Here is a 142330-nt window from a genome sequence, read left to right on the forward strand (position 1 = left end):
TCGGCCCCACATGTGACTGCCATGTTGGACAGCGCGGAGATGGACCTGTCACGCGTGTCATTGCAGAACATTCTGCTGGAAGGGGCTGGTTAGAGCATGCAATGCATATCCAGAGGGTCGGCTTCAAAGCCCAGTCCTGCCAATTACTAGTGCGTGATTTTGTGTTGACCTTACACTTTCTGGGTCTTAGTTTCCTCATCTCTAAGGTGGGGCCCATAATGGTTCCTGTCTTGCAGGAGTCACTGGATGCCAGGGCACTTAGAAGGGTGTTGGGTTTATAGCCAACGCCCTAAAAAGTATTAGCTACTCCTGTGATGTCTCCAATTCTACTTCTGCAGAAATCGAGGACCAAAAAGGAGAAATAATTTGTCCAAGTTCACAGAGCTGGGAGGTGGAAGTGCTGGGAATTGGTTCTACAGCTTTCTGATTCCACAATCTGGCTCGTGCCCATTACACATGGCAAGTCCTTCTGGGCAAGTCTCTTAAACTCACTGTTCCCTCACGTGTTCAGTGGGAGACAGGAGATGCCAGTGGACCCTCGTCCAGGACAGCTGTGCAGAAACTGAGCAGAGAGCTGGCCAGAGCCCAGCAAATGCGTTGATGATGCCGGGACCTAGCCATTGGGTTTGGGATTCTTCGGAGGTTGGAGGAAGGAAGCCAGACGGCCCTGGGGAAAACAGCAGAGATGTGGCCAAGCCGGTCACACCTGCTGGGGATGCGACCACCCATGTGGGTTCTGCTCCGTGGGAGTAATGGCCTCTGTCCCGGGGACACAGCGCTCATCCCTCCCACGGAGATCAAGCATTGGGGTTGCTCCAGGAACTGCATGGAAGGGTTGAGCTGTTTCCATTACTTTCTCTGTGGAGAGCTGGGGGCCTGCTGCTGCTCATTTAATTTTTAAATTGGGTTAGTTTTAATATGAGCAGTCGCTGTGCGTGTACTTTCTCTTGTAATACAGGAGTGCATTTGATATTTTAAGAGACTTTAATGTATTTTTCCACACTTCGAATGTTTTTTAGTTGGGATAAAATTTACCTAATATAGTCACATTTTTTAAAGATTCTATTTATTTATTTGAGAGAGAGAGAGTGAGCACGAGCAGGGGGAGAGGCAGAGAGGGAGGGAGAAGCAGGATCCCCGCTGAGCGGGGAGCCTGACACGGAGCTCGATCCCAGGACCCTGAGATCATGACCTGAGCCGAAGGCAGACGCTTAACCCTAACGTCGGTTATTTTAAATGTACAGTTCCGTGACATTTAGCACATTGACTGTGTCGCGCGACCGTCCCCTGTACCAACTTTGAGAACATTTTTCATTGCCCCCAAGGAGACCCCGTTGTCATTCAGCACTCCCTCCCCCCCCCCCGCCCCGCCCCTGGGCACGACTACCATACTTTCTGTCTCTACGGATTTACCTATTCCGGATGTTTCTATAAGCGGAGCCACAGACCGTGTGGTTTCCTGTGCTGGCTGCTTGCACGGAGCACAGTGTTTTCAGGGTGCGTCCGTGTTGGAGCACATGTCAGCACTACCTTCGTAGTTACGTAAAGTCCCAGGCTACGGACAGACCACGTCTGCGTAGCCATTCGCCCATCGGTGGACGTTGTGTTGCTTCCACTTCTCGGCTCTTGCAATTGTGCTGCTCTGGACATCTGTGTGTGCTACGGACGCAGTGTGTCCTCCCCAAATTCCTGCCTTGAAATCCTAATCCCCCGTGGGATGGTGTTAGGAGGTGAGGACTTGGGGAGGCGACTAGGTCACAAGGGTGGGGCCCTCATGTGCGGGATCAGCGTGCTCGTAAGAGGAGCCCCGAGAGCTTGCACTCCCTCCCTCTGCTCCCTGCCAGGTGTGGACACGACAGGAAGGCAGGTGCCTGCAAGCAGAGAAGGGCCCCTCCCCAGACTGCTGTCACCTCGATCTTGGACTCACAGTTTCCTCTATAATTATCATCTTACACTGGTTGTTGCAACTGATGAATGAGTATCAATACTTTATTATTAACGAAAGTCTGTGGTTACATTAGGGTTCAGTCCCTGCCGTACAGTGGATTTTGACAAATGCATGTCACATACCCATGACAGTGTAATACGGAAGACTTTCGCTGCCTTGAAAATCCCCTCTGCCCCGTCTATTTATAATAGGCTTTATTTTTATGATGAAAAATTTTAAAGTTTTGCTCATTAAACTTCATGGTTAATGAATATTTGAAGCCTTGGAGAAATGCTCAGTACACATTCTGCCTAGAGAACAAAGCACTTTAAATGCTTTATGCATGAAGTGATCACTGCTTAAGATACGCATGCCTAGGGGCGCCCGGGTGGGTCAGTCGGTTGAGTGTCCTGCTCTTGGTTTCAGCTCAGCTCATGATCTCAGGGTGGTGGGGTTGAGCTCCTATTGGGTTCCATGCTCAGCAGGGGCTGCTTGGGATTCTCTCTCCCTCTTCCCCTTCCCCCTGCTTGCAGTCTCTCTCTAAAATACATAAAATCTTTTTAAAAAGATACGCACGCATATCACATATATCATGTATTAAATGTATGGGGCACCTGGGTGGCTCAGTCATTAAGCGTCTGCCTTCAGCTCAGGTCATGATCCTGGGGTCCTGGGATCGAGCCCCGCATCGGGCTCCCTGCGAAGCGGGAAGCCTGCTTCTCCCTCTCCCACTCTCCCTGCTTGTGTTCCCTCTCTCGCTGTGTCTCTGTCAAATAAATAACATCTTTAAAAAAATGTACGTATAATCATGATATGTCCATATATTGTATTCTTGATATACATACAGAGAGACTATCTGCACCATTCCGTGTGCTTTATAGGTATATACACAACTAATCTTCCAACATGGATGAGGTTGAAAATGCCATTATCCCCATTTTATAGATGAGGAAGCTGAGGCACAAAGTGGTTGAGTAATGTGTTCAGGGCACATAGGCAGTGAGTGGTAGGGACACGTAAATGCACAAGAATGTGAAAATAATATTTAGTTCTGGGCAGCAGGATGACAGGTGTTTTTCTCTGCTTGTGTTGTTGTTTTTGGAAACCTAACAATTTGTCCAGGACAGGGTTGGCACACTCTTCTGTCAAGAGTCCGATAGTGACTGTTTTCGGCTCTGTGGGTCAGATGGTCTGTGTCACAGCGGTTCAACTCCGCCGTGGAGCAGGAGGCAGGACACCAACGAATGGGCTGTGTTCCAATAAAACGCTCTTTGTGGCACCAGAATTCCACTTACCATGAAACACTATTCTTTTGTCTTCCCCCAACCAACCATTTGAAAATGTAAGGACACACACAGCTCAAGGGCCCTACTATAACAGGAGACAGGCAGGATAGCCAGCATCACGCTAAGTGTTTCTTTAAGATAAACAAGCCATGCAGTGCGGGGAGAGCAGCTCCTGCAGGAGCTCGGCAGGGGGCAGGGGCGCGGGCCTGGGTGCCTGCCAGCTCCGGCCAGCGACACAGCATGCGTGGGCAGGGAGCTTGGCCCAGGGAGTCTGGGAGGACAGCCGGTGACCAGAGTCCCGTTTGTCTTGGAAGGAGAACGTCCACCCCGAATCCCGCCCCACTATGCGCAGAGGCGAGCTGTTTCTGAGGATGCCCCTGCTGATTCTGATTTTCCTGGGACTGGCGGCAGCCTGCATTCCCCGCGAAGGTGATGTCTGCACCCTCTCCCCATCTGCTCTTCCATTCTGCTTACGGTGGGCAGGCTCGCGTGGCTGCTCCAGACAGCCTCCCGAAGTCCAGCCAGACGGCTGCTGGCTGTAGGCACCCTCGTTTCCCTCTTCCCGGGTGGAGACGGTGGCGGGGGAGTGAGTCCTACAGCCGAACAGCCCTACCATAGCCCTGCCTTGGAGACAGGCTTGCGTCTGTCCCTGGTTTTGTCACGGGCTCTCTGTGACTTGGGCGGGGAGACATTGCTTGAACAAGCATCGGATGAATGGGTCTCATAAGCATCTCCAGTCCGTGGGATTTCTGTGTGTCATCGATGTGGCCGTGGGTGCATAGTGCCTGGGAGTTGATGTTATTATGGTCATGGAGTTGTAGCGAGACCCCAGATCTTTACAGTGTAAGGACACCACACGTTGGAAAGAGCACCTGAGTCTCATCACAAAACTGAGTTCCTATTGCCTCATTTGCTCCACAAGTATTCATTGAGTTCCTGGCTTGTTCCCTGTGCTTGATGCTGGGAATGCAGTGAATGAAAAAGACAGACATAGTCCCATTCACACAGAATTCTCATGTTACGCAAATAAGCACGTCCCAATGTGGCCATTGAGAGAAGGCCTGTCTGGATAAGTGACATTTGAGGGAAGATGCCGATGATGGGAGCTAGCCAGCCAGAGTTAGGCAGATGGTCCAGGTGGGGGGAATGGTACATGCAAAGGCCCTGGGGCAGGAAGGCATTGGGTCCCTTCACAGGTCTGCAAGAAGCCTGTATGTCTGTGCATGGTGGATAGGGAGAGGGGAATGGTGGGTGGGGACTGTTACAAATAAGAATGGAGAGGAGGCAGAAACTAGCACATAAGGGCTCCTGTGGGTCAGATTAGGATGTGGATATCGTAGCCAAAGGAAGTGATTACAAGGCTGTCAGAAAGGGAGTGTCATAATGAGGGGTGTGTGTGTGTGTGTGTGTGTGTGTTTAAATGATCTATCTTGGTCCTAATGAAGAATAGATTGGGCGGAACCAGGGTTAGAGAAAGAACTGAAGAAAGACTCCTATAATTTTATTTTTTCATTTCACTTCATTTTCTATTTTTTGCAGCTGGATGATTGAGGCTGCCCTTAACTGAGTCTTGGGAAAGTTCTGTAGAGCAATTGATTTTTTTTAAACTTTATTTTGAAGTAATTTTATTTTATTTTATTTTAAGATTTTATTTATTTATTTGACAGAGAGAGAGACAGCCAGCGAGAGAGGGAACACAAGCAGGGGGAGTGGGAGAGGAAGAAGCAGGCTCCCAGTGGAGGAGCCTGATGTGGGGCTCGATCCCAGAACGCTGGGATCATGCCCTGAGCCGAAGGCAGACGCTTAACGACTGCGCCACCCAGGAGCCCCTATTTTGAAGTAATTTTAGATATACAGAAAAGTCACAAAACCAGAGTTCCCAAATACCCTCCTCCCAGCCTCCCTTAATGTTACCATCTTACCCAGCCATCGCACAGCGATCATAGCCAGGACCTTAACACCATTACAAAACTACTACCTAAATTACAGACCCTACTCCAATTTCACTAGTTTCCCCACAAATGTCCCTTTTCTATTTGAGGATCAATGTGGGTCCAGGATCCCACATTGTGCTGCGTCTTCACATCTCACTCTTGCCATTAGTCCTTACAACTCATGGCTGAGTTGGCCAATCTTTCATGACCTTGACCCTTTCAAAGAAGAGCCTTGGTCAGCTATTCTGAAGAATGTCTCTCAGTCTGAGCTTATCTGAAGTTGTCTCACGATCACATTGAGGTCGTGCGTTTTGGGCAGGAACACCTCGGAAGGGGTGCTATGCCCTTCTCTGTGCATTTTGTCGAGGACATTGATGTGTCTCGTTACACAAGATGTTTGTTAGTTTGTTTTTAAAGATTTTATTTATTTGACAGAGAGAGAGGCAGCGAGAGAGGGAACACAAGCAGGGGGAGTGGGAGAGGGAGACGCAGGCTCCCAGCGGAGCAGGGAGCCCGATGCAGGGCTCGATCCCACGACCCTGGGATCATGCCCTGAGCCGAAGGCAGACGTTTAATGACTGAGCCACCCAGGTGCCCCTCCTTACTCGAGACGTTAACGTGGATCATTAGGTTATGGTGGTGTCTGCCAGGGTTCTCCACAGTCCAGTAACTATTTCCCCTTTGTAATTAATGAATGTCCTGGGGAGATAGTGGGAGACTGTGCAAATACCCTATTTGTCCTCAAACATTTGCCCACCAATGATAGCACCCACCAGCGGGTCTTGCCTGCAGAGATAATCACCGTCATGTTTGCTCCATGCTGATTCTCTTAGTCCTTCTACATGTATTAATTGGAATTCTTCTGTGAGGAAGAGTTGACACATGTGCTCTATTTATTCAAGTATTTACTTATATCACTGTGAATGCATGGATGTTCATTTTATTAACAAAAAATGACATTACTTTTCGATGGGTGGGAGGGCGATGACCACACATTCTCTTTGGGACGTGCTATGTTTGAAGAGCCTGTAAGAAGTTCAAGACATCCAGAGGTCGCAGGTTCCAAGAGAGCAGGGCTTGAGATGCCTTGTTAACTCTGTTCCAGCCCCTCTCCTCCCAGCCAGTCTCGCAAATGCCTATAGAGCGGGAACCGAGTCTGATTTACCTGTTTTCCCAGCACCAAGCATATGGCAGAGGCCAGTCTGTGCTAAACGAATGTCCGTTGGGTGAATGATGGGGGGATGATGGGTGGACCTGGGTAGACTTATGGACACACGCAGTGGGTGGGTTATCTGTCTCCTTGGTCATCACAGTGATCTAACGCTGAATTCTCTCCTTACTTCCTGCTCCTGTTGGAATCTGGATGGCCAACACTTCTGCTTCCAGCCGCCATTGAAGAAAAAAGTAAGAAGCGTGTAAAGCCCCAAGTTTGTACTCCCGTAGCTAGCTCCTCTCAGATTCCTTCCGATGTCAGGACCCCTCAGGGAATGTGGGGGGAAAGGTGGGACTCGGGTCCGGCACACAGGCTTTGTCTTGGGGGCAGGGAAGACCCGTAAGTACGAAAGACACGAATGTTCCATGAAGGAATAAAGAAATTAACTGAGGTGGATAACGTTAGCACTAATCCTACTCTGTCCCTTGCTTTTATTTTCCACGTCAATCCACTGACTCCTGGTTCTGTTGCCCTTCCAGTCAAATGTAAGTAAGCCCTACCTGCTCCCCCCTACCTAACTAGGCAGCCCTTCCACCCAGAGAAGGGGTGCGAGGAAGAGGCAAAAGTGTTGACCGCCACGTTCAACCAGGACAGATTCCCAGAGAGGCTCTCGGTCCCGACTCAGGCTCCAAACCCAGAATCTGCAGATCCCAGGGGACAAAGAGATGGCCTTCGGGGAGGTCAACAAACCTTTGCACTCCTGTGTAAAACTGAGAGGAGGGGGGGAAGAACTGGTGTGGTCTTCTGGGAACGTGCACTTTGTAGCTTCGATCAGACTTTCAGTAGTACGATCAGTGACCTTCTGCTGTAAAAAGTACAACTGCATTGGATTAGACTGCGTGTATTCATCTGGTGGGTCTTAGACGAGAAAAATACAGTGTGGACTGGATAAGCTTCCCTGTTTTCTGAGTATTAGCCTTCCTGGTCTGCAGCTGAGAAGTGATGACAATTGGTTGTTATGGAGACAGACCCTCCTTCTGCAAACCTTCCAAAACCCCCGTGGGGGAGGAGAATCTGGATGCCCCAGACAACTGGTATCCCTGGGGTTTTTTTGACTTTGGGATAAATGTGTCTCCCAAGGGGCCCTCCAAAGGGTTCTTAGAATGGATCACAGCTTCTCAGTCTGGTTCCCTATCCTATCTGGGGACCTACGGGGTACAATGAGGTATGAAGGATGACTTGATTGATTTCATATTCTTTTTGAACCTTTATTGGGAAAATGATCCCCGCCGGCTGCCATCGGTCGTCTCCTTCCCGGGGCTTGCCCGTCAACAGTGCTGAAAGGTAAGACCTGGGTCCACCTGCCTCCCTTTGGTTTGATTGTGTCCGACGGGGATAATTTCTGCTGACCTTCAATGGGTCTTTCTTCTCCCGGCTGTCTACAGCACAGCTTCTAGTCTAGAGACCTACAAAACTGAGTACTAGAGTATCTTGAAGAAAGCAAAATACTGCACCCCTTCCTCCCAGCTGAGAAGTGGAGATGACAATTGGTTGTTATGGAGACAGACCCTCCCAGCTAATCAATCAATCAGTCAATCAGTCAATCAATCAATCCCAGTTGCCCAGAGATTGCGCACATGTTCGTGGTTTGCATATGACGGAAGGAAACCCATCGGGCCACGGAGCTAAATTCGAGTCCACCCGAAATCTCATAGCTGGACAGACTGATTTCCCCTCTGCCTTCTGAGCAGGATAGAAAAAGCCACATCATCACTATGTGCTCAGGATTCCCCACAGATGGTGCCTAGGGCGGCCCGGGCTACTGTACCAGAACACCAGAGCTGGGTGGCGGCAACAAGGCCACCTCTCACAGTTCGAGGTTGGAAGTCCGAAAGCAACGTGCCAGGGATTCGGCTCCTGGTGAGAGCGAGCGTGCTCTTCCCCAGCGAGACAGCCGCCTCCTGCTGTGTCCTCACAGGGTGGGGCGGGGAGCCCTTCCCTCCTGACCGCATCTAAACCTACTTACCTCGCAAAGGACCCCCCCACCTCCAGATACCATCACATGAGGGATTAGGGCTTCAACACATGAATGTGGGGGGAACACACACATTCGTTCGGTAACAGACGGCGATCTGGAACGAGTTCAGGGAAAACAGATCAGGGCTTCAGGACGGAGTCCGCAAGCTGGGGAGGCAGGAGGCTAAGTCAGGACGTGAGGTGGGGACCGGCAGAAGGGCCACCCGCTCTGCACCAGGCACCTCTGCGTTCAGAGCCCAGGCCTGCCCCTTCCTCGCCGGACCACCCTGGGGAAGTCACTTCACCCCTCCATGCCTGGTTCCCGAGGCTAAATGCAGTCGCAGACGCGAAGCACTTTCTAAGGCAGCCTAAGAAAACCATTGAACAGTTCTTCCTGCTCCTATCCACCCCTCCACGCACACACACTCACACACACTCACACACACTCACTCACACACTCACACACACACACCCCTCTCTAAGAATGTAATTATTATGATTATTACTACTTATATTACTATTTTTTAAAGATTTTATTTATTTGAGAGAAAGAAAGAGAAAGCACAAGTGGGAGGAGGGGTAGAGGCAGAGGGAGAAGCAGACTCCCTGCAGAGCTCGGAGCCTCAGGCAAGACTCGATCCCAGGACCCTGGGATCTTGACCTGAGCTGAAGGCAGACACTTACCCGACTGAGCCACCCAGCTGCCCCCATGTTACTATTTCTAACATTTATAGGATGTTTACCTTGGGCCAGGAATTAGGCTAAGTTCCCCCGCCCCATAGGCATTCTCCTCCTTCCTTACTGCCACAGCTGCAAATGGACGTAATATCTGCATTTTTCAGGGGCATTGTCACTTCAGTGACCAGTCCAAGATCACCCAGTTAGTACAACGTATAGCCAGGATGTCACATGTAGCCCGATATTCCTGGAAAGTACGATCTGATTACTCTAAGTGATATGGAGGGTAGTTCTGTGAGCTACTCAAACACGACGTCTCCAGTAACAAACAGCAGAATTCCTCAGCACGGAGGAAACCCGACCACAACCCCGCGGTGGGTATCAGCGTTCCCATTTTGTGGATGAGGACGTGGGGGGTTTACGGAGCACGTCAGACAGATCTGAGCTTGAATCCCTGCACCCACTCATCAGCTACAGGGGGTCTCAAAAATCACGTGCTTTCTCTTGTGTGACCTTCACAGGCAACACGGGGACACTGATCTGAGAGGGTCGGTGTGAAGTCACTAGAGCTAACGCCTCGGCACGTCTTTCTAGAGTCAGGAGCGGGTCGTTCCCGCCTCTTCGTAGCACGGCTGAGCAACGGTCCGTGACCGCTCCCCAGCTCACTTAGTCTCCCTCCAACACCAAGCGCAGGGACGCCAGGGTCTCAGTCCCTAACTCCCCAAACCCCTCACCGTGGACTCTACTCCCCAGCCTGTTCCCGACCCCCAGCATCTCATTTTATGTTTGGTTTTCTACCTGCGGCTCCATCTCCATGATCCCGCCGTTCTGCGCCCCGTCCATGACCTTGGCCGCCACCATGCTGACTCTTCTGGATGGGCTGCTGTCAGGAATCCTCGGTAAATCCCTTGCCACGCTCGTGATGGCTTTGCACTGTGAACCTCGGTGGGAAGTCTGAGCACGAATTTCTGAGCATCTGCTCTGTGCCTGGACCAGCTGGATCTAGACACAGGCAGAGAACAGAGACAAATACACGGAAATGATATTCGAGACGAGGGATGCCTGGTAGTGAGGATGGGGGAAGGGGACGGTGGGGATATTGAGGGAAACCCTAAATCATGCCTGAGGCACCAGAGCCGCACTTCCCAAAGAACAGAGGTTGTTAAATCTGTTGAGCTGGGGAAATGCATTCATTGGGACTATTTCTTTGTGTCACATTTGCGTACCGTGTGGTCTGTCTTCTTCCTCAGGTATGATGACCAGGTTGTCAACGGACGGTAAGTGGGAGGCCTGTATCCTTTCTGGTGTTTCTCTTCTCCCGTCTACAAGGTCAAGCAGACTTACAGAGGGAGTCATGTACTTCTTTATTTTAAAATGTGTTTTATTTATTCATGTATTGGGGAGAGCCATCCAGGCAGCATCCAGTCCCATTGTGTTGCTTTGAGCTTTAAGGTGATGGAAATTTTCTATTACCACATGGCAGGGCCGGAACCCTACCTGATAGTTATTATGCCGTAGATTTCTGAAGTTATGAAAATAGTCTGTGCACGTGGGAGAAGTCGAGGGGACATAAAATCAGTATCAGAAATCTCCTCCTCATCCCATCCCAGGTCTGTCGCGTCTCTGGAGCATTCTTACCAGAAACATTCACACGCACATATGGTTACCGTCCACTTTTTGAGTTAAAAATGTTGTGCATTTCAGCAGAACTTGCCTCTTTCGTTCAAACACCTGCACAGTATTTCACTCACTCTCGTGTGATTTAACGAGTGTCCTGTTCACAGAACTTCGGTTTTCCTCTCATCTTTGCTTCGGATCTGCTCCCGTTCATGTTTACGCTGCGGCTCGCGCTCCTTCCGTGTTCTTGCTCTTCTCACGTTTGCACTGACATGTTGAGATAAACTCCTACCAGGGAAACGGCTGGGTCAAAGGGCACAGGCATTGAAAATGTGGACAGAGATCGAACACGTTTACCCTCCCGCCAAGAGCCAACGAGAATGCTTATTCCCCATGTTTGGCAACACTGGGAATTCTGTAACTTCTTGAATTTCGATGCTGGGATGGCTGAAAAAACTGGGTTCCCATTTCGTACAAACAGGGAGACTGGACACGGGGAGGAGTTCCTGCCACGTTATAACGTGATGCTGGTCTCTACTGAGACTCTTTGTCTGAAGCCTGTTCTCCCCACTTTAGAGCAGGGGTAACAGACCAGCCAGCATTGTTCTGAGACTTTCTCTCTGCTCACCGGGGAATTGTGAGGGGAACGACCTCCCCCCCCACCCTGTGCGGGAGTTAAAGCTACATCTGGCCCCCCTGAGATCTCAGCCATCACCGAGATCTCACGCCCCCCTCCCAAGGGATGCATATGGCCCCAGACGCCAGGGCAGAGTGCGTGAGAGCCGGCCTTCCAGAAGCGGTTCGCCTGGAGCTCCAGCCCAGCTCCACTCCTCACCAGTCGAGTGGCCAGGGACAAGTCTGTCTTCCTCCCGCACACCAGAGCCAGTGCTTGTGATGTTAAGACAGAACGTATGGAAAACCCGGTGCTAGGGAGCCGGCTAGAGCTGGCCAGACTCCGCCCAGCCCACAGTCCGCGGATCCCGGAGTCCAGAGCCCTCTTCACTTGTTCTGCCATCTGAAGAGAACGGCTCTCATCAGCCTGGGAGCAGAGCTCTCCTCTGTTGGTTCCCACGAGAAATCCGCTCCTGTCTGCAAGTAGTGAGCTCCAAGGAGGGCTAGGGAGGGAGCAGAGGTCACGGCCCTGAGTAGACTGCATTCTCCCGTCTCGGGGGCTGTTCCTCCCGCGCTGCCTGAGGCGAATCATTCAGTGCTCCCTAACTCCTACCCTCAGACAATCCCCCTCATCCATGCAGGGCAGCCCTCCTTGGATGGCAGCTGCACTTTCTAAAAATGTGCTTCTTGGTCCCCAAGCCAAGCGCCCGCTATAAAGCCAAAGATCAATGTAATAAGCCTTTATTGGGCGTGACGACCTAACACCTAATACCGTCAACCCGAGTCATAGGCTCATGGGGCTGGAGATCATGTGACCCAGTACACAGATGGGGAAACTGAGGCCTAGAAGGAAGCAGAGCATCAGGGGCAAAGTGGCAACTAACAGAAGTTTCATTAAGCACCTTAAAAAAGTCAGTGTGTTTTCGGGGCTCTGCCTGCATTGTTTCTTTAATTCCCCTAAGAGAGGTTGATGCCATCATAATCTAAAGTGACCTGTTGGCCCGGGACATTTCCGGTGTTAGCATTAAAACTCTCTCTCCTGGGAACCCCTCGGTCCCGGGCAAGCCAGAATGGCTGGTCACCCCTTAGAATTCCATTTTCATGACGAGGACCTGGAGGCGCGGAGAAGTGGGGTACAGGTCAGAAAGCTAGTGTGTGGAGAGCCGGGATCTGGACAAGGGTCCAAATCTTGCAATGCTGCCTCCCTGTGCGCCATCCGGCCCCAGACATTCTTGTGCCATGGTCGTCCTATACCACAGTGCCCCCATGGCCGGGGGGGGGGGGCTCTCAAAGTCCTTCCAAAGCCCCAGGCTCCTTCCTATCCAGGACCCTGCCCACGCCGTTCCCTCTGCCTGGGATGCCTTCCTCTCCCCGCTTCCAGATGTCCTCCCACAGTTAACCCTACTCACGTTTCAGGTTTCAGACACAGCGACAGTGCCTCCGAGATGCCTTCCCTGGCCCCCCCACAAGGTCGGCAACCACGCACCCTGCAGGTTTACCCAAACACACTCACCCGGCTTGTGCCCCGCAGATGACCCTTGTCAGGCTTCTCTGGCTAGAGTCCCCGAGCTGGAGGACCTCACCCGCTTTGCTGTCCTTGTGTCCTCACGCCTTGTACGTGGCCAACGCTCCGTCCAGACTTGTGGCAGAGACAGACTGACTGCACGATGGAGTCCGAGTCTTCGTCTCTAGTAGTCCTTTGCCTCTGCTCTCTTCCGGCCGCTCAGGCTTGCCCGTATCTAGGCTCCCAGTCTTAATGCCCTTTTCTCTCTCTACTCCGCACCTCCATCGGGACCCGGCTGCCTGCATTCTCCCCTCCAGACAGGACAGAAGAAGAAAGTGAGTACCGTGTCCTTGAGATTACATTCTTGTAACCCTCTCTGGGCCTTGGAATTCCTTAAAATATCTGGGAAAGGGTTGGTCCAGACCCAGGCATTTAGACATTGGCCTGGGGGCAGGAGACTCCACTGGACGATCTCGGCTGCGGTAAACCACTGTCTCTGGGGGGGATGGGGTGGGAAGGGGAGCATCTCTCCTCTTCCTCTGAGACCAAGGTTTGTCCATCCTTTAAATCCATGGCCTAGGAAAAGGTCTGGGACACAGCTGGGCTACACAAACGCTTCTTAAAGGAAGCGAATGTCCTCGACAACGGCTAACGCCGGGGATCTGTTAAGGATTTGGAAGGAGTTGAAGAGAAATAACAGCGCAGCATCTGTCTCTGTTGTGTTAGTGAATTCGCACAACAGCACAGTGAGCCCGACAGAGTCCAACTTAGAAGACGTGGTTCCCCACGCTGGCTGATCATCAGAAAGCTGAAACGAAACAAAACCAAACCAAACATGAATTTCTGTGTTCCACCCACAATTTTTGCATGAGAATACCGACGGGTGGGACCTAGGAATCTGTTCTTTCGAAAGGTTTCTCAGGTGATTTGGTTCAGACGGTTCGAGAACCCCTGAGCTAGAGCAGGAGCTGGCAAACCACAGCCTGGCCCACTTCCCGCTTTTTTTGAAATAAGGTTTTATTGACACCCAATCACCCACCTTCGTTTATGCCCCCCTCTGGCTGGTTTCTTGCTGCCGGGGCAGGTGAGTAGTCATGACGACGCTGACCCGCCAAGCCGAGAACAGCTACTCTGGCCCTTTATAGATGTTTGTTGGGCACCTGGGTGGCTCAGTCAGTTAAACGTCTGACTCTTGATCCAGGGTCATGAGTTCAAGCCCTGTGTAGGGCTCCACAGTGGGCGTGGAGCCTAGTTTATAAAAAAAAAAAAAAAAAAAAAGAAGACGATATTTGTTGACCTCTGAGCCAGAGCAATGCCTCTCAGAGTCTTTATTTAAAATTAAGATCCCACCTCAGATCGACCTAAAGAATCGGGACATCTGGGGTGGAGCTCAAGGCCCCTTGTTTGAAACACGCTTCCCAGGGGGTGACCCTTCAACACACTAACGACACACGTGGACCCACCAACTTCAACTCAATAAGCGGACTGTTGAGGTGGGGCCCAGCGTAGTGTACGGGGGTGAAGTGGACAGATAAAGAAGTGGTGCCCTCCCCTCAATCTTCGGTCTCAAGTCCCACCTCTACGCTCCCCTGAGGTGCAGAGGCGGTGGTTCGCTGGCACCCACCTGTGCTGGGTCACTGTGTGGGCCTCCTCGACACCCTCGGTGCCTGTGAGTCTCCCTTCTTTCACTTATAAACCAAGGTACGACATCCGTGTGATTTTAAGATGGCTTCCCTACGACTGTGAGATAGGAAGTATTTAATAAAATAAAACTTTTTTTAAAAAAGTAAACACACAAGAAAAGTGGTGAAATTGGGGTACATTCTATCGTCCGGGTATCGGTATCGTGCCAACGTCAGTGTACTGGTTCTGACAACGTACTATGGTTACGGAAGATGCCACCGTTGGGAGAAGCTGAACGGCGCTCACCCAGGACCCCGCCGTACTATTTTTGCAATATTTTGTGAGTTTATAATTAGTATGCATCAGAAGTTGAAAGTCATTTAAGATTACTTAGTAAAGGAAAAACGGAGCGTCCTTGGGGCGGTGGTGATGTCATCTTACTCTCTTGCCTGCTCTCTTCCATACCGACTTCTGGATTTCGGCTTCTGCGGCACCCTCCAGTGACAAGTAAGTTCTTTCTCCTTTTTTAGGGGTCACGGGGATGTGTTTGGGTGCTATGAAGTGTAGGGAACAAGAAGAGAAGGGGATTTTTGAATCGTTCTCTTCGATTTAGGCCCAGGTTGAGAGAGACCCTCTGCTAAGGGAGGTCTCAATCTACTGCCCACTCCCCCCACCCCTGCAGGAGGCTCAGCATGAGCTGTAGGGTCCACCGGCCCCGCGAGGCTGCAGGGAAAACCGAGAGAGGGTGTCTGGGACTCGGGTGGGTCCGAGGCTGCAGATATGACTGGGTATGTGAGCACATATGCATAGAAGTCCCCAGATTTTATCAGATTCGCAAAAGCCAACGACCACTGCCCCAGAATTCAAGGCTGTACTGAGGCATGTGTAAGGGATACAGCCTACTCTTTCCTGACCCTCGGGAGAGAAAGGAGATAAAAACGGGTCAAGGGGATCCTTTGCTGATAATCTTTCTAATCTCTGGGAGATGAATCCCCGAGGAAAATGGGTACCCGCGGCTTCTGGCCACCTGGATAAATGTGTCTCCAAAGGGGACAAGTGGAATAGAAGCAACCCATCCTGGCCTCCAGCACGTCCCACGAAATCTGGGGGATACCCTCCTTTCCCTCCTGTGGGAGGGTCTCTTTGGGAACCACCAGGGTGGGGTGAGCTAAGAAGGACCCATTAACGCCCTCCCGGTCCTCTCCTTCCTGTTTCTGTCGGTGCCCACTGACCCCTACTGGATGTTCACCTCCTTGCTGCCCGCATCTCAACAGTACTGAAAAGTAAGATTCTTATTTCATGTTGCCCCCCGCCCCTCCTGCTTTGTTCCCTTTCTTATCTCTGCTAAAGGGTCCATTCCTAGCCCTGGATCATCTCAGAGAAATTTCTTTAAAACCCAGGGACCTGAAAAAATAGCTGTACTACTTTGACTTTCAAACAGGTGGGGTGTCCTGCGGGAACCAACCCCCCTCCTCAGATCAGGGATATGGCAATGATATGGTGGTTTTGGTGATTATAATAACTGGAATCCATTAAGAATTTTGCAAGTGCCAGGCACTGGAGACAGCATCACGCTCTATACTCTCCCACAACGTCTTCACAAAGTCGGCATTATTCATCCGAAGTCTACAGGGTGCCGACAACACGGGGACACTAATACAAGGAGAAGGACGGTGGCTGCCTTCCAAGCCTAACCCTGATCTGATGCAAGTCCCTTCGGCTTTTCGATTTCCCCTCTGACCCAGACAACGAGGCTTTGGATGGTCTCCCCTGTTCACTGCCAAGTCCTAACTCATCACCACGCCCCATCGGGGCTCTGCTCTCATGGGCTCCCGGTCTCCCCACCTTCTGATCTGTGATTTGTTTCCTCCTTACGGCCTCGTCTCTCATGACCCCTGGGACTCCACACTCTGGACTTCGTCTGCCCCCATGGCCTGGCCTCCCGGACACCTCTTCCCCCGGACGGGCGACATCAGAGATCCTAGGTCAGAATCTCGTGCGTGCTGTGGGGTTTTGGTGGGAAGCTTGTCTGGCGTGAATATTCTTGTACACTCAGTGTGCCGGGGCCACGCAGGGCAGCGGAGCCCCCGAAGATGAATCCGGCACGCTCGCACGTCTGCGTAAACCCGTAGTCTGTTGGGGGAGACGATGGTTATAAGGCAAGAGGGATCAGTGTCCCGTGGGAGGGGCAACGAGGACAGGTACCTGGAATCCAGCAGGGCTTCTCGGAGGAGGGGGAGCTCGTGCTGAGCTTGTCGGACTCGGGGACTCGAGGGCACCGTTGACGCTGCCTTTTCTGGTTCACTTTGTGCGCTGTCTTCCTTAGGTTTGCTGAGCCTCCAGGTGTTGAACGGTGAGTAGTGACTGTGCCGTCTGGCCCTTGTATTTGTCTTACCCCTGTGCGCAGAAACACTGAGCGCTTCGCTTCTTCTCTCAGTGTTGGAAGAGCCTTTAGAAATCACCGAACCTCACAGCCTCTCACCATTGTCACCACATCCTGAGTGGTTTAACGTTTTTGTCATTCATTCAACAAACGGTCATGAACACAAGCCCCTCTGAGCCCAGTCCGGTCCCAGGTGCCCGAGAGAGCAGGGAACCAGACAGGAATCGGTGCCTGCACGAACTTGCATTCGAGTGAGAGAGAAGGAAAACAAAATAAGTAAAGTCGGTGAAGCGTCTGCTGGATGTGGACGAGTCCGACGGACACGGTGGAGAGAAGGAGAGGCAAAGACAGCGTGGGAGAGGTCAACGGGCTTTTAGAGGGCGCTGAGGGAAAGTGACATTTTGGCAAAGACCTGAAGAGGTGAGGGAGCCAGGCTGACGGCCCAGCTGCGCCAAGGGCGCTCCAGGCACAGGGAACAGAATGTGCCAAGGCCACGAAGTAGGGAGAGCGCTTGGGGACCAAGGAGTCGAGCGAGGAGGCCACGGCATCCCCTCTGCTCCCCATCGGAGGCCCCCGGAGGCACTGCCTCCGTCCCCTTCATGCTTCCTTAATGATTTCCTCTCCTCCTTTTCACCTTTAGAAGAAACGAGTGGTTGCAAGGACGAAGGTATGTCGTGGGTCCGTCTGTACCTTTTCCTGCCTGGAGGACAGTGAGCTCCTTCAGCCCGGTTTATGACAAAGCCACAAGGCGAGAAGCCTCCAGGTAACCACGGGCAGAGCGCCGGTGCCCGCCGAGGTGTCCGTGTGAAGGGCAGCCAGAGCCCTGAGGCCACCCTGCTCCTCCGAGCTGCTCACTGGTACCAAGGACACCCAACACACCGAGGCAGGCGTGGGAACATTCCTGTTCCCCCTGGAAATGACACGTCAGTCCCAAGTGTCAGGGTTGCGTGGCCGAAAACCAAGAGAGAGGAAGCCAGGCGATAGAGAGGAAGCAAGCCTCCGGGTGGCTGAGACAGTAGCCGTAAACACTTAAAAAAAAGCTTACAGTTATTAAGTTCACAAAAACAGATGAAGAATTTCACCAGAGAATTATAGTTTGTTTAAAAAAAATAGTCAAGTGGCAATTCCAAAATTGAAAATACATAACTGAAATGAGGAATTCAGTGGTTGGGCTTAACAGCAGAGAGCACGGTTAGGGAGCCAGAAAACGGGTCCGGAGGAATCACTCAAGGTGAAGCACAGTGGGTGAAAGAGTAGAAAATACAGAAGGAGGCACATGGGACGCAGGAGACCCGGGGAAAAGCCGAGACATGTGAAATGAGAATTTAAGAAGGAGAAGTGAGAGAAAATGAAACCAGAGTGACAGGTCAAGAGTTAATGGCTAGGAATTTTGCATATTGGTAAAAGTATCCCTCAAGCAACAGATTTTCAAAGTTCTGAGAGGGGCGCCTGGCGGGGTTCAGTCAGAAAGGCATGCAACTCCTGATCTCGGGGTCATGAGTTCGAGTCCCATGTTGGAGGCAGAGATTACTTAAAAAAAATAAAATCTTAAAAAAAAAAGTTCTGAGAACCCCAAGGGGAGTGAATATAAAGAAAACCACCTCTAGGAACAGTCACGAAATAGTTTAAAATCACCAAGAGAACATTTTTAACTCCTCCCTCCCACAAGAGATCTGTAAAAGAGAGATGAAGACAGAAAATTTGAAAGAAAAGTAAGGGGAATTCTGTCATCAGGAGTATATCCCTGAGCCGCCAACTAAAGGAAGCCAGCGTTACTACTCTGAGCCCAGACCCCGCTGTTGTCAGAGGGGCACTGAAATCGAGAAAGAGATTAATCCACCAGGAAAATACGCCAGTTCTCAATGTTTTCACACAGAGACTGGTTTTTACATAAAAGGAAAACAGGCCAAACGACAAGAAAAAATAGATGCATCCACGGTCACAGGGGGGACTTCAACACCTCTCTCAACACCTGTCTCTCAACAGATGACAGGACAGGCAGATAAAACTCAACATGGAAGGTAAAAGAGCAACGCACAAACATGACATAATTGACACAGAAAGAACTCTGAACCCGACCCCGATGGAATGCACCACCTTTTCAAGTGAACGTGGGATTTTTTTTTCTTACCAAAATTGGCTGCACGTTGGTTCATAAAACAAGCCTCAGTCAACTTCAGATTGAAGACATTTATTTATTATTATTACAATTTTTTAAAAGATTTTATTTATTTATTTGACAGAGAGAGCACAAGCAGGGGGAGATGGAGGGGGAGAAGCAGGGAGCCCAACATGGGACTCGATCCCAGGACCCTGAGATCATGACCTGAGCTAAAACTGAGTTGGACACTTAACCAACTGAACCACCAAGGCACCCCAAAACTTCTTTTTTTTAAAGATTTTATTTATTTATTTGACACAGAGAGAGAGAGAGATAGTCAGCGAGAGAGGGAACACAGCAGGGGGAGCGGGAGAGGAAGAAGCAGGCTCCCAGCGGAGCAGGGAGCCTGATGTGGGGCTTGATCCCAGGACCCCGGGATCATGACCTGAGCCTGAAGGCAGATGCTTAACAACTGAGCCACCCAGGTGCCCCACCCCAAGACTTTTTTAAAAAAAGATTTTATTTCATTATTTGAGAGAGAGAGTGAGCATGAGTGGGGCGAGGGGCAGAGGGGGAGAGGGAGATGAGCACAGAGCCCAGTGGGATGAGGGGCTGGACACGGGACTCGATCCCAGGACCCTGAGATCATGACCTGAGCTGAAGTCAGACGCTTCACCGACTGAGCCACCCAGGTGTCCTGCCAAAGATTTGCTTAGAGAGAAATTTATGATCTCAAATGTGTACGTTAAGAGAAAGGAGGGAAGGAAGGTGAAAACGTAGAAAACCAATGATTTGAGTATCTAAAGCATTCTGAAAAAGAGAAAGAGATTAAACCCAACTAGAATGAGGAAGTGATGAAAAGCCAATGAAAAAAAAGTACACTAGAAATCAACAGGCTAACAGCCAGTCCTTCGGAAAAGACTAATAAAAATGTAGCTCTCGTGCACTGCTGATAAGAAACAAACAAAAAATACAGGAGAAACAAATCACCAAAACCAGGAGGGAAGGGATCCCGCAGGTATTAAAAGAATAATAAAGAGGATAGTTTGAAAAACCTTATGCCAGTAAAATGGCAAGTGTAGACAAAACGGACAAAATCCTAAGAAAACTCAAATGACCAAAAGTGAAACAAAAGGAGGAATATCTGAATAATACTTCGTCAAAGATATTTAATCTGTAATCAAACTTCCCACACACACATTCCCAGGGTCAGATGGCGTTTACATAGACGTTACTGCGTACACGCACAATCATAAAACGCATATCGTAAAAATCTGAGGTTTTCTGTCTGTTACACTTTACTAAAATGTTTAGAATGGAAAGAGCAGGAAAGCAGGCTGGGGAGGTGCAAGGACATCTGCAGGCCACGTTCGGTCGGAGGCGGAGAGGCAATGTGGCCACACCGGGGTGTTAGGGCACAAGTGTGGAGCCGGAGGACTGCGGGTGAGGCTGGCGCCTGCGGTGCAGCGCACGGAGGGGGACCGGCAGCAGGAGACCAAAATGGCAATTCGAGGGGCAGGTGGACAGACGGTGTGGAGCTCGGGAAGGGCGGGATTTCCGGGAGGGCAGGGCAGGCCTTCAGTGTGCATCATTCCCACCGGGCTCTCCCAGAGAAGCTTTCCCTGGCCACCACCACCCCCAAGAAACCGCCAACCAAGCGGACCAGCTGGAACATGCTGAAATGCGCCTATATGATGGTCACCTTCTTGTTTGTGTCCTACAACAGAGGAGACTGGGTAAGAAGGAGCTGTTACCTAAGGGGGCAGGGAGGCGGGAGGGGGGCGGGCAGACCGAGAGGAGGAAGGGAGTGGAGGGAGCGAAGGGACTGCCAAGCAAGTGGAGGGGTAGGAGAGAAGATCCCTCTCTGTAAACAGAACCGCCCCTGCCTCCCTCACTCCCTGTCTCTCTCCACCACCCCCCTACACCCCCTGCCTCCATCCTGGAGCTTGGATAGGAGCCACTCCCTTCTGCACTAACACAGCGCCAGATGTTCCTAGGGAACACTACCATTCATTCAGTCAGTCTCTGGCTCTACCCCCCTCTCTCTCTCCATGTAAGGTAGGTTCTTAAGGACCAAGTCACTTGCCAAACAGCAAGCAGAGGTGTGGGGGTAGAGGTAAGGGGGCACAGGCGTGGATTATGACTTGCAAGAAATGGCCAGTAGTCATTCATTTCGTCCACATTCAAGTATTTATATATGCAGCAGGTCCCTTTGCTGGACGCTGGGGACTACAAGACCCCACAAGGTCCCTGGACCCACAGAGCTCATATGATAGAGGAAGGACAGACATGAAACTAGCGATGAGCTTCAGAAAAGGAAACAACTCAGGGGACCTCTCGTGGCATGTAGGGCAGTGGGCTGCTTCGCCCGAGAAGGCGGGCGGAGGTCGTAGAAGCGGCCTGCCTTGAGAATTGCAGGGATAGCCGTTGTGAGCGAAGGGAACGTGCAAGGCAAAGACCCTGAGGCCAAAACACACTGTGTGCCTCAGGGACCTAAGGAAAATCTGCAGGAGTTGAGAGGGGCAGAGGGAGTCCAGATCCCAAAGGGGCCTCCTAGACCATGGCAAGAAGAAAGCTTTTATTCCAAGTGTGGTGGAGAGCCATCGCTAGATCTGATCTGAAGTACAAAAGGGTCGCTGTGGGTGCTGTGTGTGGACGGTGACGTGGCATCAGAGCTGGAGGGGAAGCAGAGAGACTGTGAGAAGGAGGCCCAAATGGCCCGGGCAGGATGCGTGGTGATGGGAGTGGATGCGAGGAGGACCTCCTAGCAGGTCTACAAGGAGAAGTGCTGGCAGACTGGCTGAGGGGGGTGGCAAATGGGACCAATGAGATGAGCCTTGGTTGGGTTTGGGTCCTTGGTTAGACCAGTGGCTCTCCAGTGGGGGTAACCTTGCCACCCAGAGCACGCAGCAGCATCTGGAGATACTACTGGTGGTCATGCCTGGGGACGCGGAGCCACTGGCATTTGGTAGGTGGAGGCTGGGGATACTGAACACCCCGCCTCGCATAAGACAGCTCCAACCACAGTGATCTGGGTCCCAATGTCAGCAGTGATGAGGTTGAGAAACCCTATATTAGAGGATGTTTATGGGGACGGAGAGAATGTGGAAGGCGAGGCTGACAGATCAGCGGGCCCACGGGATGTCACAACGAGAGCAGAGGAGGAGAGAGGGGGGCAGGAAAGAAGGAAGGAGTGGGGAGAAAGGAAGGGAAGGAACTTGACCTGCCTCACCCCTACTGTGTCTTTCTGTTTCCGGTTCACTTCTTCGTCAACCTCCCAAGTGTTACTGCCACTACTGTACCACAGAAGTGGACAGCAGGTACGTCATGGCCGGGAAGGGCACGCTGTCCACTGCTGGGGTGGGACGGCGGGGTCCCAGTTGCCTCGAGTTTGAGAAGGGTGGGTTAGGAAACTCCAGTGGTGGAATCTCAGAGTCGTACGTGCCAACGGTGACCTTTAGCTCCTTGACGGTGTTGGGCTACCCTTCCCCACCATGTGGCTACAAAACATTTTCATCAACCACTAGTCAACTCGGTGCGTCTCTGTGGAGGAGCCTGTTCTGGACGCGCCACGTAAATGGAACCACACACCATGTGGCCTTTGCGCCAGGCTTCGTTCACTGAGCATCGTGTTTTCAAGGTCGTCCAGGCGGTGGCAGGGGTCACTTCCTTGTTCTTTCTCACTCATGGCTGAGCAGCATTTCGTCGGATGCCCAGACCATGTTTTGTTTATCCATCCAACTGCTGAAGGGCCTCTGAGTTGTTTTCTCTGTTCGACTATTGTGAATGGTGCTGCTACGAACATCTGTGTTCATGTTTCTATTTGAACACTTGTTTTCAACGGTTCTTTCGGGTACATGCGGTGGAATTGCTGGGTCATACGGTAATTCTGTTTAACTTACTGAGGGACTACTCTGGGATGGAGCCTTGCTTAGTTAAAACAGTCAAATAGCGAATTTTATGTGACGCGGATTTTACCTCAACTTTAAAAAACTATGAAAAGTGGGGGAGGCTGGAGTTACCCTCAGGCTGTAGCTTGCAGACCCCTGCACCACCCTGTGAGGCCCCCTGGGGGGGAGAAGTCCACCTGATCACTCCCGGGGACTCCAGTACACAGAGCAAACCTTACCTATTCACTCCCTGCCCCAATGCTGCGTGGCTCCAGCGTGCCAGGCTGGGGGTACTACTGGTGGAGCTGGGGGCCGCAGGGGGGCTGGAGGCATGGGGGGTGGGGTGACAGAGTATGGGGATGTTGGGGCTGGAGGCATGGAGGGGTGGAGGGTCGAAGGGGCCAGGGGCACTGAAGGGCCAGGGATGGAAGGGGCGGGGGGGGGGGCCCAGGGGCTCTTGCAGGGGGAGGCTGGTGGAGGGGTCCCTGCGGTCACCAAGCACGCCCTCCAGGGGAAGGTAACTGGCAAGCAGGGGAGTGTCCTGAAAGGCCCAATGGTGAGGGGACATTCTGTGGGGACATAAGGAACTGGAGGGGTGCCCCCCCCCACAGGTGGCCGTGGCCACAAGAACCTGTGGGAGGAGGAGGCACCTGCTGGGAGTGACAGGGAGGAGCCCCCTGCTCAGACCTGGGGACGGGCGTTCCACATGGTGGAACAGCCCAGTGAGTAGGACAAAGCGAGACACACCTCTATTTCTCTGCTTTCTTCCCTTCCTTAGGACCGACCCCTGCTGCTCTTTCTAGCGACCCTGCCTCGGCTCAGCTCAGCGGTCGCCAGTCCTTCACCTGCTCAGTAGTCTCACCTCCCGAGAAGCCTGTCTGCCCCAGACAGCCAGCTTGGAGGGTAACGAACTGGGGTCCTCTGAGGATGACACTTGCCTGCCCAGAGGCACTGCAGGAAGGCGTCCCTGAAGGTCCTGACAGGCCCAGGGCGAGTGAGCACCCACAGGGGTCTCCCCACAACTGCTCTCCCTGGACTTTCTCAACCTCCCCCACTGTTTCTCTAATTAAACCTACACTAGTTGAAGCGGCTGAAGGCTCAGTTCTTCCATTTGTGGGGGGCAAGGGTGCCAGGAATCATATATACCAATGCTGGTGACAACCTATCAGGAGCTTCTGTTATGCTGCCCACTTTATAGGCGAAGAAACTACAGCCCAGAGGGACTGATGATTAGTCCAAGGTCACACAAATGGCAGCGCTGAGGTCTGACCCAGGTTTGACTCATTACAAAGTCTATTTTTTTTTTTGTACAAACATTTAGGTCCCCTAACTGAGGAAACAGGGATCTGAAGATGTAGTGACCGCAAGACTAGGCCATGTCCCAGCTGTCCAGCCTGCGTGCTTCTTTGTCCACATTATATTTGAGGGTGCCCATGGTCCTGGTTGAGAGCTTGGGCTCTAACAAGGAGACAGGTTTCTTGAGTGTAAATTCCAGCTCCCCCCACTTACTGGATTGCAACTTTGGGGAAGTTTTTGTCATCAATGCCTCAATTTGTCATCTGTAAAATGGGGGTATTGACAGAGTAGAAGCCCTCCTATCATAATAATCAGGACCAGCCATTGGTTGGTTCATCAAAAAGTTCATTAAAATAGGCAGTTGAAGGGGCACCTGGATGGCTTAGTAGGTGAAGCGTCTGCCTTCGGCTCAGGTCATGATCCCGGGGTCCTGGGATCAAGTCCTGCATGGGGCTCCCTGCTCAGCGGGGAGCCTGCTTCTCCCTCTGCCTCCCGCTCTCCCTGCTTGTGCTCTCTCTCTCTCTGACAAATAAATACATAAAATCTTTAAAAAAACAAAACTAAACTGTCAAGGTCATGGAGAACAGGGAAAGTCTGAGAAACGGCTGCGGATCAGAGGAAGCTGGGGAGACCTGGCAACTCAATGCCACGTGGCTCCTAACGGCCCGGAAACAGAAAAGGACCTCGGAGGAGAGAGTGGGACCATGAAATGAGCTGGAACTCAGTTAATAGCATTGCTCCGACGTGAAAGGCTGGTTTTCACAAACGTGAGGCGGTCCTGAGAGATTGCTGGAGGGGCATGTTGGGCACCCTCCAACTGCAACTTTTCTCTAAACCTAAAATCATCGCCAAGTAAAACAGTTTGAAATGAAAATACCAATTCTTCAGTTGCACTTACTTTGATGAGCTCTGCGCTTCCTCAAAGCGGAAAACGATGGGGATGCACTTCAACGCTCGCTTCTGGTCCAAGCACTGGCCCTCACTTCGCCCTCCCCTCGGCTCCGCCCACGGACTAACCCCACACCTCCCTCTCCCGGCGCATGCGCCCCTACCTCCTCGCGGGGCTCCGCGCGTGACGTCAGCACGCAAGAGGCGGACCGCGAGGCCGAGCTGTTACCATGGTGACCGCGGGCCAGCTCCGCGAGGCCCACAGTGAGGGCCGAGGCCCCCACAACCGAGGCCCCCGAACGGGCCGGCCCCTGTGGCAGGACCTGGCAAACGGAGCCGAGGAAAGGAAGCAGGAACGCCTGCGTTGGAGACCTCTCTCACTTCAGGAGCCTCCCGTCTCCGTCCAGAAGTTTCTGGGCCTCTCTAGGCAGACGGGCTACTGTTGCCCTGGAGACAGCGGGACGCCGGACGCCTGACGAATGAGGCGGGGCCAGGCTGGAAGAAGACTTCCGATTGGCTGAGACACCGCACCACCAGCTTTAAGCGACAGCTCGGGGGCGCACATGCGCGTGGAGTTGGCCCCGCGCTCCTTTTCGGCCAGTGATGTCCAGGGGTCCGCAAGCCGCGGTCGCCTGGCTGCTGTCGCGGGTCGCGCCGGTGGAGGGACGCGGAGTCTGAGCCGGCGAGGCGCCCCGGGCCTCGTTCCCGAGGCCAGAAGTGTGGGCTCCGAAGGAGTGCCTCCGGAGGTGAGTGCCACCCGCGGTTCCCACGCCCGGGTTTCCGATGGGATTCCCAAAGCTCCTGGTCGCAGCCCCCACTCCCCGCATGTGACGTCATAGTTCCCCACGGCGGGGAGAGGTCAAATCTGAAGAGGTCGTGCATTCTGAGCCCCCTCCTGGGGCGACCCACCCTGTAACACCTCCCCCAGCCCCCGCCACGGGAGGTTTGGGCCGGAACCCTTACATCCTCTGTGGGCCTCGGTTTCCCCTTTTGTGAAATGATCTCTGAAGTTCCTCTGCCCCTTACTAACTCTGAGACCCGGGCGAGGTGCAGACACTGTGTGCCTCAGTTTACCCGTGTAAATTGAGGATGATGATAGAATTTGAGTCTCTAATGGAACCTTAGGACCGTGCTCCGCACACAATGACCTCTCAAGTGTTAGTGTCTGATTGTCATCATAATCTTTTGTTTGGGGATTTGAACAAGGCCCTTCCTCACTCTGGAGTCTCAGTGTGTTGATCTGAGAAATGGACGTAGTGGGTTTTGTGAGCGCCAATCTTGCTTTTCAGCACACAGCCAGTGACTGTTCTCCCTGAGGGATGCTGTAGAGTTTAGTAATAAGACACTGGAATTGCGAAAATCTGCCCTTGTCATGTCTGCTGCTGGTTGACCCTGGTCAGTTCTCATCTTTGATGAGCTCAGAGTTTCCTCAGGTGGAAAATGATGGGGTGGACTTCCAGTTCTAGCTTCTGGTCTGAGCACGGCCCCTAACTTTGCTTGGGTCAGCTATCTTGTCCATCACTGCGCCATCTGGAAAGTAACCGGGGCTGCTTAGCTGACTTGGAGGTCGTTTCAGTTGCAATCAGATCTGGTGCCCCTGTCCTCAGCCCACCTTACCCTCCCTTTGTAGTATCGAGCATCTTTTTCTTCTTAGTTTCAGGTATGCCTTCATTGCGTATTAGTATTTTTTTTTTAAGATTCCATTTATTTATTTGACAGAGAGAGACAACCAGCGAGAGAGGGAACACAAGCAGGGGGAGTGGGAGAGGAAGAAGCAGGCTCCTAGCGGAGAAGCCCGATGTGGGGCTTGATCCCAGAACGCCGGGATCACGCCCTGAGCCGAAGGCAGACGCCTAACGACTGAGCCACCCAGGCGCCCCTAGTATTTGGTTTTTTAAATTGTCTAGCAAAATTGGGCCAACTCATGTTTCCCTCGTCCTGTCTCTGGAATCAGGGCCGAACGAGGTCAGTGCCCCACATGACCCCTGAGGCATAAAGTGCGGCAACTCTGAATCCTGTGGTCAGGTCGTCGTTATTTTTTTTTATTTTTTATTTTTTCAGATCTTTTTCAGGCCTTCTCCGTGAAGGAGTAAGTTAATGCTTACTAATCCCTTTATATCAGGTTATATCTTTTTCATTGTATTTACTGTTAAGACTATCTTTATGGCAAGAAATGTGGGGTTTTCATTTGTGGCAGTACAATGACGTTTCATTTTAAAAATAAACTTTGTACAGGGGCGCTTGGCTGGCTCAGTAGGTGGAGCATACCACTGTTGATATTGGGGTTCCGAGTTTGAGCCCCACGTTGGGTATAGAGATTACTTAGAAATAGAATCTTAAAAAAAAAAAAAAAGCCCAAAACTTTGTAGATTCGCTGGTTCTCAATCTTGGTCGTATCTCAGAGCCACTTGAGAGCTGTAAAAAAAAATAATACGGCGCCAGGCTCCACCTCTGGAGATTCGTTCAAACTGTCGTGGTCATAACCCAGTGCATTGTGTTCTAAAACTCCCCAGAAGATTCTAATGTGTAGTACGATTGAGAAACACTGACTAGACCGTCTATAACGGTCTGTTGTGCTCTAACATTCGTTAATGTTTTCATTCCTGAATCCTAAAGAGGCCTTGGGCCCACTTTGGCTTTGGCATGCGGACTATTTTGAGCTGAAGGCAATGGAGACCCTGCAGGCTCAAGAGAAACTTTTGCCTCTCACATAACTAAGTACCTAGAAGACTCTAAATTGGGGGTCTTTCCAGAATTAGAGCTATTCCCAGAGATAAGGTTTATCTGAGTGGCCATCTATACGGCAGGGCAAACATCCACTCACCAAACCTGTGTTCTTACTGTCCTGCTCCCCTTTGGAGCCCCAGCCCCCAGCCCTATCCTTAGCTCAGGACCCATGGATTCCTCATCCTGCCTCCCTGTCTTGGACCCTCTTGTGCATGTGGGGAGCCTGTATGTGCAAAATGAAATTCAATATATTTTCTTCTGCTAATCTGTCTGGTGTCAGTTTAATTCTTAGACCACCCAGAGAAACCTTGGAAGGGTAGAGAATTTTTCCTCCCAAACAGTTGTTAGGTCACCCCTTGTCCTAAATGAACAGCCCAGGGAAGACTCCATTTCTTTGCTTCTTCCAGCGTGTAGAGACTGTTGTGTACATTCTTACACCCCCATCCGTATGTTGAATCCCTAATTGTTAGTATCTTGGTGTTCACAGGTGGGGCCTTTGGGAGGTGATGGGGTTTGGATGAGGTCTTTGTGGTGGAGCCCCTGGGATGGATTGGTGTCCTTCTAAAGGGATGAAGGAACCCGACCTTTCTCTCTCTCTCTGCATCCGTTATTTTTCCTCCCAACAATATAGTTTGTAATAAAACTGTAACCATAAGTATAGTGCTTTCCTGACTTCTGTGGGTCCACTAGCCCCGTACTAGTGGGAACCTCTGATTTTGTAGCCAACTTGTGCAGAAGTGAAGATGGGCCAGGAGCCCTGGATCTTGTGGTTGGTGTCTGACGTGGGCACCATGTTGAACCCTAACCCTGTGAAGTCCAGCCCCAAATAATTCCCTCTAATGTTGTTATGACTTATTTCCTTCCTCCCCCACGAGATCTGGTCTAGAATTAGCTGGTGGTGTTCATCGGCGGCACTCCTGCTGAGGGTGGGCTGGGGAAGGTATTGAAAGAGCCTGCTGTCCCCCCCTCCCCACCTCCCACCTCACTTAGACAACATGTCATTTAATAATGGTTGGACTGCTTAAGAAAACCCAAACTGACTACTGATCTGCACAACGCCCCTGCTTTATTAATGCTGATATGAGCTGCCATTTGGGGTGTTTCTTATGGACCAAGTGAAAAACTAAGACGTGGACCTCACTTTGCTCCCCAAGCAGCCAACTCAGAGGGGCAGAAAAGCGTGCCCTCCCCCTCTAGGTTCTTTGGTTGGTCTAATCATTAAATTGATAAAAGATTAACAGGAGGAAAACAAAAGTTTAATAATATATGTCCTGTGCACAAGGGAGAGACCCAGGAAAGCGGAGTAACTCTGGAATGGTGGGAGCCATCACCTTTAATAGAGCCACACAGGATGGTGGCAGTCAGTTATGGGAGGTGACCAGGAAAAGCACAGTGAGCAAGAGCAGGTCATTGTGCAGGTTTTCCATTTATCAGAAGTTCCTAGAGATTTAGAGTCCTCCCCCTCTTCAGGGAGACACCCTTACAAATGGAGATTTCCCTACATCACCTACAAAGGGTAACCGTGACTCAGTTTTATAGAGCTTGTCCTGTGTTTGCAGTTTCTTAAAAATAACCTGCTGAAAACAATCAACATGGGACGCCTGGGTGGCTCAGTCGGTGAAGCGTCTGCCTTTGCTCAGGTCCTGATTGGGATTGAGCCCCACGTCAGGCTCCTAGCACATTGGAGAGTCTGCTTCTCCCTCTCCCGCTGCCTCCCCTTGCCCCAGCGCATGCTTTCTTTCACTCTCTCAAGTAAATAAAAAAATTTTTTGGGTAAGATTTTATTTATTTATTTATTTGACAGAGAGAGAGACAGCGAAAGAGGGAACACAAGCAGGGGGAGTGGGAGAGGAAGAAGCAGGGTTCCAGCGGAGCAGGGAGCCCGATGCAGGACTCCATCCCAGGACCTGGGATCATGACCTGAGCTGAAGGCAGACGCTTAACTGAGCCACCCAGGTGCCCCAGTAAATAAAAGTCTTTATTTATTTATTTAAAAAGATTTTATTTATTTATTTATTTGACAGAGAGAGAGACAGCCAGAGAGAGAGGGAACACAAGCGGGGGAGTGGGAGAGGAAGAAGCAGGCTCCCAGCAGAGGAGCCCGATGTGGGGCTTGATCCCAGACTGCTGGGATCACGCCCTGAGCCGAAGGCAGACGCTTAAGGACTGAGCCACCCAGGCGCCCCAGTAAATAAAAGTCTTTTAAAAAATGATACATATTATCTGTTTAATAGAATTTGTATCACTAATGATAGTTGCCATGTACTGAATATTCATTATGTGCCCAAGCGGGTAAGGCATTTATATTACTAAACCCTCGCTGTAACCCCACGGGCATAGTTTACCCTCGACAATCCCCATTTCACCGATAAGACAATCAAGCCCAGAGCAGGCTTTCTGAGTTGGGCAGGGCCACAAAACGAGGGTATAGCTCAGCACATCTGCTGAATGTCAGAACCTCCCGTTAGCCGTGTTGTTTGACTAATTCATATTATAATGATATTGTAGTGATTTATAATAACAGATATTTATTTGGTCCTTATCCACATTTCTGGCACAGAGCTCCTAAAACCTTGGAATTCCTAAGAATTGATGAGTGATGAAGGTGCCTTTAACTAATATGTGAGGTGACTTTTGGAAAACACCTAGAGATGGGTCTCATTGCCAAGGGAACCACAAGTTCCATCCCCTGACCTCTGGGGCCGGGAGAGGGGCTGGAGGTTGAATCCAACACCAATGGTCAGTGACTTCATCAGTCATGCCTATATAATGGAGCCGCCACAAGACCCCAAAAGCATGGGCTTCTGAGAGCTTCCAGGTTGGTGAACGAGGGCAGATGTGGGGGGAGCGCCACACACCCTTTCTCCACACCTGGCCTTAAGCGTCTCTTCCATCTGGCTGTATTCGAGTTACCCGCTTGTATAATAAAGAGTAGTCTAGTAACTCACGTGTTTTTCTGAATTCTGTGAGCTGCTCTAGCAAATTAATTGAGCCTGAGGAGGGGGTCCTGGGACCCTCTGATTGAAGCTGGTCGGTCAGAAACGCAGGTGACAATCTGGATTGGTGTCGGAAGGGGGGGCAGTCTTATAGGACTGAGCCCTTCACCTGTGGGCCGTGATGCACTGTCTAGTAAATAGCGTCAGAACTGAGTTGAAGTGTAGGACCCCCCAGCTGGTGTCAGAGACTGCTAGTGGCAGTGAGCGCAGAACACCCCAAACAACAGGCATTGTACTTGGAGTCAGAATCAGAACATGGAACCCCTTTCTAGATTCCTGGGGCCCCATCCCCCAAGAAAGGCCCCTTCTTTCTTTTGACTTGAGCAAGATCATGACAGAACGACCAAGGGTCTGTGCGGCACCCTCACAACATTTACCTCGGAATCACCTGGGGGCTCCATCCCAGAGACTGGGCGTCATTCGGCCCCAGCTGGTGCTGCTCCAATTTTTCTTTCTTTTAAGATTTCATCTATTTATTTGAGAGAGAGAGACAGAGAGACAGAGAGATCACGAGCAGGGGGAGGGGTGGAGGGAGAGGCAGACTCCCCACTGAGCAGGGAGCCCCATGCAGGGCTCTATCCCAGGACCCTGGGATCATGACCTGAGCCAAAGGCAGATGCTTTACTGACTGAGCCACCCAGGTGCCCAGTGCTGCTCCAATTTTTAAAGAAATGGTAATTGCGTGATTGGACGGAGGTGTTAGCTCACAGTAGTGATGATCATTTTGCAATAGGAGTGTATCGAGTCACCACGCTGTGCACCTTAAGCTTACCCGGTATCATGTGTCGATTATATGTCAGTCAAAGTGGAAAGGAGAACGAGCTCCTCAGGTGCTCAGTCCAGGTTGCGAGCCAGGGCGTCTTACTCCAGGAAGAACCTCCTCATTCATTCCTGTGGCTCAGAGTGCCCGCGCTGGGGCGAGGGTGTGGGAAGGGGGTGGGCAGACAAATGAATGGGCAACCATGAGTGTGGCAAGTGCTATGATGAGGAAAAGTCCAGGATCCCAAGGGACAACAGCAAGTAAGTACTTCCTTCACCCAAGCTGGGGGAGGGGAAGGCAGGGCCAGGGTTACCCCAGGAGGATTTCTGGGCAGAAGCACAGTGCAGTCTCAAGGAAGGGACAGATTGTGTGCAAGTGGGTAAAGGCGGTACCTCACTCTGCCCGTGGTCTATCAACACCGGCTGCAAAGGAAGCTGAGAAGCGTAGCCTTGACGCAGGGGTCCATCACTATTGGGAGCGACCAGGAGAACGGAGGGTCAGATGCATCTAATTATAACGAAGCACCTCTGGTAATAAAAACAACTAAGTGCCATTTGCTGAGCACACACTGTGCAGCAGACTTCTGCCAAACAGGTGACATCTAGTATGTCCTTGAACCCTTCTGGCCCCCCAGAGAGATGCTTTGCCTGGTCTTATAAATGGGGCCTCTCTCTGACCCTCCCCTGCCATGTAGGAGGCACCACCCCCATGTGCACTTGTGAGGATTAAGGAAGTCACACCTGATGCTCCCAGCACCCAGTAGGACCTCAGCAGATGGGAGTCGCTTGCACTTGGAGGGGGGGGGCGGGGAGGGGGGAGAGAGCGCTCGCGAGCTGCCTGGCCCCGGGGGAATACTCGCGCGCCATCTAGTGGTTGAAGGGCACGCAGCCATGGTGCCACCTGGTGGCCACATCTCGCAATAACGGCCTCCTTTGTGATGGGCGTCACCCAGTTTACTGAGGGTCCAAATAGAACACAAAGCACAAAAAGTGGAAGAAGGGCAGATTCTCTCCGACTGACCCCTGGCACCGGAATTCACAACACAGGCTTTCCTGGGTCTCCAGCGTGCAGATGGCAGGCTGTGGGTCTTCTCAGACCCCATAAACACAGGAGCCATTTCGCCATAATACATCTGTTTATAGATACCCTATTGGTCTGGTTCTCTGGAGAACCTTAATATTCCAGTGGCTTTTTATTAAGTGCCTATTATGTGTCCCGTGCTTTACCTGCGCTATTGTCGTATCACTTTCCTTGCAACTGGAAGGATAGTGATTATTAGCTCAGCCTTAAAATCAATAGTTTGTAATAGCGAGCATGTAATAGGCACATGCTAGAGGTTTTGCTAAATGCAATAGATAAATGACTTCATTGAGTTTCTACACCGAGTCATTGAGGTGAATTCTGTTGTTACCCACGTTTCGCATAGGAGGAGGCAGGCACAGAGAGGTTGAGTGCCCTCCTCAAGGTCACACAGCTTTAGATGTGTATAAAATTGTATGTGCCTGGGAGACTCTAAGTGTCCGACTCTTGATTTTGGCTTGGGTCATGATCTCAGGGTTGTGAGTTCGAGCCCACGTCGGGCTCTGCGCTCAGTGTGAACTCAGTTTGAGATTCTCTCTCCCTCTCCCTCTGCTCCCCCCTTCCACTTGCGCTCTCTCTAAATAAATAAATAAAATCTTCAGAAGTTTTTTTTTTTTTAAAGATTTTATTTATTTGTGAGAGAAAGAGAGCACAAGGTTGGGGGGTAGGGGCAGAGGGAGAAGCAGACTCTCGGCTGAGCAGGGAGCCCAATGCAGGGCTCGATCCCAGGACCCTGGGATCACGACCTGAGCCCAAGGCAGATGCTTAACCAACTGAGCCACCCAGGCGCCCCTAGAGTTGTTTGTGGTTTTTAAAAAAGATTTAATTAATTAATTAATTTTAAAGAGAGAGAGTGAACAAGCACAAGGAAGGGCAGAGGGTAGGGAGAGGGACAAGCTGACTGTGTGCGGAGCACGGAGCCAGATGCAGGGCTTATCTCAGGACCCCGAGATCGTGACCTGAGCTGAAATCAAGAGTTGGACGCTCAAACGACTGAGCCATCCAGGCGCCCCAATAAATAAATTATTTAAAAATAAATAGAATAAAATAAAATTATTTTTTATGTTTCAGTATGTACATTGTCCATATGGTTCAAAAGTCAAATTTGTATAAAAAGTAGACAAAGGGCGGTTTCACTCACATCTCGTTCCCATGGATCCTCTGGAAGTAACCATTTCCATTTGTTTTTATCGTTTCTTTTCTGTGCTGCTTATCCAAAAGGCATGACACTGTTGACAGTCATTATTATTAATAAACACCCCGGATGCAAACACACAGAGGGGATGAGGGGACCTGACAATATCTACTCCCTCTTCCCACGGGTATCTTGTGATGACGTATTCCAGAATACGAAACACATTCGGGATAGGGGATTTTGCAAAGCCGTATCATATTAGTGGTGCAAAAATCAGGGCAGGGAATTCGCTGTAAACATGGAGAAATGTGAAGGACCCAAAGAACAAAGCACTGGGTGTTCCAATCTTTATAAATAATTAGACTTCACTCACCTGCGCAAATCAGGGGTCATCAAACTTTTACTGTGAGGGCTAGATGGTAAAAATTGTCAGCCTTGCCAGCCACACAGCCTCCATCACAATTACTGGACTCTGTCATTGTGCAAAAGCAGCCATAGATGACAGATAAACAATTTGGTCTGTGGACCACTGTTTATTGACCCCTTCCATAAACCGAACACCAGGGCAAGTAAATGGAATTACACTGATGGAATTGGGCACGAGGCATCTTCAGCTCTCACAGAAGCACGCGTCAGGTGGATTTGCTCCAAGGAAAATGAACTGCACGTAGAAAGGTAGATATTTGAAACAAAAAAATGGAGGATTCATCAATGTAAGAGCATCGGTGTGACCCCTGTGTCACCCCTTACCTGCTTACCTGTGTGACCCCTCCCAGCCACCTACCTGATGGCACTCCCGTTGACGAATATCTTTGCCTTTGATGAGGCACTGGCATAAAGACGGCCAATATTCACAAGGTGAAAGGAACCTTCTGGAAACTTTTCTCCATAATTTTAAACTTAACAGAGACATCTCCACTGGCATCGAGGAAAATTTCTTTTCCATAGGGTGCTGTGAAATGGATTGCCCAGAAATAAGGCAGGAGCTGTGGGTGTGAGGACTCATAAGGTGTAGGTCTAAGTTGGCCCTGTCCCATTTTTCTTAGTTCTTGATTCGATCTGTAATTAGGAGTGATCTTTTATTTTTTGTGGATTTTTATTTTACGTGGATTCTTTTTTTTTAAAAAAGATTTTATTTTTTAAAGTGATCTCTACACCCAACGTGGGGCTTGAACTCACAGCCCTGAGATCAAGAGTTGATGCTCCACAGACTGAACCAGCCAGGCTCTCCCCCACCTTTTTTAAAAGATTTTATTTTTATGGATTGATTTTTTTTAATTTATAGTAAAATTGACATTTCTTTGCATCAAGAAGGATGAAGGGTGGGTGCTTGGCTGGCTCAGTCGGTTAACTGTCTGCCTTTGGCTCAGGTCGTGATCCTGGGGTCCTGGGATCCAGCCCCGAGTTGGGATCCCTGCTCAGCAGGGATCTGCTTGTCCCTCTTCCTCTGCCCCTACCCACCCCTGCTCCTGTGCTCTCTCTCTCTCAAATAAATAAAATCTTAAAAAAAAAAAAAGAAGAAGAAGAAGGATGAAGGGTACAAAGATTTGGGAGGAGTGAAAGAAAACGTGGATACCAGGGAGAGTGCATTATAAAACTTGGATGCCTGGACACCAATGTGATAGATCCCCCAGCCTTCTCAACACTCTTTTCTCTTTCGTTGAAAGGGTGTCATTTGCAGGGCATGCGGTGCTGGTTAAATATCTCATCTCTGAAGTTAAAATTCAAATCCTTCTTCCCCTGTTGAGAAAGCTGCTTCACTGGAATGTCTCAGTTTCTATGACAACCACTGCAGCACACCACTGGGCCTCTGTCCCATCTTTCAGCGTGCTGGACATAATTCAAAATCCATCTCTCTCTGCTTGGCTAGCCCCATTTATCCGGCACTGAACACCAGCTAGACTAAATAGGAAGAGAGAATACCTCTTCCATAGCATTTGTTGAAATACGTTACATGGCTAAGAATTCAGAAGGCCGGACACCTTGGTGTTCACCTGCACATCTTTCTTTTTAAAAGCTGCGTTTGAATCCAAGTCTGAGGCGTGGAAACAGCATGGGCACAGACCTCTCTCTGACAGGCAGGCAGGCACACATAAAAGAATGGAGAGTCAAGTCAGGTGTTCTTTTGAGAACTCTCCATGCACCATTTCTGTTCTCCTCTCCTGGTTGGTACAGGGGTTGGGCTCGCTTCTGAAATCCGCAGGTAAGAGGGAAGGCACAATTCCTCTCTACCACAGATTCTCCAAGATGAGAATTTCTTAGAAAAATTCCGGGAACCACAGAGTTCTTCTTAAACGGATGCTACTATATGATTGTTTTTGTTATGATAGTGATTTGTACATAGTATCTCTTAGACAAGACACCTATCACCCAAGAATTTGAAAGGTTGGTACACTTGATGATCAGAGGGTACAAGATCTTAATATGATTTCTGATATTTCACTGTATGGTGATAAAACTGTCACTGATAATAGGAAGATGAAGAAGAGGAGGAGGGGAAGAAGCAAAACAGTAACACCACTTTAGGACTTCGTCTGTTTTCACCCTTCACATCGATCCCTCAGTCCTTCCACCAACCTACAGGAAGACTATGGTTTTCCTGATTTTGTAGTTTAGGACAAGGAGGCTCAAAAAGAATTGACTAATTTCGTATAAGTAAGAAAGCCGGGGGCGCCTGGGTGGCTCAGTCGGTTGGGCATCGGGCTCTCGATTTCAGCTCAGGTCGCGATCTCAGGGTGGTGAGATTGAGCCCCATGTCAGCGGGGAGTCTGCTCGAGGATGCCCTACCTCTCCCTCTGCTCCACGCCCCACTCACGTGCACTCTCTCTTTCAAATAAAATAGATCTTTAAAAAATTAAGAAAGCCAGTGATGCTTGTAATAGGGATGTAGTTAAGCACAATAATGGAGGTTTCAGGGCTACTCACCAGGGAATTCGTAAAGTCCCAGATGTCTTGCCGTTGGAATAGAAAGAGCCGATCTGCTTGTCCAACCACTACGGCCAGAGGGAGGCTGCCGTGACTGCTGTACTTGGGAATGGGGCGCCTGTGACCGTGCAGATTCAGTCTTCCGAAGGGCCAGGGACACCGTGTCCCTGAAGTCCAGAATGGAGGCACCCAGGGTGTCATGAGTAAGATACAGCAGACTAGAAGGGAAGTTGACAAGGGGTTGTGTTTCATAAAAGGGCATGGGAAATGTCCCCGCAGGCATGCGTAGCCCCCCCACAATCCTCGTCCCCTTCACCCACACCCCTCTTCCCTAGTCACACAGCAGAGCTCTGCAAAGTGGTCTTGAGGGGAAGTGAAGGAGGGAATCACTTCGGATTAGAGTCAGGTCGAAGATGCCACCGATAACCACGTCACCGGGCCTCTCAAAGCGAGGGCTGAGGGCCCCTTGCTCGGGTGGGCTGGAGGCAGGTGCAGAGCCCAGAAGGCAACGCGGCAGAGTCCAGAGGGACATCTGCACCTCAGCCCACTGAGCAGGTGAGGCATCCTTTTCCGGGGGGCTGGTGCTCCCTTCAGCCTTGAGGAAGGCTTCTGAAGGCAAAATTGGAGTGATTGCTGGTTTTGTAGAGTCATGCCACACGATGTGTGTTTCTCTTGGGTTCTCTGTCTGCTCGTCAGCTTTGAAGAACCAGGACGACTGACGCTCCTGGGAGTTTTCCCTCAAGGCAGAGTTGTGTGTCCGAGCAGCCATGAGCTCTGAGCAAAGCCTAAGATCCTGAGGAAGTGGCTCAACTCAGGGCAGATGTGTACATTCCCCAAGGACATGAAAACGTGCCGCAGGCCTGTGACCGGCTCTTTGCTGCTGCCTGGGTAGACTCAGGAAGAAAAACAAGCAGAGACGGCAGCTGCTTACCGGATTTACGCGCAGAAAGTAGTGACAGTATATTTAAAGGAGGAAAAGTACAAATGGTTAAGAGGATTGGTTAAATTCGAGTATATTACAAAACTAGGACTCCACTGAAAAGTCCTGTGGAGCAAGCTTCTATCAGTGTAAAGCAGGGCTGTGCACCTCCTCACCGTTGAAGTTCAGGCAGGGTGGCTCTTCAGGGGAGAGCGGTCATGTCCATTGTAAGATGTTTAGCAGTACCCCTGGCCTCCACCCGCTCGGTGCTGCAGAAGAGTCGGGCCCCTCCCCAAATCGTGTCAAGCAGAACTGCCTGTCTACGCTGCCTCGCGGTCCCGGAGGGTTAGGACCCCAGGTGGTGTAGAGGACTATGATACATCTATACGTTCAGTCTGGCCGCTGAGTGCCACCCACGTGCCAGGAACATGTCACGCACATGAAAATGACCACGTGAGCAGGGAGTGGGGGTTATTACACCGTGTGCGTCGAGAGCCAAACGGCATGTGATTTTTGCCGTCAGAGTCAGTACCGCAAATATTGTCTGTGCTCATTCACTCCCGCCAAAATCCTTCTCATCCCGCTGAATAAAAAGGGTGCTATTGCTGACTCTCTCCTTTGGGAGCACGAGGCAATGGGCCATTTCTCTAAGTTCCAGAGAGAGGATCTCATGCTTCCTGAATACCCAATTATCTGCTAGCACATTCCAGTAACATCGGAAGAAATATCTTAGAGGAAGAAATATCTCAAAGGTAATTCATTTACTATCAGACAGAACTGTGGTCAATGGATAAGTGTGACTTCCCATTTTTTAGCCTTAATAATGTGGTCTGGCTTTACCATTGGGAAAAGTGATAACTGCTTATTTTAGAAAAAAAGAGGGGAGGGTAGCATAAGCTGTCAAGATAAATATTGAAAATAATTGGTATTCTATATAGATGGCCACTGTTAACAATTTGGTCTGTTTCTTCTCGGTTCTGTTTCTCTGGGCAGGTTTATATTGAAGAGTGTTCAGGCAGCCACGATTTCTCCTGATTCCCTCGTTCCTAACGAAGGGCTAATTGTCCACCCAGGGACACCTTTAGGGAAGCCTATCTCTGCCTTCTTTCTTCAAAATTTTCCTACTCAGGGCCAGGGAGTGTGACGAGCAGACCACAGATAATAGAAAATAAACCTCTTTTCAAACATACATAGAATCTTTTTTAAATGACCACATATTTAGTCAGGTTACAAAGTATGCATCAGTAACTCCAAAAATTGAAATTACAGGTGACATGATGCAAGAAAGGAAGAGATTTAAAGGAGAAAATGAAAACATAAAAGATGTTTACAACTGGAAATTATAAACTATTTCCATTAACAACTCGAGGATAAAAAGGAAAACATAAATGAAAATTATGAAAATTGCACACAAATTAAAAATGAACATAAAAATTATATGAGCACATATACTCATATTTTATGTTTATAGTTTCAAGTTTTTGTTTAAGTAGTTTCATTTATAGTTTTGTAGTTTTATTTTATATTTTTTATAAAATGTCATATATTCATATTTATAAATTTTATATAAGTTATATATAAATTTTATATATAAAACATGTTTTCTACATACATTTTATGTATAAATAGGTTTACAATTTTAAGTTTTTGTTTATATATTTATTGTTTTTAAATTCTTTTTTCTTTTTTTTTTAATTTTTAAAAAGATTTTATTTATTTATTTGAGAGTGAGTGAGCAAGTGGGAGACAGGAGCGGGGGGAGTGGGACAAGCACACTCTGCACTGAGCACAGAGCCCGATGTGGTGCTGGATCCCACCACCCAGACATCATGACCGGAGCCGAAACCCAGTTGGATGCTCAACCGACTGAGCCACCCAGGTGCCCCTGTTTTTTTTAAGATTTTTTTTTTTAAGTAATCTCTATACCCAACATGGGGCTCAAACCCACAACCCCAAGATTAAGAGTCGCGCGTTCCATGGACTGAGCCAGCCAGGAGCCCCTGTATATTTATAGTTTAAATGTTTATATAGTTTATGTTTATAGGTTTTTAAGTATATTTTACATAAGTGTAGGTTTTTCACATAAATTTTATATATAAACATGTTTTCTTTATATATTTTATATATAAATATGTTGTTTTAAGTTTTTGTTTATATAGCTTATGTTTACAGTTTTATATATATAATATATATATATACACACATGCATTTTTTTAAAGATTTTATTTATTTATTGGACTGAGAGAGAGCACAAAAGCAGGGGGAGCAGCAGGCAGAGGGAGAAGCAGACTTCCCACTGAGCAGGGAGCCGGATGCGGGGCTCAATCCCAGGACCCTGGGATCATGACCTGAGCTGAAGGCAGACACTCCACCGACCGAGCCACCCAGGTGCCCCTACACATGCGTATTACATCACAGTCAACAGCAAGAATTTCCAGTAGCGACTGGAGAAGTAAAACATAAGTCTAGGGGAAACAGGAGCCAGGTCCTTGGTTATCTGAGGACATGAAGTTCTGCCTGTCTGTCTGGTTGCACTACGATACGAAATACAATAGGCTCGCAGTTGTAGGTAAGGGTACATTTTATGTAGGAGGGTCAAGAAAATGAAACGATTTGCAAGAGTGTGCCTGTGCCTGCCGGTTGGGAACACTAACATCCTCCTGTCCAGCCTCCAGCCCATGAGAAATAAGTTTCTGCTGCTTGTTTTTTAATTTCTGCTGTCTGTAAGCCATCTGGTTTAATAATAGCAGCCCAATCTTAGCAGACTAAGTAACACAGCATAAAGTTTTCCCATTTTTTTACGATTAACTTGTCGGTGTCCTTATATATCCTTAAATAGGAGTTGTTTTCTTCAAACAACATGATTGTTTTTGTACCCAGGTTGTCGGTCTCTGCCTTTTGATTGGAATACTTACTCTTTGCATATGCAATATAGTTGCTGACAACTCCGATTTAAAGCTGACTCTTCCATTTGCCCCACCTGCATGGTGACACTTCTCGTGCTGAGGAGAGATGAGAAGAAAACCACAGCTAAAGGAACTGCCATCATAAAGAATAAGAGAAACAACAGTTTTGACATACATGAATATGAGTGAAGGGGGGATGTGGGAGGATTGAAAGTGACAACAAAAAGAGTGACTGCTGTGAAATGCATTTGTGCAGTGGCCCGAAGGTGTTTCCTTAAGAACATTTTGGGCAAGCAATAACTTCTGCTGATCTTCTTGGGACAGGTGTAAGTAAACCAAGTGTAGGACTGCAGATGAGATGGCTACACGTAGTGGGACACCTGATTAATACTTCTAAAACAAATGAGTTTGTTTTTATCACACAACAAAATGTCTCAAAATAGGCAGTTGTTACCCTTGGGTCAAAGGCTCCGTGAGTCAGTGCCCAGGAAGAGCTGGCATGTGTGACTGTATGGGCCTTCTCCTCTTGGGCTAGAGGGCAGGAGGTCCTCTCAGCTCATTAAAGACAAGAAGCAGAGGGCTACATGTGGCTGGCATACCCCTCTGTAGGACTCTCTTCTGTCAGAGAAAGAGACATCCTTCCTTTCCTTTCCTGAATCCTCCAGAACGCTTTCTTCTGTAGTTCTGATGGGGGAAACAAAGGCAGAAGAAAAATTATTAAATTTCCTTACTACTTACAGCCCATTGACAAGTCCTTGAAACAGGCAGAGTGACCTTCCTCCAGGAACTCAGCTGCCCAGATGTTGACGGCAGAAGGCAGTCCTAGCCCACCCACCCCCATCCTGTAAGTCTACTTTAACATATAAAAATTCCTTTGAAAACTTCCTTTATCTCTAACCACTCCCCCCGCCCAAGATACATGTTGGCAATCATCTTCCAAGCATATGACCGACCGATATACATCTGAAGGGTCTCATGACTCAGGTTTTATCAGACAGTGATAAATGACCTTTCCCAACAATAGCTAGCCCCCTGAAGTCCTGAAAAGCTTGCTTCCAAAATTCCTTAGAGACTTACACTATCCCTAACCCCCTCCCAACTTGAAAGTGTATAATGAGCCACTCCTCCTGACCCCAGTGCAGCTCTTCCCTTTTTTTTTTTTTTTAAAGATTTTATTTTTGAGAGAGAGAGAGAGAGAGTGTGTGTGTGTGAGCACAAGTGGGGGGAGAGGGGCAGAGGGAGAAGCAGACTTCCCACTGAGTGGGGAGCCCAATGCAGGACTCAATCCCAGGACCCTGGGATCATGACCTGAGCTGAAGGCAGACGCTTAACCAATTGAGCCACCCAGGAGCCCCCCCAGTGCAGCTCTTTCTACCCACAGGTCCTGTCCCCGTGCTTTAATAAAACCACCTTTTTGCACCAAAGACGTCTCAAGAATTCTTTCTTGGCCATTGGCTTCGAACCCTAACATCTTTCCTACATCAATCTCCATGGTTTTGGAGACCACCTCTATTTTGTTATGATTTTATTATTTTATACCAACTTGGCAAAATACTTGGCACATAATAGAAACTAAAGAATATATTGAATAAAGAAAAGAATAAATGAAATATACAAAAGTGGCTTAAGATCAAGCTCTAGAATATCATTGTGACTTTGTGTCAGAAATTTCTGGCTTGAACCGGGGCTCTCAAATTTTCATTTGTTAAGAAATTGTGCAGTGTCTTTGAAGCTCAGTTTTGTGTGCTTAAGCTAGCAGTATTTATTTATCCATGCATTCATTCCTGAATTCATTTAGCAGCCTCAGGGCCTGCGGATACCCACCCCTCGGTGAATTCCTTAGGGAAAGCACCTTCCCCAACAGCAGGTGTTAGCTTCAAGGTGTCAGCAGAATTCCTGAGGCCAGAGGGAAACTGACAGAACAAAAGACAAGGAATGGATTGTGGGCCTGGTTCTGGGACAAGCTTGTTGCCTTAGACAAGTTCACAGGATCCTTGGGGGAAGGCTGCCTCATTCAGAGAAATGGGCAGAACAGGGCCTTATCAGGATTCAGGACCTCTGGTTTCTCTATAGCCATGCAGTCTCTGGATGCATAAAGCTTTCCTCAGTTCAGGGCTTCCCAAACTTTCCCACCAAAGTCTCCCTAAGCAGCAGAAAGAATGATACTCTTGGGAGGTGGTCTAAGGAAAACATCAAAAAACTGTCAAACTGCAGGTTTATCTTGAGGTTTCTTGGCTTTCTTGGCCATCCCCTTTGTTCTGGCACCACCAGGTACTCAGAAGAATCTTCCAGTTCAAGAAGCCGCTTGCTCCAAGGGAAAACCCCGGAAGGGGTGGAAAGGGCAGGGGTTTTGGAGTCAGCAAGACCTGGATTCGAAAATCAGCTCTGACCTCTACTAGCCCTGTGAGTTTGGGTGAGTTACCTAACCTCCCTGTGCCTCCGTTTTTGCACCTGGAAACCGGAGATTTCAGTAAAACAACTTTGAGTAGGGATAAAAGGATTAAATAAAACCTTAAGTGTAGGGACGCCTGGGTGGCTCAGTGGGTTGAGTATCTATCTGCCTTCGCCTTAGGTCGTGATCTCAGGATCCTGGGGTCCTGGGATCAAGTCCTGCATTGGGCTCCCTGCTAGTGGGGAGTCTGCTTCTCCCTCTCTCTCCATCTCTCTCTCCCCCTGCCCTCCACCACCCCCATTCATGTACTCTCTCTCTCTCTCAAATAAATAAAATCTTAAACAAAACAAAACAAAAAACCCTAAGCGGAAATGACACTTTTGACCAGGAACTGCGATGTGCTACCTGCTAGCAGTGGTGGTGGTGGTAGTAAAAGTCTTAATAATAATACCTGTTAACTGCTATTTTGATTATTACCACCACCTCCTCTCACAATTGGGAACCCAAAAATTAGTCCCTTACACATTTACTCAATATCCAGCCCCAGGAACTCATTCGAATATTCATAGAATCACACCAGCAGAACCGCAAACCCTGGGTTTCCCCCACACATGCTGCAATTTCGTGCTTTAGAATAAGAAATATGTATTTGTTTGCCCCTTCCTGGCACTGAACTCCCCAAACCCTTGGAATTTCCTAAGGGGTGAGAGAGTGAAGGGGATCTTTTGTTATGTTGAGGAACTGGAATGTAGGGGGTGGGGGGGAGGGAGGGACAAGGGACTCCTAAGGTGGGGGCTGGTTGCCAGGGGAACCAACCAAGTGAGTAGAGGGTAAGAACTTTCAGTCCCACCCCCACCTCTGTGGAGGGGAGAGGCGCTGGAAATTGAATTCAGTCACCAATGGCCAATGGTTTGATGGGTCATGCCTACGTAAAGAAGCCTCCATCCAAAACGGGAGGAGGCTGAGAGATTTCCAGGCTGGCGAACACGTGGAGGTCCTGGAAGAGTGGAAGCTGGGCGCCCCTTCCCAGATACTTCATCTGGCCGTTGAACTTCATCTGGCCACTCGAACATTGGTGATCCAGTAAGTAAAACAGTCCTCCGAGTTCTGTGGACCGCTCTTAGCGTACTGATGAAACCCAGGGAGCGGTCTGACCGGCGGACTGGGAATTGGCGTCTGCCATAGGGGGTGGGCAGTCCTGGCCACTGGGCTCTTGACTGAGGGCATCTGAGTTGCCCCAGCGAGATGGTGTCAGAATCAGGTTGAGTGGTAGGACACCCGCTGGTGTCAGAGAACTGTTTGATGGTGGAGAGAAAATCCACACATTGCAAAGGGAATAAAAACGCAAAAACGGAGCCTACACACGCAGTCACCAACAGCGTTTTCTCACACACACACACACACACACACACACACACACACACACACACAGGGCCGCAACACACTTACACACGCATACGCTCGCACAAACGGCAGTTCCTGTGCGCACACACGTTTATCTTCTGGGGTTCCCTACACACACACACGCACACACCCCACAACCACAAAAACGGGGATCCAGGGTCAGATGGTAGTTTGGGTTCTGTGGGCCATACAAATTCGTGTCAGCTACTCTGCCGTTGTGCAAAAGCAGGCAGGGTCTACACACCTTCGGACCATACACACTCAAAACCAGGGTTTCCCCTCACACGCAAAACAACACGATCACAAACACAGGCCCCACAACACACACACAACGACACAACCTGGGCCTCACGTACGCAGACGCCCAGGTGGCAGGGGCGGCCCCACACCGCACACCTCTCAGGAATCACTACCACCAGCGCCCCCCGCCTCAGGCGCCGTCGCCGCGCCCCCGCCGCTACGTCACCACGCGCTGCAGGGGCTGCTGGGAAATGTAGGCTGCGGGCCGGGAACGCGCCACGCAAAGGACCCTGGCGTTCTTCGTTCTACGTAGGCGCCAGTGAGAGTCCACTGCTGGCCTGGAGCAGCATCCTTCCGTCCCTCTCCGGGTCATTTCGACGACGGGCCTGACAGATCTCTGCCAGCGCAGGCCGGGGTCCCTCAATCGCACGTTTTGGGCCTGGCCCTCCAGGGCCGCACCTCACGGCGGCCCGAAGGCTCCCAGAAATGGCCGACTGAGCTCGCAGTGCGCACGCGCGAGTGCGTGCGGCAGCATCCGCGGTGAGCCCGAATCCCAGTACTGCTGAGGCCTAGAGTGCAAAGGGGAGGGTGCTAGGTCCGGAAGCCCCCCGGACGGGAATCTGCGGGTATGCACGTAATGAGGGCCGCCAGCCACGGAGGCTGGGTTTGGTTCAATGGATCGCGGAAAGACAGCGCCTGAGTGCATCTGCGTGACTTAGCAGGAGGAGAGGGCCCCCCGACCGCATAGTACGGTCTGTGCGTGCGCGCGGCACTGAGCGCCGCCTGGGATGGGGCGGGGGCGGAGCCTGGCGTGGCGCGCACGGCGGCGCCCCAAGGAGGGCTCTGATTGCGCGAGAGTGTTTTCGTCCGTGTCTTGCGTGGGCGGCGGGGGAGCGGGGCTCAGGCCCTGCTTTCGGAAAGGTCCCGGGAGAGGTGAGTGAGCGCGTGCGCGCCGCGTGGCTTTGTTTAGGGGCGGGGTCGGGCGCTCTTTAGGACGCCCAGGGGGCGGGGCGGTGGCCCGTCTACGTGTTGCTCGTGTGAGGGGGCGGGGCCGGCGGGTGTGCCTGGGGTTACGGAGGAGAGTGCGCAGGCGCGGGGGGCGTGGGGCGCTGCGCAGCTGTTGGAGTGGGCGCAGCCAGGACGCGGCCCCTGAGGACTGAGGCGAATGTGAGTGTCTGTGAGATGGTGGGGTTATGCGGCTACGTGGGGTCGTGAGGCGGCGCGGAGTCGTGGGCCGGGGGCGGTGCGAGGTCGTGCAGCGAGGGGTCTTGAGGCGCGGGGTCCCGCGGTGGTGACGTAGTGCGGGGTCGTGGGCTGGGGGCGGTGCGAGGCCGTGAGGCGGCGCGGGGTCTTGGGGGTGTGCGGAGTCGTGGGCCGGGGGCGGTGCGGGGTAGTGAGGTGCGGGGTCGTGGGTCGGGGGCGGTGCGGGGACGTGAGGCAGCGCGGGGTCTTGAGGCGGTGCGGGGTCGTGGGGCAGCGCGGGGTCGTGGGTCCGGGGGCGGTGCAGGGTCGTGAGGCGTCACAGAGTCGTGGGCCGGGGGCGGTGCGGGTCCCGGGGTGGTGATGTAGGGCGGGGTCTTGAGACGGGGCTCGGGCTGCGGGCCCCGGGCTGCGTGTGCCGTGAAGGCCTGGACTGTTTGGGACGCGTGGTGGCGTCGCGTGCTGTGTGTGAGACGGGCGGCAGGTGTGGGGACGGGCGCGTGTCCCAGGACCGTGTAGTTCCCTGTGCGGCGCGGGGCGTGTGGGAAGAGGGAGCGGATGCTTGTGGGCGCTGGCAGCGGGCGTGCGCAGGCGGCACTGAGGCTTCTGTTGGTGGAGCGCATTCGTGTGTGCGCCTCGGGCCCGTGGGGCCGGTGCTCACGGTGTGGGACGGCTGTGGGACGGCCGTGGGATTGCACTGGGTGATTGTGCGACCCAGCGAGCGTGTCTGCTCCTGCTGCGCTGGCGTCTCTTTTGCCGGCTGGAGGGTTCTGAGCGGCTGCGCGGGCTGCCTGCCCCGCTGAGAGAGAGGGAGGGAGGGCGGGCACCCCAGCGCGGGAGAAGTAAGCGGGTGACACCGGGGAGACACCAGCGCAGAGTTGTCGGTGCCGTGGGTCGTAATGCTGGGTCAGGTTCCTGGGAGGTAGGAGCGTGGTGGTGAAGGCTGGGGGAGCTTCCATCTCAGAACTTGAGATGAAGGTCCGACCTCCCCCAGTGGAGCAGCAGTGCTCCCAGGAGCGCAGCCTGCCTTAGTGTGTTATCTGAAGGGAGAGCAAGGCCCACCCTGGCCTCTGGGACCTGTGGATGCGGAGGGCTGCTCCTCTCCTTTCTAACCAGCGTCGCAGAGCAGACTCGAACTCCAGGTTCCATCACTCATTAGTCGCGGGACTTCGAGAGGGGTTTCTTTCGCTCCCCAAACGGGGATGATAGTAATACCGATCCTAGGCTTTTGGCGAGTATTAAGTCGAACGGTGCCTGACACAAGTAAGCAACATAGAAGTGAGTGCTTAATTATTAAATAATGACCCCAAGGATCGCACACCTACCTAGAGAGCAAAATCCACAGGAAGAAAAGTAAAGTTGAGCCCAGAGTAAAGGTTTCAGGTCAACATATAAAATTACCGTGAAGTCTAGGCTGGAGCTCAGGTTCGGAATTTTCTAGTCAGGGTCCTGGGAGGGCAGTAGTGGGGTGTAGGAGGGGAGACCAGGAGTACAGGGTCTTCGAGGATGGAGATGTCCCTAGGGAGGCTGTGAGGTGAATAACCTGGTTTGGGAAGGAGCATTCCCGATAACAAAGGGATCTGGAGATGTTTCTGTATCTAGACCATTCTTTGCATTGTGGATACTTCGGGCCAGATAATTTTTTGTTTAGGGTTGTGTATATGGGGGGGGGGGCTGCCCTAACTATGGTAGGATGTTTAGCATTATCCATGGTCTCTACACACCAGGTGGCACCCCCTCCTGCCCTAACTGTGAAAGCAAAAATGTTTCCACACATTGCCAGTGCCCCCACTGAAGAAGCACTGACGGAGTGTTGCTTTGTTCCTTTTAAGATTGACATGGTGTCCCATCATGTGTACATAACAATCACTTAGCCATTTACCTATCTATGGGCATTTTGGTTATGTCCTGTCTCTTGATAACTTATATTTGGTAAGCACTGGCACTGCTCTAAGCGTGTTACATGTTTTCATTCATTTAATTTTCCACACAGCCCTGTGGAGTCATTGTTACTTGCCCCATTTGCCAGTTGAGGAAGCCGAGGCCTAGAGAGGACATGAGAGTTCACCCAGAGAAGGATAGCAGAGTTAGAAGTCGAACCCAGACAGCCTCCAGGCTCATGCCCTTCACTGTGGAATCATACTGCCTCTTCCTACAAGCCTTGCCACAATGAATAACCTCTACAGTTTGGGGATATTAGCTACAAGTACGAGAACTCCAGGCAAAGAATACAGCTTTGTTCTCAGAGACTGTGTGGCAGTGGAGTGCTGGGCTGGCTCACACTAGATCACCAGTCTGTTGTGTACACCTTTCCCCAGTTCTATGCTCAATGGCATGAGTTTGTAACTTACAGTGGGGCCCTCGTGGGATTGTTTACAGCATGGAAATTGGCAGGTGCTACAGATCACTGAGCATAACCCTACCCTGGAGTCTAATGCAGGGAGAATTCAGGCATCTTTGGACTCTGGGTAGGCCCCTTTGTCTCCACTTTCTGCATGAGGGAAGCCTTGCTCAGCACAGTCACAGAATGAAAGGCCAGCCAACTTGGTTGGTCACTGAGCCACAACTCTTCAGCCTTAATGTGCTGTACTGCAAATCTCCCCAAGTCCTGTGGCCATTCTGATATAACAAAGGTAAATGTCTCGTAACTATGGTGCCATACGGATGTGTCCTAAACGCTGCCAGGGAGGACAGTGGAGGTATTTCCTATATAGACTCCTGTCTCACATCAAGAGGGCAGATTGTGCTGCATGTTGATAGGGGCTCAGACCTAGGTGCCATTAGTTAAAGCTTTGTGACAACAGGCCCATGTTGAGGTTCCTTTTTTCGTCCTCAGAATGGAAAATCCTAACCACAGATGGTCAGTTTGCTCTAAAGATGAAAGGAGATCATGTGATTCACTTAAAATATCTAGTGCAGGGGTGCCTCGGTGGCTTAGTTGGTTAAGCGTCTGCCTTCGGCTCAGGTCATGATCTCAGGGTGCTAGGATCGAGCCCCACATCTTGCTCCTTGCTCAGTGGGGAGTCTGCTTCTCCCTCTCCTTCTGCTCCCCCCCCCACCACTCATTCTCTCTCTCTCCCCCTCTCTGTCTCAAATAAATAAAATCTTAAAAAAAAAAAAGTATCTAGTACAGTCCTCATTCTTGTACTTATTAGCCGAGGAAGTGGTTGATGTCACCCGGGCATGAGCATATTTAACACGCACACCTGAGCACTTCCCCAGAGCAAGTGGACAGCACAGTGACTCAGCCTTTCCTAGACTCACAGCCCGCAGCACTGGCCCCACCCTAACAACAATAATAATGGTAAATACAGTTACCCTTACCTGAGCACTGACCATGATTTTAGTATCCCACACAGTGGACTGCACCCAGGTTGAAGAGGACCCCCCTTCCCTACCTGATAGGGCCGGGACAGCTCCTTGAAGAAGTGAAGGCACGGGTCCAGAGCACTTGGTGTGTGTACTTAATGTGGGAGGAGACAGACTGTAGCACCAGACAGAATAAACAAGTTACATAGTATTTTGGGAAGGATTCAGTCTTGCCCTGTGTGTGTCCTTTACTCTGCCATTGCTGCAGCACTGTGGTTCTAACACCAGGTGTGTGGGGTTTTTCCCTCATCAGGCAATTTTGCAACACCAGCTGGGTATCCTACAATTTAACTCAGTTCTAACCCTATCTCCCTGGAGATAGTGCCAGATCCCACAGGTTTAGGACTCAGTCCCATGAGACTGCCCCTCCACTTCACAGACCAATCACAACAGTAGGTCCACAGGCTACCTACAACTTCTGTCCAACTTGGCTACAAATCAGAAGTTCCCATGACCCTCTCCTCTGGTTCCACTGATTTGCTAGAGCAACGCATAGAAGTCAGGGAAACACATTTGCCAGTGTATTAGAGGCTATGATAAAGGGTACAGATGAACAGCCAGATGAAGAGCTACATAGGTGAGCTACATAGATGAGGCCTAGGAGGATACCAAGTGCAGGAGCTTCTGTTCCTGTGGAATTGGGGTGTGCTACCCTCCCAGTGTGGATGTGTTTACCAGCCTGGAAACTCTCCAAACCCCATACTATAGGGATTTTATGGAGGCTTCCTCTTGTAAGCATGATCAGTCATTAATTCTTCTTGTAGCCCCTCTCCTTGAAGATGGTAGGATGAGGCTGAAAATTTCATGCTTCTACTCATGGCTTGGTCTTTCTGGTGACCATGCCCTGTCCAGGAGCCCACCCAGAGTCACCTCATTAGAACAAGAGACATTTTTAGTGTTCTTATCACTTAAGAATTTACAAGGGTTTTAGGGGTTCTTTGCTACCAAGGAGGGGGGCAGAGACCAATACACCCCTTTTTTATTCTCTCAGATGTAGCACATTAGCAACGAGAGCTATGGAGAAAAGAAGTCAAGGTTGGACAAGGAAGACTGAGAGTGATCGGAGGGTGGGAGGCAGGTTGCAGTGTTATTAGAAGAGTTAGGGTGAGACTGGCAGAGAAGTGAGATTGGAGCATGGAGCGAAAGGAGTGAGGAACTGAGGCAGGGCTGTGGTAGTACATTCTGGGACTGGCAAGGAGGGCTGCATGACGAAGGAGAGAGATGTAGGACGTGAGTTCAACTTGTGTTAATCCTCATGACAATTCCAGTAGTTCTGTATTCTCATATAACAGGGGAGGGAAATGGCAGAGAGGTTAAGTAATCTGCCCATGGTAACACAGCTAATGAAAATAGTCATCACACCCAGGTGGTCTGACTCCAGAGTGATGTGTTTATTTACTTATTTTTTAAAGATTTATTTATTTAAGAGAGTGAGTATGAAAGAGCAAGGGGAGGGGCAGAGGAGGAGGGAGAAAAATCTCAAACAGACCCCCGGGTGAGTGGAGCCTGAAGTGCCGCTTCATCTCAGGACCCTGAGATCATGACCTGAGGTGAAATCAAGAATCAGATGCTTAAGGGACTGAGCCACCCAGGTGCCCTCAGAGTGATGTGTTTAACACAGCCCTTTTCTCTGACCCAGAGGGTTAGCAGGATATTTGGGTCAACCTCAGCTTGAATCCTGGTTTTGCCACTTTTCCTGCCCTATGACCTTGAGCAAGTGATCCGTACTTCTCTGTGCTTCACTTTCCTCATCTGGAAGTAGTGTCAGTGAGAGTACCTGCCCCACCAGGGTAGGAGTGAGAATTAAATGGTAAGCTTCATAAAGTGATACCTAGCATGTTTAAGTACTCAGTATTTATTCATTTTAGTATTAATCTTAGTATTATTACTATTGTTTACTACTGCTTTTCTCTTTGTAAAGAGAGAAGCGTGTTATAAACTAAATGTTCTTTTGGCTGGGTTCCTTTAAACCGTACGGGGTCATCTTATGACTTGCATTTTGAATCAAAACATACCCGTTACCAAACTCGGAACTTAATTATGGCCTTGGTTTCATTTATTCTCCCTAACTCCACCCTTAAGGGAGGAAAAAAAATCTGTAGAGAGAAACATTCATATTTCCATTTTCCAGACTGTATACTGCTGTACCTTTTTCATAGAAAAATCACCAAAAAATTTCTATGACATATTCACTGTTGTTGGCACTGGAGTGTATTGATGGCATTCTTTAGAGGTATGTGCTGGAGCATTTAGGCATGAACTTCGATCATGTTTATAACTTTGAAATGATTTCAGAAAAAAAGGAAAATGTTAACATTTGGTGGAAAAGTCATCAGGTGTTTTATATTGTTCTTTTCTCCAGATTTCAAATTTTTCAAAAAGGGGATATATAAAGTATACTCCCATTTCTGCCTTTTCTGGACCCTGGCCTTCTCCAAAAGACAAGCTTAGAGAGCTTGGAGTGCTGCTGGCAGAAGTGTTCTGTGTAAGATGATGTTGGCATTAAATGGTTACACTCCACCCCAATTTCAGCGTGCCAGGAAGCATTCTGGATGTTCATTGATTCAGCCAACAAGTATTTCTTGAGCACTGCCCTGTGCCAGGCACATTCTCAGCTCCTAGGAGGGCAGCGAACGAAAACAGTCAAAGTGCTTGCTCTCATGGGGCCCGAGTCGGGGTGGGGGGGATTGTCCCCCCATAAACACAAACATAAACAAGTTGTTCTAGGGAGGCAGGTTGTGCTATGAAGAAAATGGGGCAATAGGAGGGTATAGACTCTAGTACAGAGCAGTGTTGTCCTGTGGAAATGTAACGCAAGACAGATTTTAAATTTTCCAGCAGCCACGTTGAAAAAAAGAATTGAAAAGAAACAACCATTACAGTTAATTTTAGCACAATTTATTTAACTTAGTATATCCTAAACATCAACTTGTGATCAATATAAACAATTATCAGTGAGATATTTTGCATTTTTTTAATACTAAGTCTTTGAAATCTGTGTTTTACACATGCAGTACACTTCAACTCAGATAGTTTATTATTTGATCTGTATTTATTTATTTTTAAAGATTTTATTTATTTATTGACAGCACAAGCAGGGGGAGAGGCTGAGGAAGAGGGAGATGCAGGACTCAGTCCCAGGACCCCTGAGCCGAAGGCAAACACTTGACTGAGCCACCCAGGTGCCCCTTCATCTATATTTAAATTTCATAAAACTTATCATTGAAAAGTAGATTCACACACCCAGTTGTTTCAGACATTCTTCAAAGTTTAATAGTAACTAAATCGAGGATCAGTTTTTAATTTTTAATTTAATTAATTTTTAATTTTAGATTAATTTTAAGTCATTGATTTAAATATTATTTTATTAAGACTTTAGTAATAAATTAATTGAAACTAAATAACATTAAGCCCTCGGTTGCAGTAGCCTTATTTCCAGAACTCAGTTGTCACCAGTAGCTAATGGCATGCATGTAGAACAGCATGGGTACAGAGTGACTCAGTGATAGAGGGGCCTAATCCATCCCACCGAATCTCCCTGCTGGGTTTACACATACCTGCCTAGTGAATTGCCTCTTCAGCTCTTGCATCCCCTCCACCTCTCACCAGCATACACAGTTTATTCACCACATAACCACCCAACAAGTTTTGTTAAATGTTCAGTCGGATGTGCCACTCCTCAGACTCCTGCTCCCTCAATGATGTCTTATCACACTTAGGATCAGTTCCAAACTGCTCACAACCCCCTTCATGATGTGGCCCCTCCCGAACTCAGCCATCTCACAGACTGCCTCTCCCCACCTCACTCATTCTGCTTCAACACGCCATTGACTTCCCTCGACACACCAAATACGCACCTGCTGCAGGGCCTTTGCACCTGTTGTACCTCTACCCAGAATGCTCTTCCCCAGCATCCAAATGCCTCACACTTGCACTACATTCAAACCTACACTCAGTGTGGCATCCTCTGAGAGGCTTCCCTTAACCATCCCATCACTCCACCCCTGCTCTGGTCTTTTTTTTTTTTTAATGCAAGGATCTCAGCTAACACTCTGTTCATGAACTTGCCATCCCTGTTGGAATGTAAGGTACCGGGGAGCTGGTACTTCTCTGCTCTAACTCTGCTCTTTCCCCAGCACCTGGGACAGTGCCTGGCACATAGTAGACACTCAACAAATGCTTGTCAAATGGATGGATAGATGTCTTCATGTCTCATTTGCCTCCTGATCTGGAGCCTTCTGTAATCTTGGGAACAGATAGCATTGGCCCTTGCCCCTTCCCGACCTTGAGAAGGGGCAGGAATGCTGCAGAAGATAATCTGACTTCCTGCCATGTGTGTCCGTGTACCTGTGTATATGTGTGCATGCATGTGCATGTGTGACCAGGGTGAGGGACCAGGGGATTCTTATCCTAGAGACTCTGGGACTGCGGAAAAGGCCCTGTCATCCTCATGACTTCTCTTCTCCCACAGCCCCTCCTTCTCTGCACTCTGTCCTTCTCCAAATGCGGACCCTCAAGGGGGAGGAAAGGATGCCTGCTGCACGAGGGAAGTCCAAGTCCAAGGTAAATAGTGATTGTTCTTGTGGGGAGGTCCCATCTTCTAAGACATGGGTCATTTGTTTTCCTTCTTGCCTGACAGAATCCCATCCAAGATCTAGTCTCTGTTTCCTCCTATCACCATGGAGGGTAGGAGCGTGGGAAGAGCTCCAGCAACCCACGTAACCACTCAGCACCCTCCTCTCCTTTTTTCTCACTGTGCACATGGCCATTCACCTATTTTGTTTAGCATTTCCAGGGTGCTTGCCTGGGCTGCTCCCTAGACGGAAGAGGAGAGCCACCATGATTCCTCAAGGTAGACGTGAGTGCCCAGGCGGGATCTGCTCAGGCAGAGGAGGATTCAAGGTTGTGCTCTAGAGTTAATCTGTTAACGTCACTTTGTTTTTACTTGTATAGCCCATACAAGGAGGAAATCTCTCTGAGTTTAAGAGACTCCACATAACCTTGTATTCACATTGGGTTTGTTGGAACCAGGCCAGTGAGTCAACCTTCTGTTATAAAACATGCTTTACCACTTCAGATGATGAAATGATTTTCTAAAATAAACATTTTGAATGTGATTCTGTAACAGACACTTTTGCCCTCTAAGTTATGCGTCCGTCTTGCTGCTGTAACAAATTTCCACAAGCTTGGCTGCTCCAAACAGCACATGTTTATGGCTCACGGCTCGTGGGTCAGAGATCAGGTACAGTGCAGCTTGACTGGGTCCTCTGCATTGGGTCTCACAAGGCTGAAAAAGGCTGTTGGCTGGCTGTGTGGTCACATCTGAGGCTCTTCAGAACTCATTGTTTATTAGCATACTCAGTTTCTTCTGCTTTCCACGTGGCCCCCTTCCATCTGCAAGCCAGCAGTAACAGGTCGAGTTAGGCTTCAGATCTCTCTGACTTCCCTTTCCACTCTCCTCTTCCAGCTGGAGAAAATTTCCCTACTGTTATGGGCTCCTGTGATTACATCATCCACCTAGATAATCCAGAATAATCTCCCTATTTAAGGTCATGTGATCAGTAATCTTGGTTACATCTACAAAGAACCTTTAGCCCTGTGTAGTTCAGTCATGTGCTCTTTAGAGAGTATGTGGTTAGGGGCATGAATCAGAAGCCAGACTGCCCAGATTGACCTCCAGCACCTCCATTCACTAGTTGTGAACCTTTCATAAGTCACCCTCCTGCCTCTGGGCCTCCCATTTTCTGATCTGTAACATCGCTGTGATTCTCTCAGCAGTGCCCCAGTCACTGGCTAACATGAGTAGGGTGCTTAGAAAAATGCTTTGTCAGTGCCCAATAAATCCAAGTTGATACTGCTTTTTACGGGACATAGTTGTTTTTTTTTTTTTTTTTTAAGATTTTATTTATTTATTTGGCAGAGATAGAGACAGCCAGCGAGAGAGGGAACACAAGCAGGGGGAGTAGGAGAGGAAGAAGCAGGCTCATAGCGGAGGAGCCTAATGTGGGGCTCGATCCCATAATGCCGGGATCACGCCCTGAGCCAAAGGCAGACGCTTAACCGCTGTGCCACCCAGGCGCTTATGGGACATAGTTTTTAATAATAGCTATGCCATATTGTATTGTGTTGTATTTATTTTATTTAATACATCTGCTCCTCTTGGCCTCAGAACCTCAGATGTTTCCTGAATAGATTCCTGGCACCATGGATCTCCCATATTTGGGACAAGTTCCTCATTGTCTCCAGCCATATGGAAGCATAAGCCTGTGGTGAAAGGACATGGGATTTTCTGTTTCAGGTGCCAGTGACGTTTGGGGATTTGGCCATCTACTTCTCCCAGGAGGAGTGGGAATGGCTGAGCCCCATTCAGAAGGATCTGTATGAAGATGTCATGTTGGAGAACTACCAGAACCTGGTCTCTCTCGGTAAGGCTCTCTCCACCCCATAATCCACAACCCACCCACTGTGGGACATAAATTAATCTAGTTAGGAAAACAGAAGCCGCTGCAGTTTTGTTTTGTTTTTTAACAGCTTTAGTGATGTATAATTCACATACTTTGCATACAAAGTATATAATTTAATGGTTTTTAATGTATGCACAGAGTTGTAGATCCATCACCAGTCAGTTTTAGAACATTTTCATTACCCCAGAAGAAACCCCATATCCATTAACAATCAGTCTTCATTTCCCTTTGCTCACTAATCCCTCCAGATTAGGCAAACACTAATCTGGTTTCTGTCTCTGTGAATTTGCCCATTCTTGGCCTTTCATAGAAATGGAACCATACCTATGTGGTCCTTTGTGTCTGGCTTCCTTCACTTAACATAATGTTTTTGAGGTTCGTCTACATTGTGGCATGTATCAGTACCCCCTTCCTTTTCATGGCCAATAGTATTCCACATTTTGTTTATCCATTCGTCGGTTGGTGGGCATTTGGGCAGTTTTTCACTCTGGCTATTTTGAATGTGTTGCTGTGAACATTAATGTACGAGTTTTTGTGTGGACGTGTGTTTTCATTTCTTCTGGGTATATCCCTAGGAGTGGAATTGCTATCATATAGTAACTGTATATGTAACCTTTTAAGGACACCTGATTGGTTTGAGGAATCTACTTAACAGGTATGGTTAGAAGGTAAATAGTGGACAGAGGTAATGCAGAGATGGTAACTGCAGGATACAGCTACCATCCTTGGGCTAGGGATGCAAAGGGGAGAGTTTGGGGTTTTTAGGACTTAGAGGAAGGGAAGAGAGGTGTGTTCATTCATCCGTTTACACTCATGAAGGGTCAGGATGAGGCTAGTTCTGAGAATGTAGGGAAGAAAAGAAGCAGAGTCAAACCCAGCAGAGCCCCTGTTGGTGGATGCTGACAGGGAGCTTCTGGTGAAGAAGTGTAGTTTGCAGAGGCCCAGCCCCTGCACACAACAGATCAGAGATGATTGGGATTGGGAGCTGAAAGGCAGTAGTTTAATATCCAGCCCCAGGAGTTTCTGGTCTGATTTTTCAAGAGAATAATTGGCTTTGTAGAGCTAGAAATGAGCAATTCTGCTTGCTGTAGCTGAACTTTCATCCTCCCCTCCACCTGCCCTTCATATCTTTTGTGTTCCCTTTGTGCTCAAACCCCCATTCCTGTTGACAGGCGTCTTGGCTCTGACATCTCTGGCACCCATGTCATGCTCAGTTCTGATGTTTTTCCCGAATGCAGGACTTTCCTTTCGGAGGCCAAATGTGATCACCTTGTTGGAGAAAGGGAAAGCACCTTGGATGGTGGAGCCAGCGAGGAAACGCCGGGGCGTGGGTGAGTGACAGAGAACCAAGGCTTATATGTTGCCATTGTTTGTAAGGGCAACCTCTTGAAGATGTTTGCAAACTGCCAGTTTCCATACCTTAAAGGCCCCAGGCCTGGGAAGAAAATTCTAGTCTCTTGTGTGTGAGCCCCCAGAAGGAGAATAACCACCATTTAATAAACGCTTCCTAGGTACGAGACATGCTTCTAAGTATAGATTCCTCCAGGTCCTATAAGGTAGGTATGATGATTATTCCTGTTTTATGTATGAGGAAACCACAGATCAGAGAGGTTCAGTGACTTTCCTAAGGTAACCCAGCTAGGAAGTGGCAGAGAGCTGGGTTTGAACCCCAAATTCAGGTCTCAGAAGGTCAGCTCGTAATGCCCTCATCCCCACCTGGAATGCCATCACATTCCCTGCCTCGGCATATTCTGCCTTCTCTCATGATAGCATTGCGGATGATAATGTTCAAACTTGCATCGTTTTCTTCAGTCTTTAAAAAAAAGAAAGTATTTTCCACAGCTGTTCATTTTGACGACTACCTAAGAACTTATTTCCTTTTCTGATAGATTTCTCTTTGGTTAGGTTATTTTTACTTAATTACATGTGAGTGGTTTTTGTTTGTTTGTTAAGTAGGGTCCACACCTAGCGTGGAACCCCACATGGAGCTTGAACTTATAACCTTGAAATCAAGAGTCGGACTCTTAACCTACAGGCACCCCTGGGTTTTTTTTTAGTTGTGAAAAGTTCATAACATTTAATTTGTCATCTTCACCATTTAAAAATGTACAGTTAAGTATATTCACATTGTTGTGCGACAGATATCCAGAACGTTTCCATCTTCTAATAACTTTGAAACTGTATTCACTGAACACTAATTCTGCCTCCACCCTTCCACCTAGCCCTTGGTAAGCACCTTTCTTTGTATTTCTCTGATTTTGATTACCATGGATACTTTGAATGGAATTATACAGTATTTGTCCTTTTGTAAGTGGCCTTTTCTTTGAGCATAATGTCCTTGAGGTTCATCCATTTTGTAGCATGTGACAGGATTTTCTTTCTTTTTTTTTTAAGCTGCATAATATTTCATTGTATGTATCATATTTTCTTTATCCATTTATCAATGGATATTTGGGTGGTTCTGCTTCTTGACTACTGTGAGTAATGCTGCAGTGAACATGGGAGTACAGCTATGCATCTAAGATCCTGATTTCAGGTATTTTGGATACGTACCCAGAGGTGGGATTACTGGATCATATGATAGCTCTGTTTTTTATTATCTGGGGAACCTCCATACTGTTTTCCATAGTGGCTGCACCATTTGTCATTTCCACCAGTAGTATGCAAGTGTTTCAACTGCTTGTCAACACTTGTGATTTTTGATTTTTTGATAGTGGCCATCCTTATGGGTGTGAGGTGATATTGTGGGTTTTATTTGCATTTCCCTAATGATTACTGAGGTTGAGCATCTTTTCATGTGTTTATTGGCCATCTGTCTATCTTCCTTGGAGAAGTGTCTATTCAAATCCTATGCCCGTTTTTAAAAACAGTGTTGTAAAAAGAAAAGGATTGTTATTTGTTGATGAGTTATATTTCTTTATATATTCTGTGTATTAGTCCCCTATCTGATAGATGATTTGTAATTATTTTCTCTTATTCCATGGGTTGCCTTTTCACACTGTTGATTGTTTCTTTTGACACACAGGCGTAGTCCCATCTGTCTATTTTTTCGTTTTGTTTTGTTGCCTATGCTTTTTGGTGTCATATCTGAGAAATCAGTGCCAAGTCTAATATCCTGAAGCTTCCCCCCATTGTTTTCTTCTAAGAGTTCAATAATTTTAGGTCTTACGTTTAGGTCTTTAATCTGTTTTGAGTTAATTTTTGTATAAGGCGTAAGGTAAGGGCCCAAGATCATCATTCTTTTGCATGTAGATACCCAGTTTTCCCATCACTGATAGTGGAAGAGATGGTCCTTTCCTCATTGAGTAATCTTGGCTCCCTTGTTGACAATCATCCAACTAGATATGCAAGAGTTTTATCTCTTGGCTTTCTATTCTGTTCTATTGGTCTTCGTCTTTTTTCCACTACTATGCTGTCTTAATTACTGTTGCTTTGTAGTATGTTTTGAAATCAGGAAAATGTGAGGCCTTTAACTTTCTTTTTTTTTTCAAGATTGGCTATTTGGGGTCTGTTGAGATTCCATATAAATTTTAGGATTTTTTGTTCCTATTTCTGTAAAAACTGTCATTGGAATTTTGATAGGGACTGCAATGAATCTGTAGGTCGCTTTGAGTAGTATGGACATTTTACACTATCAGATCTTCCAATCCACATGCACAGGATATCTTTCCACTTATCTGTATCTTCTTTGATGACTTTTAGCAGTATTTTGTAGTTTTGTGTGTGTAAGTTTCTTGTCTTTTTGGTTAAATTTATTCCTAAATATTTTATCCTTTATATGATGCTATAGTAAATGGGATTGTTTTCTTGTTTTCCTTTCTGAGTGGTTATTGTTAGTGTATAGGAACGCAACTGATTTTTTTTTTAAGATTTATTTATTTGAAAACGAACATGTGTGTGCAAGCAGGGAGGGGACCAGTGGAGGAGGGAGAGGGAGAGGGAGAGAATCTCAAGCAGACTGTGTGCTGAGCGCAGAGCCCAGCTTGGGACTTGATCTCACAACCCTGAGATCATGACATGAGCCAAACCAATAGTTAGACGCTTAACCACTGGAGCCATCCAGGCGCCCGAGGAATACAGCTGATTTGTGAGTGTTGATTTTGTATCCTGCCATTTTGTTGGATTGGATTTGTTTATTGGTGCAAACATTTTTTGTGTCCGTGTGGAATCTTAAGGGTTTTCTAGATATAAGATCATGTCATCTGTCACTTCTTTTCCTTTTTTAGTGCTTTTTATTTTTTAAAAAAGTACTTTGGCTAAAATTTCCAGTACTGTGTTGAATAGCAGTGGAGAGAGTGAGCATCCTTGACCTGTTCCTGATCTTAGGATCATTACATGTTTACTGTGATATTTGCTGTGGGCTTTTCAATTATGGCTTTTATTATATTGACGTAGTTTTTTTTTTTATTCCTAGGCTGTTGAGTGTTTTTATCATGAAAAGATAATGAATTTTTTTTTTAAGATTTTATTTATTTGCGAGAGAGTGTGTGTACGTGTGCACGAGTTGGGGAAGGGGCAGAGGGAGAAGAGGAGAGAGAATTTCAAGCAGACTCCCCTCTGAGCGCAGAGCCCAACGAGAGGCTCAATCCCAGGACCCTGAGATCATGACCTGAGCCGAAATCAAGAGTCAGAGGCTTAACCGACTGAGCCACCCAAGGTGCCCAGGAAGGGTACTGAATTTTGTCAGATGCTTTTTCTGCGTCAGTTGAGATCATCATGTGGTTTTTGTTCTTTATTTTGTTAATGTGATGTATAGCAGTGATTGATTTTCCCATATTGAACTTTCCTTGCTTTCCAGGTGTAAATCCCACTTGCTCATGTGTGTGATCCTTTTAATGTGCTGTTACATTCAGTTCGCTAGTATTTTGTGTAGGATTTTCACATACTCATCAACTGATGAATACTCATCAGAGATATTGGTCTGTAGTTTTCTTGTGTTGTCTGTCTGATTTTGGTATTAATAGTAGCTTCATATAATGAGTTGGCAACTATTCCCTCTGTTTCTACCCTCTGGAAAAGGTGGGGGGAATTGGTACAAGATTTCTTCCTTAAATTTTTGGTAGAATTCACTAGCAGATGCATCTGGGCCTGGTGCTTTCTGTTTTGGAAGGTTAGATAGACCTTATTCACATTGTCTGTTTCTTCTTGTGTGACTTTTGGAAGACTGTTCTTTCAACAAAGTGGTCTCTTTCATCGAGGTTATCAAATTTGTGGGCATAGAAGTTGTTCGTAGTTTTCCTCTATTCTTTTAATTTCCGTGAAATGTATTTTTCTGGCCTGTCTTTCATTTCTGATATTAGTAATTTGTGTCTTTTCTCTTTTTCTTAGCCTAGCTAGAAGCTTATCAATTTTAGTGATTTTCAAAGAACCAGCTTTTGGTTTTGTGGTATTTCTATTTCTTGTTTTCAATTTCAGTGATTTCTGGTTTGGTTTTGTTTTAAGATTTTTTTTATTTACTTATTTGAGAGAGAGAGAGTGAGCATGAGCAGGGGGAAGGAGCAGAGGGAGAAGGGGAAGCAGATTCCCCTCCGAGCAGGAAGCCCAGTGTGGGGCTCCATCCCAGGACCCTGAGAGCATGACCCGAGCCAAAGGCAGACTCTTAACCAACTGAGCCACCCAGGCACCCCATTTTCAGTGATTTCTGTTGTAATTATTATTTTCTTCTGTTTATTTTGAATTTAATTTGCTCTTTTTTTTCTGGTTTCCTAAGAGGGAAACTTAGGTTACTGATTTTAGATCTTTGTTCTTTTCTAATGTATGCATACAGTGTACAAATTTCCCTATAAGCCCTGGTTTCATTACATCCCACAAATTCTGATAAGTTGTGTTTTATTTATTTTTTTGTTAAAGATTTTATTTATTTATTTGACAGAGAGAGAGCCAGAGAGCGCAAGCAGGGGGAATGGCAGAGGGAGAGTTAGAAGCAGACTCCCCGCTGAGCAGGGGACCCTGACCTGGGGTTCAGTCCCAGGACCCTGGGATCATGACCTGAGCTGAAGGCAGACGGTCAATTAACTGAGCCACTCAGGTGCCCCAAAGTTGTGTTTTATTTTCATTTTTTTTTTTTAAGATTTTATTTATTTATGTGACAGAGAGACAGCCAGCGAGAGAGGGAACACAAGCAGGGGAAGTGGGAGAGGAAGAAGCAGGCTCATAGCGGAGGAGCCCGATGTGGGACTCCATCCCGGAACGCCGGGATCACGCCCTGAGCCGAAGGCAGACGCTTAACGACTGCGCTACCCAGGCGCCCTGTGTTTTATTTTCATTTAGTTCAAAATATTTAAAAATTTATTTTGTGATTTCATGTGTTATTTAGAAATTTATTATTTAATCTCCAAGTAGTTAGGGATTTTCCAGTGATCTTTCTGTTACCGATTTCTAGTTTAATTTCACTGTGGTCTGAGAGCATTGCATCATTTCTGTTATTTGTTAAGGTGTGTTTTAAGGCCCAGGGTGTGGTCCATCTTGGTGAATGTTCTGTGTGAACTTGAGAATAATGTGACTTCTGCTATTGTTGCATGAAGTAGTCTATGGATGTCAGTTATATCCAGTTCAGTGAAGGTATGGTTGAGTTCCACTAATTGATTTTTCTGCTTCCTGGATCTGTTCATTTATGAGAGAGGGATGTTAAAGTGTCTTAACTGTGATAGTGGGTTCATATATTTCTCCTCATGGTTTTATCAGTTTTTGTGTCTTATAATTTGGTGCTTTGTTGTTTGGCATATACCCATTAAGAATTGTTATGTCTTCTGAAGAATTGATTTGTCATTATATAATGCCCCCCCTTTATAACTTTCTGTGGTTTTAAGTCTGCTCCGTCCAAAATTAATAGAGCTACTCCTACTTTCTTTTGATTTGTGTTAGCATGGTATATTTTTCTCCATTCATTTACTTTTACTCTGTGTTTTTATATCTAAAGTGAGTTTCTTACAAGCAGCACACAGTTGGACCATGTTTTTTAATTCACTCTGAATTAAGTCAAATTGAATTCAATCTCTTTTACTTGGTTTAGACTGTTGACATTCAAAGTGATTATTGATATAGTTGGATTGCTATCTGCTATATATATAATAAATATTTTTATTTATTGTCTTTATTCTTTGTTCCTGATTTTGTCTTCCATTCTTTTTCTGCCTATTGTGGTTTTATTTTTTAATTTAATTTTTAAAAAATTTTATTTATTTATTTGAGAGAGAGAGTGCGTGCAAGTAGGGGGAGAGGGATAAGCAGACTCCCCACTGAGCAGGGAGCCTGACGAGGGGCTTGATCCCAGGACCTGGGATTGTGACGTGAGCCAAAGGCAGATGCTTAGCTGACTGAGCCACCCAGGCGCCCCTGCCTATCGTGGTTTTAAATGAGCATTTCTATGATTACATTTTCTGTCCTTCCTTAGCATATCAGATATAGATATATCTGATAGCATATATATATATGTCTATATTTAAGTGGTTGACCTAGAATTTATACGTTTATAGCTAATCCAGGTCTACTTTCAGATATACCACTTTATGGGTAGTAGTGTGAGTACCTTATAATAAAATAATGCTAATTCCTTCCTCCTATCACCTGTATCATTGCTGTCATTCACTTCATTTATATGTAAATGTATGTAAGCAAGTGTGTATATATTTACGTGTATAGGTAGGATAAATACAAAAGTATACATAATTGAATACATTGTTGCTGTTATTTTGAATGAACTGTTACTGTTAGGTCAATTAAGGGTAAGAAAAATAAAGGGTTTTTTTGTCTTCACTTATTCTTTCTTCATTGCTTTTCCCTTCTCTGTGTAGATCCAAGTTTCTGACTTGCATTATTTTTCTTCTCACAGACCTTTTTTAACACTCTTGCAAGGCAGGACTACTTGCCACACATTCCCTCAATATTTTTTTGTCTGGGAAAGTCTTCTTTTCTCTCACTTTTGAAGGCTGTTTTTACAGGGTACAGAATTCTAGGTTGGTGGTTTCCTTCTGTCACTATTTTAAATATTTCACTCCACTCCTCTTGCTTGCATGGTCTCTTTTATTTTGGATGCAGTTCATTGTTCCTCTGTAGGTGAGGTCTTTATTCGCCCTCTGCCTTCTTTCAGGATTTTTCATTATCTTTAATTTCCTGCAATTTGAAAAAGACATGCCTGGGTATAGGTTTTTTAGCATTTTTCCTGTTTGGTATTCTCTGAGCATCTTGAATCATGATTTGTTGTCTGACAGTAATTTGGGGGGAAATTCTCATTCATTATTGCTTCAAATATTTCTTCTGTTCATTTCTCTTTTTTTAATCCTGGGATTCTCATAACACATTTGTTACTTCTTTTTTAGTTGTCCCACAGTCTTCAGATGGTCTGGGTTGTTGTTGTTGTCGTTTTTTGTTTTTTTGTTTTTTTTTTTTCCAGTTTTTATTTACTTTGCTTTATGGTTTTTAAGGATTCTTTTGATAAATTAGCTCACAGAATCTTTCTTCAGCTATGTTGAATCTACTAATAAGCCCATCAAAGGCATTCTTTATTTCTGTTAGAGTGTTTTTGGCCTCTAACATTTTGTTTTCTTAGGATTTCCATCTCTTTGCTTACATTGTCCATCTGTTCTAATATGCTATATATTTTATCCATTAGAGCCCTTAACATGTTAATCAGTTTTAAATTTCTGGTCTGATGATTCCAGCATCCCTGCCATATCTGAGTCTGGTTTTGATGCTTGCTCTGTCTCTTCAAATTGTGTGTTTTGCCTTTTGATATACCTTGTAATTTTTTCTTAATGGCCAGAGGTGATGTACCAGGTAGAGAGAACTGTTGTAAATAGCCCTTTAGTGATGTGGTGGGTGAGGTATGTTGGGATGGGAAGCATTCTGTGGTCCTAGGATTAGGGCTCAGTCTTTTAGGGTGCCTTTACCTCTAGAGTGTGAACATCATAAGTTTCTCAGCCCATCCACATCCCGCCTGCCTGCTAGGAGGGACAGGATGGCTAGAAGCAGCTGGGTTGGAGGCAGTGGTTTGTACTTTTTCCTCTCTTATAGATCCAAGAAGAGTGAGTTTTACAGTCTATTTAGCTTTTTACTTGTTAGGATGAAGCTGTGCTTTCCAAGCTTCTTACATGAGGAACCAGAAATCCAGTTTTTTTTTTGTTTTTTAATATTTGATTTTAAGAACACATTTAAAAATTTACAACTTCACAAAAAAAATTTACTTCACTGAGACATAATTTACATATTGTAAAATTTACCCATTTTAAGTGTATAAGTCAGTGTTTTTTGATAAATTTAACAAGTTGTATAACCATCACCATAATCTAGTTTGAGAATATTTTTGTCACCCTAATAAAACTCTTCATGTCCTTTTACAGTTTATCCCTATTCCCACCTCCAGCCCAGGCAACTAATTTACCTTCTGTCTGTAATTTATCTTCTGACATCTAATATAATAAAAGAACATTCATCCAATGAATAATCTATGGAGTTTAATTTGGTGTATGGTATGAATTTATCCTACAAATAAAACTTTCACTTTATTCATTTCAAATTGCAAGATTTCGTGAATTCTGATTATTAAATATTTCTATAATTTGTTAAAAGTATAATAAAACACCAAAAAGTTATTGTCTTAGTTGTCATCATTGTTACTATGTTTGATGAGTATTAGTATTATTATTATCATTGATAATGACTGTACAGAAGCTTCATTTTTCCAGCGTAGGAAAACAAATACTGAATTTCTTGATGTCTTTCAGACTCAGGGTCTAAATGTGAGACCAAGAAGTTACTTCCAGATCTGTGTAACAAATCTGGGCAAAGCGTCTATCAGAAACCAGTTTCTGCATCACAGAAAGTTTCCACAGGAAAGAAAGGCTGCAAGAAGAATTCAGTTCTAATAAAACCCAGGAAGGTGCATTCAGGGAAGAAATCTTTAAAATGCAATGACTGTGGGAAAACCTTTGGTCAAAGCTTATCTCTTAAACTTCATCAGAAATCTCATACTGGAGAGAAGCCTTATGAATGCAGTAATTGTAGAAAAGCTTTCAGACAGATCTCATCCCTCATTCTTCATCAGAAAATTCACAATGGAAGGAAAAGCTATGAATGTGATAAATGTGGAGAAAGCTTCATTCAAAGAACATCTCTTATTCTACATGGGAAAGTTCATAATGGAAAGGAAACCTTTGACTGTGGGAAGGCCTTGAGTCAGTGCCCACCTCTCATGGGCCAGAAAATTAATTTTGTTGATAACATCCACCAGTGTGGAAAGTGTGGGAAAGACTTCATTCGAATGTCGTCTCTATTACTTCATAAGAAAATTCACAGTGGAAAGAAAATACATAAATGTAATAAATGTGGGCGAGGCTTCAATAAGAAATCAGCCCTTGTTATACATAAAAGAAATCATACTGGAGAGAAAACCCATGAAAGTGAGAAGGCCTTAAGTCAGAGTCCACAGCAGAAAAGTCACCATTTAGAGAATCCTTATAAATGCAGAGAATGTGGAAAATCCTTTAATAGGATTTCATCCATTATGCTTCATCAGAGAATTCACATGTCAAAGAAACCGTACAAATGTGATAAATGTGAGAAGGTCTTCAGGCGGCTTTCAACCCTTATTCTACATCTAAGAATTCATGATGGAGAGAAACTGTACAGATGCAGTAAGTGTGAGAAGGTCTGTAATCGGCATTCATCCCTTATTCAACATCAGAAAGTTCATACAAGGAAAAAGAAACTGTTTGAATGTAAGGAATGTGGAAAGATGTTTTCTGGAACTGCCAACCTTAAAATACATCAGAACATTCATTCTGAAGACAAACCTTTCAAATGCAATAAATGTAGTAAGGTTTTTGGCCGTCAGTCATTTCTTATTGAACATCAGAGAATTCATACTGGAGAAAAACCCTATCAGTGTGAGGAATGTGGAAAAGCCTTCAGTCACCGAATATCTCTTACTCGGCATAAGAGAATTCATACTGAAGATAGACCCTATGAATGTGATCAGTGTGGGAAGGCCTTCAGTCAGAGTGCCCACCTTGCCCAACATGAAAGAATTCACACTGGAGAAAAACCATATACATGCAAAACATGTGGGAAGGCCTTTAGTCAACGCACGTCGCTTATTCTACATGAAAGGAGTCATACTGGAGAGAAACCCTATGAATGTAATGAATGTGGGAAGGCATTTAGCAGTGGCTCAGATCTTATTCGGCATCAGAGAAGTCATTCTTCAGAGAAACCATATGAATGTAGTAAATGTGGGAAGGCATATAGTCGGAGTTCATCCCTGATTCGACATCAGAATACACATTCTGAAGAAAAAGCCTAAGCTTGTTCTAAATATGTGAAAGCACAGAGTGAGGCTATCAAAGTAGCAGAGACCAAGGCATAGGAAAATTCATTTGTCTATAACATAAATTTTGTAAAAATGGGACCATTTGATGATGTGTCCCACTTTGAAAGCCAAAGAGCAAAAGTCACTGGTGACTTTGATCAGATGATTTGTAACCAACTGACGGGGTGACCTTATCATAGGTCTTAATTTCACAGTAGCAAGCTCAGTTGATTGGATCAGTCATTTTTCATGAAGACCACTCTCCATTTGGTAAGAATTACTGATATTTTATTTCCAGTGTAATTTAAAGCTGTTTTGTTAGTCACATACAACAAAGTAGAATTGCAGTGTCCATATTTGTGGGTGGGGCTTTGAGCCTGATTTAAGGTCACAGGAAGAATGAGTTTGAGTTTGTCCCTTAGGACTGGAACTGTCACATATGAGATTTCCTGGGCAAACCAGCATGCTACTTCCAGCTTGCAGAAAATTGTGGGTGTGAAAAAAGAAGAATGAGTCTTCACGTGGATAAAGATAGCTCTCATAAGTGTGTGAATCAATTGATTCATTACCATATTGTTTTCATATGAAGATATATGATATTCATGGGATGAAAAATCTAACAAGCCTGAGACAGGCTAATGGGAAAAAAGAAACCAGAGAAATGAGAACTTAAAAGCAGGGAGAAATTATTTGTTATTGTTATATTGAAAATAAATGTGTCTATATTTATATAAATAAACATTGGTATTTTCATGTAAGAACCCTGGTGTGCAATAAGTGATTGGTGGAAAGTGAGATGCCGTTCCTTGAATATGTCCTCTCGAAATTCACATGTCGAACCCCTAACCTCTAATGTGATGGTATTTTGAAATGGGACCTTTCGGAGATATTTAGGGATAGATGAGGTTATGAGGGTGCATCATGATAGGATAGTGTCTTAAAAAGAAAGGATGCCAGAGTTCTACTTTGTGAAGATACTGCAAGAAGATGGTTGTCTACAAGCCAGGAAGCTAGCCCTCACTACCATCCAACCATGTCATACCTTGGTCTTGGACTTTTAGCCTCCAAAACTGAAAAATCAGTTTCTTTTGTTTAAGTCACCTTGTCTGTGGTATCTTGTTGTGGTAGCGCAAGGTGGCTAATACATGGGGAAACACCCTGGATTTATGTACCAGGCTATCTTCTTGTCAGCTGATCATATATAATCGCTTTCAGTCTGTTTCCAGCTTGTGCAAAGCATGTGAGAAATAAAACTAGAGTTCTTTCTTGTTACTAGGCTATGTACAGTTGCACTCTTCTGCAAATGCCATTTTTAAATACACCCATATCCTGTTAAGATAACTGTGAAATGTATGACCACATGGCTTTAGGTCACTCTAACTGACCACAACTGAGAAAATAACATCCAGATTTGCGAAGGGTAGGCATGCACACAGGATAATAGAACAGTTAATTTTCATTTACATTTGTCATAGTAGTTCTGTAAAATCATCATAAAATACCTCTGACAGTTGGAGCAAATAGGTGAGCAAATAACGCAGGAAAGGCTCACAGAGGGGCATGTCTGTTTTCCCTCCCCTTCCATGCCCCTCCCTTAGTTTAATTCCTCGCCAGTCTGCCATAGATATTGTTTCCAAATCGTTGGTCACAAACCTAATATATATAATATAAACTAATAAGACACTTCTTCCTTACAGATACTTAGAGTTTACAAGGGAATACAGGATTTTAAAATGTGGAAAGATATAAGGTACACAGCTAATACAGAGAAGAGGATGGTGGACTCCAAGGTGAATGGAGGACATGGGGACAGGGATCACTTGGAGATAGTTACGGTATTAAAGGAAGACCAGGACATTAAGTTGGCTAGGCACACAAAAGTTGGAAGGCTGCAGAAGGCAAAGAAAGTACAGATGCACAAAATAGTGGCAGAGGGTTGTGGAGTATTGCAAATTTCAGAATTTAGTACAGTGACTGGCACATAGGATGTGGTCAGCACTTACTAAATATTGAGTGAATGAATGAATTAATGAAAATGTTTTAGTATAACTGGATTTGCTCTGAGGCATAATCGACGGGGAGCACTTAAACCTGAAGGTGACCCAGACACTGAGATAAACCCTTAGGAAAACTGTCTCCCATTCTGAGGAATCACTAGTCATGTTTGAGGACTGTGGTGAACTCTAGGTAAACACAGTACAAACAAACTTAAACCTAGTCCAGTTCCTGTCTATTTTAATGACACCCCCCCCCCCCCGACACACACATGCAAGGCTTAAGGAATGACACGACCATTTCCAGGAAATCTATTTACCTCTGTTTTTACTGTCCTGCACAAGATACCTAGCTTGGGGCAGGGGGTGTGGCAAAACTACAAGACGTACAAAACAAGAAAAATCTACACTCCCCACCCCCACCAACTGACAGAACAATCCAGAGCTACTCAGAAGTGACATAGCTGTTGGACTGACAGAATTTAAAATATAGTATGTTAAAGGTTCTAATAAAAAATTTGCACAACGGGCAAATTACATGGGTCATTTGAGCAGAGATACAAATCATGGAAATACTAGAAATGAACACAAACAGTGCCTTCAAAGGACTCATCAAGATACTTGACACAGCCAAAGAAAGAATAAGTGAACTTGAAGGTAGGTCAATAAAAATCACCCCCCCCCCAACACACACACAAATGGGGGGAGGGCAAGGGGTGCAGGGAAGTGACAAAAAACATCCAAGGCTGTGGGGAAAGATCTGGTCCAACACATGCATAACAGGAATCCCAGAAGGAAAAGAGAAAATGGAGCAGAAGAAGTATTTGAAGATATAATAATGACTGATGACACCAGAACATAGATATATAAAGCTCAGAGAATACCAAGAAGGATTTTTGTTTGTTTTTGTTACAGAGGAACAGTGATAAGAACTACAGCAGACTTAGGGGAGGAAAAGAGAATTACAGTAGACTTAGAAGTAATGGAAACCAGAGGACAATAATGACATTTGTAAAGTGCTGGAAGGAAAAAGCTGTCTTTATTGAAACTTCACGGAAATGTTTTTCCAAATTGATAGAGGAATGAAGACCTTCTCAAAATAAAAACTATTCATTGCCAAAAAGACCTATTTGAAATATTAAATGAAGTTCTTGAAGCAGAAGGAATGTGAAACCAGATTCTTGGATATGCACAAAAGAAAGAAGAGAAATGGAATAAATGAAGGTAAAATAATTTTTCTTATGTAAATGCCTAAAAGATAACTGTTTAAAATCGTAACTTGCTTTGTGTGTTTATCGCATATAAAAGTAAAATGCGTGACAAGTACAAAGGATGGGAGGGAGAAACTGGGAATATGTTGTGCAGGATCTTGTTAAGTGGCACATTACTTGATGATATATTCTGGTTTAAAGATACATGTTGTAAACTCTAGGCTAACCACTAAAATTTTTTATTTTTATTTTCTTATTTTTCATTTAATTTTTTATTATGTTAGTCACTATACAGTACATCATTAGTTTTTGATGTAGTGTTCCATGATTCATTGTTTGCGTATAACACCCAGGGCTCCATGCAATACGTGCCCTCCTTACTACCCATCACCAGCCTATCCCATTCCCCCACCCCCCGAAGCCCTCAGTTTGTTTCCCAGAGTCCACAGTCTGATCTCATGGTTCATTCCCCCTTGTTTATCCCCCTTCATTCTTCCCTTCCTTCTCCTACCGATCTTCCTATTTCTTATGTTCCATAAATGAGTGAAACCATATGATAATTGTCTTTCTCTGCTTGACTTATTTCACTTAGCATAATCTCCTCCAGTCCCGTCCATGTTGCTGCAAATGTTGTTTAATCGTTCTTTCTGATGGCTGAGTAATATTCCATTGTATATGTGGACCATATCTTCTTTATCCATTCGTCTGTTGAAGGGCATCTCGGCTCCTTCCACAGTTTAGCTATTGTGGACAATGCTGCTATGAACATTGGGGTGCATATGGCCCTTCTCTTCACTACGTCTGTATCTTTGGGGTAAATACCCAGTAGTGCAATTGTTGGGTCATAGGGTAGCTCTGTTTATAACTTTTTAAGGGACCTCCACACTGTTTTCCAAAGTGGCTATACCAACTTGCATTCCCACCAACAGTGTAAGAGGTTTCCCCTTTCTCCACATCCTCTCCAACATTTGTTGTTTCCTGCCTTGTCAATTTTTGCCATTCTAACTGGCGTAACGTGGTATCTCAATGTGGTTTTGATTTGAATTTCCCTGATGGCTAATGATGTTGAACATTTTTTCATGTGTCTGTTAGCCATTTGTATGTGTCTGCATTGGAAAAGTGTCTGTTCATATCTTCTGCCCATATTTTGATTTGGTTATTTGTTTCTCATGTATTGAGTTTGAGAAGTTCTTTATAGATCTTGGATATCAGCCTTTTATCTGCAGTTTCATTTGCAAATATCTTCTCCCATTCTGTGGGTTGCCTCTTTGTTTTGATGACTGTTTATTTTGCTGTGCAGAAGAGTTTTAAAGAGGTAAATTGGTTAATAGAATAAAATGGGATAATGTAAAAATATTCAGTTAACCCAATAGAAGGCAGCAAAAGAACAAAAACCAGGGGCGCCTGCGTGGCACAGCAGTTAAGCGTCTGCCTTCGGCTCAGGGCGTGAACCTGCCGTTGTGGGATCGAGCCCCACATCAGGCTCCTCTGCTGTGAGCCTGCTTCTTCCTCTCCCACTCCCTCTGCTTGTGTTCCTTCTCTCGCTGGCTGTCTCTCTCTGTGTCAAATAAATAAATAAATAAATAAATCTTAAAAAAAAAAAAAGAACAAAAACCAAAGAATAGAACAATTAGAAAATGGTTAAGAGGATGGATTGATTTTAATCCAAATATAGATATTTTTAAATTATATCAAATGCAGATGGTCTAGGGGCACCTGGGTGGCTCAGTCAGTTAAGTGTCTGCCTTCGGCTCAGGTCATGATCCCAGGGTCCTGGAATTGAGCAGTATTGGGCTCCCTGCTCAGTGGGGAGTGTGCTTCTCCCTCTGCCCCTCCCCTTGCTTGTGATCTCTCTCTTAAATAAATAAATAAATAAATAAAATATTTTAAAGAAATGCAGATGGTCTAAGCATACCAGTTAAGAGATAGTAAGACTGAATGGAAAAGCAGGACCCAAGTATATGCTAGCAGAAATACACTTTATACAGGCATAGATAATTAAAAATTAAGGAGTGGGGAAAAGATAGATGATGCAAACACTAACAGAACGAAAGTTGGAATCACTATATCAGTATCAGACGAAGCTGACTTCAGAACAACAAATGTAATCAGGATAAAAAACATTATGTAACGAAGGGGTCAATTTCCAGGTAAACAGCAATCCTAAATGTGTATGTATCAAAGTACAGAGGTACAGGTTACACAAGTGAAAAAAGAACAGAAAGGGCAAAGAGACAAATCCACTATTTTGGGGGATTTCACCATTGTCTTTCAGGTATTACTAGAACAGGTAGACACAAAATCCGAATATAGAAGACCTGGACAGCACAGTTGACCAAATTAACTAGCTGACATTTATAAAACACCACAAGCGCGGAATACCGTCCTTTCAAGTACACATGAAGAAGTACACGAGACCATAAAATAGATTTTATGTTTTAAACAAATAGTTACATAAAGTATATTCCCTGATCGTAGCAGAACTAAACTACCAGTAAGACACCTGGAAATATTTGGGAGACTTAAATTACAAATTCCATTTTGAAAACAGCAACTGTTCAGATTATCTGTTTCTTCTTGAGAAAGCTTGGTAGTTTCTTTCAAGAAGTTTTCCCATTTCATCTAAGTTGTCAAATTATTTCCATAAAGCTCACAACATTCTCTTTTCCATTTCATAACTAGAATTTGTGGTGACATCACCTTTGCCATTCCAGAAATTGGTGACTTGTGTATTTTTTTTCATCAGTCTGAATGAAGATTTATTGGTTTTATTGACCTTTTATTTTTGTTTCCTATCTCATTTATTTCTATTAGTAATTATTTCCATTCTTACGCTAACTTGGTGTTTCAGTGCTCTTCATTTTCTAATTAAGGTGGAAATTGAAGTCACTAGGAGTTTTCAAAATTTTATAACTTAGTACTATTACATTTCCTTCTAAGAACTGTTAGTTGCATCCCACATATTTTGACATGCTGTGTTCTAAGTTTTATTCAATTTAAAATACTTCCTATTTTCCCTTTGATTTCTCTCTTGACCCATGGGTTACCATTTAGGTCCAAACATTTGGAGATTTTCCTAGTATCTTTCTTTCACTGATTCCTAATTTAATCCTTCTGGTCAGGAAACATATTTTGTATGACTTGAATTCTCTAAAGCTTATTGAGATATGTTTTAAGGCCTGGAATATAGTCTATTTTGGTAACTATACTGGGTGCATATGAAATAATTTGTATTCTATTTTTAAAATATCATTTAGGTCAAGTTGGCCAATAGTGCAGTTCATATCTTCAATTTCCTTTATGATTTCTTGTCTACTTGTTTTTATGATAGATGTGTGTCAGAATCTCTTACTATAATTTTGGATTTGTCCATTTCTCCTTGTAATTCTGTCCATTCTTTCCCCAGGTAATTCAGGTGATTTTCTCACACGCATGCACTGATCGGTGTTTAGGTAAAAACTAGTTTTTCACACAGATAAAAAATTCTGGTGTCTAGGGTTTTTTTCTGTAAGTGCTCTCAGGCACTTCATCCTGGAAACTCCAGCCACCTCAGTCTCCCTGACTCCCAGGTCCTTCCCCTCAACTCAGACTATAGCCTGGTGGAAACTCTCTTCATGCAGTTATTTGGGTAAATCCTAGTACTCCCCTCATTTGTTTCCCATTTCAAGGATATATCAGTTTCGTTGCCTGATGTCCGGGGTCTTGAAACCAAGGTTTCATATACTTTGTCCAGTTTTTAGTGTTTCAGGTGGGAGGATAGACTAGTCCTCCAGAATTCCATCTTCACCAGAAGTGCGCATCTCAAGTACACATTTAACGAGAACAGGGATCACTATGGATGTAGAATTTAAACAAACAAAAAAACCAACATTGCAATTAACATTCTTGCACATATGCTTTTGAAAATTTTTACCAGTATTTTTGGAGAAGTTCCTAGATCAAAAAGATAGGCAAATTCTAATCTTTAACTTGCCTTTTCTATTCAAACTACTGTCTCTCTAGAATGAAGGATTCTTTAGACGAATTTTATGTACCTTTATTCAGTGCTCCCTGTATCTTCCTCACCAAGTTGGGATATATTAGTATGGTTTTTCAGAATTTCTTCTACTTACTTTTTCTCCGTTATTGCTAGTCTTACCAGAGGGTAGAAAGTGCCAGCGATCCTGGCATGTTCTTCCAGTGTGGCCTTGTCGTGTCTGTATTCAACTTTTCATAGTGTGTGATGTGAGGTGGTATTTTTTGTTGTTGTTCAGTTTTGGTAGAAGGAAGTTCTGGTACGTCTGAGTCTAACATTATTCCATAGGGTCTCTGAAGGGCTAGACTTTCAATTTTTGAATGACTAGAGCGCTTCTTGATCTAGCTGTTTATCCAAGGGCAGTGCTTCAGACTGGCAGAAAACTTGTTCTAGCCCAGTGATTCTCAGATGTTACTGTGTATTCAGATCACCGGGGGATCTTACAGAGATGCAGATTCTGAATCAGTAGGTCTGGATTAGGGCCCACTATTCTGGAATTTTGACAAATGGTCAAGTCATGCTGATGCTGCCAGTCCGTATCCCACACTCTGAGTAGTAAGGATTTAGCCTTTACCTTGCAGTCCTATCACTGGCAGTTTGTCTCCTGGTAATGATAGATTACCTCTTCAAAACCCAAGTGTTTCCTTCTTGAACTCTTGCCACTCACCCTGCCACTCTGCAACTGTAAATAATTTAGGGAGGCTTCTAAAGTCAGACTTTTTGAAGTAACACTGGTTCCAATCAAGGTGCCGTGTTTGTTTTTTAAGATTTTGTTTATTTTAGAGAGAGCATGGGGGCACGGAGGAGCAGAGGGAGAGAGAGAGAATCTCCAGCTACTTCGTGCTGAGCACAGAGCCAGACATGCAGCTGGCGGAGCCGCCCACGCGTCCCTCGGAGTGCCTTTTGCCCTTCCAGATACCACATTGCTTTGGGGGAATGTTACAGTCTTCAGTGCACCATCAGTTTCCTCCCAGGATTCTTACCACATTTAGCAGCATTTTCTTAGGATTTTGAGGCTCAGAATTGTAGATATGTCTTCACTTCATCACAGATGGCTCTCCTATATTTTTCTTGTTGCTTTAATTTGGTTTCAGAAAGGAGAAATGGATAGGTACATCTTGGTTCCACCTCTTTATTTTTAATTTTTAATTTTTTAGAGAGGGAGGGAGGGGCAGAGGGAGAGAATCCCAAGCAGGCTCCACGCCCAGCACGGGACTCAATCCCACATCCCTGAGATCATGACCTGAGCTGAAATCAAGAGTTGGACACTTAACTGAGTCACCCAGGCGCCCCTCCACCTCTTTAAATTCAGAAATTAGTAAATACAGTTAGAGGCTCCTCATAAATACATTTGAATTTGCCTCCTTATGGCTCTGTACCACTTACAGTGGAAGAGTTGGGTAAAAATGAAGTATTTTCACTTGAAGGCAATCCTCTTTGTAGATCAGGTCTTCTGTCCTTTCTGTAACAGCTTTGCTTTCTGTTGGTTGTCTCTGACACCTGTGGAGGAAGCCGCCTTTGGAGGGTTTTAAAAGGAACTCCCCTGAAGTCTTCTGGCATGAGTGGTCCCGGTGATGAGGCTCAACTACTTGAGTCTCTTCCTGTTGAGGTTGCCTTGTCTAGCATGCAGCCAGTTGAGGATTACTGGCAACATAGCTAAATTATAAACTACAGGGTACTTAGTCCCCTTCACCCATAGCAATTTAACTTACCCTTGCGACAGGGTCTGAGGCAGCACCACCGAATCAAACACACCCTTTCTGAAGCAAAAGATAGGAATATTCACACATTTAATGAACCGATAAATGCCCTCATGTCAGTTCAGGTCAAGTTTTTTCTTTATGGGAACTGAATCTCAGCCTCCCTCCACCCTGCCTGCATTCCATGGGAATTTTGTGAACTGTTCAATCCGGTGATCCAGTCCTGCTGGTGGAGGCATAAGCACTTAACCCAGACTGGCCAGAGTATCCCATACCATCGACCCAGTGATTGGTCAGAGTGGACACATAGCCTAAATTGGAACAAATCCAATTTTTCCTCTCTGACATGGAGGCTAAAAGAAAGAAGATCACCTTCCTTTTGAGATTAAAAGCTCTAAGGACCTTTTAAGTCTAATATCAGATGCCATTTTTTTCCTTATCAAGAAAAAGCCTGCCAGAGAATGGAACAAGTGAAAGCAGAGCTATTAATCTGAGTCTGAGTACCTGCCTGAAGCTGTACCATATAGACATTACACCTTTCAGTTATAGGTACTAATACCTTTTTCCTAAGCTAATTGGAATTAGGTTTCCATCAGAATCAATCTTTCTTTTCTTTTTTCTTTTCTTTTCTTTTCTTTTCTTTTCTTTTCTTTTCTTTTCTTTTCTTTTCTTTTCTTTTTTATTTGAGAAAGCAAGCATGAGCTGAGCAAGGGAGGGGCAGGAGGGACAAGCAGACTCACCGCTAAGCGGGGAGCCCGATGCAGGGCTTGATCCCAGGACCCTGAGATCGTGACCTGAGCCAAAGTCAGATGCTTAACCGACTGAGCCACCCAGGGACCCCTCTGTCAGAATCTTCATGGCAGTTGCTGTTTCTCCATTTATCAACTTTATAGACTCTTAAGTAATCTTTCTTAGGAAAGATAAGAATTTAACTCATTCCACTAAGTAAATTATATATTCACTCTTCTGTTGTATTTTACTTTGAAATACAGCTAACCTGTATTTCTTATTCTTTCAACTTTATACAGATCTCTTGAATCCCCTTTATGAGAATATTGCCCCTTATCCTTGATTCATTCATTCTCATTGCTATCAACCTCCCACTATCCAGTCTATCAGCTACATTTTGCCTTTTACATTATTAAGTAGACAATAAATAGGTCTATATATGTATACAGAGACAGACTTCAGTGGCTTGTCTCTATAAGATTGAAAATAAAACAGCACTTGATCATTATCACTAGGTAAATAGTCTCTGAAGAGTCAGAGCCAAGCAATATGTGATGACATTTCTTTCTCTGTAGGTCCAATGTTAGGATCCCAGTCTGTGCTTAAAGGAGTCTCTTCCTCATATCAGTCAAATGGATTTTATTTTTTTATATTCTGTTTTCCAGAATCATACCACATTTCATGAGGGCTTGTTTTATATTCAGACATGATAACTGGTATGGTTTCCCCTTTGTTTTTCCCAGCGCCAGTAATTGCCTTTCTTTCCATTTCCCTGAGGAAAACTCGTCTTCACCATATTGCTAAAATCCTCCAACTTCATACTTATTTAACATAACCTATTCCAATTTTCCTGAAGATTTTCTTCACTGAGCCCCTTAATTCCTAGCCTACCGGTAATTTGGTCTGTTTGTTGTAGAGTAATCATCCTAGTCATCCTCAACACCACTTTCCCAGTTTAGATCCGTTGTTTATTGAAGCCTTTCCTGCTGCCGCCTTCCTGTTCCATCCAAATTTTACTAAAGCTAATCCTATAATACCCTAATAAAGGGTAAATGAGAGTAAACTGAAGCAAACTGCATATACAGGATATCAGTGTGTGGCTTCATGCTTTATTGTTATTTGGGTATAGACTTGTAGATACAAAGTAATTTTATCTCATAACTTGGAAGGTGCTGTTTTATGTTCTGTTAACTAATATTGCTAACAGGAGGGAAGGCTAACACTGTCTCTGTCCCCGTGCTTGTGTTCTCTCTCAAATAAATAAAATCTTAAAAAAGAAAAAGGAGACGTTCACATTTTTTGAAAGCTTTTTAGGATGGTTTCATCCTGAATTCTGAAATTTCACAAGCATATTTCTGGATGTCTTTTCTTCTATTGTAATTGAGGCTTTTGCCAGTTCAGCCTTCCCAGCACTCCGTGAACTATTCCAAGCCGAACATTCATAATTTTCTTCAGTTTAGAAAGATTCTCAATCGTTTATTTGATGTATCCATTATATTTTCTCTGTAAGCTTTTCTGGAACTCCTGTTAATTAAACTTCTATGTCCTTTTTGTTTCTTATTTTCTTTTTAATTTATGAATTTGGGAAGTTTCCTTAATTTTCTTTAAAACTTATATTAAGTGGTGCCTGGGTGGCTCAGTTGGTTAGGTGACTGCCTTCAGTTTGGGTCATGATCCTGGAGTCCCAGGATCAAGCCCCATGTCGGGCTCCCTGCTCAGCGGGGAGTCTGCTGCTCTCTTTCCCTCTGCTCTTCCCCCCACCCCCCCACTCATGTTCTCTCTCTCACTCATTCTCCTTAAAATAAATTTTAAAAAATCTTAAAACTTCTAGTTTATTATAGCAGTAACATTTTTTCATTCTTAAGAGTTCTGACTTACCTTTTTTTCCCCTAGAAAACATGATTATTTTCTGTACATATTTTTCTTTAAAAGAGTGATTTTTAAACATTTTAATTCCAGTATAGTTAACGGTGTTTAAATATTAGTTTCATGTGTACAATACTAATTTTTTTTTAAAGATTTTATTTATTTGAGAGAGAGCGTGCATGAGCAGGGGGAGGGGCAGAGAGAGAACCAGACTCCCTGCTAAGCAGGGAGACTGACACGGGCCTTGATCCCAGGATGATCATGACCTGAGTCACAGGCAGACATTTAACCAACTGAAGCCACCCAGGCACCCCTCTAATTATTTTTTTTGTTTTTTTTTTTAGATTTTATTTATTTATTTGACAGAGATAGAGACAGCCAGTGAGAGAGGGAACACAAGCAGGGGGAGTGGGAGAGGAAGAAGCAGGCTCACAGCGGAGGAGCCTGATGTGGGGCTCGATCCCATAATGCCGGGATCACGCCCTGAGCTGAAGGCAGATGCTTAACCGCTGTGCCACCCAGGCGCCCCCCTCTAATTATTTTTTGATAGCTTTCCATATTTACCTGTTTAAATCTGACATAAATTTTTAGTTTTCTTCTGTCATTACACAACTTTCTCCACTGTAGGTTTAGTTCTGTCTCGGACCTTATTATGCTGATAGTTTTCTTCATGTGTTATGATCCTTAACTGTTCCAACATTTAAGATTGATATGGCTTGGGGCATTTGGCTGGCTCAGTCAATGGAGCATGTGACTCTTGCTCTTGGTGTTGTTTGAGCCCCATGTTGGGTGTAGAAATTACTTAAAAAAAAAAAAAATGGTAATGGCTTGATCACCTTGTAGATGAGTTTCCCTGAATAGGGAGGGTTACTGCTATCTATGTATGCAGGGCTGGCAAGTCAAAAAGAGATTCTCTAAATTCCTGAAGAGATTTTTGACTTAGCCACCAACTCTCATGCTAGCTACCCAAGTAAGTTCATTATTTCATAGTTTAAATTTCTTATAGTATTACATTATTGCTTATAACTTCAAATACGACAGATAATCCTAGGTCTCCTCCTAACCGGAATATCCAATCCCAGCCTCCTCCCCTACAAGGAACACTTATCAGTTGGATGTGCCTCTCCAGAACCTTTTTGAAACTTTTGCATACTTATTTAATTGTATTAGAAATGTTTTATTAACATATGATAGTATGCAAATCTAAAAAACTTACTGTTTCAGCGTTCTTTAATCAGACCCATCCATGTCGTATCATTGGTCCATTCTTTCAAACTGCTGCTAATATTTCTCGTCATGCCCTGTGGAAATTTAGATGGTTTCCAGTGTTTCATGTACTAACCATACTGCCCTCCAAAGAGACTGTAGTGAACGTTTTAAAAACTTCACTGCTTCCGCAGTGGCAGTGAGGAGTTCTCATTGCTCCATGCAGCTGCCACTGTTTGAGAGTACATTATTTAAATTTGTACCTCAATACTAGTGAGGTTCAGCAGGGACTCATTTATCATCCATCTGTATTTCTTCTACGATTTGCCTATTCTCATATTTTGTCCATTTTTATACTTGCTTAGTTGTCCTTTGCTTATTCATAGGTGTTCTTACATCTTTCCCTTTGTATGTTACAAATATTTTCTTCCTGTTGTTTTAAATTTTAAGAGCACTTTCTTTTTTAGAAACGTATGTCCAACACCAATTAATAAATATATCCTACTTTTTCTTATACTTTTCTCATTAGTTTTATATTTAGGATTTTAATCAACTGGAACTCCCTTCTTGTGGATGGTGTGAAGTAAGGATTCTATTCAATTTACTTATAGAAGAGAGTGTGGAATGAGAAAGCTGTTGGCTTCCACATGGAAAAGAATTTAGCAGTCTTGTCATTGTTTCTCCTTATTACCAACCTCCACCCTCCCCCCCCAGCCCCTGCCTCTATACACAAACCAGATTGAAGCCTAAACTCCTCTAGGGGTGCTGTGTACAGAGCATTTGGGCAGAGTGGCTCCTATTACTGAAAACCCTATTATTCAAACATTTCAGGTTGTAGCTGCCTCTGCTACATTTCATGAACAAACACTTTCCTCCATTTTGTCTTTTATTTGTCCAGCTCTTTTCATCCACTGAGGACCCTCTTTTCTGATCTTTGTTCGGTCTTTTACATTGTTTTAGCCATTTAATGGGATATGGAAGGAAGGTAAATTTATATGCTGTTTGTTAACTGCAAAAGAAAATCTTGATTTTTCCAATGACAGTTCTGATATTGACAAGTTGCCTTTCAAAAAATGTGTACAAATTCATACTCCACACGTACTCCTTTCCTGCTTTTGCAATGCATATATTTTATCAATCTGATATTGACAGATGGATAGTTCATTGGTTTAACTTGTATTTCTTCTCATCCTAGTGAGATTCAGTATTTATCATTCATTCATCAGTCACATGTTGCCTCTTTAGGTCCTTTGCCCATGGGAATAGTAGTGTCATTTTCTAAGTGATTTATAGGAGCACTTATGGATTTCATATATGTTGTAATATCTCCAATACTGATATTTAAAAACTTTGTGTTTATAACTATCTTTGTCTATATAAAAGCTTAATAAAGTTCTTACACAGTCAAACCTAGAATCTGTGTGTGTGGCTTCTGGATTTCATGTCTTGTTTAGGAAGATTGTTTTCACTCTTTGATTATACATTATGTTACTGTGTCCTCTGATAACTCTTTCACGTTTGGATAAAAGAATGAAGGAACTGGTTTTGTACAGAGCAGAATCAATTTTACCAATACTGTTAGGCCACTGACAAATTACCTTTATTTATAGATTTTATGTGTTTATCTGTATGAATGTATATGTGTGTATGTTCACATGCACACAGTGTTTCAAGCCTTAAAAAATTCTTAGGATTTTGTTAGAAATCAAAGAATCTGTAGATTGATTTTGGGCCTCCTAACATCTCGAGAATAGTCTTCCCCTGCAGGATAAAATGTCTATTCAAGTCTTCCTTTTCATTCTCCATTTCATCATTTTCTTTGTACCTATGTTCATATGTGAATTGGTTACTGAAGTGATTGCATATTCAAAGCCTCCAGGAGTCAGGAAGTAATAGAAAGTGTAAAATAAGTCAGATGGAAGGAGGAATGGTTTGAACTATGGAGAACTGGAAAACGTGTGCTCACATAAAAGTATTTGATTTTTGGTTTTTTTTTTTTTTTTATTCATTTTAAAGTGATGAGTACCAAATCAAACATGTTTGTGGGCTACCAGTTTATAAGTATTGATATAGTTTTCTTTTCCTCTCTAGTTTTGGAATTACAGCTTAGAACTAGTTTAACCACCTTTTCAGTTTTAAACGAGATAGATTTAATACAATTCAACCACCTGGAATTAGGAGAGGGCATCAAACTTGTATTTTCTATTCTTTGGTTATTGATTTTTTTAAGTTGTCTTTTATGTAAATGATGAATACATCTCAGTAAATCCTACTTATTACTAGTGATTTTTAAAATCTGGCTTCTTAGAACTGTTGAATATCTAATGAAGTTAGTTTTTCTTACCAACAAAGTCATATCTTACTGTATGTCATTATGGACTTTAACGTCAATGCTACTGTATCAGATACCCTTATCACCCACCTTTAAAACAATGACTACTGTTCCTAATCAAAAATCTTTATAATCTCTTAAATCTTGAACTGGTGCTTCTTTTGTTATTTCTCAGATGATCCTTGCTGAGATGACCAGGTCCTCTTTGTATACCACAGTATTTTTTTCATTTTATGGTAACGTTTATTAAGTCATTACTTTATGCTAGGCACTCTGAGCAATTTACATGCATTCTCTCATTTAATCCTCCCATCAACCTTTGAGGTAGTACTATTATTATTTCCATAATATAAATAAAAAGACTGAACCTTACAAAGAACAAAATGTTTCTCTGAAACTAGAGGCCTAGAAAGTGGAAGAGCAAGGATTGGAACCCAGATCTGTTTGATGCTGGAATATGATTTCTTAATTCTGGACAAATAGCCAAAGAATGAGATGTATTTTGACATGAAATAGTACTTTGAAAGGTATACTGGAACAAGGTATTTGGGACAGGAGGGTCTTTCAGGTCTTTTAGGTTATTTTGAGGAAAGTGTGCTTTAACCTAAGAACTATGGGGTACTAATGAAGGGTATCGATGAGGAAGTGATATGATCAAATTTTTAAAATACAAGTTTGACTGCAATGTAGGCAACTGACAAAGGAAATGGTTAATCAGACCAATCAGAAGGCTATTTCCATAGTCTGTATGAAATAGATTACTATGTATTGGACAAAGAGGATGTAATGGAAATGGAGTCAGATTCAAGGCATATTTAGGAGATAAAACCTACAGGTCTTGGCAACTGACTGGACATGGAGGGTGAGAGAGAGGAAGGAGTCAAGAATGACTCCATGGTATGAATTCTCTCATGCTGGGCTAGATGGGCACGCTGCCTGAAAGATTTGCTGCAATCCTTACATTCATAGGGTCTCTCTCCTGTGTGAATTCTCTGATGTAGAGTAAGAGATCCACTATAGCTAAAGGCTTTCCCACAAATATTACATTCATAAGGTTTCTCTCCAGTATGAATTCGCTTATGTTGAGCAAGGCCTGCATTCTGGCTAAATGTTTTCCTACATTCCTTGCACATATAAGGTTTTTCTCCAGTATGACTTCTCTGATGTTGTGCAAGTGATGAACTATTGCTAAAGGCCTTCCCACATTCAATACACTCATAGGGTTTCTCTCCAGTATGAACCCTCTGGTGTTGATCAAGGTATGCAATCTGGCTGAAGGCTTTCCTGCATACTTTACATTCATAAGGTTTTTCTCCAGTATGAACTCTCTGATGTTGAGCAAGGTGTGCATATTGGCTGAAAGCTTTCCTACATTCCTTACATTCATACGGTCTCTCTCCAGTATGAATTCTCTGATGTACAATTAGGTATCCACGATGGCTAAAGGCTTTCCCACACACATTACATACATAAGGTTTCTCTCCTGTATGAATTCTCTGATGTTGAGCAAGAAATGAACCATTACTGAAAGCTTTTCCACATTCAATACATTCAAAAGGTCTCTCTCCAGTATGAACTCTCTGATGTTGAGCCAGGTGTGCAATCTGGCTGAAGGCTTTTTTACATTCTTTACACTGATAAGGTCTCTCTCCAGTATGAACTCTCTGATGTTGAGCAAGGTGTGCATTCTGGCTGAAGGCTTTCCTACATTCTTTACATTCATAGGGTTTCTCCCCAGTATGTATTCTCTTATGTTGAGCTAGGTTTGCACTCTGGCTGAAGGTTTTCCCACACTCAACACATGCATAGGGTTTCTCTCCAGTATGAATTCTCTGATGAAGAGTAAGGGATGAGCTCTGGTTGAAAACTTTCTCACATTCATTACATTTCAAAAGTTTCTTTTGTATATAGACTTTCTTATGTTTCATTTCAACAGATTTTTTTCGGTAACTTCTCTTTTGTGGCTCATGCTTATGCACTCTTTCTTTGGTGGTAAAAGTCTTTTTTATATCAAATATTGCATCCTGATGGAAAGTTTTCCAAGATTTAGTATATTCATTACTTTGATCTTCAGTGAGGATTTCTTTATGAGTGATGATCGGTTGTCTGGAAGGTACTGCCTGACTTCCTAACTGGTTCTTAAGCCAGTCCTCAGTTTTACAGTCTTCTCTCAAACTGGGGCAGTCAAGGCTATGACTAAGATGGCTTCTTCCCATTTTCACTAGTTTGGATGTTTCTTCATAAATAACTTGCTTTGATGAAAATTCATTCTTTTTTAAAGTATACTCCCAATCTAAAAGATACCAAGAAAACAAAGGTCTTTTGTATTTGTTCATCAGAAGAGAAGAACTTCTGAAACAAAAATTGGTGAATAAAATACATAAGAAGTTTGGGGTTTAACAGTGTAAGATGCAGTCTAAAAAGTATGAGATTATAAAGAATGAAAACTTAAGAGAGGATATATATTAGAAACTGAAAAAGTTATCTAAAATCACAATAATTTTATATCTAATTTAATATTAGAGTCTCCAGACACCCTTCCTCTTTTGCCTCGGGTTATCCTGCATTCAAGCTAAGTTCATTATTTTTAGAAAGCCAATTTCATGAGGTCAGTGTGGCTAAAAAACCTCCATAGACCCAAAGATACACCAGGTACTATTAGTTGCCTTAGGTTGTATATGCAAATATGGATTAACTTTTGAAGCCAAAAAATGTCTTTTTGGGGCACAAGGCTGGCTCAGGGCATGTGACTCTTTATCTCACGGTCATGATTTCAAGCCCCACATTGGGTGTGCAGCCTACTTTTTAAAAAAAGTCTTCTTGTCAGGCATTTTCTATGTGATATATTCCAACCAAATGTAAATTTTTAATTGAGCTCAGAGCTAAAATGCATTCACATAAAAGTAAGTTTGTATAGGGGTACCAGGGTGGCTCAGTCAGTTAAATGTCCGACTCTTGACCTCAGCTCAGGTCTTGATCTCAGGGTTGTGAGTTCAAGCCCTACATTGGGCTCCAGGGTGTGGAGCCTACTTAAAAAAAAAAAAAAAAAAAAAGAAAAACAGTAATTTTGTATCAAACTGCTTGATTTTATTAACCTGCCACAGGCCTTAATTTGCCACCTTCTTTCCATTCCTCAGTCAAATCATCTGTTCTGCTCAAGACTATCCAATGGTTTCTCACATTTATAATAAAACTAAAATTCCTATTATGGTTTACAAAACCAATGTAATACATGAACATAAATGTAAAACCTTCAGTAAAATTACTGCAACTCAAATCCAGGAAAATATGAAAGCATAATCATTACCAAGTAGAGCTTATCCCAGGAATGCAAGATTGGTTTAATATGTGAAATCCAGTGTAATTCACCACATTACCAGATTAAAGGTGGAAAATCATATGATCGTTTCAATGGATGTAAAAAGAGTATTTGGCTAAATTCAACATCTATTTATTATAAAACTTCTTAGCAAACCAGGAAAAGAAAACTTTATCAAATTGATAAAGGGCATCTATGAAACATCAACTTAATGGTGAAAGACAGAATACATTTTCCCTTAAGACTCAGAATAATCCAAGTAAATCTACTCTTAATAATTCTATCCAACGTTGTAAAAGATGTCCCCTGCAGTAAGGAAAAAAACCCTGTAAGATTACAAAGGAAGAAATAAACTGCTGATAACGTGGATAGTCTATGCAGAAAAACCTGGGACCTACAAAGAACTCCTAGAACAACTATTAAATAAATCTATCAAGATCGTAAGATAAAAAGTTAATATAAAAATCAATTTACATTTTTGCATAGTTGCAAAAAGCAAGTGGAAAATGGAATTCTTAAGAATTCTATTTGTAATAGCACCAAAAATACCATAAGATTAAAAATATATATATAGCCACTGCACTGGATACAATAGAACACTGCTAAGAGAATTTAAAAAGACTAATAAATGGCTACATAAACCATATTCATGAACTAAACTCAAGTGATGTTAATTTGGATATCAGTTCTTCCTCAATTGATGTATAGATTCCATATAATCCAAATCAAAATCCTAGCAGGCTTTTGGGTAGAAATTCTCAACTTCATTCTAGCGTTTATTTGGGAACTGAAATGATCTAAATAGTTAAAGTGATTTTACAAGTTGAACTATCTGCTATCAAAAGTTACTATAAAGCTACAGTAATCAAGACTGTGGTACTGATGAAAGGATAGGCATATAGATAGATGGGACAGAATAGAGTTCAGAACTAGACCCATGTAGATATGGTCAACTGCTTTTGGTACAGAGGTATCAATAAGGCATTAGAATGGGTAAAGGAAAGTCTTTTCAAGAAGATACTGGAGCAACTGTATATCCAAATGAGGAAGAAAACAAAAAACAAAAAAACCCAAACCCTCAGTCTTTACTTCACATAAGACACAAAATTTAGCTCAGTGGGTCATACACTAAAATGTAAAAGCTAAAACTACAACTTAGGAGAAAACATAAAAGAAAATTTTTGCGATTTAAGGGGTAGCAAGAATTTCTTAGATATGACACAGAAAGCACCAAACACGACAAATTAATAAATTGGACTTTATGAAAATTAAAAACTTTGGATGTTCAAAAGACAGCAGTAGAAAAACAAAACCACAAGCCATGGTTGGCACACATATATCCTAATACATATAAATGGCAAAGACTTGTATTAAGACTATATAAAGAACTCTTAAAATTTGATAATAAAAACAAACTAATAAAACATGGGCAAAAGATTTCAACACTTATGAATGGCCAATAAGCACACGAAAAGACATTGAACAATATGTCATCAGAGAATTGCATATTAAAACCATAATGAGATTCCACAACACAACCATTAGAATGAATAAAAGTAAAAACTGATGATACAAAGATGGGACGATATGGAGGAAATGGAATTCTCATACATTGCTGGTGGGAATGAAAATGGTACAGTCACTTTAGAAAACTGGCAGTTTCTTAAAAAGTTAAACCTATTCCAATTGTGTGACTCTTTGCACTTTTAGATATTTACCCAAGAGAAATGAAAACATACATGCACAAAGTCCTGTAATTGACACTTCACAGCAGCTTTGTTTATAATAGCCAAAACCTGGAAACAACCCAAATGTCCATGAACAGTTGAAAACAAAATGTGGGATGTCTACACAGTCGACTACTACTCAGCAATAAGACGCATAAAGTATTCATACATGCAAAAATATGGATGATTTTTGAAATTATGAGTAAAATAAGCCAGATACAACAATATATATGATTCCATTTAGTTTATATGGAAACTAGTCTAAAATGACAAAGATCAGATTAGTGTTTGGAGCCAGGAGGACAAAAATGGACTGCTAAGAGGCAAAGGCAGTCTTTTGGTGTGAAGCAAATGCTGTATGTCTTGATTGTGGTGATGGTTTCATGGGTGTATATGACAGAATTCATCACACTGGATGATGTATATGGATGCGATTTACTGTATATAATAATTCCTTAATAAAGTTAAGAAAAAAATAGATGGAAACAAGAAAGGTAAGTAAAGACAGACTTTAATAACGTAATAAAAAAGTAAAACGCATGTAACAAGCTCTTAACAGTGAAAACAGAGACACCTTGGAACCTATGGAACATTTTACAAACACCAAATATGTATTATGCCATACAAAACCCTACAATTTCAAAGAGTTAATACTAAGTCCTATCTGATAAATTATAAAATAATTTGATCAAAATAATTAAAACCAGAAAACTTTCTATTTTAGATTTATTTATTCATTCCAGAGAAAGAAAGAGAACGCAAATGAGTGTGAATTGGGGGATGAAGAGAGGGAGAGAGAGACATGCAGACTCCCCACTGAGTGGGGAGCCCGACTCAGGACTCAATCTCACGACTCTGAGAGAATGATCTGAGCCAAAATCAAGAGTTGGATGCTTAACCGACTAAGCTATCCAGGTGCCCCTAGAAAACTTTATTTTAAACCACTCTCGTGTAAAAGAGAAATTTTTTAAAAGTAGGATATCTAGGAAACAGCAATAACAAAAACATTAAATATTAGAATCTCTGGAAGACAGTGGAAGGTATATTCAGAGGAAGATTCATAGCCCTTAATAACTGAGTAAGAGAATGAAACGAATAGATTAAGCATTTATTTCAGCAAAATGAAGAACAAAAAATAAACCTAGAACACTAGAGTGATAGAATTAGGGAAAGCAGAAAATAAAGAATTGGAAAAGAGAATAATGGTAACACTAATAAATCCAGAAGCTGGAGTTTAAAAACAAAATTAATGATTAGCTTACCTAATAATTTTTTTAAGAAAGAATAGCTATACAAAATAAAATTGGAAACTATAGATATAAAAAGGAATTATAAGATTATTTTCTTCAGATTCATGGAAATAAATTTGAAAACCTAAATTAAAAGATAATTGTTTGGAAAAGTAAAAATTTATAAAATTTCACCCAAGACAGAAAGTGTAAAGAGACCATTTACCAGAGAGAAGATTGAGAAAGTTGTCAAAGATCCACGTTCTCAAAAAGGCCCCAAGGACCAGGGTTTATCTCAAACGGTAAAACTAAGTGATCTCATCCATTCATACTGGCATCTCTAAATCACTTTTTTTCTGAGCCTCTCGCCATCTAGTGACATGTTGCATTTCATCACTCAGAAGTCTCTCCATCTCGTAAAAATAAGTCTCTTATGTCCCAAGTCAAACTATCATCTTTTTACCCTAGCAGCATATTCTTCTGACTTGTTTCTGTTAAACCACCTCACTTTCCAGTTACCCAGACTTGAAAATGTAACTGGAAATTCTTTCTGTGATGGTTAATAAGCTTCTGAATAACCTTAAGAATTTAGCAGAATGATTTTCTCAAAGTCAAAACTCAATAAATCTTGGTAAAAGAAGAAGTGAATGAATAAATCAATCACACCTTCATTTTAAAAGGAATGAGTTACTGAAAATGAAAAAAAAAAGACATTGCTGTATCTAGATTTTTAAAAATACAATGGAGCAACTTGTGCAAAACTAAAAAGCAGGAATAAGCAGACACTGACATTTTGGACCCAGAGAACAGGAAAATGTTATCAGAGAAGACGGTAATTCGTTAGAGAATATATTCAAGGAGAATAAGTTTGGGAGCTCATGCCAATGGAACCTCAGTGCTTCCTCCCAGGCCTTGAGCCTTTAAGAAAAATTATCCAGGAAACATCAATTATAAGCAGAAACCTCTCAGAATAGCTGAGCTTTTCCTTGCAATGGCCTCTTCTACCTTCCTAGTTCTTTCTCACTCACCAGGGCACGTGCCTCTTGTTCCCTCCTTCTTCACCATCCACGGTTCTTTTCCTTGTTCCAATAATGAGATCACATCTGGCTTAGAAACTGAAACTCCTGCTTACAAGAAATAAAGGGGGAATTAGCCGGGCCCATAAATCAGATCAAGGTGCTTGGTCATCAGGAAGTCAAGGGCATTATAGAAGGGAGTAGAGGAAGAGATGAAGTATTCTGAAGAATGGGGAAAATGAAGTTCTAGGAATACTCCAATGAAGCTGCCAGTTCTACAAAGTCAGCCTATTTTGGGGAGCACAAGAAAGGGAAATTTAGTGAAGTACATCAGAGGCTTCCCAAACATTGGAAAGCAGCCCTATGTGCAGATTCTGAATTCTAGGGAACCTTCTTACCCAGTGATACCAGGCTCCTATAGTTCTCCAACATCACCTTTCTGTACAGATTCCTCTGAGCAGGGTTCAGCCACTCCCATTCCTCTTGAGAGAAATCTACAGCCACATCCCCAAATGTCACCAAATCCTGAAATGACATAAACATATTCTTTTATGCTCACCTAGTGTTCTTCATCTCAGATTGGCATAGTTTGAAAAGTTAATTTGTACTTTTGGAGAGAAATACTGCATATAGTGAAACTTTCTGGCAATACGTTAGATTCTGTGTCACATGTCAAGCAATTTCTAAAATGACTTCTGTGTGCTTGGTTTTAATATTTTGTAATGGAAAGTATACAATTTCTGACATAGTCTGTACTGACGGTGAGAATAGCAAACAAGAGCTAAATAATTGTTATTCATACTAAATGCTAACACATTTCTCAATATGGAAAATCAGGACAGACTAGAGCAGCGAAGAAAGGCTTTAAGGAGGAGGCAGGAACATGAGTTTAGCCCTATAAAGTTGTATGTGGTCTAGACCTACATTTTCTAAACTCCTCGATGGAATGGCTAATGTTCCAGCTATAGCAATAGGCTAGATATATATAAATATATTTGACTTTATAATATTGATTTCCTGAAGCTAAACATACAGGTAATAAAAATATTAAAGAAGTTCTGTAGTGATTTTCCAAAAATACAAGTTAAGCAAATGTATGCCATAACAGAACTGGGGCAGTAAAAGATTAACAGCTCTTGATAACCCCACTGAGTTTCAAAGACAGTAACTTTTCATGTAAAGAGACAAAAGAATAGTAATTTTAAGCACTATGAGATAGTGAACATTTCAGATGTGCAACAAAAAGTCCTTACAGCTTCACTAGAGAAACACACCCAATTGTGCATGTCTCATGAGCAAGAGTTTTTAAAAAGTTACAGTACAGTTCTCAAGTAATACTCCGTTGAATTGAGGATCTTTATAACATGGAATAAGACCTAGTCTGCTTCCTAAAAATTCAAAACGGGTGTTCTTCCTAATGAGGTAAATCTGCTCCGAACTTACCAGGGCTCGCATATGGTTTGCTATATGGTGCTTTGGTTTGGCACGTCACAGAGCAAAGCCTGCTCTTTATCTGGGCTGATACACAGACGCGCTTAGTGGTGCACATCTGAAGAGCTGAACTGACTTGTTAAATACTGAAACAATGTCACACTGGTTGGTAAACAGCTACTGCACTAAGCCCTGCTAGTGACCATCCCAGATCTCCCCACAACCCAGCAGCTTAAGGGGAGTGCCCAGCACAGCAGCAGCCTCCAGTACCCCAGCTGGGGTAAGTTCTGGTGCGTGCCCTTGCCTTAGTGGTTATCAGGTATGAACATCACTCCATTAAATGTGACTCTGCATAGTAAGGGTCCTATTGAAGATGTATTTAAGCACATCAATGATTTTATGCAGAAACATTTTTAAAAAGATTTTATTCATCCATTTGCCATACAGAGAAAGCAAGAGAAGGAGCACAAGCAGCGGGAGCAGAGGACAAAGGGAGAAGCAGATTCTTTGCCAAGCAAGAAGCCCAACTTGGGACTCAGTCCCAAGATCCTGGGATCACGACCTGAGCCGAAGGCAGAACCTTAAATGACTAAGCCACCCACGCGTCCCTATGCAGAAACATTTTTAATGGAAAAAGGAGTTAATGTGTGAATTGCTAGTGCCCAAGTAACGGACAAAAATGTTTAAGGAGGCTATAAGGGAAGCAGAAGTATGCCTCCAAGAAACATCAGTTACGTGCATCAGCTGGATCTTACACGCCTCCATCTCTGAAACACTTAATACAGGGAAATGTGGGAAGTGAGTAAAGGCTTCAAGGGAAAGGGGTGCCTGGGTGGCTCAGTCAGTTAAGCGTCTGCCTTTGGCTCAGGTCATAATCCCAGGGTCCTGGGATTGAGCCCCACATCAGGCTCTCTGCTCAGCTTGCTTCTCCCCCCCTCCCTCTGCCTGCAGCTCCCCCCTCTGTTTGTGCTCTCACTGTCGTCTCTCTGACAAATAAATAAATAAAATATTAAAAATTTTTTATAAAGCTTCAAGAAAGGAAGGGAACATGAATTGAGTCTTAAAAGATGAAACTTGTCCTAGACAAGTCTGGGTACTATCAATCATCAGTTCTATTAAAAATCAAACACTTGCAATACAAACTGTAATATTTTGTGCAAACAAAACTGTTCTACACACATTTCCTCTGTAAACAGAGGCAAGGCAGCTTCTGCTAGGTAAAGTTCTTAAAAGACCTTTTTCAGCTTCACACACTAATGGATTCCAGGTTTCAACTGTCTGATTGACATTTTCCTTTCAGCCATTCAATGGGACTTAAATATCTTTAAAATATTTTAGTATTTATTTTGATTTGATAAAACAGGAATTCATACAATTTGTAATCATTAAAGAAACTTAGCAAATAATGTCTAGTATTTCTACCCTCAGTGATTTTTTTTCCTTTTTATAAAGTTAAAAGAATTGCATGTCCTCCATCCCCACATCTGCCCACCATGTCACCCTACTTCCTAGAAACAATAAAAATTTACAGCTAGTATATATTTGTTCAAATGTTTCCTTATATGGACATGTCAATGATTATCTGTCCACATTCATTATAATATCACTTTTGTTAGATGGATAACATTACGTGGTATAAATATGCTGTATCTTTACTAACCCCCTACTTATTTTCATTTACATGAATCTGAATTTTTCACTACGTTCTCATATAATACTACTGTATGTTGAATTAAGGATTCAATTGAAGTCTCTTATTTCCTTAAAATAAATCCTAGAAGATATTCTCTCCAATGAGACTAGGATATCCCAAACTTACTTAACCTCAGAAAAAATTTTAAATTACACTGTTTTGACCTAGCAAGAATAATAGGAGCTAATGAAAAGATAATTCAGCCTGGGAATAAAGTGTTGACCTGCAGTCAAAGAAATACTAATTGTTCTTGAAGTAGAAGGAAAATAGAAGAAAATGGAAATGAAAATCAAGAAAAAATGAAGAGCCTCAAAGGAATAACTATAATATCCACTACTAATAATAAGTTGGAGTTAAATCACTATATCTTGTTCAGAAAGTGGTAAGAATATGAAGGAAGATTACAGAAGGATGAAAGAAAGAAGATAATTACATAATGAGAAATGGGTAAGGTATCTTATAGTGGCCACTAAAAGAATAATAATGCTTAATTAACAAGACAATAAGGAAAAAGTACTTCATTTATTCAAAAGAAGGCAAACAAGGAGAAATAAAGGAACAAAGAAAGGATGGATGAGACGCCTGAGTGGCTCAGCCATTAAGCGTCTGCCTTCGGCTCAGGTCATGATCCCAGGGTCGTGGGATCGAATCCTACATCGGGCTCCCTGCTCGGCGGGACACCTGCTTCTCCCTCTCACACTCCCCTTGCTTGTGTTCCCTCTCTCGCTGTCTCTCTCTGTCAAATAAATAAATAAAATCTTAAAAAAAAAAGAATAGATGGAATAAGTAGAGAACATTAACTGCAATATGATAGGCTTAAATATATCCATAATTACATTAAATGAAAATGTACTAAACACTAATTAAAAGACAAAGATTCTCAGACTGGATTACGTGGGCTTTTGGGAGGCACAAGGAATCAATCATAGAAGGCACACAGGGCCACTCAGGTGCCTTGCCGTGAGTACAGAGAATCATGGCAGGCATAGGGATTGTGAGAGGCACACAGCTGACAACCAACAAAGTGGTGTTTATAAGAGGCACCCTTTAAATATCTTTAGAAACGAGAGGCTTTCAAAAAATGTGCATTGAAAGCATCCTTGGACTTAATAAAAATGCAGTTTCCTGGGCCCCACCACCAGAGACTGATTCATAAGTTCTGGGGTGGGGTCCCAGAAATAGCATTTGGGCTGATGGGCTCTGTCTGTTTTATACATCATATCCTCTGCTTTCTGCTTTTTCCATTACCAGTTTAGCAGCAGGAGAAAAGAGGTAGCTGGTTCTTATCGCTCTGGTCTTACTCATAGATGAGGAATTCACAGTCTTGTTCATTTCTATATTAGTTTGACAAATATTCACTGAGTGCTTACTACCTACAATGTTCCAAGCATTGAGAATACAAAGGTAAACAAAATATAGTTCCTCTGCTTGTGGAGTTAATATTATAACAGAGGAGAAAGACAGTAAACATCAGGTCATACAACGTCAGGTAGCGTTAAACACTATGACAAAAAAAAAAAAGGTGATGTAGAGTGACAACGGTGTTTGTTTTATTTTTTTTTTTTTAAGATTTTTATTTTTATTTATTTGACAGAGAGAGACAGCCAGCGAGAGAGGGAACACAGGCAGGGGGAGTGGGAGAGGAAGAAGCAGGCTCCCAGTGGAGGAGCCCGATGTGGGGCTCAATCCCAGAATGCCAGGATCACGCCTTGAGCCGAAGGCAGACGCTTAACGACTGAGCCACCCAGGCGCCCCATGTTTTAGATAAGATGTTCAAGGTAAACCTCAATGAAGCGGTAATGTTAAAACAACAGTCTAAAAGTGAGAGTAAACCATTGCCAATATCTAAAGGAAGAGAATTACAGAAAAGGGAGGAGCAAATGCAAAGGTTCAGAGACAGGAAAGAGTTTGGTAAGTTTGAGGAACCGCAAGTTGACCAGTGTGACTGGAGCACAGAAAGGTAAAGACTTGGAGAAAATGAGGTCTGGGGTAGCCAAGACCTGGATCAGGCAGGGCCTTATAGGCTGTGGAGAGGACACTGAATTTCATTCCAAGTAAAATGAGAAGCCAATGAGGGTTCCAGGCAAAAGGAAATGATGTACTCCATCACTGTTCCACAGTCCATTATTTTCTACCACCCTCTTCAAATCATCAGTCACCATCATCTGTTTATGCTGACCCTCAACATATATTACAACTTCGTACATCTGATACAAAAACTAGTGACGTAGGTATGTCATTTCCCCCACTCGGCCTGTTTTTCTTCATCTGTAAAATGAGTGACTTGGACAAGATCACCCACAACTTTCTACCTGGCTTTATTATTTTATTAGCCTAGATCTGTGCTGCCCAATGCTCAGCTACTGGTCACATGTGGCTATTTAAATTTGAATCAATTAATAGTAAAGATTCAGTTCCTCAGTCACACTAGTATATCCAGGTGTTCCATAGCCACAGGTAGCTAGCGGCTACTGTATTGGACAGTGCAGATATAGAACATTTCTATCAGCAGTCATCACAGGAAGTTCTACTGGACAGTGCTGCTTCTGGTTCGTCTTCCTCTTTACAGCCAGTCTCTATTTTCATCCAGCAGTTCATATGGTTTTATTTTTTACATTTAACCTATAGAATGTATTTAACCTCAGTGTGAGGAAGAAATCTTTTTTCTAAATGAATAATCCATCTGTCTCCACTGATTTAAGATAACAGCACTTACATAACCACATAATAAACAAGCTAGTATTCATTAAACTCCATGAAAACAAAGACCGTGTCTATTTTCATTTACCACAGTATTTCCAGCATTTAGTATATAGTAAGTCTTTAATAACTCTGTGTTCAGTGAATGAATAAATATTTTCCATTCTCAATTATACTTGCATTTGTTTCTGGACATTATATATTGATCTTTTCAATTGTTTCTTCTGGCCCCCATTCCATACTCTTTACTGTTTCATTATAGATGTATGCAGCCATTTTAAAATGTAGATTCAAGTACTATTCTCATTTTTTCAAAAAATGTCCTATTTTTTCATAAGTAATTCCACTAATCTTAATTGGATGACCTAGAATATCCTAGCTGTAGCCCACTATTAACTCAGAATGTCCCTGTAACAGGACCTTATTACTCCCATGGAACCTTATTCTTCAGAGCCCCGTGAGTGCCCTAGCTGACCCACACTTCAATACTCAAAACCCAACACATACAACTCTTCAAAAGCACCTTGAGCAAAAGATCTTGTCATGTACTATGACTAAGACTGCCCAATAGCCCTTGTCTTGCCTTCCTCTCAAACTTAGGTCTGTGAGAAAGCTCCAAGCTAGTGGTCACATCAGAATACACCTTGACCTCAATGAATCAAACTCCTTACCTTAAAGCCTTTCATATTCCACCAAGGAGTGCATTTTTGCACGAAACACCTAACCTGTAGGAGTGCTAAGCTATTTCTTGAATGAAGATGAAAATGCTGGCTGAGAAAAAAAGGAAGCTCACTGGGACCTCCTTTTACTGGATTGGGAGAACATGAGGACAAGGTCACTGAATGAATGGGGCTTTGTTAGCTGGGGAATTTCAGAAGAAAAGCATGATGTTCCTATGAAACCTGAAAAACAAAGCACGTCAGGGAGAAGAAATCCTTACTTACCTTGGACATGGCTTTAAGAATTTAAGAATTTATGGCAGCTCCTCTGTCCTACTTCACGCTCCTCCCTGAAAGGACACTGTCTGGAATAATAGCGCTGGAGAGGGAAAAAGAAAGCATAAATGGCACTATCAAGTAGGGATTATTTCCCCCCTCCACACATGAAAGCTGTCCATCAGTGAAATTACTGAAATCATCCAAGGCTTCCTGGTATTAAGTGGGCCCAACTGGAATCCAGGTCTGACTTTTTAGTCTTCGCACCAGATAATAATGGTAAAAGAAAATATGCTACCGCCCTTACTACAAAATGAGATAAAGCTACAAACAATGCCTCAGAGAAAGCATCTTTACACAGAGTAGAATCAGAGGGGTCATGTGGTCTGGAGGACACTGGACCAAAGAGTCAGAACACTCTGCTTGTAGTCCTGATTTACGACAAACCGTACCTGGAAACCAATCTCTCAACTTTTCTGAGCAATTTCCTCAAAAAGAGTTGAGGAAGGGGACTATGCATTAACAGTCACTGAAACCCCTATTCATTTGTTACTTTCCACTAAACCTCTCCACCTCGGAGAGTAAGGAATTCTCTCAAGCAGCGTAAGCCTAAGAACCACCAGGTCTGGGGATCAGAACACGTACCCTCAGGGACCTGATCTACCACTCACTAGCTCTGCAACCTCCAGGACTTAAGTAACCACTCCAAACCTCAGTTTCCTCATCAGTGAAATGGCACCTACTCCCTATCAGTTGTTGGGAGGATCCTGAGCTGATCCACGTGAAGCGTTTAGCATAGTGCTCGGCACATCCTTCGTGCTCAGTAAATACCAGTCATGCATGTTCATACGTGTGGGCTATTTCTGAACATACACAGCAGAGCTTAGGAGAGGAAGGGAAAGACCTTCCTTCTGTGTCGTAAAGGGCGACAGCCTCCTCTGCTGCCCTCCAGATCAGGAGCAGGGGCTCCCCTCTCCTTCCCTCTCTTTCTACTCGAGTGTTTCCTTTCGTCTCAGTCCCTCTCAGGCTCTGCTGCCCGACACAGTCTCCCGAACCCTGGAGCACACTGGCCTCCCCAAGCATTCCCCCCCCCCCCCGCCACCCGCCCACCGCAGAAGCCGCCCAGTCCTCGTGCTGGCAGCTCTCCTGGCAGCCTGGCACCCGTGCCTTCACACTGGGTCGCACTGTCACACCAGCATAAGGTCACACAACCTCACGCTGTCTCACACGACCGGCCACACCTCCGCACACTCACCGTCACTGTCATGGTCACAGACGTTCGCACAGTCACACACAGGGGCACGCACACGGTGACACGGTGTCACACACGGTGACACGGTCTCCCACTGTCACAGGCCCCCTCGCACGCCCGCTCCAGCCCCGCACGCCTGCCGGGGCGCGCCCCCGCCGCCGGCGTCCTCACCGCCTCCTCCCCGCGGGTCGGCACCTCCCTCCGCGCCGTCGGCCGCCGGGAGCCGAGCGCCCCGCGGGCCGGGGCGGGGCCTCGCTCTCGGCCGGACCGGCGGGCTCACAAAGGGGCCGCGGCGCTCCGGCGGGCAGCGGACAGGCCGCAGGGGGCGCTGGGAAATGGAGTCCGGGCCGGGCGCGGCGCGGAGCATCCTGGGACTGCCCTCCGCAGGCGTGGGCCCGGCGCGTGGTCCTTGCCCCTTCCCCCAGTCGTGTGACGCGCTCTCCAAGCCCCGGACCTCCCAACCCAGAACCAGGACCGGCTCAGCCCCTCCAGACCGACGGAGTCCCGCCCAGGCCTGGACGGGCCGCTTCGGAATGCGCAGGCGCAACGAGCCCGGTCCCCGAAGGCACCCAAGCAGGGGTACGCGCGGGGTGCGCGTGTCGGGCGGGGCCGAGGTGCGCACGCGCGGTGGGCGGGGCCGCGCTCCCGCGCCGCCGGTTGGGCTGCGGGGAGGGAGCTGGCAGCGCTGGCGGTTGAGGCCCCAGGCGCGGCAGGGGGCTCCGAGGGGGTGTGCGGGTAGGTCGGAGCCGCGCTTGCTGGGTTTCATTCGTTTCCTTCCTTGTCTTCTTTCGTTCTTTCTTCTGACTCACTAGCCACTTAGTGAGCGCCGACTGTGTACCAGGCACTGTTACAGGCTCTGGGGATACACTTGAGCCTGCAGAAAAGAATCCCCGCGCTCCTGTGGCTGACAGTCTACTGCGGGAGAAATTCAACAGAAAAGAAAAACTCAATAGAAGAGATACATACCGGGAAATGACACGTGTTATAAACAGCAGTTCATAGATCATTCTTTCTGTTCTACCTACTCTCTTGTTCTATACTTCATACTATGTCTTTGAAAATATTCCATTAACAACTTTTTTTTTTTAGAGATTATATGTATTTATTTGTCAGAGAGAGAGCGCGCGCACAAGCAGGGGGAGTGGCAGGCAAAGTGAGAAGCAGGCTCCCTGCTGAGCAAGGAGCCTGATGCGGTACTCGATTCCAGAACCCTGAGATCATGACCAGAGCTGAAGGCAGACGCTTAACGGGCTGAGCCACTCAGGTGTCCCCAGAAATATTCCGTTAACTCCTATTCGTGCCTGGACCATTCCGAAATGGGGTTATGCCCGTCTGTGCTTCCATTGCAACTCGTCTCAACAGAGTCACCCATGACAAAAAGCGTATGAGATGGGAATTTTTATGTTGAGGAAATTTTAAAAATGCAAATACATTCTCAAAAGATTAATTGAAACGTTAATAGTAATAAAACGTTGAATACAAGCAATATGGCTACGAGTAGAAGTGTGATAAACGGTAGATCTATCGGTTTGAAAACTATACAACTTATAAATTGTGTGATGATGAAGCAATATCTCAAAATACTTTTGGGTTATAGTTTTTTAAAGGAGGAACAAAGCTGTTACAATTGCACTAAGACGGCAATATTGGAAAACCGTTCCTGTGTAAAACGTAAAAGGAACACAATCAACGAAAATTGTGGTTGGTTTTGAGTATTGAAATTCTGATTATCTTCCCCCTTGCTTTTCAGACCATACAGACAAAACTTACGTAAGTTAAGACATATCAGTAAACTTCCAGGTTTTTGTAGCCTTTTCACATTTCACAAATGTATAGAGATCGGTATCTTTAGGCTGAAAATTTGTGGTTAACATTTTTCATTTCAGCCATTATCCCTTAAGTTTCTTTTGTTGGCAGAACCCTCTACAAAGCTTGGCAGTGGTCACTAAGTGAATCAAATTTATTTTGTTATATATAAGAAATACATTTGTCAATTTCAAATCGGTAATCAGCAAACAGATGTCTGCCCAGCATCTAAGTTTAATGTCATAATCTAATTACATAATCTTCAGAAGTAGAAATAAATACAGAATCCTCCAGACAGAAAGACCCATTTATTTTGCCTTCAGTTGTCACAAGGAAAATGCAATACATTTATTTTTTCATTGGTTAGTACTGGAGCAAATTTAATCTCTTTGTTTTTTTAAAGATTTTATTTATTTATTCGACAGAGATAGAGACAGCCAGCGAGAGAGGGAACACAAGCAGGGGGAGTGGGAGAGGAAGAAGCAGGCTCATAGCAGAGGAGCCCGATGTGGGGCTCGATCCCGGAACGCCAGGACCACGCCCTGAGCTGAAGGCAGACGCTTAACCGCTGTGCCACCCAGGCGCCCCAGTACTGGAGCAAATTTAAATCTGTAGTCTATTTCAATTTTTTAAGAAGCTGGAGGTTGATTTCTCTCTCTCTTTTTGTTTTTCTTTTTTGGCTATGGATGTCTAATGGCTCCAGCACTATTTGAGGAAAGGCTCTTCTTCCTCCATTAAATTGCTTTTGTGCCTTTGTCAAAAATCAGTTCAGGGCCGCCTGGGTGGCACAGTCAGTTAAATGTGCCATTCTTGATTTCAGCTCAGGTCATAATCTCAGGGTTGTGGGATCAAGCCCCACATGGGGCTCTGCACTGGACGTAGAGCCTGTTTACGATTCTCTCTCTCCCTCTCCCTCTCCCTCTGCCCCTGCCCTGCTTGCACTCCTGCAGGCGCTCTCTCTCAAAGAAAAATAATAACTAAAAATAAAAATTAGTTGAGCATATTTGGGTGGCCTTACTTCTGGAGTCTCTTGTTCCATTGACCTGTGTTTGTGTCCCTTTGTCTGTGCTACATGGTGTTGATTACATGTCCATTTATACCTTGTCTTGTACCAATGGAGTAAGTATTGATATTGGGTAATTTCTCCCACTTTGTTTCTTCTTTGTCAAAATTATTTTAGCTATTTTAGAGCATGTTTTTCCATATAAATTTTAGAAAAAGCTTATCTGTATCTACAAAAGACCTTGGTTTTATTTCCTTCTACTTGGTTTGGGTTCACTTTTGCTCCTCCAGTTTCTTGCTGTAGGAACTTAGAAAAGTGACTTGAGACCTGTCCTTATTTCTAATGTTAGCATTTAGTGCTATAAAGTTCCCTCTTAGCATTGCTTTAAATGCATCAAACATACTTTGTTAAGTTATTGCAAAGACAACCCACACTCTTCCTCTTGTGTTTCTCCTTTACTACTCACCTCAGTATACTGACATCAGAAATGTGAGGGCGTTTCAGTTCTGACGCTATCTACCTGAAGAGAGCATCAGATCACACAGACTAAGGGCTCAAGTCCCATTTATTACCCACGCTTCTGACCAATCAGCTATAAATTGCAGGTTCCCATGACCCCCTCCTTGAGTTTGATTAATTTGTTAGAACAGCTTACAGAACTCAGAAGTTTACTTACTATTTATCAGTTTATTATAAAAAGATATGATAAAGGATACAGATAAACTTCCAGATGAAGAGATGCATAGGGTACAGTATACAGAAAAGGCCCTTTTCCTGGTACATGGGCCCTCACATGGTAGAAAGGACAAGAGAGCTTTCCGGGGCCTCTGTTGTATAAGGGCACTAATCCCATTCATGAGGGCTCCACCTTCGTGACTTTATCATCTCCCAAAGGCCCCTCCTCTTACTACAATCCCATTGGGGATTAGCTTTCAACACATGAATTTTAAGGGACATAAATATTCCATCTATAGCACTGAGCAGATGCATTCTGTTCACCAGGAAAGAAAAACTCTATACGGAAAGTAGACTCAGCCGGCTTCGGCATATGAGGCGGAGAGGAGGTGAGGACGCCACTTACGTTTCTAGTATAAGCAGGCAGTGGTGGCAGGTGGTTTAGTTGCAACTCTATTAAGTCTGGTTAAAACATAAGTTCTGGTTAAAACATAAGCCCAACACAGTTCAGGGCGCCTGGGTGGCTCAGTCGGTTGAGCATCCGACCCTTGATTTCGGCTCAGGTCCTGATCTCAGGGTGGTGAGATGGAGCCTTGCATCAGGCTCTGCGTTCAGCAGGGAGTCACATGAGATTCTTTCCCTCTGCCTCATCCCCTGCTTCTCTCTCTCTCTAATAAATAAATAAACTTTTAAAAACATACACACACACACAGTTCTCTGAAATAAGGTTACAATATCATAGAGTGAATGGGGGGAGAGGGAGAGAGAGAATTTTAAGCAGGCTCCATGCCCAGCTCAACCAACTGAGCGAGCCAGGTGCCCCCAGTCATTCTTTTAAAATAGCTGTGTAGTAGTTAAAATTAATTATTTATAGATCATGAGGAAAACTTTAATAAATCTTCAAAGTACAAATATTACAGATAACATTGATTCATCACGCTTTACAGCATAACAGATTGCAAACAGATTGAAGTAAATGCATTTTAAAATATCCATATAAAGTTCTACAGAAAACTAAAGATGAACATTTATAAATTAGGGTAGGAAAGCAACTTCTGAGCAAAATAAAAGGTAGAGAGAATAAATGAAAAACATTCACTGCCTCGGTACATAACAATATAAACTAGCTACATGGTAAAAGTATTTCCTAACTTAAGATTCTAGGGCAGACACTGCCCCTAAAATGATACTCAGTATTTCCACTTGTATGTCTCACAGACCTTTCAAACTATCACATTCCCAACCACCCAATCTTGCCTCCAAAGATGGTCGCCTCTCAGGCGTTCCCATCTCATTGATGACTTTGTTCTTCCAGTTCACTACTCCTCTTTCTCTTTCTGTTTCACCCAATCAATCAGCCAATCCTGTTACTCCACCTTTAAAATATATACCAAATCCAGGGGCGCCTGGGTGGCTCAGGCAGTTAAGTGTCTGCCTTCGGCTCAGGTCATGATCCCAGGGTCCTGGAATCGAGCCCCCTCATTGGGCAACCTGAGAAGCAGGGAACCTCCTTCTCCCTCCCCCTCCCCACCTCCTCAGTCTCTATGTCTCTCTCAAATGAAAAAATAAAACCTTTAAAAAAACAAAATATGTACAAAATCCAACCCCTTTTCACCTTCTCCTCTGACACCATTCTGTTCCCAGATTAGGCCTGAGGCAGACATTCAACAGAAGAGGGAGAAGGTAGGCCTGGAGCCACAGCCACTTATGGGAAATGTAGTCCTGACCCCACAAGTCAGGACAAGCAGAGAAGGCAGCTCGGTTTATCTACTTGAGATCTGTGTCCAGTGTGGCCATACTGGCTGGCTACTGAACCCGCCCTTACTTAGGGACCTGGGGTTCCATGCCTTCAGCACATTATGGCTTTGTGGCCCAGCTCAAATTTGTTCCCAGTTGGGTCTTCCATCTGCCTAATGCTCAGAGCCTCCAGAGGCCTGGCCAACCCACCCACCCTACACGTCCGACCAAAGGTCCTGATGTTAATTCTATCCTCTGTGGTCATTTCTTGGAAATGTCTGGCCTAGCACAAGCCTGAAATGGCCCAGTGACCTTCTTCTCTGGGAACCCTCATGCCCTCTCTTCCAGGTCCCAGCCCAGACTCTGTTTGGTTCTGTTTCCAAGAGGGCTCGTGGCCTTTGTAATATCACGAAGCAAATGTCTGTCTCCAAGGATGCTTTCTCTTAAGTTTCCACCACGTTGGCTCCTCCACAATTCAGAGGGCACAGATAGCATTTCCTCCACCCACAGATACTGAGGTTTTGTTTCGTGGAAATATCAACTCTTCCACAGTCTGCCCCACAAATTCCAGTCACTCCGGTTTCCCAACACTGTTGGTTTGTGTCAACTTAGCAAATCGGTGCTCTGCCTTGGTTCATCCTCTTTATTTTGTGTTACGTAATAGGTCTTCGAGAGAGAAAGCCACTGCAGTTAGAGGATCTCATTTATTCCCCTTCTCTCAGGGATCAAAGTCTTGCATTACTTGTCCAATATCTGAAAAGACTTGTTTACTATGCATTATTGAGTTTTTTATTTAGAGTGTGATGGCAGGTTTAGTGCAATTACACTATTGTTCAAAACAGGGAATCCTCCGGTTTTTTTTTTGAGCATTTCCCTATTTTTATTTATTTATTTATTTATTTGGCACAAGGAGATATCCCATACTCATCGTGTACTTTCCCTGTCCCAGTCCTAGAATCAGATACTTCTCCAAGCAGCTTTGGTTTCTTTTATTAGAGAATGGTATTTAGAAACCAAGGTCTGGGCACTAGGTTTATGCTTATTACTACAGGCCATCATTGCCTCCAGGCCCATTCACCAAATAAAGATAGAAAATAGAAAAACACATTTTTGAAAGGAAATGATAAGACTTTAATGAGGAAGTTCAAGCTTTTTTATTTTAGAAGTTTCTGATTTCCAGAAAAACTGCAAAGGTAGTACAGAATTCCCAAATACCCTGTACCTACTTTCCCCTACTATTAACATCTTATGTTAGTATGGTGCTTTTGTTACAATTAATGAGCTAATACTGATGCATTATTAACTAATGTCCATACTTTATTCATATGTCGTTTTCGTAGTTTTTATCTAATGTCCTTTTTCTGTTCCAGGATCTCATTCAGGATACATTATTCTTAGCAGTCATGTCCCCTTAGGCTCCTCTTGGTTGTGATGGTTTCTCAGATTTTCCTTGTTTTTAATTACCTTTACAGTTTTGAGGAGTTCTGGTCAGGTAGTACGTAGAATGTTCCTGAATGGCATCTGTCTGATGTTTTCTTATTATACTAGGGTTATGTGTTTTGAAGAGCAAGACCACAGAGGTTAAATGCCATCTTCATCACATCTCATCAAGAGTATGACATCACTAGTGATGTTACCCTTGATCATCTGGGTGAGATAGATACCCCAATTTTTAATCATGAGTTTGTATCAATCCAACATCACAGGTTCTTATTTACCTTCCATCCCCCTTTATTTATATCTCTCTTGTGACACAGTAAAACACCAGCTCCCATCAATACATTTATTCAATCCTACAATGCATACAAAATAGCTTCCAAATCATTACACCTATGTTACTATGAAGACAATTTCTAAATTAGTTCAGAAGTTGCTTGCAGTTTTTTGGTTTTTGTCTTTATACATTATCTGATATATACAAGGTTGTAAATATTCTCTGCCTGTCATTTGTCTTTTCCCTTTGCTTATGGTGTATTTTGCTGTACAAAAATGCTTTAGTTTTACATTCTCAATGGTAGCAGTCCTTTAAGTCTGGATTTTTCATCCTAACTAGAAAGTCTTTTCACACATCCAGGCTACAGATGAATTCAACTCTTCAGTACGCTTCTGGTACTTGTATGAATTTAGACCTGTGATCAATTTGGAGTTTATTCTTTTGCATGATGTGAAGTATGAATCCAATTTTGCTTTTTTGTAAACGACTAACCAGTTATTCCTCAAGGTTATTCATTAAAAAGTCCATTTTTACCCCAGTGATTTGCCAACTATTATACACTACATTTCCCTCTGTATTTGGTAGTATTTCCGACTTTCTATTTTCTTCTGCTGTCTGACAATTCAAGAGCCAATACCAGAAAGTTATAATCATGGAAGCTTTTAAAAAAATTTTTAGTATAATTAACAGTGTTACATTAGTTGCAGCTGTACAATATAGTGATTCAACAATCACTCAAAAGTGTTCATCAATGAAAGTGTAGTCTTAACCTCCTTTATCTATTTTGCCCATCACCCCACCCACCTCCCCTCAGGTAACCATCAGTTTGTTCTATATATTTAAGAAGAGTCTTTTTTTCATTGTTTGTTTGTTAAATACCACATATGAGTGAAATCATATGGTATTTGTCTTTCACTTAGCATTATATCCTCCCTCCAGATCCATCCTTGTTGTCGCAAATGGCAAGGTCTAATTCTTTTTTTAATGGCTGAGTAATATTCCATTGCTGTACATATACCACATCTTCTTTACCCATTCATCTAAATTATGCAAACTTTTTAGAATGCTTTATTTTTAAATTTTTTAAGAGTTTATTTTTAAGTAATTTCTACACTCAACGTGGGGCTCGAACTTACCATCCCGAGATCGAGAATCGCATGCTTCACTGACTAAGCCAGCCAGGCACCCCTAGAATGCTTTACTATCTGGTAGGGTTAGCACACCCTCACAGTTTTTCTTTTTCAGAGCACTCCTAGGCATCCTGGCATGTTTATTTTTTTTCATTTGGACACTACTATCAACTTATGTATTTCCAAGAGGGAAAACAGTATCAGTATTTTTATTGGGTTTAAGCTGAATTTCTAAATTAGAGGAGCGGACACCCTTGAAATGTGCAACAACGCAGACATGGTCAAATCTCAGACAAAATGCTTCAAAGACAATGACACACAAGACATAGTAAGGGAAACAGGACCAATTCGAGAAACAGGAGCTCTGGACTCCCGGCTGGCTCAAGGTCAACATGGGCAGGGAAGGATTCCTCACTCAGGGTCCACGCCTCACAGGGCCTGACCAGCAGCCAGGGCATGGGAAGTTACACCACGCGGGACCACGCGGGCTCGGGTTGTGCAAAGTCCAGGGGCTTCTCACGCTTTGCACACTGAAGTCGAACTTGTGGTGCCAGAGGACTTGGCCCAGAGCTGTCACCCCACAACAGGAAACTCCTTGACATCTCCTTTAAAACATTTTTGTGGGGCTCCTGGCTGACCTAGTGGGAAGAGCATGCGACTTTTGACCTTCAGGTCATGAGTTCAAGCCCCATATTGGGTGTAGAGATTACTAAAATAAATAAATTTAAAAAACCCTTTAAGATATTTTTGCTCATCCTGCACTCTCCTTCCAAAACTACATTTACTTAAAAATAGATAATAACATTTAAAATTAGTTATTGGATAAACTCGGGCTTTTTCCTCCCTCCGAACCTTCTGGTAAACTGTTCCGCGGAAATGATGATTTAATAAATGAGAAACATTTTCACAGACCCTGCGACCGTCTCACACGAGCGTTTACCCAGAGCGGACCGGTCCCAGTCATCGTCCCCGCCCCACAGCGCACCCGCGGCGCAGAGCGTCCAGGGAGACCCCCAAACTCCAAGCGCTCCCTCGAGCACTACCAGCCACCGCACGCGAGCACGCCCGGGCCCCGCCCACCCCGAAAGATCGTGAGATCCGGCCCTTGAGGCTGGGCTATGCCTTTGCGCCTAGAGACTACGTTTCCCAGAAGAGACCGCGGCGACGGTCCGCTCGCGAGGCCGCCTCGGCGGTGCTTTGTGCGCCTGCGCCATCTTCCGGCTCCAGGCGGCGGGTCCGCCGATACCGAGGAGGAAACGCACCCCGGGCTGCGGAGAGCGCGGCCACGGTGGCACCTGAACCGGAGGAGGCGGCAGGTGAGGGGCTTTGGAGCTTGCCAGGCGCACCGGGGTCCCTGCGGGAGCGGGCGTCACGGCCGGGCGGATCTCCGGCCTGGGAAGAACCGGAACGTCTCGCCCCAGCGCCGGTCTGCGGCTTTCCGGGCTCTGGACTACATTTCCCATCGGCCTCCGCGGCGCGCGCTCCGTGAGCGCCCCCTTCCCGCGTCCAGGCTCATAGCCCCGGTCTATGGACCCCTTAGGTGGATGTGAAGGGGTCCCCAACACCCAGAAATGCTGGTGGATGTTTTACACTCCTTCCTACGCGTGCTTTTTTTTTTTGGGGGGGGGGACAAAGTCTTGTTTCATAAGATTCTCAAAGACCTCAAAATATTTAGCACTACTAGTTCAGAAGCAGAGACTTAAATTTGAGAACATTTTAGATGATCTTGTAAAAGATCTGCGTCCAACAATGGGCAAATGGTTGAGTAAATCATGGGCCGCTCATGTAATAAAATATCATAAAGCTATTAAAGATAATGCTAAGGCAGTGGTCATAATAAAAACAATTCTGTTACATGTTAAAGAACGATCAATGGCTTCATTTACACATTACTTAGAATTAAATATTTGTAACATGCCAGACATTGTTCTAAGTTCCTTTACAGAATACTGCTCGTTTAATGGTGAAGTCACAAAGTTGTTAAACGATATCATTCTTAATTCTTCGATGTTTTGTTTTTCCATTTTTTTTAAGCCCATGTGCCAGTAGGTGGGTGGTTTGACCTCTTTTGCAGAATGTTCTCGTGTTGTATAAACCGACCACTTGTGAATATCCTTTTTTGTCAGTTAATGTTGCCCCACATCATTTTTGATAGTTGTTTGGTGTCCGTCATATGGCTGTGCCAGCAGTGATTCAACCACTTGCCTACTTGTGGACTCTTATGTACTAATTTTTGTTCTGTTTTTCAGTGAATTTTGTGCACACAGCTTTGCTCACTGTTATGTCTCTGTGCAGGGGCACATTTATGTGATGATAATGGAGCCATCTAATTTGCCCGTTGCAACCACACCCCATTTGTTGACTCAAGGCAGGGTCCACAGAGTGGTGTCCACGAGGCCTTAGGTAGGGCTGTAAGGTTCTTTGTGAATTTGGAAGTTGAATAAAGAGCCAGGGAGGTGTTACATTATGGGCATGAGAGGGTTAAACAGTCTGTTTCTGAGAAGGCTTCACTCTGGTCTGGGCTGATGCCCATGGGGCAGGCTGTGCTCCCTGGCCTGAGGACAGCCTATCTTGTCCTTGGGTCACGATGTGGTCTTAGTCACTGGACCAGGACTGAGCATCTCCATCACGATCTGCATCAATAACCAGGTGGAATTCTCTGGATATTTGGGGGAAGTGGGAGAGAAAGGACCACTGGTTCCCTGTCTCGTTGCAGCAGCCAAACTATGTTTCCTAGAGTTGGGTAAGGGCCACAGTGTTCCAACGCTAGTTTTTGTGGGCAGTAGGGATAAAAAGGTGGGGAGTTGTAACCATGGTATTCTGGGAGCTGTAAGGCAAGTTTGGCCTCTCATGTTTGCTCTTTCCTCCCCTAGCGCTGCCATCTCAGGACTCTGCCCTTCCCCAAGAGAGGAACCAGGAGGAGGACCCATCAGCCCATGAAATTCTAAAAGTCATGTCCCTTGTGAGTTTTAAAATCATGTAAATATTTGCTTTGTTTATCTTGAAGCCTCCCACCTGGGTTTCATCCAAGAATCCGGTTCTCAGAGGTTCCCATTTTAGGGACTAAAAAGACCAGGCAGGTGGTACCCTCTCCCACTGCCCCGTCCACTCTGACCAATGCCCATGGGTTCATTCTGTATAGCATTCCATATCTTCTGATGGTGTGGTATTCTGCCAAGAGGCTAGATAGAGCAGAAATCCATTTCCTTGTAGAAAATGAAAACCAAGGTTTGATGAAATGGAGATGAATACTTATGAGGGATATGACATGGAAAAGCGCAGGAACAGGTGGTGGTTGGTCTCAATTTCAGTGTGAGGCACGATCTCTTGCATTGGGAGGGATCGGTGATTGGCTGTGTAATTGAGGTTTAGCTGGGTATCTGTGAGAGATTAGATGCCACAGTTAAGGTCGGGTTTGAGGTGGAACAGAGCATTTGAATGTGGGTCATCCTACAGGGGCTAATTCAACTTGAGAGCGAGAGAAGTGCAGAGGTGAGGGGTTTGTGAAGCACTAACCAGATGGATGGATTTTTCAGAATCTGGATAGTCAGAGTTTGGAAGAGCCTTCAGAGATCTGATCCAACCTCTGCATCCAAAATAAGAGAATGGTTGAGTCATTTTTTCACTTGATAGAAAATTGTACAGCCAATAAGAGTAATTTTCATTTAAGATTTTTCTCATAAGGAAGAATGCTTTGATGTGTTCTGACATAATGATGAACCCATGTCTTCAACTAATTCTCAGTGTATGTGAAAATCATATTTTCTAAGATAGAAAACATTTCTTTAATAAAACATTTGAAGATAAGTCTTATCGAAAATTGTTGGGTTTTTTTTTTGTTGTTGTTGTTATTGTACAAAAGTAGAAATTATAGGTCTCTTGTTGCGAATTTATCATTTGCCAAGGATGGAGTAGGCAACGTGCTTTATTATACTGCTTGTCACAACTGGGGAAACTCCACTCGGCTGAATTTTAATTTTCCTCCCAGATCTATGGACAGAGCTTGGGTTTGTAGTAAAAAGGAATGTTCAAGAACATTTCGACACTGTTTTACTCATGCCCACCCTCTCTTGTCACCTGCTCACACTGGAGGCCTCCAGCCCCAGCCTTCTTTTTCACCAGAGCACGCCATTCCTGCAAAGACCTCCTTCGTCTCCTCTCATCCCACCAAGAAACGTTTCCTTGAAATATGCCGATAACATACCTGCCTGTTGTTTTAGGAGTCAGACTTGTTCAGGGATGTGGCCATAGTCTTCTCCCAAGAAGAATGGGAACAGCTGACACCTGCTCAGAGGGATTTGTACAGAGACGTGATGTTGGAAACCTATAGCAACCTGGTCTCACTGGGTAAGACGACCTGGTATATTAATCTGTGTGTTACCCTGGGCATATCTGTTCCTTTTCCATTTCCGGGTTCCTTTTGAGTGGTCAAAGAGCAGCTCCGTGGGCTGACACTGCATCTCCCCCAACCCTCAGGTGACTGTCACATCTTCCTCTGGTCTCTCCTGCTCACTGACCAGGTCCTGGATCTGAATTCTGGGGCCCCACACCATAACCGGGTGGCGTGTTTTTTTCCACATGTCCAGGTCTTGCCATCTCCAAACCTGATGTGATCTCCTTCCTGGAGCAAGGCATGGAGCCCTGGATGGTAGAGAAAGCGGCGAGAGGAGGCCTGTGCCCAGGTGAGTGAGGCCTGTGTGGGAAGACAGAAGCCACCACAGAGAACCGTCTCGTGCATGGACGAGAAAACAGGACCTTTGAGGTAGAAAATTTTCCCTCCAAGATGCCAAACTCAGAGGTCAGGTCCCAGTTACCATCTTTCGTAGCTTGTCAGCAGCATTTCACAAAAGTGGTTGTTTCTTTCTTCCTGAGACATTTCTGTGTATTTGGGTCAGCACCGCCTCCTCCTTAAACCATCTTCCGCCTCCTTTGATGGGATTTGCTCACTCTCTTTAAATGTTGGAGCCCTCCAGGGCTCAGTCTTGGGTTTCATCTTTCCCATTTTCACCCCCTAGGACCGCCTTAAGTACTCTTTGTACCTGTGTTGTCCGGTACGGAGCCACTGGCCCCATGTGGCCATTGTAATTTAAATTAGTTACAATTAAATACATTAAAAAGATCAGTAGCTCAGTTGCACTTGCCACATTTCAGAAGTTCAGTGGCCACTCTGTGGCTCGTGCCTCCTGTACTGGGCAGTGCAGGTGCCGAACATTTCCATCACCTTCCGCTTTTCCTTTAAACTCCAGATACTGATATACAGCTGCCTTCTCATCCTGTCCACTTCAGTTCACTGGCGACTTCGAACTTAACAAGTCCAGAAAGGAGTCCTTGATCCTCCCTAACAATTTGCTCTTCCCTCTTTCTTCCACACGGGGAGCCTGCTTCTCCCTCTGCTGCTCCCCCTGCTTGTGCGCTCACTCTCTCTCTCTGACAAAAAATAAATAAAATCTTTAAAAAAAAAATAAAAGGAGAGAAGATACGTGCTGCTGTGTAACCCAGAGTCTTCACAGGTTCTGGGGGTAAGGACATGGGCGTCTTTGGGAGCCCGTTGTTCTGCCAGCCACGCCCGTGATGTCATTTTTGCTTTTGTTTTTGTCCTTTTAGTCTGACAGCCTCTGTTTGTTTGTTGGAGGGGCTGAGTTTTATTTACTTCTTAGATGTGTGGGTTTACATCATAATCAAGATGACCTCCCCCTTTGACATCATAAATGAGTCTCCTGTGATTTTTTTCCGAGTATATTTATGGTGCTGTTTGCGATCCCTGTGGAGTTTATCCTGAGTGCAAGATGTGATTTTACACTATTTTCCAGGTGGTTATCCATTTATTCAAACAGCATCTGTTCACTAATTTTATCTTTTCTCCGCCGATCTGCAATAGGCACCTTTACCATCTACTCTGTTGCCTCTGCATCTGTTTTGGACTCTTGGTTCTGTCTCATTAATCTCTTTGTCTAACTCTCTGTCCGACACCATACTGTTTTAATTATTGAAGGTTTTAAATATCTGGTAGACTAGTTCCTCCTCATTCTTGTTTTTCAGAATTTTCCTGGCTATACTCATTTATTTGTCCATCTGAGCTTTAAAATGAGAATATCTGGTTTAAAAAAAATCATGTAATTATTTTTACTTGAGACCACAACAAATTTTCAGACTGAGGAGAAAACTTATTTTTTTATTGATTTTTATCTACTTAAGAAAATGATAGGCTTTTCCCTTCATTTATGTCTACCCCCTTTTATTTATGTGGATCTTGTACATTTCTTATTAGGTTTATTCTTAGATATATATTTATTGCTGTCATTGAAAATGGGGCCTTTTTCATCCCTATTATATCCCAACCCTTGTTTTTCATATATGGCAAAAGCCATTCATATCTTGAGATTTAATTTTGTAGTTAACCCAGCTTACTGAATTTTCTTATTATTTATAACAGTTTTTTATGTAATACTCTTGAGCTTTCCAAGTAGTCGTATCATCTGCAAGTGGTGATAATCTTTTTGCATTTTTATAGCTCTTGGGTTTTTTTCCTTTTGCCTGATTAGGAAACTGATTATGTAGTACCCCGAACAACATTAACAGGGGTAGTTTACCTCCTAATCTTGTTCTTGACCTGAATAGGAATGTTTTTTGTGTCTTCTCAGGAAGCATAATTTCACATTTAGGAATGAAATAGAGATATTTTATTTGGTTAAAGCAGCAACCACCTTTTCATATTAAGTTTCCTTTTTGTAATCTATGAAGTCTGGTATGAATAGATTTCCTAATGCTGAACTCCTAATACTGAATACTGAATCTAAACATTCAGATGTTGCATTTCTCAAGTCAGTTGTGGTAATTTGTATTTTTCCTGGAAAATGCTCTTTTTAATTAAAAAAAAAATCACTGTAAAATATACATAACAAAATTCACCTTTTTAGCCATTTTAAAGTGTTTCGTAAATTGGCGTTTAGTACATTCACAGTGTTGTGCAATATTACCATTATCTAGTTTCAGAATATTGTTATCACTGTGTGGTTTTTCACCCCTGTTTTCTGGCATACTGCTCTTCAAACCCTTGGAGTCTCTGAGGTAATAAGTCTTGTATGCTGATGCGATGACTGTGGCTGGAGGCTGCTGGATAGCTTCAGGATGGGGGCTGGTTGAGAGAGAAACCAATTACGAATTTAGAGGGTTGGAACTCTCAGCTCCATCCTCCAAACTCTGGAGGGACTGGCGGTTGACTGAATCACCAAAGGGCAGTGACTTAATCAATCTTGCCTGTGTAATGAAGCTTCCATAAAAAAAATCCCTCATGTACAGGGTTTGGAGAGTTTCTGGGTTGGCGAACACGTGGAGGTGCTGGGAGGGTGGTGTTCCTGGAGAGGGTGTAGCATCTCCACACCCCTCCCCCTACATCTTGTCCTCTGCATTTCTTTCGTCTGACTGATACTGATATATCCTCTGTAGTAAACTGGTAATCTAGTAAGTAGACCGTTTTCCTGAATTCTGTAAGGCATTCTGTCAAATGATTGAACCCCAGGAGGGATTGTGGGAACCCCCAGTTTATTGGGGTGGGGGGTGAAGGGAGCAGAGGTAGTCTGTGGCCTGAGCCCTTAACCTGTGGGATCTGATGCTGTCTGCAGAAAGACATTATGAAAATTGACTTAAATCTGTAGGACACCCAATCAGTATCCAACAGAGTTGGAAAATTGGTTGGTGTGAGGGAGAAACCAACACACATTTTGTCACCAGAAGGGTCAGAAGGGAAGTAGGGATAGTGGAGTCGTGTTGAGAGGTGTGTTTAGTGTGTTTTTCCTAAACACACCCCAGAGGAGAGCCCATACTCATTCAGTAGTCACTCCTCATGGCCCTCTCCCCCCAGCCCCTGGCAGCTGGTAATCTGCTTTCTGTCTCCATGGAATTGCTTACTAAGGCTATTTCACATAAATGGAATCATATAATATGTGGCCTTTGGAGTCTGGCTTCTTTCACTTAGCATGATGTCCTTAAGGTTAATCCATGTTGTAACATGTGACAGGATTTCCTTCCATTTTAAGGCACACAATTTTTTTATCCATTCATCTGTCAGTGGACATTTGGGTGGTTTCCACCTCTTGGCTATTGTGAATAAAGTTGCAGGAAACATGGGTGTGCGGGTGTCTCTTTCAGATTCTTCCAGTTCTTTGGGATATATAATCAAGTGGAATTGCTTTACCATATGGTAATTCTATTTTTAATTTTTTTAGAACTCTCCATACTGGGTTTTGTTGTTGTTTTGTTTTGTTTTTTAGTAATCTACACCTAACATGGGGCTTGAACTCATGACCCTGAGATCAAGTGTTGCATGCTCTTCCAAGTGAGCCAGCTAGGCGCCCCTGCATACTGTTTTGTTTCTTTCTTCCTTCCTTTTTTTTTTTTTTTTAACATTTATTTATTTATTTTTAGAGAGAGAAAGCTCATGTGAGAGCTGGTGGGAGGGGCAGAGTGAGACTCTTTCAAGCAGACTCCCTGCTGAGCAAGGAACCTCATGCAGGGCTTGATCTCGCAGCCCATGAGATCACGACCTGAGCCAAAATCCAAGAGTTGGACGCTTAACCAACTGAGCCACCCAGGCGCCCCTCCATACTGTGTCTGTAGTGATTGCACCATTTTACATTCCCACCATCAGGGCACAATGGTTCCAGTTTCTCCAAATCCTCATCAACACCTGTTGTTTTCGGTTTTGTTTTGTTTTGTTTTGATAGTGGCCAACCTAATGGCTTTGCAGCATTATCTCATTAGAAGTTTGCTTTGCATTTCTCTAATGATTAGTGATGTTGAGGGTGTTTTCATATGCTTCTTGGCCATTTGGAGAAGTGTCTTTGGAGAAATGTCTATTCAAGTCCTTTGCCAATTTTTTAATAAGGTAGTTTTTTTGTTGTTGAATTATAGGAGTTCTTTATATATCCTGGATAGTAACCCCTTATCAGATATATGATTTAGAAATATTTTCTCCTATTCTGAAGGTTTACTTTTTTTTCTTTTTTTACACTTTTTTGATTGTTTCCTTTGATGCACAAAAGTTTTTAAGTTTAACGTAGTCTCATTTGTCAGTTTTTGCTTTTGTTGCCTGGGCCTTTAATGCCATATCTAAGAAATCATCGCCAAATGCAACGTCATGAAGTTTTCCCCCTGTGCTTTCTTCTAGGAACATAACATTTTTAGGTCTTACATTTAGGTCTTTAATCCATTTTGAGTTAATTTTTGTATATGGTGTAAGGTAAGGGTCCTGCTTCATTCTTTCGGATATCCAGTTTCTTCAGAACCATTTGTTAAAGCGACTGGCCTTTCCTCATTGTGTTATCTTGGCACCCTGTTGAATGCATGGGGGTTATTTCTGGGCTCTCTGTTCTGTTCCAGTTGTCATAGGTCTGCCTTCCTGCCACTACCACACTGTTTTGATTACTGTGGCTTTGCAGCATGTTTTGAAATCGGGAAGTGTGAGACCTCCAACTTTGTTCTTTGTTTTCAAGATTATTTTGGCTGTTGGGATCCCTTGAGGCTCATATGAGGAAATAAAATATCTTGATGCTAAGACTATATGTAAGATTTTTAGACCTATTTCTTCGGTTATCCAAAGCAGTGACTTCTAATGCTAAATAATTAACTTTAAAATACTCTGCCAGTCCCTGGCAGGAAAACATTGAGTTAATACAGAAGACGTCACTATTCTTGTTGCTATTTTGCAACTTTATAGGGAGTTGAAAGGAAGCCAGAAGTCAGAAAATTATGCCTGTCAGTACCATTTCTGGATGCTTACAACACAGCGTATAATTAGGGGTGGCTTAATTTAGATGCGTGTAAAAGGGCTCGTGTAATAAACAATACTATACTGTGCCATAAATCAGCACAACTGTGTCAGGTGTCTGTGCGAGAGAAATGGAACAAGTGGTGGTCTGGAGAGAGGAGTGTTTTTAGTGGCATGTCCTTAGAGGCAGCCAGGGTTCTTCCCACATTGCCCAAAAAGCAAGTAATGTGCCTTACTACCAAATTTCCATTTGGGCAGAGTAAACTGTTCCCAAACTAGCCTTCTCTTTCTGCCAAGCTGGCTTTAAGTTCCATGTTCCACTGCAGTCTTTTGGTTGTCCTTTACAGGACAGCAGGCAGGTGTTGCTAACCGTTGAGTAGGTCAACCACCAGTTCACAGGTCGCCATCATGATGGCTGTATTTGGAATCTGGCTTACCAGAATGGACAGACCACAGTGAAGAGACCCAAAACCTTCCTTCTGAACAACCAAACATGGTGTCTGAAACAATGTCTGTACTTTGCGTCCTCTTCACATAGTCTTGTTTTACAGCTTCATGTGGACGCACTGTGGTTCCACTACAAGGTTTTGAGATGACAGCGGCCTCATTCCCACAAAATCTGGTATTTCTTTCATAGACTCTTCATCATATTTTGTTGTCAAACTAATCTTTTATTCTAGTAGTTTGTGCTTAATACTTTCACAAATAATCAAGTGAATCATGTTGTGTGATATGCCACCATATGAAGCGGACATGCTCCGGTAAGGTCTTCTTTGGTCATCTGTTTGCTACCCTTTTTTTTTTTTTTTTAAAGATTTTATTTATTTATTTGTTTGTCAGAGAAAGAGCGAGCACAAGCGGGGTGGGGGGCAGCAGGCAGAGGAAGAAGCAGGCTCCCTCCTGAGCAAGGAGCCTGATGCAGGACTCAATCCTAGGACTCTGGGATCATGACCGGAGCCGAAGGCAGACGCTTAACTGACTGAGCCACTCAGGCGCCCCCCCGTCTACTACACTTTATAACCACATTCAGAAGCACCCATTTGCTTTCCCCATAGTTCTTTGCATTAAGCTGTAACCAATTCTTTATTAGTCAAATGGGATTGGTGGCTGTGGTTAAAATAAAACAGGCCACTGCAACTGAAATCGTGTACTAAGTAAAATCAGGATCAAATACACCGCTCGACTTTTCCTTGCAGTTTGAATAGGCAGCAAAGAATGTTGCTCTCAAGAAGCCGCCCTCATTAAGTTGGGGCCCAATCCTCTAAACAAGGAACAGGGCCCTTCTTTTTCCAAGGTCACATTTAGGCAATGGAAAGTTCCAGGAGAGACTGGCTTAGTAGACACTGGGTCTAAGTCATGGTATTCAGTTGCACTTCAGAGCTAGAAAGCATCACAACAGAACAGCACAGCTGTGTTATTAAAACTTCCAGTGGACAGGTGAGACCAGCGCCTCCGTCCCACCACCTCCCCTGGCAAGCAGGTGCACAATCCTGTGCCTCTGGTCAGATGAAGATCCAGCCACCCTTCCCCATCGTTTTTAAAAATCCGCTTTATTGAGGCAGGATTTGTATTCAATAAAATGCGTGCATTTTAAGTACAATATTTTGATGAGTACGGACAAATGTATACACTTGTGTAACCATCGCCACAGACTAGAGAACATTTTCATCACCCTGAAAAGTTCCCTTATTCTCCTTCCCACACAATTGTTCATATACCCAGCCCCAGGCAACCAATGATTCCTTCTGTCACTCTAGATTATATTTGTGTTTTCTAGGGGTTCATAGAAACACTCATTTTTAAAAAACATGGTTCAGAGGTGATTCTGATCCACACTAACATTTTAGAACTACTCTTATAACCTCCTTCTGACTACTTCATCTCAATGTACGGTATTTCCACTGTCTGTTGTACTTACCCATTTTCTAATTGCCTAGCTGCATTCAAGAGCTTATAGGTGTAATCATGAGTCTAAGTTTTCTGGTTTTCATTATAGAAGTTCCTTTTTCTGGAAAAGGAAAAAAAACACGTACTTGCTTTTTTTCCCCCCAGTATTGGAGTCCAGGTGTGATACCAACGTACCGTCTCCAGAGCAGCACACTTATGAAATACAGTCGCCACGGTGGGAGATAATGGAAGGACTTACTAGTTGCGGTCTTGAGTGCTCAAGGTTCCAAGATGATTGGGAATGCAGAAGCCAGTTTGACAGACAGCAGGGAAATCCAGAGGGACATTTGAGTCAAGTGATCATCAGTCATGAAGAAATACCCACTTTAAACCAACAAGCATCATTTCCTTTTTATCAGAAGATTCATCCTGGAGAAAAACCCTATGAATATAACGAATGTAGAAAAGACTTCTGGCAGGAGGACTTCCTTATTAATCATCGAGGAATTCATGCCAATGAGAAACCCTATAAATGTAAGGAATGTGGCAAGGCCTTTAAATATGGCTCACGACTAATTCAACATGAGAATATTCATTCTGGCAAGAAACCCTATGAATGTAATGAATGTGGAAAGGCCTTCAATTCCGGTTCAAATTTCATACAACATCAGAGAGTTCATACTGGTGAGAAACCTTACGAATGTAAGGATTGTGCAAAGGCCTTTAGTCGAAGCTCACAGCTGATTGAACATCAACGAATTCATACTGGTGAGAAACCCTATCAATGTAAGGAATGTGGCAAGGCCTTCAATAGGATCTCACATCTTAAAGTACATTATAGAATTCATACTGGTGAAAAACCCTATGCGTGCAAGGAATGTGGGAAGACCTTTAGTCATCGGTCCCAGCTGATTCAACATCAGACTATTCACACAGGCAAGAAACTCTATGAATGTAAGGAATGTGGGAAGGCCTTTAATCAAGGCTCAACTCTTATTAGACATCAGAGAATCCATACTGGTGAGAAACCCTATGAATGCAAGGCATGTGGGAAGGCCTTTAGGGTGAGCTCACAACTTAAGCAACACCAGAGAATTCACACTGGAGAGAAACCCTACCAATGTAGGGTATGCGGTAGGGCTTTCAAACGGGTCTCACATCTTACTGTACATTACAGAATTCATACGGGCGAGAAGCCATATGAGTGTAAGGAATGTGGGAAGGCCTTCAGTCATTGCTCACAACTGATTCAACATCAGGTAATTCATGCTGAGGAAAAGCCCTGTGAATATAAGGAATGTGGGAGGACTTTACGTCATGATTCAACTACTGTTCAACATCAGAGAATGCATAATAGAGAAACACAAGTGAATATAGTCAATGTGGAAAAGCCTTCCATCAGCACTTATCCTTTACTAATCATCAGAGAATTTATGTTAGCAAGCAACCGTCTGAATGGAAGTAATGGGGAGAGCCCATTAGCCTAGGCTAGTCACAACTTAGTCCTCCTATTTTGGAGAAAGACTTGAAGAATGTAATGCAAATGGGAATGCCTTCATTCAAGCTATTCTTTATCCTGAGTCATAAGATTCATAATGAAAAATGTTACGGATATAAATTGTTTAGACCATGATTATCAAAAAGGCAAGAAAAGAATTTTGTCTCTAACACATTACAGGATCCCATTTTCTAACCACACCATGACAATTTTAACAACAGCCAAAAGTTTTAATTTTCTTGGCAATCAAAAAGAAAACCCAACCAGATTACTCTTGGTTTCAACTTTTTTTTTTTTTTTAAGTAGGCACCACGCCCAATGTGGGCCTCAAACTCACAACCTTGAGGTCAAGAGTCACATGCTCTACCGACTGAGCCAGCTGGGCACCCCATTGCTCTTGGGTTAATAAAGAAATAAATCCTGCAATTTATCATGCATGGTAATGAAAAAGAATGATGAGAGATTTACGTTCCAGGAGTTGTAGGATGTGGCTGAAGTTACTCAGAAGAATTTTTATGGCTTTTAAATGCATGCAGAGCATGAAAACCATAAAGATGATTCTCAAATGTATTAAATGTACTATTCAAGAAGCCAGAAAAGACAATACCAAACACGGAAGTGATGAAAGAACAAATTGATACAAAATAAAAAGAGAAAATAACGAAATTAGAAAGTGGTTATCTTACAATAATCTCAGCTTTTATTTCTTCCTGACCCAAGAATAAACAAAATTTAAGATAATGCTGCTCAATTTCCATGTTGTTTTAGATTATCTTTCATCACTTCTGTCACAAACAGAAGGGGCTGGTTGCCTACATAGCGGCCATACCTGATTCCCCTTCCTACTGGCAGCGTCTGTGTCTTGCCTTAGACTCTGAAGATGATCAGATGCTAACTTTGCAGCCTCTTCCGCAGCTCAGGGTGGCTCACATGTTCCAGGGTAAGGCCAGTATGTTCCGGGGATCTGCAGGGGCTTCTGGGAAAGATTTTCCTCATTCAGAAGAGAGAGATCTATTAGGAAGACTCCCTCTCCTCTCATCTGCTTTTAAACATTCTCCTATGAGAACATAATGCCTGGAGCTGTTGTGGCCATGTTGGAACCAAAAGGAGAACACCAAGGACCTCAGAGAAGCTGACCCAGAGCTACCAAGCCAATTCTGGAACTGTCTCTGTGAAGCCTCGTTATGTAAGAAAAATAAACCTTTATTGCTGAAATTACTTTTAGTTGGATATTTTGTAAACTTGTAGCCAAAATCATCCGAAATTATGTAACTTCAAATCTTATTTTACTATGATTGGTAAATGTCACCTGAAAAATAACTTTTTTGAATTTGACATTTCTCTTGGTGGCTAAATACAGGATTGATTTTTGTATATATTCTGTAATGTTGAAAAAGAATATATATTCTGCTTTTCTTGGGTACAAGAGTCTGTTTAAGCCAGTGGATTTTAATGATAAAATTCTCCAGGTTCTTATATAATTTGGCACACTGGATCAGAATTTCCTAAAACGAATTTTTTAAACCAAAATCTTGAATTTTCAGAGATTTTTACTTTTTAATTTACATTGCTTGATTTTCAAAGACCTACAACTTAACCCCTGTTGATCATACTTTTTATCGTTATATAATATCCTATTGTGCCAGGTGTAGGGTTTGACAAACTAAATCTGGCCTGCTGCCTGTTTTATAAATAAAGCTTTATTGGAACACAGCCATGCTCATTTATTTACACATCGTCTACTGCTTTTGCACTACAACAGCAGAACTGAGTGTTTGCAACAAAAACTATATCCATAAAGTCTATATTGACTGGCCCTTTAGATAAAAAGTTTGCCAACCCTGGCCTAGTGTAATCCTTTTGGCATTTTATTTCCATACTGGGTAACGCTACTAACGACTTGTCTTTGTTTACCTGGTATATTTTTGTTCATCCCTTTATTCTCAACCACCGTCATTTCAGTTATTTCTTAAAACTGAAAGAAAACATAGAGCTGATTTTTAAAGATTCAAAATACGAAATTTTTATAAAATTCACATTTTGGCATAATTCAGCTTTATCTCTTTCGTTTTACATTGTATGTCCTATTTGTGGTGTTTTGGTCTTTCCCTTTCCTTATGTTGGCTGATCATGTCCCCTTTTGCTAAATTGGAACTTCCGACTGTGCTTAGGGTAGTGGTTATCTCCCCGTTCGTAATCATTATTTGGGCAGAATGAGAGCAGTATTTTACTTTCTCATCCACCATTGATTTCCTTTGCCAGTCTCCTCCAAGAAGAGAGCACTCGTGCTTTCTCTTTCCTGCACAGCTTATTCTTTCACATTTCCTCCATTTCACTAACGTAATATAAACTTAATCCAAAGCGTTTAGTTTCGCCCTTACTTCATTTATTTGATGCTTAGATTACTTAGTGCCAGACCCACTGAAGATTTCCATTTAGGGGCGCCTGGGTGGCACAGCGGTTAAGCGTCTGCCTTCAGCTCAGGGCGTGATCCCAGCATTATGGGATCAAGCCCCGCATCAGGCTCCTCTGCTATGAGCCTGCTTCTTCCTCTCCCACTCCCCCTGCTTGTGTTCCCTCTCTCGCTGGCTGTCTCTATCTCTGTCAAATAAATAAATAAAAACTTAAAAAAAAAAGATTTCCATTTAAATTTAAATATACTCATGTAGGGGAGCCTGGGTGGCTCAGTCAGTTAAGCATCTGCCTTCAGCTTAGGTCACGATCTCAGGGTCCTGGGATCAAGCCGCGCATCGGGCTCCCTGCTCAGCGGGGAGTCTGCTTCTCCCTCTCTGCGAGCTCTCAAATAAAATCTTTAAAAAATTTTTTAAAAATACTCAGGGAAAGTAACATTCATTGCTGGCCGCTGTTTTCGTCTTTTTTTCTCTGTCTTGTGGTGACAGTTTTATTTCAAATGCTATTTGGTTAGACTATTTTATTGAGTAGTTCTAATTCTCAACAAATGGTATATACATGGTATTCTCTGAATCCTTATATGTCCAGAAAGATTTCTTAGACCCTCACAAATTATACTTCTGTTTGGTAGAACCTTCTTGGATTACAGTTTTGTCTCAGTAATCTGATTTTTCTTACCTCATGTAGGTGTATTTGTTTCCTTTTGCTGCAGTAACAAGTTAATAAAAACAACACATTTATCGTTGGGAGGTCAGAAGTCTGAAATAGGTCTCACTGGGCCAAAACCAAGGTGTTGATGGGGACGTGTTCTCTTCTGGAGACTGGGAGGGAACCACTTTTTTAGCTTCTAGAGGCTGCCTGCACTCCTCGGTGTGGCCCCTTTCCGTCCTCAATGCTGCCATAACTTGTTGAGTCTTTCTCACGTTGCATCGTTCTGATACTGATTCTTTGGCCTCTTTCACCTTTAAGGATCCTTGTGATTATACTGGGCTCCTGTGGACAATCCAGGATAATCTTAAATTCAGCTAATTAACAATCCTAAATCTACCTGCAACCTAATTCCCCTTTGCTACTAACAACAGGTTCCTGGGGTTAGGACAGAGACATCTTTGGGGGGGTGTCATTCTGCCTACCATAGTAACTGCTTCTGTCCTGGCATTTGGCAAGAGTTTCTAGCCTTAGGATTCAGGAACTTAAGTAGATATGCTTAGATAGTCCCATGTCTTTTTTCTTTAGCTCAAGAAAATTTTCTTCTAAATATTAATTAGGACTTCTCAATTCTTCTATTTAATTCCTATTTTGAAACATAAACAATTAATTAATTAATTAATTAATTAATTAATTTATTTATTTATTTAAGAGCGCAAGCCTGCACACAAAGTGCAAGCAGGGGAAGGAGGAGGGGAGGGAAGAGATGCAGGGGTCAATCTCATGACCCTGAGATCATGACCTGAGCTAAAGATGCTTAACCGACTGAGCCACCCAGGTGTCTCAATTAAAATTATAATCATGCAGGGCATGTAACATGGGAGGAGCAGAATTTGGGGGTGGGGGACATTTCAGAAGTCTGTCCATATTGCTCAGTATTTTCATGAACACTGGAAGGCTGGCACAAGATGAGGGAAGAAGAGAATTGCGACCTGTCCTTCCGGGAGGCAAGCCTGACCTTTCATATTTTTTTCTTCCCTCCTTGGTTCTGCCTTCTCAGGACTCACCCTTCCCCAGGAGAGGAACCTGGAGGAGGATTCAATGGTCCTTGCTATTCTGAAAGCCATGGCCTGGGTGAGTCATGCTTTCTTTCTCCTTCCTCAAATTGTGCTCATTTTATGTGAATGTAGGAAAATTTCCTGGGATTTCCTGCCCAAGTCTCCCCCATGCACAAAAGGCTCAAACAGCCCTAAGCTCTTGCTAAGAATCCCTCTCTCTCTGACCTGGGTTCATGTGTTCACATCTCCTATGGACTCAGTTTTGCAGGAGCAAGAAATGTGTTGCTTCAGTGAAACATGAAAGACCTATGTGAAATATGATTGAATGGACTAATCAGTGTTTAAAGGAACCACACATAATAATGCTTTAATGGTCATCTACAGACCAGGGTTTCCCAGCTAGACAAGATGGGCAGTGGTGGTGGTTGGTCTCTGCTGTGGTCTGAATGTGTTCCCCCAATTCATATGTGATGGTATTTGGAGGTGGGACCTTTACCTAAGTGACTAGGTCAGGATGAATGGGATTAGTGTCCCTATAAGAGTCTCCAGAGCCATCCCTTACCCTCTTCCACCACATGAGGATGTAATGTGAAGTTGGCCATCTGCAACCTGTGAGAGGGCCTTCACCAAAGCCCAGTCACGCTGCCACCTTGATCTTGGACTTCCAGCCTCCATAAACTGTAAGAAACAAACTTCTGTTGTAAATAAGCCACCCAAACTAGGGTACTTTGTTACAGCAAACAGAACAGATGAAGATGGGTCTCAGCCTCAGGATGTAATGACAGTGCTTTTTCAGACCTTTTGAATTGGGGGTGGCGTTGGGAATTTGGTTATAGAATCTGAGACATTGCCCAGCAGTCCCTCCAGATGGATGACCCAAGGTCATATCTGATGGTGAGCCACATGTGTGGGTAGAGGGCCACATCTGTGTGAGCCTGGATTATCCCCCATCAGCATTCTGTTGCTCTGGAACAAGGAAAAATCACACCTGGGGATGGGCTGTGTGAGAGTAGCCAGAGTGCATGAGGGGCCGAAAATCATAGACCAGCAGAGCTAGGAATGTCCCTAAAGATACCTCAAGTGACCCAAAGTAAGAGAAAGGTAGAGTCACTTAGTGCAGTGTCATGGGAAAGTGTGCAGCTAATAAAAGTCAATCTGTATTACGGAAGTTGACCTAGTGAGGAAAGGTGACATTCAGACAGTGATGAACACAACTCTCAGAATTCCTAACAGAGGCTCTCTTAACCATTTTGCAATGATTCCAGGAAAAAGAAAAGTCTCTAGCTCAGGATTTCTCAAGCTCACTACTGGTATTTTAGGCTTAGAATTCTTCGTTGTGCTGTCTTATACGTTGGTGAACGGTGAGCAGCATCTCTGGTCTCTGCCCACTAGGGGCTAGTAGCATCCCCTCTCCCAGGGGTGCTAACCAGAATGTCTGCAGGTGTCGCCAGCTGTCTTCCGGGGGTGCTGAATTGCCCCTAAGAACCATTTCTCTCGTTTGAATTTTCCTGAAACATTATGAAAGCATTCACACACTTAAAAAATATATCACTGTTTCCATAGTCACTGCCTAATTTCTGAACAGAAGGAATAAAGGCAATTCAGACATACTAAGAAGTTGTACATTGAACTTCTACAGTTTAATTTATTGGGAAACCATTGAACTTGAGTTCTTTTTGTTCCTTGAAGTATCTTTTGATGGACATGTCTCCCTTTATGAAGGAAGTTGTGCTGCTCTCAATAGGAATATCAAGCCCGGCCCTTCCCTTGAATCGCCACAGTTTCCTTACCATGCTCGCTGGCTTCAACTCTGCAACGTCCTTTTCATCCTTGTATTTTTCTAGTCCTAAATATTTACTTCAATGGCACACATTCTCAGTTTGTCGTTTCAAGGGTCAGTGATGTTTAGGGATGTGGCGAGTCTTCTCAGGTTGAGTGGGGCAGGCCGGACCCTGCTAGGATTTGTGCAGAGATGGAATGCTGGAGAACTTGAGCAACTTCATCTCTAGGTAGGATGTTAGTGCCCCTGGAAGGCTGAAATGTGGCCACTGGAGTATCTGCTGCCTTCGGTGTGAATTTCTGAGGCGCCTTTCAAGACTCTTAAGGGGGTGTCTCCGATATGAATTCTGCATGAATTTGTGACTCTGCTGCATTTCTTCTTGGGTACACAGGTTTTTCAGTTTCCAAACCAAATGTGATCTCCTTACTGGAACAAGGGAAGGAACCCTGGTTGGCAGAAAGAGATGTGACAGGAAGCCCGTGCGAGGTGAGTGAAGGATGATTAAGAAGGGCAGCGGCACTGTAGGTAATGGCCCAGAAGGTCCCATCAGAGTCCCTAATGGTCACAACAGGGCAGTACTCCCATCAGCGTGAGCTCCTGGAGGGGCCTCTCCCGTACTCACACACAGCACTCCCTGTGCCTGTCTCCATTCAAAGAGGAAGGCGCTTTCTTTCAAGGACAACTTTACCTACCCAGGGAACATTATTTCTTCCCAGTTTCTCCCCCATTCTTTTTTTAATAGTAGGATCATTATTTCCATCCAAAACTGTTTCTAAAAATAGTTTATTTTGGTTACTGCCCAGTCATTTTTCCTTTGATGTGTTTTTCCAGATTCAGCTTTTGTACATTCTTTTTGGGGCCCTTTCCTTTTTTAGAGAGGGACGGGAAGGGGCAGAGAGAGAGAGAGAGAGAATCTTAAGCAGGCTCCATGCCCAGGGTAGAGCCTGACACAGGGCTCGATCTCACCACCCTGAGATCATGATCTGGGCTGAAACTAAGAGTTGGATGTTAACCGACTGAGCCACCCAAGTGCCCCCACTCTCCTCTTTTCAGCCTCATCCCCACTGCCTCTGTAGTTTACCAATCTCGTTATTTTCCATTCTTTTTCTTCCAGTATTTCTTGTGTACAAATGAGCAGATACCTGTATATTTTCTTATATATCCTTTCTTATAGAAAAAGGGCCACATATTCTATATATTCTTTTGCACTTAGCTTTTTTCACCCAAGAATATATCTTGGAAATTCTTTATAATTTCAAGATTTTCTTTGCATTCTCGTATGCAGCTGCATAACACTTTGTGTCGACGTACCCTAGTTTATTGAGCCACTCTCCTATATGTGGGTGTTTAGACTGTTGTCAGTAGTTTAGAATTATGGTCATGCTGTAACGAATAGTCTTGTGCATATGTATTTTCACGTTGTTGGAAGTATATCATCAGGATAGATTCCTAGATGTGGGATTTTGGTAGGCAAGACTCATGCTTTGTAAATATCATACTAGGAAATTGCCTAACAAGTATTCCCAAGGGCTGTTTCATTTTCTAGAGGATTTGTACCCTTGTTTGACTTACTGTACACTATTAATTAGGACTTAGACTCATGCAGTTAGCTTGTTAACTTGGACATTGCTGGCCAGCAGAAAAAATAGCAGAAAATGCTGATTTTCAGACTCAGTATGACATTAACCAGCTTTTGATGTATTTCAGCATCTCTTTGTGCTTGTGCGTTCATTTATTGACTTCTCCTTTGAAGCAGCTTTGCTGTCATGCCGGTTCTTTATTAAGGAGTTAAATAATTCTGACCAACCCTATGAATGCAAGCAATATGGGAAGGCCTTCCATCACTGTCCTGATCTTCCTCAACATCATAGAATTCACACGGGGAAAGACCCTATGCATGTGAAGAATGTGGAAAGGCCTTTAGTCCTGTTTCACTCTTTACCCAACATCAGAGAATTCATACTGGTGAGAAAACTTGCGAATATAAGGATTGTTTAAAAAAAAAAAAAGCTGTAATTGGCTCTCAAAACTTAATGTACATCATAGAGCTCATAGTGGGGGGGGGATTCTATCAATATACTGAATGTGCAAAAGCTTTTAGTCACTTCTCATTAATTATTCAACATGAGAGAATTCATACTGGAGGAAAACCCTGACTGTAAGGAATACAGAAAGGCCTTTACAGGTATCCCACAACTTAATGAACATCAAATTATCCATACCAGTGAGAAGTCATATAAATGTAATGAACATGGAAAGGCCTTCAGTCATCATTCATATCTCCCTCAAATCAGAGGATCCATACTGGTGAGACACCTTATAAATATAAGGTTTGTAGGAAGGCCTTTATAAGCAGGGCTCACAACTTCATCATCACCAGAGAATTCAGACTAGTGAGAAACCATATAAATGTAATGAAAGTAATGAAAACTTTTAGTTGTATTTCACAATTTAATGAATATATTACCAACTATACTGGTGAGAACCCATATCAATGTACTGAATGTGGAAGAGCTTTTAGTCGCTTAACACTAGTTATTCAATGTCAGAAAGTTCATACTGGTGAAAAGCCCTATGTATGTAAGGAACGTGAGAAAGCCTTTGGTCAGTGTTCACAACTTAGTCAGCATCATTCTTTAGGTATGGAAGGCCTTCAGATACTGTCATCTTCCTCAACCTTACGGAATTCATGCTACAGAAAATTCCTATAAATAAGTGAAGGAAAGACTTCACTAGTTTTGTCTCTCAAGGAATGTTAAATAATTTATAATTATGTATAACCTTGTACAATGTGGAAATGCTTTTTGGTTCAACTCATGTTACATTTAACAGTGGATTCAGACCATCACATTCATCACTAAAGGCCACATTAAAATGGTAATGTAGAGAAGTTCCCCGATACCACCTATCAATTATTATTTATTGGAAAATTCACACTGGAAAGCAACCATGTAAGTGGAGAAATTTTGGAAACCCATTACCTTAAGCTAACTCTAATTTACATAAAAGGATGCACATGGGAAAGTAACCCTTTAAATGCCATATATGTGGGAATTTCTTTAGGCGTGAGGATCCTTTATTATTTTTAAAGATTTTATTTATTTGACAGCACAAGCAGGGAAAGTGCCAGGGGGAGAGCAGGAAGCAGACCCCCGCTGCTGAGCAGGGAGCCCAATGGGGGGCTCGATCCCAGGACCCCAGGACCATGACCCGAGACAAAGGCAGCTTAACCGACTGAGCCACCCAGGTACCCCTAATTGTGAATAATTATGTGTGAAAGAGATTTCTAATACATGAACATTATTCCTTCCCAGTGTCATATTTTTATATTAATATACACTTTGACATGCTTACAAATGGTATACTAATTTAGTGTTTTTCAGTATTTATTCAATATTGTAATATAGTCCTTCCTTACAATTTTATGGATGCTAATGGGTATCATGGTATCTCATTGTGGTTTTAATCTGCATTTCCTTAATGACTAATGATACTGAGCGTGTTTTCATGGGCCTATTTGCCATTACTTAATCTTTAGTGAAGTATCTGCTCAAATCTGTTACCCATTTATAAATTGGTTTGTCTGCCTTCTTTTGAGTTTTGAGTGTTCTGTATATATTCCAATACAAGTACCTATTTGCATATGCGATATGTAAATAATTTTCTCTAGGCTGTTGTCTTTTCAGTATCTTAGTTGTGTTTTTTGAGGGGTAGAAATTCTTAATGTTTTTAAATAGGCTCCACACCCAGTGCAGAGCCTAACATGGGGCCTGAACCTGTGACCCTGAGATCAAGACCTGAACTGAGATCAAGAGTCAGACACTCAGCCAACTGAGCCACTCAGGCACCCCAGAAATCCTGAATTTTGATGAGGTTATATTTACATTTTTACAGTTTATGGTGAAATATCAAAGAAATCTTTGCCTAACCGAAGGTCACAAATACTTTCTCCTGGAAGTTTTGTAGTTTTAGGTTTTACATTTAGCTCTATTTAGGAGTTAATTTTTATATATGGTGCAAGAGAGAGATCAAAGTTGTTGTTTTCATATAAATATCCTGTTGTTCCAGCACTAATTGAAAAAACACTTTTCGTTCTCTAATGAATTGCCCTTCCTTTTTTCCCCCAAATCAGTGGACATGCATGTACTGATTTATTTCTGGACTCTGTCTCATTAATCTCTTTTTCTGTCTCTATGCCAATAATTGTCTTGGTTACTATAGCTTTTGCATTTCCCTGTGAATTGTGGAATCAGCTTGTTGAATTCTATTTTAAAGCCTACAGGGATTTTGATTGAGATGGTGCTGAACATATAAATGAATTTTGGTGAGAAGTGATGTCTTAATAATGAGATTTCCAATGCATGAACGTAACATATCTATTTCTTCAATATTTCTCTCAACTGTGTTTTGTAGTTCTTAGTGTACAGATTAAGTACTTCATATTTTTGGTGCTATTAGTGGTATTTTAGTATCAATTTTGAATTTTTCAGTGCTAGTATATAGAAATGTGATTGGTTTTTATATACTCATAATGTTCAACCTTGCCAAACTCACTTAGCTCTAAAGTAACTTTCTGTATAATACATAGGACTTTCTACATGATCATGCCATCTACAAATAGTTTTACTGCTTCCTTTCCAATCTGCCTTCTGTTTCTTCCTCACCTTATTGCACTGGTGAAAACCTCCAGGACAATGTTTAATACAAGCAGTGAGAGCAGACTTCCTTGTCTTTTTCTTAATCTTAGGAGATAAGCATCCACAAATATGATGTTGGCTATACACTGTTTTAGTCGGCTTGAGCTGACTATAACAACATGCCTGACTGAGTGGCTTAAAAAACAAACGTTTCTCACAGTTGTGGAGTTGGTAAGTCCAAGATCAAGGTGCCAGCAGATGTGGTGTCTGATGAGCCAGGTCCTACGCTCTTTTGCTGTCTAAATCCATCTCCTCTTGTAGTAGGCCTTGGAGTTGTACATATGACTTTCTTGTTTCTCCTCCTATCAGCTAATCCATCCTGGATTCTCTGCTGTCCATAGGCAATCCATTTCTCCCGTTCCTAGGGCTCTATCACCAGAGTATGTGGTGTGTATGTATATATGGGAATGAAATACACATTCATCTCAGGTCCTGAGTTTCATCTACTGAAACCCGGTTACACATTTCCAGCTTATGGTTCAAGCTACAGCTCAACTCTAAATGATTCCTTAATAAATGCATCACAAATGTGCTTCATTTCCTCTCTTTCTATCAACTTAAGTATCACCAAGATTCAAAACTAAAACTATATTCACTCTTAGACATCAAAACAACCAATTTAGGTCCTTCTAATGAAACTTTCTGGTTTGCGCAGATAATGGAAGCAAGTCTTAGTTCCTGCACTCAAAAGTAAAACTGAAAGTTTCTATACTTTTATTTTTTAAAAAGATTTTATTTGAGAGAGCGAGCATGCGAGAGAGCACAATCGGGGGAGCAGCAGAGGGAGAGGGAGAAGCAGGTTACCTGATGAGCAGGGAGCCCGACGTGGGGCTCGGTCCCCTGAGCCAAGGGCAGGTGCTTAATGACTGAGCCACCCAGGTGCCCCAAAAGTTTCTATACTTTTAAACAAACTCAGGAAAGAATTAACATAGCAAGCCTGGGAATGCTCTCCTTAGAAAGTCCTGCTTACAAAGTTGGCCCTCGATGTTCTCTAGCAACTTGGTTTTGGGGAGAATTCCTGCCATTCCTAGACTAAAAGTGTCTCCCTGCACCTACATTATTTGTGTGAATGTAGCTTATGCAAAATACCTATCATATAAGACTCTGGAATTTTAGCATGTGCTAAAATAGGCAGAGAGAACCTTTGTGACCAGCTTCCAATAAAACCCTTGGGCAGTGAATCTCTATTGCTGTCCAGCCAACATCTCATACATATGTTACAACTTTTGCCTATTAGAATTCAGCACATCCTGTGTGACGCTTGTACCTAGTTTCCTCCAGACTTTGCCCCATGAGCCTTTTCTCTTTGCCGATTTTGCTTTTTATCCTTTGCTAAAATAAATCTTAGCTGTTGTGCAGTAAAGAGTTTAATCTTTCCCAAAGAGATCTAGCCCTAGCCCTCGGCTCCTGGGAGGTAATCTGACTCCTTGAAATGTCATGCCTGATAAAAGTATCTCTGTTTGTGTAGGAAACTTGATCCACAGAGATAGTCAAACAATGTGATTGATTGGGGCTTTGTATCATCACATCAGTGTGACCTCCATAGGGCCTAGAGACTGAGGTGAGCCACATAAGCAACCCACCATATCTTTGACAGTGCCCCAATAAAGAGTGGATGCCTGAGGTCAGGTAACCTTCTCTGGATGGCCATATTCTGCATATCATCACATGCTGTTACTGGGAGGAATTTATACTTTCCATGACTCCACTGTTGTAGGACAAGTGGAAGCCTTGCATCTACAATTCTCCTGAACTCTGCCCCATCAGTCTCTTCACTTGGCTGATTTTAATATGTATCCTTTCATAAACGATAACCATGAGTAGAAGGTTTTTTAAATTAAGTTCTGAGTCCTTCTAGTGAATTATCAAACCTGAGGGTGATCTTGGGGATCCCTGAATGTACAATTTGTACCAGAAATGAGGGTGCTCTTCGGGACTACTCCCTAACTTTGCAGATGTGAGTGTAACTTTATGCTGAGTCCTGTGACGACTACTAGTGAGTCATCAAACCTGGAGGTCATCTTGGGGACCTGTAACACTTGGCCAGTTTTTAAAGAAGAATAAATGTTTGTTAGTGAATAACTGATCAATTAATACATCCATTTGGACAATCAGACAACTATACAGGTCATTTTACAATAAAGAAAAAGTAGTAGCAAAGAGTATGTTTCATAAAAATATAGAGCCTTATACAAGACCAAAGAAATAAGGATGAGCTGGTCAGGAACAGGATCAGGAGTTAAAAAGAACCTTACCAAAGATTAATGAAGAAAGACACACCTATAGTTTCTGAGGCTGTAGGCATTTATAAAGGTCGATATGAACGTTGGGTAATCGCAGAAGATGGCTAGTATTCCTGTAAGAACTCAAATTCAAGAAGCCTCAATTTCTGCATATGCTTCAAACATCTGAAAAGAGCATCTTTCATATCCTAAAGGGGCTGCCCTCTACAATCAGCTGGCCTGTGGTATTCATGGCTTACCCCTACCTGGTTCCTCTTATGCTCCTGGCATTGGGCCTCTCATCTCTTCTTCCCCTATCATGCAGGGCAGTTTCCCATCTAATAGTGAAACTACATCAGACTGATAAATGAAAGACCTATGAAAATAGTGAGAAAGAATTGGCCATGCTGTTGTTACTTAAGTGTTTTGACACAGCCACATTGTAATAAGGACAGAGGCCATTATAAAACAAGAAAAGTCTTGGTAAATATCTGGCAGATGGGATAAAGAAAGCTGCTCACCAATCAGAGCCTCACCAAAGATTCCCAGTAGAACAGGAAGACACATCCAAGATCAGATGCTGAATTAAGGATTGGATGCACTTACCCACCCAAATCAAATACTGATAATTCTCCAACATCACAGTAACGTACAAGTCTCTTTGAGCAGGGTTCAGTAATGCCCATTCTTCCTTGGAGAAGCCAATGACCACATCTTTGAACTTCACTGATCCCTGAAATGACACACACTTAAAAGAGCCTAATTAAATAACAGGAAATTGGGAGGCATGGAAAGGTGATCAGAAATCTGTGTCTCTTAAGAGCAGCTTAGCTAAATCACTAAAGGGCAATACTGTGACATACTATCTGTTCATTAAAATTCGGGTGCAGAAAAATATTTAATGATAAGGGAAAAGTTCAAGATAAACAGGGTGATTAAAAAGAACTGAATACCTACCACAGTTGTTTCTAGAATCCTACATATGCATAATATGAACACACCCAGACTCTGCTGAAAGCCACTTGTGATCAATTCTACTTTAGGCAATCTAAAGCGGATTATGTTTAGTGGATCCCCAGGAAGACTATCAGGTTAATTTACTCTTTTTTCCAAAATGAAATGCAGTCTCCCTTTCCTTGAATCTGGGTTGGGCTTCCAACTTGCTTTAATCAACAGAATGTGACAGAAGCGACACCGTGCCAGCTCCAGGTCAGAAACTAAGAAGGCTGTTTTACCCTCATGGAAGCTCAGGGAAGGAGTCCACCCATCCCACTGGAAAGGCCAGTAAGAGGCCAAATTAAGAGGGACAGGTTCTGAGACTATACAAAATAAAGCTGAGGAACTCAAACAACAAAAATAGAAGCGTAGATACCGACGGACATATAGGACTTCCCGTTAGGTACCACACTTTGAATGAAGAGGCCATCTAGAGTATTCCAAGCCAGCAGGTATCAAATAACAGGTAAATCATTCCTATCCTGCCCAGTTTGAATTCCTCACCCCCAGAAACATATGAAATAATAAAACGGTCCTTGCTCCAGCAACTACTACATTTTAGGTAGAGTTTGTTATGTAGCAACAAACGTTGAAGACATTTAAAAAGAAAACCTCTGGCCCCAAATGGTGTCACTAAAGCTAAGTCACCAAATCGGGGCTTAATAACTAACTTAAATGCACTTTCCCCCTCTCCCAGAAATGTAGTCTTGACCTGTCAGGCAGGAACTTTCTGGTCACCACCAGTAATCTGTCACATGGGCCTTCTATCCCCCAAAGGAAGAAGAGATAATCCACCTAATAAGACCTCCTGCCCTTCCCCCAAAGGAGGATGACCCTGCCTGGAACAACACTTTCTTTTCCTTTGCTAGTAACTTTCTCAACCCACCCCCCCTTCCAATAAAAACCTTCCATATTGTAGCGCTCCTCAATGCTCCCTGTACTCGCTAGTTTGCTGCCAGATTCATGAATCGTTTAACAAGGTCAATTAGATCTTCAATCTCCTCGGTCGAATTTTGTTTTTCAACAGTGCCTCCAAAACTGGAGCGGACGTGTCCCCTCATCCGCCTCCATCCGAGCCTGCCACAGGAGCAAGGAGTTCCGTTCCACCTTCCGCTGCTTACGGAGAACGAGTCAGGGAAGGGCAGAGGATGCCGAGCTTATAGCTTAGTCTTCCTTTCCAACAGTCCGAGGCTTTGTTAAATCCTCACAACGATGGTTCACCGTGGTTTCAATCAGCTGTAACTGCCCCGCACGGTCCTCTCCACATACACGTCCACCGCACCGTCTGCTTGGACCAGTATCACAGAAAGTCAACACTTAAGACATTTTACGGTACTGAACATGGAATGAAAGGATCTGAGCCCCGGCCGCCCCGCCCAAGCTTCATACCGGTCCTGGCAACACGCGGGGGTGGTGAAACCACCACCAAGCGAGGAGAAGTCATGCACCCCACCAAGGTCTCCCAGGTTCCGGGCCGACCGGAAGTACCCCTTCACAACCTGGCAACGCCCTCGTGCCGCGGTGGCTTCTGGGTGTCCTCTAAGCCGCGGTGTGCGCATGCGTGTTTCCACGGCCGTGGTCCCTGAGTCCGGAACGCGCCGCGGTTCTGGCCAGCCAGAGGCCGACCTTCAGTAGTGAGGGGCTGATGTAGAGCTGGGAATGCCTGGGCTGGTAAACGAGCCAGAAGCCCTTATCCAAAAAAAGCGTGGTCTCCTCTCCCCGTGTCTCGGGGCTGGCATGGGTGGAAAGAAAAGTTTTCGCGGAGGAGAACGCGCGTGCGTACTGGCGACAGCAGAGGCGGGGCCTCGGGTCACTGCGTCTCCGGGGTGTGCGCTGGGAGGGAACACGCATGCGTGCGGTAGTGGGGTGGTGTGGGGGGTGTTGCTGCGCAGGCGCTCGGAGTACCACGCCGCTGCTCGCAGGCGTGGTAGAGGAGTTCCGGAGTCGCAGGTAGGGCCTTCGGCGGCTGTGGGGCAGGCACTCTGGGGGACCGTCGGGGTGACGGGTACGGGTGGTTGCTGAGGGGTGTGGGACCGGGGGTCCACGCGCTGGGTGGCTCTCCGTGTGGCCGCGGAGGCGCCAGTGTGGGTGTTGCGGGGACCACTTTTGGAGCTCTAGAGACGCTGTGTCGCTCACCGTTCATCTTTCGGAGCTCCGGCTTGCTCCAGCGTAAGACGGGACACTAAATAGTGTCGTGAGGATTGAGTGCCTGAAACGGAACCTAGCCCCAAATAAGCAGGGGCCTGGTTGGAGTGGAATGGTTTCTTTTCTTTTTTTTTTTTTTTTTTTCCCAGCCAGAGCTGGGTTTTCGGAATCAACCCTGGCGCTTCAATCTGTCGGATGAGGAAAACTAAATCTCTGTTTTATAGCAGTTGTGCTGGTTAAAGAGATGGCATGCGGAGGGCGCACTTCGGTTATGATAGTACGGCTGTTACTGTTACTAAAGGTGGGATAGACAGAGCCATGGGCGGGTGAAGCACGCGCCTGAACACCTGTGGAACGTGCGAGTTGTTGTCCTTGCAGCCACTGGAGGTCGCCGCTCCGTCAGATTCTGCCCCAGAGCTCCCTTCCGAATTTGGTATCAGGCCTAGACCCAGATTAGGTTGATCCTGTTTCTTTTTCTGACTTTCATGGGCCGGTTATACCAAAGTCCCTCAGTCATTAGTGTGTGGGTAATCATGTGTGGCCGTGCCTCTCTGTTCTGTCCCCAAGGATAGACGGTTTTATTTTTTTAAATGCTTTATTAAAATATGTGCAAACTAAGTGTATATCGTAATACGTCATTTTTTAAAGAAGCAAATTTAATTTTAATATTCTGATATATTACTTGCCTAATGTTAACCTTAAAAACAAAAATCAGTTATTTTACGGGCATTAAAAAAATTTTTTTTGTATGTTCCAGAAATAGCAAATACTCGCAATTAGGGATGTGCAAGCTAGGGCAAAATCACAGGCAAGTGATTTTCTCAAATTCTTTCATTAGCAATATCACAAGTTCATGTGGTAAGATGCCTGTTCCTTACACTTGGTTCAAAAAATCCTGCAGCAGAATAATGACCTTGGGAAAAGTGCCATTACCCTGCAGGTCCTGTCTCTCCTCAATATATTACTTGCCCTCCCTGGAGATTTTTTTTTCTCCAGCCCAGAAACTCTCCAGCAGTTCATACTCTTATGCCATGTCTAGCTTTACTGGTGGACTCTGGGTAGGCAGGCCAGTTTGCATTGTTGCCTAAAGTGTCCCGTGCCCTTCTTGAGCATTCATTATACCTTCAGAAAAGTTTCTTCAGCAAATCAAGTGGATACCTTACTTATTAATTGAAAATAATTTGTGTACCTAATTTCTGTAAGGAAAATTGCTGTGAGAAACTTTTTTATACCTGGCTCAATCACTCTTTCATCCATATCTTTTTTTACTTTGATCGTTCCACTTCTCTAGAATAGAGGATAGAAGCAAAGGATAAAAAATGTGAAGACAAGAAGTACTAAAGAATTGAAATGGTTAAAAGACAAGATGAAAATGACTATCCCAGTGAACCTGGAGTCATTTCCTTGCAATAATGTAAGCTCAGTGATGCCAGGTGGGAGTGGTACCACGGCTGGGAGACACATCTGGCAGACTCTAAGGATTCTACCTTTTCCATTACCTCATGGTATTTAGTTGAAAGTACATAGTGCTCCTGTGTCCTGTAATGACTAGACTACCACAGGATTGAATTTGATACTGGAAGCAGCATTTTATGAAGGACTTTGATACAAACTAAGCCTATACTAAGGTGGGAGGCCAGGATGATGGAGAGTCTAGAAATTATGTCTCATGAGAAGGGGTAGAAAAACCTGTGTATGTTTGCCTGGAGAGGAGAGAGTTGCGGAGCTATGTGGAAGTATGTCTCTGGTAAAAAGGAATTTAAATTGCTGTATTCTTCTATGAACTCTAGAAATAGAACCAGGTAGAAATAATAGAGTAGGGGGCGCCTGGGTGGCACAGTTGTTAAGCGTCTGCCTTCGGCTCAGGGCGTGATCCCAGGGTTCTGGGATTGAGCCCCACATAAGGCTTCTCCGCTAGGAGCCTGCTTCTTCCTCTCCCGCTCTCCCTGCTTGTGTTCCCTCTCTCGCTGGCTGTCTCTGTCTCTCAAATAAATAAATAAAATCTTTAAAAAGAAAAGAAATAATAGGGTAGCAAATTCTAACTAAAACACTTTTTTTTTTAGGGGCACCTGGGTGGCTCAGTCAGTTAATCATCTGCCTTCAGCTTAGGTTATGATCTCAGGGTCCTGGGATTGAGCCCCGAGTCAGGCTCCCTGCTCAGCGGGGATTCAGCCTCTCCTTCTGCCCCTCCCCCTGCTCATGCTTGCATGCTCGCTCTCAAACAAATAAATAAAATCTTTTAAAAAATGCTTTTTAAAATTAGTTAAAATTTTAAAATCAAGGTATAGTTGACAAACAATGTTATATTAGTTTTAGGTGTACAACATGGTAATTAAACAATTCAGTATGTCTGTAATGTTCACTACAATACGTATAGTTACCATCTGTTCATCATGCAAAGTTATTAGAATATTATTAACTATATTCCCTCTGCTGTACTTTTCATAGCTGACTAAAGTACTTTTAACAAATGGCAATCACAAAATTTTTAAATATTTTGAACTAAATGAAAATAAAACACAACTTTGGGGCACCTGGGTGGCTCAGTCGGTTAAGTGTCTGGCCTTTGGCTCAGGTCATGATCCCAGGGTCCTGGCATCAAGCCCCGCATCAGGCTCCCTGCTCAATGGAGAGCCTGCTTCTCCCTCTCTCTCTGAGAGCAAAGTAATCATCATCATTATAGCCATGTAATAACCTCATTGGGAGGCTTATTCAGTTTTGTGATTGCCATTTGTTAAAAGTACTTTAGTTATTTTTTTTAACCATTTGAAAGTTGCTGACATGATGCTCCTTTACCTAACCTAAGTATTTCAGTGTGAATTTCTTACATAATTACAGTGAAGTTATCAGGATCAGTTAATTCCCACTGATGTAGGGTCACCTGGGTGGCTCAGTCAGTTAAGCATCTGCCTTTGGCTCATGTCATGATCTCAGGGTCCTGTGATTGAGCCCCACATCAGACTCCCTGCTCGTTGGGGAGCCTGCTTCTCCCTCTCCCGGCCCTCCACCCCTGCTCATGCTCTCTCTCTCTCGCTATCTCTCTCTCTCAAATAAATAAATCTTTGAAAAAGCATTCACACTGATATAATTCTGTCCTCTAATCCTAGGTTGGTTATCCTCGTGATGTCTTTTATAACAAAAGAAAATTGAGTGTCATACATTGCATTGAAGTGTCATGTCTCTTTAGTCTTCTTTAATCTGAAACTGACATTTCCTCAGCCTTTGTATTTCATGACATCCCTCTTTTAAAAATGTTATTATGATGGGGCGCCTGGGTGGCTCTGTCAGTTGGGCATCCAACTCTTAATTTTTGCTCATGTCATGATCTTGGGGTTGTGGAATCAAGCCCCGCCTAGGGCTCTGTGCTCAGCGCAGAGTCTGCTTCTTCCTCTCCCTCTGCTCCTCCTCCTGCTTCCTCATATTCTCTCTCAAATAAAGAAATAAATAAAATGTTATTATAAAATAATTTTGAACTTAGAGAAAAGTTGCAAAAATGGTACAAAGCTCCCACATTCCCTTCATCCCGCTGCACCTGAAGTTAACATCTTGCATAACCATCACAAAACCATGAAGTTAACATTGATAAAATACTATTACTTCATCTCTGTCTCTTTTTTTATTTTTTTATTTGTATTTATTTTTTTTAAACTCTTTTTTTTTTTTAAGATTTTATTTATTTATTTGACAGAGATAGAGACAGCCAGCGAGAGAGGGAACACAAGCAGGGGGAGTGGGAGAGGAAGAAGCAGGCTCATAGGGGAGGAGCCTGATGTGGGGCTCGATCCCATAACGCTGGGATCACGCCCTGAGCCGAAGGCAGACGCTTAACCGCTGTGCCACCCAGGCGCCCCTGTCTCTTTTTTTTTTAAGATTTTATTTATTAATTTGACAGAGACAGCCAGCGAGAGAGGGAACACAAGCAGGGGGAGTGGGAGAGGAAGAAGCAGGCTCATAGGGGAGGAGCCTGATGTGGGGCTTGATCCCATAACGCTGGGATCATGCCCTGAGCCGAAGGCAGACGCTTAACGACTGTGCCACCCAGGCGCCCCTACTACTTCATCTCTTGACCTTATTCTCATTTGGCCAGCTTTCCCTGCTCCTGTATTTTGTTATTGTTGTTGTTCCAGGATCCAATCCACATTGCATTTAGTTGGCATGTCTCCCAAGTCTCCTCCAACTGATGACAGTGCCTTAGATCTTCTTTGTCTTTCATGACCTTGACACTTTTGGGAGTCTAGGCTAGTTATTTAATAAGAAGACTTTCAACTTTGGTATGTCTGATGTTTTCTCGTGATTAGATTGAGGTGGTTCATTTTGGAAATGAATACCACAGAAGTCACGTGCCCTCCTGAGAGCATATCTGTCAGGCAGTACATGATGTCAACTGGGAGTGATTACTTTGATACCAGGGTTGAGGGGATGTCTGACAGGTTTCTCCATTGTGAAGTCATTATTTTAGTCCCTGTAATTAACAAGTATCTTGAGAGGAAGTACTCATAATTACTTGTTTTGCTCAAGCTGTCCCTGGTTTTGCTGCTAGGAGCACCCTCTCTTTGGTTCCTGTGTGTTTTAGACATGCCCTGTTACTTATGAGTACTTTCTTACTTTCTGGCACCGTGAGATGATACAGGCACATTTTGTACTGACCTAGCCCTGGAGTCTCTATTTCTCATGGCATCCTAGGGTGTGTTTTATTTCCCTTCCTTCCTTCCTTCCTTCCTTCCTTCCTTCCTTCCTTCCCTCTTTCCCTTCCCTTTTTTTCCCTTCCTTCCCTTCCCTTGTTCCTTTGTTCCTTCATTCCTTGAGACTGGTGCTTAGAAACCAAAGGGTGGGGCTGAGTGTGCTTATTACTGCTTGGATGTTATTGTTTCTAGGCCCTATTAGGGGACAGATGAGATATCCTATCCTAAGGAATATCCTAATGTATACATTCATAGGCACAACTTTTTTTTTTTTTTTTTGAGATTTGATGTCTGATCTTATTTATCTGTTACTCTTAGAAAATCTCATTATGGACGGGACTTAGAGATAGCCTCTGTCTCTTGGCAATCTGTTCCTGGTGTTTTTGTTTGGCTTCTTTCATTCTCTTGGCCAAAAGTTTAGCACATTCTGCAGCCTCTTCCTTTTTTCTTAGTATGCTGTTTCTTCAGAGCAACACACCAGCATTTGTTTTGCAGGACACATGGAGTAACAAGATGATGAATCTTGGGTGCTTTGATTCTAGGTTTCTTTCTTTCTTTCTTTCAGTGACATGCTGTAAAAAGAAAAAAATTATCGTATTCAGTGACATGCTGTAAAAAGAAAAAAATTATCTCCTTGTGTTTTTATTCTCACTATCCTAGAGGACCAGTGGTAATAATATAGTAGGCATACATTCACATTTTTATCCATGCTAATACACAACACACACACACACACACACACCCCCAGGGAGCATCTTTTTATTTCTTGCTCTTACAGAATAGATAGGTTTCTACAGTTGTTACTCTGCAGCTTGGTCTTGTCAGTCAGCTTTATCTCTTTCAGTCAATATAACGGAAACTCATTATTTTTAATAGCTTCGTAAATGAGCCGGACTGTTGGACATAATGTCATCAACTCAAACAGACACTTTTATCGGTTGCTTCCAGCCAAATAGTTTGACAGTCAATGTCCTTGTACATGTGTATTTTTAAGTACTAGAGTCTTTAAGCCAAGATTGTCAACAGTGGGAGTATGTATGTTTAGTCACATTAATATATTTGTATGTTTATTTTCAGAGAGTGACTCAATATAGGAGAGCAAGGAATTATCTCTAAGGAAGGGTATAAAAGAGGAAACATTCCAACATGAAATAGTGATGAAAAGAACAAGCAACACATGTAAAGAATATGCCAAACCTTCCTGCGCCAGTACGCGCCTTTTCATCCATCAGAAGATTCTTGAGGAGGAGTGCTACCAGTGCCACGAGTGTGGGAAATCCTTTAGCCGTCGATCAACTCTCGTTCAACATCAGAGAATCCACACAGGAGAGAGACCCTATATATGTAGTAAGTGTGGTAAAACTTTCAATCAGAGGGCACACCTTAAGCAACATGAGAGGATTCACACAGGTGAGAGACCGTGTGAATGTCAGGAATGTAGGAAGACCTTCAGCCAGATGACTCATCTCACTCAGCACCAGAGTACACATACTAGAGAAAAGTCTCACGAGTGCCGTGCAGGTGGAAAGGCCTTCAGCAGTTCCTCAGCTCTGATTGATCACCGGAGAATTCATAGTGGGGAAAAACCCTACAAATGTAAGGACTGCGGCAGGGCCTTCACTCAAAGTGCACAGCTCATCAGACATCAGAAAATTCATTCCGGAGACAAACCCTACGAATGTAGTAAGTGTAAGAAGTCCTGCGTACGTCTCTCTTCCCTGATTGAGCATCGGAGAGTTCACACTGGAGAAAAACCGTATCAGTGCAAGGACTGCAAAAAGACCTTTTGCCGTATCATGCAACTTACCCTACACAGGAGAATTCACACTGGCGAGAAACCCTATGAATGTAAGGAATGTGGAAAAGCCTTTACCTGTAGGTCCCATTACATCATTCATAGGAGGAGTCACACAGGAGAAAGACGTTACGAATGTCATGTGTGTGGGAAAACTTTTAGTAACCACTCTTGACTTGTCACGCACGATAGGACACATAGTGGAGTGAAGCCCTTTGGGTGCCATGCATGTGGGAAGGCCTTTACTACTTCCTCATCACTTTGTCAGCATAAGAGGATTCATACTGGCGAGAAGCCCTCTGATTGCCCTGAGTGTGGGAAGTCCTTTAGATGCAGATCTCAGCTTACTCAACATCAGCGAATCCATGTTGAGGAATATTAGTGAAAACTAACTGGGCTTGGAAATGCGAATATCTAGTTATTTAACAATCAGTCAAGATCTTGGTAACAAGTAGAATAAATGATGCGGATTCTCTTAAAAAAGCAGTTTATTCACAGTGTCTCAAGTTCTCATTGTATGGATGGAATAGCAGTGAACCCACTTATGAAATTGTAGAGGAACAAAGGAAATCCGTTTTAAGAGCAGGAAGTGAAACCACTACCCCATAACCTGGGCAGCTCTGGCCTCATGCCCCCACACAAGGCCTCCACTGTGCCATCAGTAATGAGCAGTAGTGCTGTACGAATGAAACTTCACTGGTCCTCGGTCTCTGTCACGTCACATCAAGTATTTTGAAACCAAGATCACAGTGCTTGTGTCCTAACTGCCAAAGAATAGGCAAGGAGACCATCTCTTGGCTTGCTTCTCTCCTAACAAGAAAGACATTATGTCCTACCTACCACATTTACATGCAATGGGGAGCTCCCCTCGAATGGGAGGACGTTAGACATCACATAATATGAAAGAACAAGCAGCTAACACTTGATGCTTTGTATCCTAAAAATGGTGCCCAAATATGGTTCCAAATGTAGGTTTGGATTACCTAACCGTGGTGTCACTTGAATTTTCTCCCACACTTCCTGCAATTGCTGCATTTTAAAGAGCTTGTCACTGTTTTCATTGCCCATGAACAAGAACAGAGAGAGGCAGAGACAGACACAGGGGCGTCCCCAGGGCTAGCTGTAAGAGGCGTCACAAGTAGATGTTAGGGATAAATATTCCTGAAGTGAACACACATGGGTTTTCTTTTCTTGAATTTCTCTCAACTGCATCTATAAAAACATTTGTAAATTACATGTGCCGATTTCGAGAAGAGTCAATACTCAATGGACTCACCAACCAAGCTAACGAGAGTATTGCCAGTAACTCAGAATCCACTGAGTGTCCTTGAAAGGCCATTCCTGTTTTAGCCTCAGTACCTCAGGTGACTAATTTACAAAGTTAGGTTACAGTTCTCTGGCTTTTCATTATTGTCTTATTACCTGTTAATGTAATCCTAAATGAAATGTTCTGGTTTTGAACTTGAAAGGGAATCATGCTCTGCATTCTTCTGTGACTTGAATCTAAAACTGATTTTGAGATTTACGTATGCATTAAATGAGGTTCCCCTTTTCCACAGCAGAGCCAGCCTGTACCAATGCACCAGCCATTGGC

At 44.1% G+C, this 142330-nt stretch overlaps 5 protein-coding genes and 1 long non-coding RNA gene across 17 annotated transcripts in view; 4 read left to right on the plus strand and 2 right to left on the minus strand.

Annotated features, from left to right (window-relative positions):
• Positions 1-7579: 7579 nt before the first annotated feature.
• On the plus strand, positions 7580-23799 carry EDDM13 (epididymal protein 13). Its single transcript, XM_087853401.1, has 9 exons — positions 7580-7644; positions 9748-9939; positions 10245-10271; positions 12450-12907; positions 16677-16703; positions 17374-17400; positions 20446-20570; positions 22117-22154; positions 23503-23799. The coding sequence occupies exons 1-9, from the start codon at positions 7580-7582 to the stop codon at positions 23525-23527; spliced, it is 984 nt and encodes a 327-aa protein (XP_087709527.1). The 3' UTR covers positions 23528-23799.
• A 10597-nt stretch (positions 23800-34396) lies between these two features.
• On the minus strand, positions 34397-44554 carry LOC123777518 (uncharacterized). Its single transcript, XR_015720835.1, has 4 exons — positions 40811-44554; positions 40366-40452; positions 36532-36749; positions 34397-34558 (listed from the first exon to the last, which is right to left on the minus strand). It is a non-coding gene; the product is annotated as an uncharacterized LOC123777518 (long non-coding RNA).
• A 99-nt stretch (positions 44555-44653) lies between these two features.
• Positions 44654-87547, plus strand: ZNF667 (zinc finger protein 667). 6 transcript variants are annotated; one of them, XR_006775661.2, is made up of 6 exons: positions 45043-45325; positions 53433-53524; positions 55260-55386; positions 56664-56756; positions 65148-67000; positions 69640-87547. XR_006775661.2 is itself a non-coding variant. In XM_087853267.1 (6 exons), exons 3-6 carry the CDS (start codon positions 53465-53467, stop codon positions 66722-66724), a joined length of 1857 nt encoding a protein of 618 aa, XP_087709393.1. In that variant the 5' UTR covers positions 45456-45559; positions 52051-52143; positions 53433-53464; the 3' UTR covers positions 66725-67999. The 6 variants fall into 6 exon arrangements, 5 of the variants coding, with proteins under 5 accessions (XP_045630177.2, XP_045630178.2, XP_045630174.2 ...); XM_087853267.1 differs by lacking the exons at positions 45043-45325; positions 69640-87547 and adding exons at positions 45456-45559; positions 52051-52143 and having other exon boundaries at positions 65148-67999; XM_045774221.2 differs by lacking the exons at positions 45043-45325; positions 69640-87547 and adding an exon at positions 44654-44932 and having other exon boundaries at positions 65148-67999.
• Positions 81427-97388, minus strand: ZNF583 (zinc finger protein 583). Of its 5 annotated transcripts, none has more exons than XM_045774225.2 (5): positions 97257-97388; positions 95843-95936; positions 89510-89599; positions 89087-89182; positions 81427-84076 (listed from the first exon to the last, which is right to left on the minus strand). In XM_045774225.2, the coding sequence occupies exons 3-5, from the start codon at positions 89550-89552 to the stop codon at positions 82599-82601; spliced, it is 1617 nt and encodes a 538-aa protein (XP_045630181.2). In that variant the 5' UTR covers positions 89553-89599; positions 95843-95936; positions 97257-97388; the 3' UTR covers positions 81427-82598. The 5 variants fall into 5 exon arrangements, with proteins under 5 accessions (XP_045630181.2, XP_045630185.2, XP_087709433.1 ...); XM_045774229.2 differs by having other exon boundaries at positions 89087-89185; positions 89473-89599; XM_087853307.1 differs by lacking the exon at positions 97257-97388 and adding an exon at positions 97089-97222 and having other exon boundaries at positions 89087-89185; positions 89473-89599.
• An 8677-nt stretch (positions 97389-106065) lies between these two features.
• On the plus strand, positions 106066-118598 carry ZNF582 (zinc finger protein 582). 3 transcript variants are annotated; one of them, XM_045774232.2, is made up of 5 exons: positions 106364-106466; positions 108024-108112; positions 109371-109497; positions 109737-109832; positions 116969-118598. In XM_045774232.2, exons 2-5 carry the CDS (start codon positions 108104-108106, stop codon positions 118288-118290), a joined length of 1554 nt encoding a protein of 517 aa, XP_045630188.2. In that variant the 5' UTR covers positions 106364-106466; positions 108024-108103; the 3' UTR covers positions 118291-118598. The 3 variants fall into 3 exon arrangements, with proteins under 3 accessions (XP_087709417.1, XP_045630188.2, XP_045630187.2); XM_045774231.2 differs by lacking the exon at positions 106364-106466 and adding an exon at positions 106473-106690; XM_087853291.1 differs by lacking the exon at positions 108024-108112 and having other exon boundaries at positions 106066-106466.
• A 15327-nt stretch (positions 118599-133925) lies between these two features.
• Positions 133926-142330, plus strand: part of LOC123777515 (uncharacterized) — a 13311-nt gene continuing 4906 nt past the window's right edge. Inside the window, exons 1-2 of the mRNA XM_045774236.2 lie at positions 133926-134064; positions 140019-142330. The exon at positions 140019-142330 is cut by the window's right edge and continues 4906 nt beyond it. Of these exons, the coding sequence (XP_045630192.2) occupies positions 140099-140911 (813 nt within the window). The 5' untranslated portion in view covers positions 133926-134064; positions 140019-140098 and the 3' untranslated portion in view covers positions 140912-142330. The remainder of the gene's footprint in view (positions 134065-140018) is intronic.

This window comes from Ursus americanus, chromosome 21 (assembly GCF_024610735.1).
Source record: "Ursus americanus isolate L20-20 chromosome 21, mUrsAme1.1.p, whole genome shotgun sequence".
NCBI classification, from domain to species: domain Eukaryota; kingdom Metazoa; phylum Chordata; class Mammalia; order Carnivora; family Ursidae; genus Ursus; species Ursus americanus.

What these genes read in the sequence shown, in the direction of transcription:
- EDDM13 (XM_087853401.1), top strand. Translation starts at nt 7,580, where the DNA reads ATGATCCCCGCCGGCTGCCATCGGTCGTCTCCTTCCCGGGGCTTGCCC. An exon ending in GACCAGGTTGTCAACGGACG is followed by an intron (nt 10,272 to 12,449) that starts GTAAGTGGGAGG and finishes ATCCGGCCCCAG; the next exon opens with ACATTCTTGTGCCATGGTCG. An exon ending in ACCACAGAAGTGGACAGCAG is followed by an intron (nt 22,155 to 23,502) that starts GTACGTCATGGC and finishes TCCCTTCCTTAG; the next exon opens with GACCGACCCCTGCTGCTCTT.
- ZNF667 (XM_045774218.2), top strand. Translation starts at nt 45,181, where the DNA reads ATGGGGCGGGGGCGGAGCCTGGCGTGGCGCGCACGGCGGCGCCCCAAG. An exon ending in TCGGAAAGGTCCCGGGAGAG is followed by an intron (nt 45,326 to 53,432) that starts GTGAGTGAGCGC and finishes CTTCTCCCACAG; the next exon opens with CCCCTCCTTCTCTGCACTCT. An exon ending in GAGGGAAGTCCAAGTCCAAG is followed by an intron (nt 53,525 to 55,259) that starts GTAAATAGTGAT and finishes TTTCTGTTTCAG; the next exon opens with GTGCCAGTGACGTTTGGGGA.
- ZNF583 (XM_087853306.1), bottom strand. Translation starts at nt 89,617, where the DNA reads ATGTTTATGTCATTTCAGGATTTGGTGACATTTGGGGATGTGGCTGTA. An exon ending in TAGGAGCCTGGTATCACTGG is followed by an intron (nt 89,186 to 89,472) that starts GTAAGAAGGTTC and finishes ATTTCTTGTAAG; the next exon opens with CAGGAGTTTCAGTTTCTAAG. An exon ending in AACAAGAGGCACGTGCCCTG is followed by an intron (nt 84,077 to 89,086) that starts GTGAGTGAGAAA and finishes GGTATCTTTTAG; the next exon opens with ATTGGGAGTATACTTTAAAA.
- ZNF582 (XM_087853291.1), top strand. Translation starts at nt 106,269, where the DNA reads ATGCCTTTGCGCCTAGAGACTACGTTTCCCAGAAGAGACCGCGGCGAC. An exon ending in TGAACCGGAGGAGGCGGCAG is followed by an intron (nt 106,467 to 109,370) that starts GTGAGGGGCTTT and finishes CTGTTGTTTTAG; the next exon opens with GAGTCAGACTTGTTCAGGGA. An exon ending in TAGCAACCTGGTCTCACTGG is followed by an intron (nt 109,498 to 109,736) that starts GTAAGACGACCT and finishes CCACATGTCCAG; the next exon opens with GTCTTGCCATCTCCAAACCT.